This window comes from Manihot esculenta, chromosome 13 (assembly GCF_001659605.2).
Source record: "Manihot esculenta cultivar AM560-2 chromosome 13, M.esculenta_v8, whole genome shotgun sequence".
In the NCBI taxonomy this organism is placed as follows: Eukaryota; Viridiplantae; Streptophyta; class Magnoliopsida; order Malpighiales; family Euphorbiaceae; genus Manihot; species Manihot esculenta.
Genome location: NC_035173.2, coordinates 31,810,981 through 31,953,749, shown reverse-complemented (window position 1 = coordinate 31,953,749; position 142,769 = coordinate 31,810,981). Strand labels below are relative to the sequence as shown.

Here is a 142,769-nt window from a genome sequence, read left to right as displayed (position 1 = left end):
TCCAATCTTGGTTCTAAAGTAACAAAACTGAGTTCTTCCCAAAGCCTTTGTAAGCACATCAGCAACTTGATCTTTTGAACTTATGTGAAGAACCCTTAACTGGCCAGCATTAATTTTCTCGCGAACAAAATGGTAATCCAGTGCAAGATGCTTCATCCTAGTATGATAGATTGGATTGGTGCAGAAGTAAGTCGCACTAAGATTATCACAATGAATGACTGGTGGTTGTGATATTGGTGCTCCCAAATCTTGTAATAAACTTTGAACCCAAAATACCTCTGCTGCAGCATTGGCTAAGGCTTTGTACTCAGCCTCTGTAGAAGATCGTGAGACAGTCTTTTGCCGACTAGATTTCCAAGAGATAATATTAGAACCAAGATATAGAACATAAGCAGTTGTAGACCGCCCATTATCAAGGGCACCACCCCAATCAGAATCAGAGAAGGCAGACAGAGTATGAGTAGAATTTCGATTGAGAAATAAGCCATAATGTATGGTTCCTTTGAGATATCGCAAAACACGTTTCAGTGCTTGAAGATGAGTTTGCGTCGGTGCATGCATAAACTGTGACAGCCGATTCACTGCAAAAGAAACATCAGGACGCGTAATTGCCAAATATTGAAGAGATCCAACAATTTGGCGATATACGGTGGAATCAATCGAACTAGAACCATCATTTAATATCAGCTTGTCTCCTATAGACATAGGAGTATTCACCTCTTTAGCTCCAGCCATATCAAATCGCTCTAACAAATTAACAATATGTCGATGTTGCGAAAGAAATAATCCTGCAGCTGTAGAAATTACTTCGACCCCCAAAAAATGATTTAATATTCTCAAATCTTTGATAGAGAACTGAGCAGATAGCTTCTGTACACAGGTATTCAGAAAATGATTGTTATTACCTGTAAGTACAATATCATCAACATATACTAGAAAATATGCAGTAATCCCATTGGAGGAAAAAATAAACAAGGACGCATCAGCATTTGATTTGCGAAAACCAAGTTTGAGCAAAAAAGAAGTAAGTTCAAGATACCAAGCTCGTGGAGCCTGTTTCAAACCATAAAGAGACTTCTTCAGTTTGCAAACATAATCAGAAAACTCAGGTTGCACATATCCTGGAGGTTGCTGCATGTAGACATCTTCATAAAGTGTGCCATGTAAAAAGGCATTATTTACATCCAATTGCCTTAATTGCCATCCTTTAGAAATTGCAAGAGTAAGAACTACCCGAATTGTGACCGGTTTTGTAACCGGACTAAATGTATCAAAATAATCACGCCCAGGTTCCTGAAGAAATCCTTTGGCAACCAAACGTGCCTTGTACTTATCAATAGTACCATCCGGTTTACGCTTAATCCGAAACACCCATTTGCAACTAATAAGATGATGTTTGTCTCTCGGAACCAACTCCCAAGTTTTATTTTGCAAAAGAGCATTGTACTCTGAATCCATCGCCTGCCGCCAAAGTGAACTTGCCAGAGCTTGTTTAACTGTTCTTGGCTCGAGTGTATCCTGTAAAGGATATTTAGTTGTAAGATTAACAAAAGAAGAATTAAAATACTTTGAGTTAGGCTTCCTTTGTCGCTGCTGCCGTTGTACAGGAGCTGGAACTGAGTGTTGTGAAACAATCGGTAGTGGCAAATCTAAATCAGCAGTAGAAGATTCAGTCATCAAAGGTTCAACTTGTTGAGTCTCAGTACTAATTAATGGCATGGCAGATTGATCAGATTCTGCTGATAATGCTGTAATAGATTCTGAACCAGTATTCGAAACCAACAAATCAGAATCACTTGGAATAGAAATTGCCAATGGAACCGAAGCAACTACAGTTGGTGCAACAGGTGATGAATTTTGTTGTTGTGCCGAACCTGTACAAGAAGCATCTCGAAAATAATCTGTAAATTGATGAGAACTAGTGCAAGTTTCAGATGGAAAAATATGCTCAACAAATTGAACATGACGAGACAAATACAAACGATTAGCCTTTGGATCGTAACATTTGTATGCAGATTGAGTTGGAGAATATCCAAGAAAAATACAAGGCAATAAACGACACTGAAGTTTAGAATTATTATATGGCCTTAGCCATGGAAAACAAAGACAACCAAAAGATTTCAATCTCTTAAAATTATGAGACATACCAAACAATCTAGAGAAAGGTGTTTGAAACGAAATAGCGGATGAAGGCAACCGATTGAGCAAATAAACAGCAGCCTGGAAAGCATGAGACCAATAATTAGAAGGTAAAGATGAAAATTGTAACATAGCAAGACCTGTTTCAACTATTGAGCGATGACGACGTTCAGCAGTACCATTATGCTCTGGCGTATGTGGAGGTGTTGTATAATGTGAAATACCACAAGACAAAAAATGATGCTTAAGCTTTTGATACTCCCCACCATTATCAGTGAACACAGAAACAATTTTAGTGTGAAAATAATTTTCAACCAATTTCTGAAAGTGGATAAATAAATCATGAGTATCAGATTTCTTCTTCATGGGATATAGCCAAACATACTTAGAATAGTGATCAATAAATGTAACGTAATACTCATAGCCATCAATAGATTTTTGTGTAGGACCCCAAACATCGGAATAAACAAGTTGCAAAGGCTTATTACTAACAAGAGAATTCTCAGAAAACGGTAATTTATGACTCTTGCTCATAGAGCAGGAAGTACAATGAAAACTAGAAACATAGTTAGACATAGACTGAAGACCAATATTTCGAAGTACTAACAAAAAGACTTTATTGTTGGGATGACCAAGCTTATGATGTCATTCAGAAAGCAAAGACAGACACCGAGTAGTAACATTCAGCTGAGGACGTTGAGAATTAACTCTGGAAAAACTTGCACAGTAGATATCATCAATGTTCTCTCCCCGTAGCAGAGACGCCCCCGTGTACAGATCCTTCACAACAAAATAAGATGGAAAAAATTCCACAGAAACATGATTAGTGCGACATAACTTAGCAATTGAAACCAAATTATTGCGCAGATTAGGCACACATAACACATTAGGTAATGATAAATTCTTAGAGTAAGCAGGAATTTGCACAAAACCAGTATGTGATACAGCAAGCGTTTTACCATCACCAAGTTGTACTTCCTCAGGACCTCCATAGTCAGAATAGCTTTGCAAAGAAGCTGGATTCGACACAACATGATGAGAAGCTCCGCTATCAAACAACCATTGTTGTGGAGAAGAAGCAGCCATAGCAGAAGTAACATTAACTGCAGGTATCGGTGCTAAAGAATGAGAGGTATCAGTCTTCAAAGACATATTATTCTCCTTAAGAAAGCGAGCCAATTTGCGACATTCAGCAGTAGTATGCCCAGTATATTCACAAAATTGACATACCACATTAGGTCGATAAGAACCGCGACCTCGACCACCAGAGTAAGAACCACGACCACCACGTTGATTTCCAGAATAATTGTAGTTTTGTGGAGATCGATTATAATTGCCATTCTGATTTTGTGAACGCCCTCTAGAACGTTGAGTGTAATTGACAGTAGCAATCACTTGTGACGTAGCTGAAACAGTTGTGGAATCTTTTTCTTGTAAGGATCGTTCATGATCAGTAAGTTTTTCAAAGAGATCAGAAAATGTTATTGGGGTTTCACAAACTTTTAACGCAGCAACTATGGGACTGTAATCATCTCCCAATCGCGTGATAATATAAACAATTAAATCATCATCACTCACCGGATTCTGGGTAAGAGCAAGCTCATCTGCAATAGCCCTCATCTCATTGAGAAAAACAGCAATCGGTTTGGTTCCCTTAGAGTTCTGTGCTAATTTAGTCTTTAAGGACAAAATTCTAGAACGAGAAACATTAGCAAAACTCTGGTGAAGCCGATCCCATACTTCTTTGGCAGTATTGGCTGAAGAAATCAAGGGTTGAATAGTATCGGAACAACTTCCTAAAAGAGCACTGATCAAGATTTGATCTTGTCGAAACCATAAGGCGAAAGCTGGGTTGGCTGTTTTGTCTTTTTCAGAAAGAAATTGTGATGGTGCAACCCGTGAACCATCAATAAAATCAAGTAAATCAAGACTAATTAAGGTTGATTGAATCTGTTTTCTCCAAACAGGAAAATTCTCCTGAGTAAGTTTAATAGGAAAATGCGTTGGAGCATTTAATTGAATAACAGTAATAGATGACGAAGCCATTGATTAAAATTTAAGAAAATTGGATCAGAAAACTCGTGAGAGCAAATTGCGGCTCTGATACCATATAGAGAAAAGGGTTTTTGTATTATTTACTGAACGTATTACAGAAACTTATATAATACAAGTCTACAACTAACTAAATACAAGATAAGTATATAGCTATAACTCAAATACTAAAAATAAGTATACAGCTATAACTCAAATACTAAAAATAGATAAAATTGTTATAGTTAGTCTTTATCCTTAATATCTACAACTAACTAAATACAAGATAAGTATATAACTATAACTCAAATACTTAAAAATAGATAAAACTGTTATAGTTAGTCTTTATCCTTAATACAGAGCACTTGAAAAAGAGTAAAACATAGGATAGACCATGAAAACACAGGTCTATCCCGTGTTATTTACCGGATGATTCAATCTCAAAAATTTTTAATCTAAAAAGAAATACAGAATAGAGTGTAAAAATATGAGATAGAGACAAAAATACGGGTCTACCCTCTGTTGTTTATTGTACAGTTCAACCTCAAAAATTGTTAGTCTAGAAAGAAATATTGGGTAGAGTGCAAAAATACAGGATAGAAACAAAAATACTGAATTACCTCATATTTTTGTCAATTTCTTTGTAATCCTTTCAAATTGTCTGATATTTTTTTTCAAAATGTCATTTTTATTTATTGACTTCTTTTGCTCCGTGATAATCTCTTCAAATTGTCTCATATTTCTTTTCAAAATATCTTTTTTATTTCTTAATTTATGTTGACTTGTAAAAAAGCACTATAAATAAAATAATAAATTAAAATTAAAAATTATAATTTAAATATAAAAATTCTAATAAAATTAATTAAAATTAATTAAAATAGGTAAATATAAATTTCAAAATTATATAAATAAATGTATAAAATTCACCATATCACACACCACCGCTCTTTTGGACTAAGAGAAAATAAATAACTTGAAATATCCTGACGAAAGTGGCAGGTGTGATTTTCAACACACCCATACACGCCTGTTAAGATATGCTCAGTGAACGACCACCAAACCGCCTATCATCTAATGAGAAAACAAGATGAAGCCAAACCTTGCTGAATATGGTAATGTCAATCCTCCAATAGAATTTTATTATTTTAATTTTAAATATAAAAGTTAATATAATTTTAATTAATATTTATATATATTTTTATTTATTAAATATTGTTGAATTTCGTATTAATTTAAAATAAAAATAACGTATAATTTTAAATATTTTTTTTTAATTTAATAGATATGTACAAATAATTCTATTTCAATTATTTAGTTAAATTTTCAAAAATGGTATTGTGAAAAGTTCGAAATAATATTTGTGAAATACGATTATTATGAGAAATAATATAAGTTTATTTTAGTAGGAACGGACAATGAAAATTTAAATGTAAATCTCGAACTCAATTATATATATTTTTAATTATTTAATTAAGACTAGAAAAATAAATGTTTGTAGTATTTGTATTCATTTAAATTTAAATTATTAAAGTCGTAATATATTTACTCAAGAAAATCATGAGAATTTTTACTAAAAATTGATAATAATATTAATTGCATGAGAACTTTTAACAACAAACAAATGATTAGTTTCATAGTTTATAAAGAATTTTGAAAGGTAGAAAGTCTAAATAATTCCCCAAACTTTTCATTAAAGTCTAAATAAAATAGTTAATAATTTTAATATTTAAAATGTAAAAAATAATATTTTATTATTAATAATAATATTTTATTAGATCAGAATGTATTTGGACTTTAATTACAAGTTTGAAAATTTATTTGTTTAAAAGATTAATTGAAATTGTTTAAATTGAAAATTTGAGGGACTGGTTTGAATTTTTTTCCCCAACCTAATTTGGATATTAATCAAAATTAGCCCTTTCTCGTTTGGGTTCCAACCCATCAAACAAGGCCCAGAATGGTTTAGAGTTCATAATAATTTTCAATATTATTACATTAAAATTTATTAATGTCAACAATAATTAATTGTTTTTTAAATGTTTATATTTCTAAAATAATATGCAGATAATTTAATATATCTTGTATATTAAAATAGAATAATTATATGAAAAATTAAAATTATTTTAATATACCAAATAATATGAGCTGAATCGATCAGTTTCAAAAATATTCTTTACGAAAAAAATTTTTCTCTTAAAACTTCAATTAATCCCCATAACACAAAAACATTAAAACTAAGAAATTAAATTCAGATTTGAAACTATACCACTATTTATCTCACCAAAACTAGGAGTTTAACAAAATAAATATACAAATATAGTGTAACATCCTCTGGACCCACACCAGTGAATATTATTCGCTTTGGGTCAAGGAATTGAAACCCTATCTTCCCTCACGAGTTTGTTTCTAAGTCAAGGGATTTACTACCCCTGTCTTCCCAAAACGTGTCCACTGGGGTCTCTTAGGCATAGACTTATAAGGCCCTCTCCCTTTTAACATCTTTCCGATGTGGGATACCTTTAATCCACCTACATGGGGTTCCTTCCCCCTATAAGGCCTGAGCGTCCTCGCTCGTAACATCTTCTGGGCCCACACCAGTGAATATTGTCCGCTTTGGGTCAAGGGATTGAAACTCTATCTTCCCTCACGGGTTTGTTTCTGGGTCAAGGGATTTGATACCCTATCTTCCCAAAACGCGTCCACTAGGGTCTCTGGGCATAGGCTTATAAGGCCCTCTCCCTTTTAACCTCTTTCCGATGTGAGATACCTTTGATCCACCTACATGGGGTTCCAAATTGAAAGGGGTAATTCATTTTGGGACGAAAGGTAAGCTAGCTCCACGGTACATCAGACCCTTTGAGATCCTGCAAAAGGTTGGGAATGTATCGTACAAGTTGGACTTACCTGCTTCTATGGAGAGAATCCATCCAGTTTTCCATGTTTTCGTGTTACGAAAGTTCGTGTCAGATCTGGCAAGATTCTTAATGAGCCTGATGTGGAGATCCTAGGAGATCTCACTTATGTTGAGCAGCCAGTGCGGATCATAGACACGCAGATTAGAAAGCTGAGGAACAAGGAAATCCCGATGGTGAAGGTCCTTTAGAATCACCACAACATGGAAGAGTGCACCTGGGAGACACGGGAGTCCATGCTCCAGCAATACCCTTATCTCTTCTAAGGTTAGTGTTTTATGTTTTTATGTGTGCTCCCTTGTTGCTTTTGTTTGTTTGTTGAACATTCGGGGATGAATGTTCTTAAGGGGGGAAGAATATAACACCCGGCTAAGATCCAGTATCGGAATTCCAACTTTTCGGCGGAATCTCCGTTGGAATCCGGAATCCCGAGATCGGAATCCCTTAGAAGGGTGAAAATAAAGGTTTTCATAAAATGTTTTAATGTTTTTGTGGTTTTAATCAAAGAAAGAGAATTGAGTTTTGAAAGAAAAGAGTTTGAGGGAAAAACTCAGGTTCGGCCTACGAACCTCATGTTCGGCCGCCGAATATGGTGGGGTTTCGGAAGCTCTTTTGGCCCCCGAATGTGGTCTGGCCAGCCACCTATAAAAGGCCCCCTATCCGAAAATAGGCGATTTTTCTCTCTCCATTTCCAGATAAGTTGAGTCTCCGCCACTCCTTGGTGATCTTGTGTTTTTCCTTCAAATCTCTCAAGTTTTGTATGAGTTTTTATCTTATTTTGAAGTTTTTAAGCTTAAATCAAAGTTTTGAAGCTTTGGAGACCGTTTGACTCATCTCCACGTTGGGGTTGCTGTCACTCCTAGATCTCCAAGAGGTAAGTCTTGATCCTTGCCTCTCTCATGTTTTTAATTAAGTTTTGTGAAGGTTTAAGGGGTTATAATACATGTTTTGGTTAGATCCATGTTTTAGGGTTTATGTTAGTTTTATGCTAAATGTATGCCATTGTGATGTTTTTGTTGTTGATTGTGGAGCTTAAGTTAATTTTGTGCCCCTTATGCATGTGGGTGTGAGAATGTATGTTGTAGGAAGTTGAGTGTGAGTTTTGGGAGTTTTGGGTGGCTGGTTATGTGAGGTAGAATCAGGTTCTACCCTTCGGGAGAACCCAGGTTCGGCCACCGAACCTGCTAGAGGAGGCAGCTTTGGCCGCCTAAACTCGCCCCCGAAAGCATGGACTTTCGGCTCTGGAGGGGAGTTTCGGCCGCCGAACCTACCCCCGAAGGTTAGTGACTTTCGGGTCTGTGAAGGCTTTCGGCTGCCGAACCTGCCCCCGAAAGTGCCTGACTTTCGGATCTGTAGGGACCTTCGGCCGTCGAACCTGCCGTCGAAAGTTCTCTGCCCAGCCTTCCTTTGCCTGTTTTTTATGCATGTTTTATGATGTTTTAGGGGGGTTTTTGGGAAGATATTTAGAGTCCTTATAGAGTATGTTTGGTCTCTCAATTGAGTCCACCTGTGTAGGATCGGACCTGAGGAACCGAGGAGACCAGCAGTGAGATAGTTGCTTCAGAGTCAGTTGAGTACCAGCCAGAGGTGAGTAGAACAAAACTCCTTTTATTTTTAAAGAAATCAAATTTTAAGCATGTTCATGCATCACGATTGCCATGATTATAGGATGCTTGCATTAGAATTCACGAATATGATGCATTGCATAATTTATTGTTGATGTGGATGGATATTGGATGATCCATTAGCCCTCGATACGATATGATATGATATGATATGATATGATATGGAAGTCCAGGTGTGGCCTGCACTACGCCCCTGGCACAGAGTAAGGGAAAGACCAGGTGTGGCTTGCACTACGCCCCTGGCATAGTTGGACATGTTATGTTATGTTTAAGCAAAAGTCCTGAGGAGCTCCCGTTGTGGGCCGGGCACATTGGATTATGTAGAGGGTTATTGGTGACAAGTTCATCCTTGATGTGAATTATTTGTGTTGTGATGCATTCCATGAGAGCATTTGTTTATTTAAAATGTTTTTACTGTTCTGCTCACTGGGCTTTAGTAGCTCACCCCTTTCCCCTAACCCCCAGGTTTGCAGGGTCAGAGATAGCTCAGGAGGTCAGCAAGGGTAATGGTTATGTCTATGTAATAGATTAGTAGTGGACATGTAATGTATTATGGATAGCATTGTGCTTGGCCCTATTGATGGATTGTTGTCCCTTTTGTACATGATCTTTATGTAAATGTTTTTAATGATGAGATATGTTGAACCAAGCTTGATGTATGAGATGTTAACCCTACTAGAGCATTTGATGATGGCTCTAGTATGGGGTTTTATGTATACGGTTTATGATGATGCATGCAGGTCAAGCTTGGTATATGAAAAGTTTAAACTTTTATGAAAATGTATAATCATGTATGGAATTTTATCAAGTATGACATGATGTATAGTAGGCTTGCTACGGGTTCCGGCGACCTTAAGTCGATCTGAATTCTAGCGCCGGTAGCGGTCCGGTTTTCGGGTTGTTACACATAGTCACCTTCCGAGCTTTTGACATGATGTTTGACTTATTGATAGACTATTGAACGAAAACTTATTATGGTTATCCCTGATGTTCTACATGAACTGTTTGTAGCGCACTTTTAGAATGGTCTAAGATGAAAATGGAGTTGTTACATGACTTACTATTTGACACTGTGTTACTATGCTTAGAAGCTATTCTCTTATCCTCTGATTATATGGTTGTGGATAGATTTGCATGAAAATACACGTCCGGTAGAGGCTTTTCAGTAAAATCGACTTATCAACTTACTTTTGAGGGTATGGATTCTCAACCAAATGCTTTATGGCGTACTCTATGAAAGTTACAGATACCTCAGCGTGTTCAGGTATTTGCTTGGTTAGTACTTAAAGGGCACCTTATGACTAATCAGGATCGACTCAAGTAGAGGTTCACGTCTGATGGCTCTTGTCTGCATTGTGGTTATGCTTGTGAAATAGTTTTGCATGTGTTACGAGACGATCACTTTGCTAGAAGGGTTTGGACTATTGTATGGAACCGAGCCTCTGCTCTAAAGATTCTTCACATGTCCAATGTTGATTGGGTTATTTATGGTGACACACTTGGATCGAATATAGCCTTGGAATGACCTTTTTCCTCTATACTCTAGTTTACGGCTTGGTGTTTATGAAAGTGGCGAAATGATTGGATTTTCAAAAGGATAACTTATACTGATAGCTCTTGCATGGCTAGTATCAAACAACAAATATACACTAACTTTCGGTCTTGGTAAAACCATTTAGACTCTAGTTCGGTACGTAATCATACTGTTGTTACTGTATCATGGCAGCCACCTCAATTTGGATGTGGAAACTTAATATTGATGGAGCGTGCAAAGGAAACTTGGATTGTAGTGGAGATGGTGGTGTCCTTCGTAACAATTATGGCAGGTGGTTGCAAAGTTTTACCGTACATATGAGAACTTGCACTTTCATGGAAGCTAAACTTTATACCTTATTATATGGTTTACATATCACTTGGAATAGTAATTGTTGAAAATTAGTAGTTGAGTTGGATTCTCTCACAGTTCTTCGACTTCTCTTCTCAGATGTGGAAGCTCATTTAAAGTTAGATTCATTGTTGTTGCAGTGCAAGCAATTCTTTAATCGTGATTGGGAGGTCTTTCTTCGGCACTATTTTTAAGAAGCTAATCAAGTAGCAAATTGACTAGTAAACAAGGTTGTGGATGTTGAATGGAACTCTATCTTCTTTCACACCCTTCAGATGATGTTCTATCTCACATTCTGTCTGAATTTGTTTATTAAATGGTTAGCTTCTTCATTGTGTATTCCCTTCCTTTGCATAAAAAAAAAAAATAAATATACAAAATTTTAAAAATAAAATAAAGTAAATATACATCAACACAATTTATATTTCAAAAAGCTGCAATTTTATAATATAAAAAAAAAAATTAAGTAACCAACTTAGTTTGATTTAATTCCCCACCTCCCCAAAACCTACTAAAATTTTATATTCAAAAATTAATTTAAATTGAAATTGAATTGTACTTTTATTTTTGGAAAAGCTAATATAAAATTACTTTTTGTATTTTGTGTAATTTTAATTGGTTACTAATATAAACAATTTTTGTTTTACACAATTATAATTTATAAATAATTATATTTAAATAATTCAAATAAGTTTTATAATATGAAATGTTTTTAATTTTATAATAATTAAAAATATAAACATGTATAATTTATAAAAAAAATTGCATTAAACTTTATTTCAATTACATTTGTATTCAATTTACATATCTCTTTAATCCAAATTTTAATGTCATTATATTAGTAAAAGTATTTTTAAAGTTTTATTATATAATTGAACAGATTTTAGTATAATTATAATATTTTAGATATTTTTATTTTTACAAATTTTCAATTTTAAAAATAATTTCAAAAATTTTTAAAATTTCACATTGAAATAAATATAATTGGCCTTGGATTTAAATGAATAATCACAAAGATTGGTGCCATAAAGAGCAATAATCTAAAAAACAGGTCAACCAGAAAGACTTCAACCTAAGACTTCTTGGAAGACTAAATAGAATTGTATCTAATTGGGCTACACACCATAGATTTGTCTTGAGTTTTTTTTTTTTAAGTTTGATAATCTTCAAAGTTTATATAGAGCAAATTACATTTTTTTTAAATAAAAAAAATTCAAACTCGAGATATCTGAAATTAAATTGCATAAGTTTATGATGAAGTAGTGCTAAATTGTAGTATTCAAAGGGCTTAGAGATCCTAAAAATCCTTAGCCATGTAAACAATTACTCTTGGCCTCCTAAATCTTAAAAGTTGTCTATTCTTTTAAGACCTGCAAATGTATGCTCATTTACCAACAAAATGTGCATCTTACACAACTCTTTTTCCTCTCTTTTTTTTTTTCACTATTTTTCTACACTTCCTTCTGAAAAATTGTAAAACAATAATGATTAAATTTTTATGATAATATTAATTATAATACGAAGCAACCTCGAACATTAATTATGATATGAAATAATTAGTTTTGAATTTTACAGTATATTTAGATCGGATTTAATTTATAAAAGTTCATGATAACTTTTCGAAAAGCAAAATTCGAGACGTACGACTTTTAAAAGTATGACGAAACACACGACTTTTAAAAATATGACGAGAGCCATAGACTTGCCATAAAATTTGAGACGAAAATTTAATTGTTTAGAAAATTAATTTTACATTTTGATTATTTTTTAAAATTTTTTTATAATTTTTCATATTAAAATTTTTCTATTATAAATAGCTTTTTCTTTAAGTGTTTTGAAACACTTTTTGATTTTTGCTTTTAATTTATAGTTGCTTTTAATTTATAGTTTATATTATTTTATTTTAATCGTTATTAGTTAAAACTCTTCACAGAATTTAATCAATTCTATATTAAAATATTTGAACGGTCGTTATTATTTTAATAGTATTATAATAATTTTTCAAAGTCAAATATTCAATTAATTCAAAATACTAAATATTATTTTTTAAATAATCATTTAACAGAAATTTTAATTATAAACAACTTAGAATTTTTTATATAAATTTTTTATTTGTTTAAAACTTTATTTTATATATTTATTTGATTCAAATGACATGGTGCTTGAGGTACAAACTTCCAAAGAAAATTTTAACTGGGTTAAATTGTTTTCTCTACAATAAAGAACGAGAAGGGTTTTGACCTTGCATAAATCGAGAAAAATAGCAAATTAGCACTTAAGCAAACTTGAAATTGTTGAATTAAGTTAACTCCAACCATAAAAAGCTTTAATTTTATAATAATATTTGAAACTATAAATCTTTTAATATTGTTTATCTTGTTGTTTTAGGTTTTAAAAACTCTTTACATTAGGACAAAGTAAATGAATTAAAGAAAAGAAACAGGGAGTATTATTGGATTCCAAATTGGCAGTCCAACTTTATTTAGCAGATTTTGAAACAGTATACATAATTAAAAAGCAATTAATGTCACACCTGCAATTGCTAATCATAAATTCATCAACAAAATATTACATAATTCCTTCCAACTTTTTCTCTTTTCCGTCTTCAATGCGTTTCTTCAACTTGTGCCTGTCGGCTTTTCTCTCTTTTTTGCCAGTCACGAACTGCCATTTTCACACCCCACATTGCATAAAGCATCAATTCTCACACTTTTTAATCATCACAACCACCTCCACCGGCCACCGCCACCTCCTCCATCATTCCCACCCATCACGGGTGCCTTTCTCAAATCATTATCCTTGCACTCCTAATCCTGTACACATACGATAATTCACTTTCTGAAGAAACCAAAAAAAAAAGAAAAAGAAAAAGAAAAAGAAAAAAACTCAGTCTGTCTGGAAAGACAAAAGAAAAACTTCTACTTCTGGCAATCGGTGCTCCAACACTATATAAAATATCAAATTGATTCAAATTAAAGACAAAAAAGGAGAACCCAAAAAGAAGAAGAACAAACAAGCTGATGCTAATAAAAAGACATTAAAAAAATTAAAAAAGAAGAATACAAAGCATGCTGAGAGATTGTTGATTAGTCACGAGTCAAGGCCCTCCTCCTCATTATCAACGAGAAAGCTAGCATGTGAAAGCTCCTTTATCCACTCAAACGTTCGATGACGTGATATTGCTTGCTTTCCCTGCTGCTGCTGCTTTTCCACCATTTTCTTCTTATTCTTTATCTTTAATTCTTGTGGCACTCCCTCAGCTGAGCCTTTTTCTTTGCTTTTGTAGTTATTGCTATTTCCACTACTGTTAATGGGTTTAATGACGATTATGTTCAATGGAACTGATTTCACTGCACTAACTGTACAACTACACCCACTTAATAACCCTCCTGCTCCTGATTTTTTCTCCAAGAAACTCTGTTTCTTCTGTTTATCCTTGTTCTCTTGGTTTTGGCTGCTGCTACTGATTCTAACTCTGCTGTTACTTCTAATTCTGAAGCTGGAATTGCTATTGCTACTACTTGAACTGCTGTTTCTACTAACTGATGTACGAACCTTGAGATCTTGCAATTCAATTTCTGGTGTATGGACCAAACCCAATCTAAAAAATTCCCATATTGTTGATTTTCTGTTCCTGTTACTGCCAGCATTTCCCAGTGAGTTGGTGGGAAGTTTGATTTGAGGCTTGGGACTTGGGTGGGTGTGAAACTGATTTTGGATTCTTGGCTTTGAAATTCTTGTGCTGGTAGTGACTGAGCAGCTGCTACTTGATGAGAATTGGCTACGGCTGCTACTGCTTCTGCTACTGAAACTTGTGAACCCTCCCACTGAACTGCGGTCCATGGATTCTGACATCGATGCACACCGGCTTAGGTTCAAGCTGTCTTGCCTTAACTTGGTAAGACCACTTTCAGAACTGACTGAGAGACGAAATGGGAGAATTTGGCCCTGAAAAAATATATCATCAGCTGCACACATTTCTGAACTTGTAGAAAGAGAGCCACCCCAGGGCACGAAATCGAAATCTTCTTGACTAGCCTCAGTTTCTTGAGCAACTTCTTTACTTGGTTGAGTCTCTTCTTTGATCAAATTTACCGGTAAATCACAAAGCGATAATGCTTCTTCTTCCTCTCCCTCCCCCTCCTCCTCTTCTTTATGACAGTCGGAATTTTCCCATTTGTCTTCAGCAGAGCTCCTTCCCATTTCTAGAAATTGTGTTCAAACTACAGATGGGGACCCTCTTCTGTGAAGAAAAACAAAGGATAAAGAGCCAGAGATTTATATCCAAAGAAGAAGGAAGGATTTATTTAAATAAGAGAAAGAAACAGGAATTTGAATATGTTCATCTAAGAGAGAGGCAAAAGACATATGGAACATAAAGAAATAAAGCTACTGCAAGAAAAGAACTAAAGAAAAGAATAGAAATGGAGAAGTCAGTGCAGGCTACCCAAATGTTCTTTGTCTTACTTTGATTTGGGACCGATCAAAGCTGCAGAAATTAACCTACTGGGCCGGCCATTGCCTAATCCTTTAATTGTCTATTAACACACCTTTTCGGAAGTATTCGAGGGGAGGTGCTCAAGTGGGGCTCGGCATTGCCAGAAAGTGACAGTTTTTAACATGTAGAAAAAATTTTGTACACAACAGTAACTCCTTTTTTCTTTGTGGGTTTTCTTACAAACATGTTGAATGCAACTCGTATGATAGTGTCACGCCATTACAGACAGCTTTTTGTTCACCTCTCTACGCTTTACCATGTTCATTGCCTGAATCCAAAGTGAACCCAAGTTCTTTGCTCTCTCTTTCCTCTTCTTGGATGCTATAGAAGCATTCTTGTTGAGATTGGGAGATTGGGAAATTGAGAGAGAATAGGGTTTGGTGGGGTTTTAATTTGGAGATTTTTGTGTTGTGGGTTGGTGTGAAAATGAAATGATTTTAATTCATAGTAGTTGATATTTGTGGTTGAATTGAGTGCAATTGAAGATTTTGAATGCTGTCATGGAGAGCTTGTGAATTGTGATTATGAAGATAGAATGCGACTTTTGGTTTTGTCTTTTAATTTTTGCTTTCTTCTAAAAGGGACATTTTGGCTTTAATTATATAAAATATGAATGAAAAATTTTTAATTTGTTAATAATAAATTCATTTAGCTATGAATAATGGAAGAACGAGTAATTAAAAAAAGAAAACAAAAAGGTTTTTTTATTGACAATACTACTCCAACGACAAAAGCTTACACCAGTGGTCCAAAATCATCGGTCGCCATCAGTCCTTTCCTTTCTGATCAAAATCAATATTTTTTTTTTTAAGGTTTAGAAGAATATGAATTAAATTATAGACTTTTTTGTTTTAATTTAAATTTAATTGAATTTAATAATAAATATATATAATAGGAAAACTTGATACCTATATTAAAGTGTACAAACACTCTACTAATAAAAAATTTTCAAGATGTATTTTTGGGTAATTTTTATCTAATCTCTCAATTTTAAAATATAAAATTAACTAATAAATTTTGGACCAAATAATAATTTTTTTCTTTAATTTATTATTACAAAATCCCTCATCTTTATAAATATTACACAAAAATCACTCAAACTTCTCAAATAAATTCTTCCTTTGACATGGTTTATTTTAAATTTTTTACTTTAAAAATTTTTTAAATTAAATTTTTTACAAAATGTTTTTATCTCAATAAAAATGTTAAAAATTTATTCTTACCATTTTTATAAATTAAGTGGATAAAGCAAGAGGCTTCAAAACTTGGCTAGAAGGCAACTGCTGTGGACCCAGAAAATTGAATTGGGATGGACCACCACCATGACCCAAATGGACCTCAGCTCTGCCATTTTCTTCTGCAAACTTCATCCTTTGATTAGAGCTCTAATCAAAGAAATAAGAAAGAGTTGATTCTGATTAGAAAGCAATTATATTAAAATGTTTTATTATTTGTGTGAAACTTTGACCTTATTATGAGTTGCTGCCCAATCGCTTCTACTCTATCATCTTCATTAATATCTCTACCAATAATTGGGTTTTCAAAATTGAAAGGTTGGATAGTGGCCCACCCAAACTAATCTCTAAAAATAAAAGAAAAATCAAATAAAAAATGAAACCTTGAATAATTTTGGGATAAATATCTATTTTGACCCTTTAATATTATGTTAATAAATATATGAGTGTTTATATTTATTTTTTTTTCTGTTTAGATTAGACCCTTCAAATACTAAACGTAGATCAAATAAAATTTTTAAACTTTAAAAATAAACCAAATATATTATTGAAAAAACATATAAACCCTCTAAATTTGAAAAACAATTCAATAAAATCTTTAAAATCTTTAAATTTTTAAGAAATTTATTACTATAACATGGCTGAAATAAAATTATGCTGTAATTGGTCAATTTACAAGAAAAAGAAAGCGAAGTGATTAGTATCTATGGTAGTTATTCCGAAGTTCAAGTCAGTAAACTGAAAAAAATACGAATGTAATGAGATGCTTTGAATTCAATAGTAGTTGTATAAGAATGTGATCTTGAATTATGTGATCATTAGTTTTTATACTGTAAGAAAATAGAATTAATTATCGCATCTACTGAAAATTCGACTGGCACTGACTTGTAGATAAGGAATCTCACAATTGTAGGTGTAATGGAGATTTGCTGGATTACGTTCTCTAATGGTAACTTCTCATGGAGTCTCGCTTTATAATTGAGAGGGCGAGTCTTTGACGGAAAGCTGAGACTTGCTACGTCCAAGTCTTCTTTTTCATCGATGGGACCGAGTATTATCTTGTCTGACTCTTATCACATGACCCTGTCTTCGAGTGCCAGCTCATAGCTTACTTTGAGTGATTATTGTATTATATCAGAAGTCCCCCGCTAGTCTTTGATTCTTCAGATTCAAAGGTGACAATTGTCTTCACAATCTCATGCACATGGCGTATCTAGATTGGCCTCCCACACTTGCATCGCTTTGCCTGCTTCTGATCATCAATGATGACAGCCTAATTTCTCGAGCCGCATTCAAAGGCTACTATCGAAATTGTCATATACGAATCCTTCTTCTCCTTTAAATATCACTTTTGTTCACAACTGACATATTTAATTTAGAAAAGACTCGACTATTCCTCTCTTAACGCTTGGACCTCATCATCTAACCTGATTATACTTTTGGACTTTGTCCATTAGCTGTTGATACGTAGCAGCTGGATTCTTGATTAAGGAATCCATAAACTTGATGTTGCATATTCTTTTCTTCAATGCTTCACATGCTATCTCATGATTTAATTCCTCCATCTGTATTACTTCTGCATTAAACCGTGAGATAAAACTCCTTAAAGACTTGCCCTCTCCTTGTGGATCTTCCGCAAGTCAGAAAAGAGCTTTTTAGGAGATATACAAGTAATAAACATGGATTTAAATAACATAGAGAATTGTGTAAAGTTCTGAATTGAATCTGAGCTTAAATGTTGGTACCATTTCTGATCCAAACCTGTGTGTTGACGGAAACACTCGGCACAACACAAAATCATTGACATCTTGGAGTTGCATTATTGTCCTAAAGATAGCCAGATGACTTCTAGGATCTGTTATTCCATCGTATTTATCCAAAATTGAAAGTTTAAACTTGGCGAGAAATGTCTCTGCAAGATTTCTTCTGATATAGGTGAGGCATTATCCAGTCCATAATCCTCCTCCAACTCTTTCTGGTATCTTTGCACGACCCGTATTAGCTTTTAGTTGACATTCTTTGGAGCCTCGTCCAATGACTACTCTTCCTTCGGCTTTGCTTTCTCTTTGGACTGCGTTTGAATTGTATGTGTCCGAGTCCTTGAGGTATCGATAGAAGCTTCCTCCCTTATCTTAAGAGCTAAAAAGGAGGCCTCCTTCCGAACCTTATACTGCTTAAGAGTGGCCTATAGCCATTTTGTGTATTGAAGCATCTGCTCATTATCTAGATTGCTCAGATCGGCCTTATTGACCATCAATGAAGTGTTTTGTCCACTAACAGAAGCATAAAAAATGATTACGTCTTTATTGGCAGCAACTCATGAATTATCAGCTATTTTAGAGTATACAAGAGGGAAAAGATTGACTTTTAAGAGAAAATGAAATATTGATTTCTAATTTAATTGAACAGAGATAATCCAATGGATTCTCAGCAACGGAACTAAATGATATGGTTGAAACAAAATAATACTACGATTGATCAATCTGCAAGAAAAAGAAAGAGGAGTGATTGGGGCCTAGGGTAGCTACTTCAACACTCAAGTCAGTAAATTGAAAAAGAGCGAGTGTAATGAGATTTTTGAACTCAAAAATAGTTGTGTAAGAATGCATAACTTAAATTTTATGATCATTAGCTTGTATAATGTAAAAAGATGGAATTAGCTATCGCATCTCTTGAAAATTCGACTGGCACCGGCTAGTAGATAAGGGATCCTGTGATTGTAAATGTATTGAAAATTACTATATTACATTCTCTATCTTTAACTTTCCGTAGAGTCTCGTCTTATAGTTGAGATGACAAGTTTTTATTGGAAAGCTGAGACCTACTACATTTGGGTCTTCTTTTCCATCGATGAAATTAAATATCATCTGATTCGATCCTTATATCGTGATTCTGTTTTTGAGTGACAGCTCACGGCTTACTTTGGATGGTTATTATTTTATATTACTTCATTCATATTTAAAAGTCACTAAATATCTCTATGTTTTATGAAATCTAATTCTTTAATTTTTAAGTATAAAACCATTAATCACTTTAAATATCTATAATATTTAGTCTTTTTAATTTTAATTATATTTATTATTTAATTTATATAATTTCAAATATTCATACTATTTAATTTTTTTAACTAAAATTAAAATAAGTTGATGAATAATTTTTTGACAAAAAAAGCTAAAGAGTTAAATTTATAAAATATAATGATATTTTAATTGAATAATTATGAAATTAGGATAAACTAATAAATTTTTAAAAAATTCAAAGTCTTAATAATATCAAATAGACTTTTACTTCTAATTAAGATTATATATATTCTATCTCATTATGTAATTAATATCCTTTTAATGATGTCTATAAGCTTTTATCCTTACCTTTTTTTACGATATAATAATAATTATACTTTATTATATCATAATTAAATCATAGCTCTGCCTATTTTTTCTTCATTTTCATCGAATAAATTATAAAATAATTCACCAAATTTACTGAAATTTATAAATTAATCCTTATACTTTTAAAATCTAGCTATTTAACCTTTGTAAATTTTTAAAAAAACTACTATTATGGAAGTTTCTTTTATTAAAAAAAAAAAAACTGGACCAACAGAGTGTGGACTTGGGCTTTAATCTCTTCCATCACTGGATTGTTGGGCTTCAACTCTTTTAGTTCCCACTTGTTTTTGTCAAAATGTGCGTTTCTGTTTCTCTTTCCAATTAATGCTAGGCTGTAGGGTAAAACATTCATATTTAAAATATTTTTTTTCTTAATTTTTAAATCTTTATAGTTTTTTATTATTTGATAGGGAGGAAAAAATTTTAAAGTAACATACAAAATTAAAATTTTTCAAAAAATCTTAGCTAAAAAATTTGAGGAATAATTTTTTTTATCTATTTGGTTGTTTATTGCTATGTTGGGTTGTCCAATGTGCTCTGTTGCTTCTCTATTTTTGATAGGTAATGATGCTGGCTGGAGTTAGGTTTGATCGATCACGGTGGCAGCGGGTGCTTCTCTGACCATGCAGTAAGGTTGATTTCTGTGGTTGGATTGATCTTTTGGGGATGGTATATTGTATAAATTAAAAATATATATGATTTATAAATTAAATATATAATTTTTAAAAATTGATAGAATTTTTCATTACTTTATAAAATTTTTATATCTTTATTTTTTAATGAATATTGTGAAACTATTTGGTTTAATTTATAAATTTATTAAAACTATTTAAATGTAACATACTATAGTAAATTAATGTTATTTGTTTTATAAATTAAAAAATATATATGTTTTATAGATTAAATAATATTTAAAAAAATAAAAAAAAAAGAAGTAAAACTACTTTTTATTAAGTAAAATCGTATTTCCTCCTCCTAATTTTTAAAAATATCAATATTATTTTTATTTTAAAAACTATAACATTATATATCCGTTTTTAATTATTTTAATAAAGTAAATTACTTTTTTTAAATAATAATAAATAATTACTTATTTTTAACTCAATTTATAATTAAAAGATATTTTATTAAAAATTTAAGTAGTCAAATTATACACCTGTCTTGGTTTGCGCTAACTTCGTGTTGACTGTTGAGTGGTTGCAGCTTTGACAAATTTTGATACGTCTCTACTTCGCACGTGCTTTTAGCTCTACGTGTCAAGTAGTATATAAAATGTTTGATTTCTCTAATTTTATCTATTTTTTTTAATTAAATAAAATAATAAAATAATTTTATGTTTTCAAATAATTAATTAAAATTATAGTTTATTATATAAAATTATCATATATTTATATGTCTAGTTAGATTATAATATTAAATCTTTTAATAATAAAAATAGCACAGAGTTTTTTTAAAAAAATTAATTTAAAACAGTCTTGTTGGCAACTTCACCAATGCCCATGGCCGAGACTAGATGGCTATGGCCGCGTGACAGATGCGACTAAGCAAGCGTCACATAGCCTAAATGGATCAATCGAAAGCGCAAGCAGATTGCTTGTAGCGCCCCACTATGTCCTGGGTGAATATAATCAAGTCTTTGATTGAGAACTTCACTAGGCATGCAATTACATAATGCAGATTAACACTGTACACTGAGAGGAGAATACAATTCCCACATTTTTTCAATGGTTTTCTGTGTTTTTCTCTCAGAGAACATTCATCAAACACTAATCCAGCGTTCCAATTATTTGCTGGGTAAACAATATAACAAAGCGATTGCACTCCTCTCTTCGAGAGAGAGCAAATGACCCATCTTAATTTCTACTATTTCCCATTCTGCTTCGGCTTCTTCTAAGTCCAGCTAACAGCTATTGGAGTTCCAACAATGTGCTTCCCGTCAGACCACTCTAGACGAGCAAACGCATTAGTATTGATCGGCATTGAACTTCCGGTGAACGTAACAGTATAAGATTTCTTCTCGTTTTCTTGGCTGAAACTCAACGTTTGAGGCTCTACCAAGATTTTTACTCCTTCAGATTGACCTGAAATTGATGCCTTATAGGTCCCTGCGGAGCCCACATTGGTAAGAGTTCGCGTGTATTTAACCACGCCAGCGCCGCCATTCTGTGTGGTGTCGAAGTTGACAGCGAAAGAAGGATAGTTGAGATCGTTCAAACTGGATTTCTTACTGGCATCGCATGTGAATCTTCTTCTTGCGAGGCTGCTGATTTGTGCCGCTGTATAGCTTAAGGCGCAGAGGAAGTTTAAGTAATCGTCGACTTTTAGATCGTACACAAGCCCTGGATTGAGAGCTGATACAGGGTCTACATGTCCTGCACCATGATCAAATGGGGTGGAGTCTTTTCCAGTAGCAATATCTTGCAGCTTCTGCCCATTTTTGTAAGCTACATATGCTGTGGTCATTAGTGCTGATCTTATAGCTGCAGGGCTCCAATCTGGGTGGGCAGCCTTGAGTAGTGCTGCGAGGCCGCTCACATGAGGACAGGACATTGAGGTGCCTGAAATAATATTGAAGTCGACGCGCCGAGAATCTGTTGACAGCCCAGTTGGACCAACTGAACCTGCCCATCCTGCTAAGATGTTAACACCTGGTGCGATCAGGTCAGGCTTCAAGACTTGTGGTGTGATTGTATTAGGACCTCTTGAGCTGAAAGCTGCAACCACTGGCGATGGTTGAATTCCCACTTTGGTGCCTTCAAACAGAATTGTAACGGTAGGATTTGGATCTTTCGACAAATAACTTTTAATTTCATCACCATTTTTTTCACCCACTGATGTAGCTGGCAGCAAGTGAGCATCAGCTACTAATTCTTCACCGTTGGCTGCTGTGTTGGCTAAAACCATCCCCAAACCACCAGCTGCCTTCACTACAGCTCCCTTCTGGACTCTTGCGTTCACTCCACGATCACACATCACTATTTTTCCAGCAACTTTTTCTGGTATCAATGAATCCATCATACACAAATTCCCATTTGTGGAATTACTAGCATTACCAGCATACACAAAAGGCAAAAGCTTTCCCGGTAAAGAGCTTCCTCTGTACAGAGAAACTCCAGAGTAATTTCGCCCATTGCCCAGACTAACAAAAGCAGGAAAATCACGATCCAATGTGCCAGCCCCAACAGTGGTTATCCATGGAGCCACATTTGATAAGCTATAAGAGGTTGGGCCTGCATTTCCAGCTGAGCAAGAGACCAGTATTCCCTTCTCCATAGCTGCAAAAGATCCAATGGCTACACTGTCTCTATAATAATCAGACATGCCACCACCAAGCGACATGGAAAGAATATTGACACCATCCTCAATGGCCTTATCCATCGCCCCCAAGATATCAGAGCTAAAGCAACCACCAATCCAGCACACCTTGTATACAGCGACCCTGGCGCGGGTAGCCATCCCACGGGCCGTCCCGGCTGCATACCCAAAAAGGTTGGCGCCTTCCACCACCGATCCACCCGCTGTCGATGCAGTGTGAGAGCCATGGCCATCATCATCTCTCGGGGATTTGGACTCCTTGGATTCATCGATGGGGCCTAAAGTGGCCTCGTAACCTTTAGCAAAATACCTCGCGCCAATTAACTTGCGGTTGCAATTGGCAGATGTGAAGTTGGTACCAGATTCACACTGGCCTTTCCAACTACTTGGCACCGGACCCATTCCAGTATCGACAAAGCTCTTGCTCTCCGGCCAAACACCGGTATCTAGGACACCAATAATTACGTCGCTGGCAGAGTCAGACTCAGGGAACATATCGGCGGCTTTATCGAGTCCAAGAAACTCAGGTGTACGAGTTGTGTGCAACTCGTATCTCATCTCAGGCAACACGGAAAAGATCCCGGGTTGGCTCTGGAGCAACTCAGCTTCTTCGGGGGTTAACCGGGTGGAAAAACCGTGAATAGCATTATCATATGAATAAAGTATCTCAGCAGAACCAGAAACCGATTTGAGAGACGAGTCATACCAATGAGTATGGTGCTCAAAACTGGCCGGCATCTCAGATTTGGACATGTGAACAATGTAAGTCGTCTTCTCCGCCATGGACACGTGGCAAATACCCAGAAGGAGAACAATGAAGAAAGACGTTAATGTCTTCATTTTCATCAACTCTCTGGAACCGAGAGAGGAGGAACTACAAAGAAATAGGAGATTGAAAGGCTTAGCAGCCAACGCTTTGGTTAAATACAGAAGGTGGGAGAGAGAGAGGAAGACGGTGGGTGGTTGTCCGTTTCCTTGAATGATTGCTTTGAGACAAAAAAGGGCAAGAGATAGTATGATTAGCGAGTGTGTGGGTGTGTGAATACAGCTTTATCTGCTCATATGAGAGGAAAAAGAGTGTACTGGTTTATCTATATGAGCTTTAATCACGTGTGTTTCGGCTTTTGTCCATGCCCGATAGCTGACGCCTCTTCTGCGGCTGCAACTCTCGAGATTTACTTGGTTTTTTTTTTTAATAAATATTTTCAGTTTTCACTCTCTCCTGCAGACCAAGGCGAGCAAAAGACAATAATCCCAGTTCTTTACAGCTAATTGTGAGATTCCAATCTCCCAAGTGGGTGTTGTTGTTTGGGCCAGTGTTGGGATTACAGTGCATAAATGATAAATCCCAGGTTTCATTTCATAGATGAAGAAATCTTCAATCTTACGTGTTGTGGATCACGGGTACTTGTCTTTCTCTCTTTGTTTCTAATTTCATACCTTTGGTTGTTGAATGGTAATGTGGATGTTTACCGGCCAACCAACTTCCCTCTTCAATGGTGCTCAACAAAAATCTTCCATTTCTTTATAGAATAAAGATGGATATTTTTATCTTGTTGAATAAAAATAACTATTTAAATGGTAATTGAATTTATTCTCTAAATTTCAATTAAAATTTAATTAATTTATAATTTTCAGTAAAAATAGACATAAAATTATCTCATATAATCTTATTTTTTAGTTATTAATTCTGCATTGAATAAGTGAATTTAATAATAAAAACATTTTTATTCATTTCATATATAATTAATAGTTGAATAATTAATTCTAATATAAATACATATTTTCCTTTAATTTCACCTTCTATATGATTTCATATACAAGATAAAAATCTTATTTTTATTTGGGTTAAATTATTCATTATTTATTTTTTATAAGATAATTTATTCACTTAATTAATATCACATCATAGTGATATAAATATATATAAAATATATGAAGAAATATAAAAATGAATATTTTTTAACTCTGTAAATTATTTTTGAATTAATAAAAGTAAAATTATTTCAATGTGACTAATTAAATAAAAATTGGATCCTAGCACACGCGTTATGGGAAAGTGGGCCCTGGGATCACATGCACAGATCGGACGGTGTAATTGAGAGTTTTTTTTTTTTTTTTAATAATTAATTAGCGTAAAACGTTATGATTAAAATAGGAATATTCACGAGATTAGTCTCCATCTTAAGAATTTATGATGGCATCAATCACATCCTATTGATGAGTAATTGGAAGTACTTACCTACCCTATTGATGATTTCCCTTTGCAGTTCAACAAATTCCAATTTTCACTATCCTTCTAATTGTCTAATTTTGTAATACAAAAATTGTTTCATTTTAAGGATTTATATTCAATTTTTTGATTCAGTTTAATTAAAAAATTTTATACATGTATAGTAAGGGACTATAAAAAAATCTCAAAAATTCCTTATTTATTTCTATATTAATTATGCAAACTCGTTAGTTGAAATACAGCTAATATGCATAGATAAAATCTCACTATAACAAAAAAATTATAAATAATTAATGAAGTTCATGTGGATTATCTGGATGTTAACATAAGACATTACATTAAATTGTAGTTAATGTTAATTAATGTTAGAGATTATTAGCAAGAAAAATACTAAAATTCTCAACTGTCTCCAGTTGGTTGGGCAGAAAGATGATTGACACAAGGGAATCCAATCTGCCACAACATGTCCCCTAATTATTAGTCTCAGTTTTCTCTGTAATTTCCTATTTTCCTGCCAGCCATGCCCTACCTCTATTGTATATTTTAAATTATTTTAAATTATTTTATATGATTTTTTTTTATTTCATGCATTAATTATTAATTTAATTGCTTTTTATCTACGTGGGAAGTGCTACAGCTGTGCAGATGTGTATATAGAATTTCTTGCACATGAGAACATTGCTTTAATTTATTAAGTTCCCATACTCATGCTTGAGATTTTTCTTCAGTTTTTTTGACAATTTTGCAAGAAAGTATTGGACTTTTGTAGTATTTTTCAACAAGTTTGATGATGCCTTGATATCCACAAGTCCAGCTACTGTATATTTTATATCTTTATTTCATTTTTATTTAAATAAAATTATTTTAATATTATTAAATTGAAATTTATTCATTCTTATTTTTTATGTTATTTATTATGTCGGCAATTGAATTCTCCTTAATTAGTAAATGCATGTGTGCTTGGAACATTAATTATGAAAAAATATTTAAAAGTTTTTAAAATATAAATTTTTAATTTAATACCCATTAATTGAAATTTACTAGAAATTCCTAGTAGGGTTTGAAACAAATTTATGGTAGATGTCTTCCAAATTTGAATTAATTTTTTGCATCAATTTGCCTTTTAATCTTTAACAAAATACAAACTTATATGTAAAATTTACGTGGGGATAAATATGTAAAATTTATTATTAAATTTTAATGTTTATTAGTGGTTTTCTTTTCACTAAAATTTTATCACAAAAATTTAATTTATTATATTGACTATATTATTCTTCAATTAAAATACTTATATAAATATGATCAAACTATTTAATTTAAAATTCCTCCACTAGACTTACAGTATAGTTAAAAAATTTATGTTTTCATGGGAAAATTAAAATTAAAATTTTTTTAATGAGTTATTACAATGTTATATTTAAAAAATATATAATAATTTGCGTTACCTATATACATATATATTAGTTAAATTTATGCTAGACTCATATTTAAATTTAAATTATTTAAATTATTTAAAATTTTATTAAATCAATATGGTGCTGTGAGATCAAATAGGATTTTTGAATGGGTATAAACTTAGTTCAAAAGGCCATGTTTTCACTTTTATTCTTACACTTGTTCCAGTGCCATATGTTTTTGTCACGCAGAAATATATGTACGAGTATATCTGTTTGTCCATCTCGTCAGACGGCTATTTAATTCTTTTTCAATGCGCGTGCTGATAAAACCGTAGTATAGTTGGATCTGTTCCCATCACATAAAATGAGTTAGACTATTTTCTAATAGATTTGGGCCATTGGTTAATTCAGCCTGTTTTAATTATGGATTAGATGACGCGTTGATGGGTTGACCTGTTTAATAAATTTTATTGGTTTTAAGCCTATTTCTTTTTTTAAAACTCGACTTTAGATTAAATGTCAAAAATCAAGTAATTATTAGTGTACAAATATATCTACCCACCGATTAAAATTAAACACAGTACACATAAATTTTTCTAATTTGACAATCACATGGTTTAAAATTTCATCAATAAGTCATAAAATCAATTTGGCAACATTTTATGTTTTTGGATTTATCAAATTTTTTAATTTTTAACACAATAAACTTGATTTAAAAAAAAAATTGAACTTTGCAAAATTATTACATGCAATTTTTTTTTTTCCGTTGGCTTTAGAGCTTAAAACGGAAATGGTATGAAAGGTGGAGATGCTTTAATGATAGCTTTAACTGAATTTGTGTTGTACGAGCAATTGGCTTGAAAATTTTGGAGTGTTACGAAAATTGAAATTACGTACTTTGATTGTTATGTAAATTTCTCATTTTCAGCGAAGCATTTGTCACCATCACACCTCAGCTTGATGTTGAATTCTTAGCATTTTTCTTTATCATAATTCAAATATATGATGCCAAAATTAATTATTCATATATTTTACTATTTACTTTTTACTTAATACCCATCAAAATATTCAATATTTATACTAAAAAAATGTAAAAAAATTTGTATAACTATTAATTTTGAAATTTGTCATCACTAGCTCTATTGTTAATTAGGAAATTTCTTACATACCTTCGACCAATAAAATATAATTAAATATAAAATATATCATAATTTTAATTAATTTATTATTTATTTATTACAATTAGATACCTATAAGAATTTTCCTATTACTTACTATTCTTTAAATAGATTTAATCTTTTTTTCTCTCCATTTTAAATAAAAATTAGTTTCTTTTTCTCTGATTTTTTAACATCTATGGTAATCTATAACCTACTCCCCACTAATTCTCTACTATTTTAATTATAAATAATTTAATTCTTAATATTTTATTTCATTAATAAAATATTTCTTCTATTAAAATTTACTGTTAAATTATATCGCTATAATCTTTGAATTTTATTTTTTTTAATAATTTAATTTTAATAATTTATAATAATTTAGTAGTTAAAGTTTTAATATTTATAATAGTTTAATTTATTTAATTTGAGTTGAGTTTTTTAATTAATAACTAATTAATGATAAATTTAATAGAATGACTATTTTGTTAATAAAATAAAAAGTTAGAGATTAAATTATTTAGTATTTAAAAAATAGAGATTAAATTATGAATTTTATTAAATTTTAGAGTGTATACTGTAAATTACTTAAATTTTTTTATTTTTAGAAAGAACAGGGGTAGAAATTTTAAAAAACTTAACCTGTAATGCAGTGTGCACTAAGTTACAAATTCATGAAACCAATTACAACCGGCGTAAATAAATCAAATCCTACTCGGGATTTGACTTAATAAAAGTTTAACTGAACTCGAATTGATTTTTAAATTAGTTAAATTCAAGTTTAATTTTTATAAACGAATCAAACTTGATATCCATAATATTCGACTCGTTAAAACTCGTGAATTTGACTCGTTTTTCGAATTTATGTACAAATTTATCAACAAATTCGTGAACAGTTTTGTTAAATAGACTGAAATTAATATCATAAAAGAAATATCATCAAACCCTATATATACGTTTATAAACCACAACTAAAATTATTTAGTATTAAACTTATTAATTTTAAATTAAAATTCATTATACAGTTAAAATTATTCTTGAATTATTTGAAACTAAGCGCAATAAAAATTCAACTCATTTAAACTCGTTTACTAAATGAGTCAAACTTGAACTTATTAATATTCAACTCTAGTTCGAAATGAATAAAAGTCGAATTCGACTCAAACTCAAAAATATTTTTAACGAGCCAAATTTAAACCATTTAAAATTTAATTCGATTTGATTCATTTACACCCTCAATCCATACCTCTTTCTGTTTCGTTAAGAAGATTTTCTTATTTGCAGTACTGCCCACCTGCTAATGCACAATAATATCTATCTCTGAAATAAACTGGTCTTCCATCAGCAGCTTCTGCCAAAGCATCATGACCAAAAACTTCCATTGGCAACCTGAGCAATTCCTCTTTTCTAAAACACGTAAAAAAATGAAGTGTAAACTATGTCCGTAAATGGGAATTGGGATCTTTATTTGAAGCTGGAACATTTGATCAGTTGGTGATCTTCCTTTTATGGCAAAATTGTTTTGAAAGAAATTCTCCACGACAAAGATAAATAGTAAATACACATGCGAGGAGTTAGGCAATATCTGTTTTCAGCTAGTGTTTGTTTTAGCAATTTGATGACTGGTTTAATCCAGAGGCATGAGATTTCTTTTGAATCTGATCACCGGGAGATTTTCAAACATATCTTGCTAACTCAGCACTATGTGGTGGGCGACAATATGCACATTTATCAATTGTAACATCCTCTCTCTTCATAGGGAATCACTGCTGATAGAAGTCTATCCCCAACATAACTCTATCTCTTCAATAAGCATGTTCAAATGAATTAACAAATTCAATCACCCAATAATACATTATGAATTTTGTGGACAATTGAAATGTTAAATAGAAAATATTTAAAATAGATTTTATATATATATATACACACACAGACGATTATAAAATATTAAATATTACTAGTTATTAACTTAAAATTAACAAATTATATGTTCATATTCTGAGTAAATAAATTAAAATTTGAAAATTATTTACTTATATTACATATTTATTAATTATTATTTTCTCATTTTGCTTTTTGTAGCACCTTTTTCACGTAAAACCTTTTCCAAAAAAGAATTTTCTTTTTCACTTTATGAAGTTTTCTATGTTAAGTTCAGTAAGATTCATAAATAAAAAAAATATTTTATAGTAAAAGGGAATAAATTATTTCTTATCTCTAATGAGTTCCCACCATTGATTATGAATAATGAGTTCTGAGAAGGTGTTTTATGAATAATGAGTTCCCACCATTGATTATGTGGACCTATTAACCTAATTGACATAATAAATTATATTCTGGACAGATTGAATAATCTGGTACTAATTCTTTGGATTTTAGAAATGCAAGGACGAGAAAGTTTTCTTCATAAAAATATTAAAATATAAATAAATTTATCAATTATGGCTTGATATATTATTAGTTTATTATTTATTTTCAAATGTTGACGGCCACCATATATCATTGACCACCAGTAATGAAAATAAACAATAAAAAAAAAAACAGGTTATATTTCTCAAAAAATAATTAAATTGAAAAATAGCAGATCTTATAAATGTACTGGGAATTAAAAAAATACAACTAATTATTTTACAGTTCTGAAAACGACGGTAATACCAATCCGTCAATATTCAGAATTGGTAGAGCTTGTAGACATTTTAAATGGAAGGTAATTGCGCTGATGTGTTACCTAACAGAAAGGAATTAGGTGCTACACTGTGTGGCTGTAGTTGGGAAGGAGAAGGAACAAAAGAATAAAATGTTCATCTCAAGTAATATTTATAATGATGCTTCGCCTTCACATTCACCAGTACAATTACAAACCCAGTTTAATGAAAATTACTCTCTGGTAGCTTTACAAAGCGAAGAAAAAAAGAGCAACCAAATACAAACCTGAAAATGTATGCTCTTTTGACTACTTATTTACAAGAACCATTCATTGGCATAGAATGATAAGCTGTGACTGTGCTTCAATCCAAAAAAACAAAGTCTCAAGCACATAGTCCTGGATTCATAACATAGCATGTTATGCATCGTCTTGAGCCCAAGGGACAAGGGCTTGCATGTTATGCATTAACTAAGGAAATAATGAACAATAGAGTTTTGATGTAGATCTTCCAAACACAGTTGTCCACAGTTTTAAGATGGTTTTGGGAATAATGCCCAAAAAGCATAATCACAACTTGGGTTGGAAGAGGAAGAAAAGATGGTTTATGCATTAAAAATAAAATAAAAATAACAATGTTATTAGAATAGTCTGCGTGCTGTGCTAGAGCATAGCAAAACTAAGAATATGGACCAACATTGAAACTTTCACCCCAGCCAATAATAAGATGCCAGATACTTTTTTTTTCACCCTGTTTTTGTACATTATAGGTGAAAAGTAAAACTTCGTAAATTCAGATATCACCTCTCAAATAGAAGGTCTAGTTGATTTTCTTGAGATGGCCTTAAATCAGAAGCAAGGTTCCTTGATGCATCATTATCTGCAAACCCATGTGTATCCTCTTCCTGTTACAAAATGATGTAAACTTGGATTTTTACATTTCTTATTTTTGAGATGAGTATTTTTACATTGTTACTATGAATGATGAGACTAGAAAAAAAAGGATATCCTGTAAGAGCAATTAATTACCCCAAAATCATCTTTCATCCAACCAGGAAAGTGGCTTGAAAGAAGGTTGATGTACTGCTCCATAGCCAACTCTCGTCTCATGTTCCCAAGTTGTTGCCATGCATTCCTAGAACAAGAATCATTCATTAATTAACTGAAGAAAGAAACTAAATTAAATAAACTTAACCAAGCTATATCCAAGAAGGAAAGGGTAATTTGATTCAAATCCTAATAATCTCACCTTCAATCAATTTGTGCATAAAATTCAATCGTACTCTTTATTTACCATTCAATTAAAATTCCCAATATTGTTAATTTTGATAGTTTACATCAACTTAAAAGTCAAGATCAAAGTTGAGAAACATTAAAATAACCAGAATCTTGGAGAATAAACATTGAGACCTCTGCAATGAAAAGAAAAGACTTGAAACATGGAGCAGTTTATTGAGTACCACTTTGAGCGAGCAGAGAACTTCAATGGCATGGGTGGGGGCACATGGCAAGGTCCTTCAATGGCAACCTGGTGAAGCCCATAAAACTTCAGAATCAACTCAGTGCTAAAACTCGATATGTTATCAATAGAACCAACATACGCCACAGCAGCGCCAAAAAGCCTCTCCAACTCGCTTCTTTCTACTCCTTCCCAATCATCATCATCGTCATCATCCTCAATCAGCTCCTTTTTTCTACCATCAATCCCACAATTAACTTCACTTTTGTTCATCCCCAATTCGTTGTTTATCAAATTCATCTCGATTTCTTTCTGATGACTTTCATCAACCAGGTGATCTTCGCATTCACACGCAGCACCGTCTTCACTATCTTCCGCTGTTAAATCAACAATCTCAATTTCTTCCCTAGGGAGTTGATTATTAGAAGTTTTTCCATCTTCAATTAAGTTAGACGATCCGAGACATTCCCTGGAAGATTCTTGTTGGGCAAGTTTATTCTCTACCGATTCGCTTACTTCATCAACTCCGAGAATTTCCGAAACAAACCCAAATTTTCTTTCCTTCTCCCATGCGTAATCATTAGACTCTGCTCGGAAACTGAGGTCATCGTTATCGACAATCCTCCTTTTAAATTCATGTCCATGAGAATCAGCTGTTGCTACTGAGAGGAGCTTAGCGAGGAAGAAAGAGCAGAGCAAAGAAATAACAGCTATAAAGAAGAAATCGAGCAAAAACTCCATGGCGAAGAGCAGAGTTTGAATATCAGAAGACGACGATGACGAAGAGAAAAGAGGAATTTGCAGAGCAAAGCAAAGGATATTCTAGGAGGAGGAGGATTTTTCCTGTTGCAGAGTAATGTGTCGGTCATAGAATACAGGGCAAGGTATGTGAAAATTGACAAGGACTATCGCCTGGGAACCACGAAGGATTCCTCCTGTTACCTGCGAAAATTTACTATTCCACGCCTGTTTAACCGTTGGATATTACTTATAATTTGTTATAATTAACGGCTAATAATTAATCTGATTATTGGTTACGTGTTTGGCAAGTATAAAATAATTAATAAAAATATACAAGTATTAATTTATCATGAAGCATATATAATAATTAAAAATGTAATTTTAAATATAATTATTCTCAATAAATTATTAATGTAAAAAAATTATTTTAAAAAGTATAATTAATAAATTTTAAAAGAGTAATATAATCTAAACGAAAAATAAAATCAAATAATTATTAGATGATAAAAAAGCTCTAAAGAATTAGTTTAAAATGTAGTTAGTTCCTATCAGTTATCATCTAATAGCGAAATTAAATACTTCTTTAATCTCTTCATTTAATAAAATTAAATATTTAATTTCTTGGCTTCCAGAATATATATAAAATAACTAAAATATTATCGTCTATAATTAATGTATTTTGATTTTAAAATACAACTATAAAATTTTACAATTTAAAAACTAATTAGAGAAAATTTTTATATAAATTTCATAAACTGTACTTTTAAACCCTTTAAAACAGGTTGGAAAATATTTAAGTTCTAATCAAATTAAATGAGTAATTTAAATTTAATTTTTTTTAAAAAAATTTAAAAAAAATCAGATAAATCACATATTGCCTTTTTAAATAGTTTGTTAATAATCTTATCCTGATTGAATTCTAATAAAATAAGAAATCCAACTGTTTGAAACTTTAGTTTGAAACAAATTTTGAAGGACTGTTTAATTTAAAATAGGTTACAGAGAATTTCATTCAGATTTTTACACCATTTATTGGTTTTAGTATTTTATGTGAATATTATTAAAATTATTTTTTTAAAAAAATATGATAGATTATGGATATTGAATAATATTTGAATGGGCATATACTTGAGTAAATGTAAAAAATTTTGGTGCATGGTCCATTCAAATATGAATTAAATTAACATTAGTACAGCAAGTAGCTTAAATAAATTAGAAAATTGGTTAGTTATTAGGACCAAAACTAAAGCAAAATAGAAAACCATATGGTTGTTATATTTATTGGTGTCTTGTCTTTTCAACTTTCTCTAGGAAACCATAAGCAATTTCATGAGTTTTACACTTACCCAAATAAAAGAAAAGGAAAACATTTTCACATACTCCACTGGTGACTTGATGAAGCTGCGCCGACAGTGATGATTAGCTTGTGTTAAGCAGATGATTATTTAAAGATGAATACAAGCCATGGACGATTATGGTATGGAAGGCTGCGCTCGTGGTTTTGAAGACTCAACGGGACAAGAATTCGTAGATTTTAAGTCACCATCCACCGCGTACCAGCCTCCTATATTTTTGGATTAAAAAAAACCCACAAATTGCTATACACGCACTGGAATGAGAGCTAAGCAGTCTCCTTCAGCTCATCCCTGGATTTGCTTTGCTTTTTATGGATCGACTCAGATTAAATATTTGGAGTGAAAGTGAAAAGTTAATCTAAAAATTATTGTATTAATTTTAATTGAGTTAATGCAATTATATGACATTTTACGTAATATTATAAAAAGTTATTTCAATTTATTATGGTGAAATAAATATTCATTAATTTAATTATTTAATTAAAAAATAATGCTAAATTAAGTAAATTTTACATAAATATTAAAAGGCAAAATTAAAAATACTATTAAAAAAACAGCTGCCTACAAACTGAAAGCATCCGTAACGCTGTCGAGGCTCCATTGAAGCCAATATCAACTGAAAATTTGGTGTTTATACAAGCAACCAAGTGGTTAGCCCTACAAAAACCACCGACCGTCGACCGCTGTTAAATACATGCAAAAGGTGAGTGCACGTGAAACGCATACATCAGGTGATTTCATCACAGAGATGGTAAATTCTCATAAAGCTATGGCAACAATATATCATTATATTCTCTCTCAAACAAGCGACAGAAAGACCAAATGTAGTAAAAACGATACACAATCTTTAACTGCCTGCAATTAACAAAAGGCAGCCATACTTGTTTTGTAGACTAGATAATCACAAGGATCACGCATTCGCCACATGCACTGGCCTCACCTTTGTCTGCCAACGGACCCCATGCGTAACCTGCTGCTACTGTGTTCGCATTCTGCTACTTTCCGCAGCCCTCACTTGTGAAAAATATGGATGTGCCTGTACCACCACGGACAGCACCAGAATATGTCAGTGTATCCAAAAACTGGAAAGCCTTTGTTACCCACGAAATGGTGGCCAAGAAGGAATGTGATCAGATTGTGCCAAGTGTCCCAAAAGCAGATAAGAGAAGGTCATATAACAGAAAGGTCACTTTACTATAAAGACTAAGCAAAACAGAGAACTGCAACCAGAGTTAAGTAATTACTCCAATTACTCAAATCATTTGAGACATAAATGAGCATAGTACATTCACTTATAAGGTCAATGAGCAAAGAGTTATAATTTAATAGCTGATTCCCTCCAACATCCTATAGAGCAACCCCCTGGAAATTTCCTGATGTCCACTAGGCATTTTACTTGCTATGGCAGGCTGGGTTAAGTCAAGCCATTTTGTGTGCAAGATTACCTTTCCTTTCCTATCATGCTGACCATTAAACATTAAGGATGGGAGGGTGCTACACCCAATTGTTGTTCCTGATCTACCAATCCATTCACTTAAAAAGAGAGAGAGACAGAGACTACCAATCCATTCACTTAAAAAGAGAGACAGAGAGAGGGAGAGAGGGTAACACACAGTGCCCAAGAGGAATTACCATTGCTTCTCTTGCAGTTAGCCTGTCCTGATGATCATACCTAAGGAGCTTATCAAGAAAATCAATGGCCTGCATGTCAGAAGATACCACGCTAAGGCTACTTATGACAGGTGAAAACAGCTAAAAGCTACATATTGGATAGGCATCAGATCTTTCGCCAAAAAAAAAAAAGTAGGCATCAGATGATAAACCTCTGGAGAAACTAGATGCTGATTGTCTGCATTAATAAATTTGGACCAGGGTTTCCTACTGTGCCTGCAGCAGTATAAAACAATATATTAGTTCATGTTGTCAACAGTTCTCCAGCTATACTTTATAGGTATGCTAGAGGGACTTAAAATAATACTAGGTATAATTTAAAATGCAACACTATTTTAAACAAATGCAAAATCACTTTAGAGAAGAAAGGCTTAACAAACCTCCCAACAAGTGCATCTAGCTGAGGATCAAGCTCTAAGTGATATTTATTCAGGTATGCATTTAACTCATCAGTTCCAAGTACCTGAAATTACCTTAAAATCAGGCAGTGGACACGTGGAATCAATTCATTTACATAATTTTGATGCAACTAATGTTTCCTTCACAAAAAAAAGGAACCAGCATTACCTTCGCGATTTTGACAAGTTGATCATGGTTGTCATGGCCATAAAAGAATGGCTCTTTCCTAAATATCTGGCATCAAGTAGGGGCACAAATCATTAGAAAGTAATAGAAAGTAGCCCGTAAAGGCACCAAATGTATGCTCACCATTCCTGCAAACATGCAACCAAGGCTCCACAAGTCCAAAGAATAATCATAGTCTTGCAAATCAACTAGAAGCTCAGGTCCCTTAAAGTATCTGAGAAATAGCGAAAGAAATTCAATCTCGCGACAAGGATTAACCCATAAAGCCATAACCATATTATTATCAACATATTATAAAAATAATATTGGGAAGGGAATTTCTATCACTTAGAAATCTTCAAAAAAACCCTTTTATTTCTTAAAATTTCAGAATCCTAAGGGACTCGCTACCCTTTTTGAAAATCCTTATGATTGAGATAAAAACATGATTTGACAGATTATTCAGGAGCAAACATCATCACAATTTCTCCCAATCTTGAGCTAGTAAAACCTTTTGACTTCAATGCTCCATGCATTGTCTTCTTACGACCAGCAGCAGGAAACTATAACTAGTGTTAAATTTCAAGGATTGAAAGTATATCACAGAAGTGAGAAAGTAAAGCAGCATAAGTGTTTTTAAATACTATAGTCTTCATAGCACTACCTTGATGCCACCCGAACATTATATTCCTTGCCAGGATGGTAAAATTCAGCAAGACCCCAATCTATCAAGCGAAGTTTTCGCAACTCGTGATCAATCATAACATTGTGAGGTTTCACATCTCTGTGCATGATTCCCTGTGAATGGCAGTAGTCTAATGCCTGCATTACATAGATTATTAGTTCCTAAACTTCTATGTTACTGCCATAAAGCATCAAGTATCTTTGCAACTCATGATCTACAGTGCCTTCAGTAGCTGAGGTGAAGTGCAAAGGATTTCATAGCCTCAACCAGAAGAGAATAAAATGAAAGCTAAAAAAATGTGAAAGCCCAAATTTGATGAATGGTGGAACTAAAACAAATTGTTCTAATAAATGATATGTTGATAAGAGGCTGGATCAATGCGATTACTCAAATTCAAAAATGTACTACTAAAAGATTGCATCATTTTTTAGTGTGATTCTACCAATAACACAGTCATATTAACAAGAACCACAATCATGAGGTAAACATGTCTGAAGGCTGTGTACTCATTATTAAGAGCAAGAGAGAGAAAGGGAGAGTTCTTTCACATGATTACCTTGAGAAGCTCATATATGTAATAGCGTATGTCATAATCAGTGAGTGTGGGGTACAAAACTTTGAAGTCTGTACTGTTGACAAATTCAAATATCAGGCTCGGAGTTTTTGAGTGTTGATCCCTAACAATGTCAAGAAGCTTGACTATATTTGGGCCACCACATAGATTCTGAAGTATTTTTATTTCCCTCTTGATCTGCAGAAAGATCAACGAATCACCCCTTACAGAAACGTCAAAGAATCACCACTGCTTGTGGTAACAAAATTATAATAATAGACTACAAACATAAATCACTCATATGCTGCCAGGGACACGTTAAAAGTTACCTTCTTCTTCTTAACAGGTTTGAGAATCTTGATTATGCACCGCTCATTGCTATTCACATTTATGCCTTCAAAAACCTCACTATACTTTCCCCTTCCAACTTTACGGACAACCTCATAATCATCTTGGTCACTGAAAGGAAAAGAAAATATTAAGGGTGAAAAAATAAAGATATAAAAAGATAAAGAGCGGATCTTAATGTATCAGATTAAGCAAAGCTAATTACAATATTCACAAATTTGTGCTAAAGAAAATGCTGCAAGGACAATATGAAAAAGAAAAGCATAGCTATAGATATTCAAAACAGATGTTATTGTGAAGCCAATTATATAATGAATGAATGGAACTCAATGCTGAGAAAGGATCTACAGTTTAAATGCGTTAGTGCTCTTGCATTCTACATCATATGATATCTTGTATTCCACATTACATCAATTTATTGCTAGATCGAATTTTATGTACAAGGCATCAAAAATTTAGTTTCTGTAATGTATCCAGAATCTTCATTCATTTTAACCCACTCCTCACTGGTGACCATACAAGCACATATGAGTTCTCAAATAACCTTAAAATATAACTTCTTTCCTTTTGTCTCCAAAGGGACACCCCAAAAGTAAAGGCTTGGTCTATCAGAAGATTTTAGGCTACAGTCTATTAAGTGGAGTCGGAGGAGTTGTAAAAAGGGGAGAGTGACCCCAGTTAAATAGCTCATCTAATATTCTAGTGTACCATTTATTCATCTTGATAATAACAGGAGACAAATTAATAAGATTTCAGAGAAAAAAAAGCCAATAAAGGAGGACAATTTATAGTTGTCATAATGCTCTTCCTTTCTTTCTTTCTTGGGTACAACAATTTGATGAAAATTCATGCCAAAAGAATCTCTTAGCATTTTGTTAGCTAGATGTGCATTTCACCTTTTGGTGTAAGGTGTTTGACAATCATTAAGTAGAAGATGAGGGGACCCACAAAACCTTTTCTTTCTAAATGAGTTTTTGCCTTCTGAAAACTAGGCTATGTCAAATATTAGAGGGGGGAAAGAACTCTCTCAAATACCCCAAGTTAAGTACTTCAATTTTACAGCCACAAAACAACAAGATATCAGACATCAGAAACAAGCAGTGAAAAAAAATGAGCATTTGTCCCATATTATCTGAGCCAAAGAAAAGTCTATCTAGTTAGCATACAGAAAGGAATTCAACTTTGAGTTCCATTTATCCAATGTACATCAACCCTACTTGTGCAGGTAAATTTCACTAATTCCAGCACTTGCAATCTCTAATGAAAATCCTTCCCATCCAAACTCAAAGCTTGTTTCCACAAATATACCAGCAGAAAGCAACAAACTTCATCCATTCCCTGTATTACACTCTCATTGAGATAACAGAGGAGTTAAAGATTCGATTCTGGGAAAAATCTGTTGCCTTGCAATCTTTTTTATCTATTTCAATCGAACTAAACAATATATATAACAAACTACCCATTTAAACCACATGTCTATCATGTCCTAATACCCATCAAGAGGAAATAAACAAGAAACTAATCACACCAAATCAATCACCTCAGCACTGAGGAACATTATTAAACCCTAAATCCTCTGATACCAAGAATTTAAATAAACAAACCACTACTTATACACATTATATCATCCAAACAATCCCAAATCACAAAGAAAAAAATAATAAAAAAAAGAGAGCAGATAAAGAAGCAAAGAATTAGATAAATAAAAAAACAAAAAATTACCCCCATTGAACAGTGAGAGACTCGTAATCCCAGTACTCCTTGGGACGCAGGACGTTAACATCGGTATAAACTCGGGCTTTCGACATGGATCACCGATCCCAATCTAAACTAGAAACCGAGATCTCGATGACAGGATCACTGGTGACGATGATCTTATCAGTGTGAAGTGCGGCGTCGTCGAAGAAGATGGTGGGAGCGTGGTTGGTTAATGGATTAGAAGGAAAACTTGGGTGGTGAAGGTACTCAGGTTTGGCTGGTGCGCAACTGGCGCACGCAGAGCAATGAGGGTGCACTGCACTGCACTGCACGCTAGCAGCAAGCAATGAAGCGCTGTTGAGTTTTGCACATCTCTATTCACGTGCCGCTAACACGAAAAGAAGTCACGCAGGAGAACATGAAAAAAATAAATAAGAGCAATTACAGCCAAGTCCTTTAAGTTTTAATAAAATCTATAAATTAGTCCTTATTTTAAATTTAAGTAACGATTTAATCCTGAAATTTTAACTTAGTTTTGTAAATTGATGCTTCTATTGTAAGCACATCCAGATTTCCATCAATTTAAAGAAATAACATAAATACCCGCTTATATATCAGAATGCCTAAAATTATTTACTTAAAAGTTATTTTATAATAACGACTAAAGTTGAGAGAGACAATGTGATATTTTTTCTTTAGAATAATTATTTGCTGAAAAAAGTTGTGAGATTCTATGGGTAAATCCACTTTTGAATTATCTACTTGTAAAATTCTGTGGATGAATCATCTGCCGAAGGAAATTAGTATGAATGTTGCGTCACCTGCGAAATTTTGGTGTGATAATCAGACTACTTTTTACATTGCTTCCAATTCAATATGCCACGAACGGACTAAACATTTTAAAGTTGATTGTTATTTTATCCGTAAAAAGATACCAATTATGTGAAAATATGAGAGCAACTGAGTGATCTATTTATCAAAATTTTAAATGGGTCTAAAATAGAATATCTTTCTAACAAGTTGGCCATTATATGATTCTTGGGAGTGTTAGAATGTAAACATAACAAATTATGTAATCATAGGCTAACTGATTGATAGAATATTATTAAAAGTTTTTATATTTTCTATATTCTATGTTCACTTATCTATTAGACGAGAACTAATCTTTATAAGCCATGGACCTTATTTCGATCTGTATTAATTTCCTTTTTAATAAACTTATCTTTATCTTTGGAGATAATATGAAAGTAAAAGAGGAGTATGAAACTATCCAATAATTCAGAAAGTATGAGATAATTTATAAAAAACTAATAAGTTAGTCATCTTATTTTTGGAATGGAATATTTTTATTCCTTACTTTACATTCATCTATTGTTACGTATCTTCATCAAAGATTCTCCACTATGACATTGAAAAAGGAGAGAATTTCTTTACTGAGATATTTAGTCTCTATCTTTATTTTTTAATTTATATGGCACTTTTTTTTATTTAAAATTATATTAAAATATGAAATATTTAAATTATATGAAATTCAATGGCTGAATTAAAATATTAAATAAATAAATTATTTTTTTATAAAAAATATGGTAATTTCATTTTCCAAAAGATAAACGATAAAAGTACAAAAAAAAAAAAAACTTTTAGTTAAACGTGATTTAAACAAATGAGAATAATCTTTTAGATGTTTATCTATTTTATTTTCGACAATAACTTTCTACAATAATGCTGATTTGAGAATTTTACACAGAGCTTACATTACTAAATATCAATGGAGATATCAGGCTCAATTAATGAAAAATCAATTAGCTATTCTGTTTTCAACTATCAAAAAACTCATTTAATAAGTAAGACACCATAAAATCACATCAAAAGGAGAAAATAAATAGAATGCAACGTATTCTTTTTATATTTAATTAATTATTTAAAAATTTATACGTAATTAAATTTATAATATATATTATACTGTTAATTTATATATGTCTTTTATAAAAAAATTGCAAAAAATTTGATGAATTTGAGATTTAGAGACGATAGAATCATGACAACAAACGAATGGTTTACTAAGAAAAAGCAATAAAATGGGATCAGTTTAACGAATGGTTTACTAAGAAAAAGCAATAAAATGGGATCAGTTTAAGATTAGTAAATGCTCGTATAAATAGTTAAATTTTTTATCAAATAGAACAAGAATAAGAAGGTTTTTGGACAAATAACTAAATTTGAAAAATGAAACTATTTTCGTCAGCTAAGGAAACTCTGTTCTTTCTATACTTGAAAATAAATTCCCATGAATTTGTTCTATTGCTATCATTTTGGTCTTTCGTCAACTCAAATTCATGTGCAAGAACAAAAAACATAATCTACACAATCTCTATGACACCAACTAAACAAGCAATGTGAACTGTGAAGGCAAAGCTGCAACTACAATTGTGATCTCATCCACCATGTATTACAAATTTCTCAACAATGTGAGCCAACCCCAAGAAGTCTACAAGCTTGGTTGACGCTTCTATGTTCCATGGTGCAGTATGAATAGTTGAAGAAAATGGTATTCACCTTCTCTGGAATTTTTCATACAGCTTTTGGTTGTATTTGCTCAAAATCGAAAACCTCAAACATAAGACGTCTCACATCTGGTTTCCCATACACAGTGTAAGAAAGACCGTGAATGGCTTGTTGAACAGCAGTTGTAGCGGGGTTTCTCAGCCTTCGATTGTGCTCAAATGCATCTTGAACCTGCTCAGAGTACGAAATAAAGTGATGCAGATGTTTATCTCTCAAGTATCTCCCACAGAATTTGTTCATCAGCAGTCGCCGGTGCCTCTCCTGTAGCCACTTCCCAGGAGCATCTAAATGCTTCATTAATAACCTCTCAGCCAATACAAGATCCTAAAGCAAAAGAACACGGGTATTTATTAGATCAAAATTTTCGTTATGATCACATTTTACTCTAGGTTTTAGAAAGGGGAATAAAGAATAGAACTGCTTTTCAAAGTAGTGAATTGTAGAACTTGATTTACAAGGCAAATACAAACATGCAACAGTTTGGAAATTAAAGAAATGATACCTGGATCTTTTGGCCAACATATTCTAATCGATCATAGCAAAACCGAGGATGCTCAAACTTGTGTTTTGATGGATGCAAGAAGCAAAGCTGTAACAAAGTAACAAATGGAACTATGTCAAGAAACAAGTGGATAGGTGAATTACCCAACCAACTAGAGAAAAGGAAAAAGCTTATTCAGGAAATGCAGTAGATAATTAGATGAGATTGTCATTCCTAAATGTGTAAAGATGCCAAAGGGGATTTGAAAACAATGGTTTCCTTTGGACGGCTCAATTATTTGAGAATAATTGGTAAAAGACACAATATTTAAGACACTCGTGAATACAAGAATACACCAGAAGAGAGTGCCAGCTATAAATAATTGACACTATAGGTCACTGACACCAGCTACTGTACAGGGATTATTCAAATAGTAAGTATTGTGTCTCTCAACCATAAATATGTCTCAGTAGCATACGGTGTATAATATGTACTGCTAACACTAATGCTACACTAGATTTTCAATACATCAAGGCAAAACATAAAGCTTTGATACATATACATAGTTGAGGTAAATGATTGAAAATAAGGAAAGATATATATACATTGAGGACAAAAAAATATATATGCATAAATATATTCAAATCTATGTTAACTACTTTATTGGAAGCAAAGAAAGAAAAAAAAAGTACCTGTAACCCAAGTCCAAGTTCAATATTCCTAGCTTCAGTAATGTCTGGAATTCTGTCTGACATTGCTAGTGGATATCCTAGAGTCCGCATGACTTGGGGTCTGCTGTCATAATCCCAGATATTTCCACGGAACCGATGCATACCTGGTGGAACGCAAGCCCTGAAAAGCCTTGGGTGTGCGAAGAGGGCGTCTTCAGGAGGCTGCAAAAGAATTGAACATCAAACAAGGGATTCCCTCGGCCACTGTATAATAATTAAATTAGCTGTCTCTAGGAAAAGAAAAGAAAAACTCCATCCTCCTCTTTTTGCAGTGAACTAGCATTCCATAGTATGTATGCATGATTTATATAGTAGTGAACATCATAGAAGATGTCCCAGTTTTCCTCAATGATTCTAAAACTAGTTGTATCTAAATCTTCAATTCTTCTAACATAAACCTCAGTCTCAACTTCCAATTTTGTACGTAAGCAAAAGCAAAAAGACCGCAATTTCCTCTTAACTCCACCAACAATGATGATAACAGTAACTAGTATTCATAGTACACTTTCCAATCAGGGTTCTAACTTCTGAATTTAAAATCAGGATTCTAACTTCTGAGGTTTAAATTCATATTTTCTGTATTTATCATTTCTAATAGAGAAATGACAATGATAACATTACAAGAAAGCATAAATAGAAGTGCTTGCCTTGTAAGCAGCAACATCTTGCCAACTTAATTTATTCCCTTCAAATTCAACAGACACATAATCTACGTCTTCAAGTTGTCTCCTCAATTTTGGCTGGCAATCCTCAGCTTCTGGATCCATTCCAAATACTTCAAAAAGCACTCGATATACTTCTGGCATGCCAAAACACAAATATATTGCACCAAACAGAGCCCAGAACACAGACCTGCCAATAACAACCAAGAGAGTCAGTATACTACATATTTCCACTGCTAAATAAAAATCCAAATGTCATTTTAACATTAAATGTAACACAATGCTAATCCTTCGCAATTTAGTACAGGAATGTCAGGTCTATCAGCATATCAAACAAGGAAAGCTACAAAAAGGGCCATTTAATCTAGTCGATGTCATGGAGATTTGAGATCATGCTCTAAACAGTCAACACGACTAAACAGTTGGTCCCAGTGTCATCACATTAACAATTTCCATTCTGGAACAAAATCTAAGCTTTTATGCATGTAAGTGCAGATTATTAACTTAGTTAAAGTGGCACTTCTACTAGAGAGCAATGTGTCCTATTAATACATGAAGAGTCTTTATTAATACACTACACATTTTCATTACTAATCTAGATGTTATCTTGTACCGACAGAAGAAAAGTTCATTTTCCAAATGTCCATCCAGCTGAGATCTCATCTCAGCATCAATTTTGACAGATTTTGCTGTATCATTGTCTTTTCACCCTAACATTTGCTGCATTATTTAAGCCCTACTTTCTATATGTGAAAGGAGAGATAAACATAAAACCAATGCCCCCAACTTTGAGAAATAATCTCTCCTGTCGTATTCTCCTATATCGTCTAGCCTCTAGGCATTAGAGTAAAGTCTGACCTCTATATCGCATCCAACCAACACAAGTTACACAACTAAGAAAAGCTTAATCCAGACACTTCAGCACTAGCAAAGAAATAAAATTTAAACAAATTGAATCTTAGTAGCAATGCACTACTGAGCTTATATCTTCTCGTACAAATTTGAAGTATAAAGCATACTACAATGACTAATGAAATTCAAGTATCATGACTAAGCAATTCTGCTCTCTAGAATCAGGCAAAAGATGAAATGAAATGTCTATGCAGCATTTTAATTGTCCACCAACTGATGGTGGTAACTACCCTTGCCCTATCAATTTTCATGAGTCTACCATGCTTTCTAAAAAGTGAAAGGAGTTACTGATATAAACCAATTTCTCTACCTCACATCAAGCAGGTGCAAAAATATACAGCCAAATTCTTGTTTCCTGATGCCACAAGCTTGCGCGCACACACACACAAAAGCATAAAACGTTTAAGAGCATAAACCAGGTTCTATGCACATTGAAAACTTCCGTAAGAAATAAGAAAGCATAACAGATCTTTCTACATATCAGAAAATCTAATTCCCATATTCGTTCCACTCATAATGCTACAGGTCCAAACTAATTTTGACATCCTATAAAAGAAGATGGTGAAATCTAAATGAGAAACAGAAGGAAACTCACTTCACTGGCGGTTCTCGATCTTTCCTAACCAACTTATCCATATCATCATAAGGAAAAACCAAGTTCTGCAAACTTGCCGCCTTAATCCACTTAGGCAAATTCCTCTTTCCAATCAACGCAAAAACTCTCTCCCTCAATGGTGCCGGAGACTCTCTTGGATACCTCTGCAAAAAATACTCGCAGAAAGCCAATTCCAACACGTACTGTCCCAAGAACCAGAGCCTCGAGTGCCCTGCTTTCACATGCCTCGAGTTGGTCCTCTCGCAGCTAGGATGCTGAAACGCCAAATACAACAAAGTATCAAACTGCTTCGCAGGATTATCATCCCCATAACTATCTGATGGTTCCAGAGGATACCCCAAAGCTTGTTTGGCCTCCAGCAAGTACTCGTCAATCCAAGTGTTATCGGCATTGTTCAGACGCGAAGAGGGTAAGCAAGAACTCAATAAAGGGAATTGCTTGAGAGATAATTGAGGGCTATTTAAAAATCTCTGTGCGAGTTTCTTGTCGTCAAGTGGAGGCCTCAGTATGAATCTCTTTGGGGGGATTTTCTTTTTTGGAGAAGTGATTTTTTTCCTCTCTGCAAGCTCTTTGAGGAGTCTCTGGGGGCTGTTCTGGGGAAGTTCTTGTGGGTCCACAGCAACAGCTAAAACCCTGAAATTTTTAGAGATTTTGGGGGTTTTGAGGTGGATTTGGATGGGAATTGGAGAGAAAGAAAATGAGAAGGAGATGTCAGATAATTTTGGGAGGTGAGTAAAAGAAGAGGAGAGTTCCATGATTGGGAAGTGTTAACTAGAGAGTTTTACATTTATAGGGAGGCTAATCGAGAGAAATGGGAGGTTTTGGAAGTGAAATTGGAGGACATTGATGGAGGGTTTTGGTATTGACTCAGGGCTTTACTGAGTTGCTTGCAGGGTTTTGGGGAGAGGGATGGATAAGGTGAATTGAAGAAGCGTGGCAATAAGCCAGTGAGCCAACAATCGTTCATCTTTTCCTTTGGTCAGATATTTGAAGGGCCTGCCTCACTTTGTGAGAGAATGAAACGGCACGTCGTTGATAATACAGTGTGTGTGTATGCATAAAATTTTCGTTGTCGTGAAAGAAAATTTCATTTTTTAAGTGATCGAGTCCCATTTTTTTTCAAAGAAGGCAAAATATTTCTAAAATTTTTTAATTTGAAAAGAAAAGTTTACATTTTTGAAACTCTAATTATTTTAAAATAAAAAATTAATAATATTTTATATTCATTTAACTTTAAACAAAATTACTACAGGTTTTTATTGGCCAAAGGCCTTTTTAACTCATCGTAAATTAGTCCCATAGTCACTTAAGTCTTGTTAACAAGATACAAATTTTTCTTGTATATCATAATTATCAATTCCCTGCAGCATTCTTAGGTAAGCAAAGTGCAAGCAAGAAAGGAAGAGCTTGGATTCTTTCTGCGTCTTTTCGGATTCTCTCTATGGCATTGAAGTTGATGTTATTGCTGCAAAGCAAGAAAATCATTGTTGCCTCTCTCAGCCTTAGTAGCAAGAACCCATGGGCTTTTTAACATGGGTTTGGCAATTAAATCCTTTACTCTTGAGTAAGTCCTAGTATGCTGTCGTTTTTTGCACGGTTGCTGTAATATTGGTAATTCATTCTTCCTCTTCCACCACTAGACCTCATCATCATGAAGGTTGATCTCAATGAAGACTTATTGAAGACCTTGATTGAGCTCCTGTTGCAACCTACCTATCCTTAATCTAGTAGTTGAAGAATAAAGATTTTGTTGTGTACTTGGATCCTTTGTTGGGGAAATTTTAACCTGTAACATAGCTCAAAAACCTTAAGGAATGTTTTCATTTTTGTATCAAAACTACATTTATTATGGGATTTCAGTTGGTGATTTGTTATGTTGGTCATATTGGTTGCTTCCTCTACCTCCACCACCACCACCTAATGAGAACAACTCAACCATTGTTCCTCATCTAAACCCAACCCGATTGTCACTTGTGACAGAAAATCCATATCAGAAACTAGCTCTTTAGGCATGTGACTTGTGAATAGAGCCTTGATATGAAATGGGTAATCTTCACAAATTCTTGAACTTTGAAATTTCAGTGGGAGAGAGAATTATACTTATATTTTATTCTTCTGTATTTTGTGTGTCTTATATTTGTATCATCTGTGATTCCCTCTCTCCCCCCACTTTATGCTATTTGTTGTTCTTGTTCTTTGATCTTGTCTTAAAGTATAGGGAGAAGGAGGAAGAGAAGAGAGGAGGAGAAAGGTATCTCAACAACAAATCCAACATTCTATGTTTCTTCATTCTGCATTAAAAAGAAAATTTTACTAGAATGCAGATGTGTTAATTAACGGAAGGGAAGACACTTTATAACCTCTGTCAATCATGTGCAATGCACATTAGTAAAGTTATGTCAAACCACGTCAAAATTTTATGTTGCACAACAAGAAAACATTGCCTCAATGCCTTGCTTAGATGTGTAGCAGAGTATGCAGTTGGAAACAGCCATAAGAGTGTCGCTGGGGCAGTTTCTGTCTTACACCTATCAGAAAACTTCCTCCTGTTGGCAGAGGAAGCATCCACGGCCCTTTTTATAGGTATAGATTGAATTGTCAATAGATTGGAGCTTAATTGTTGCAGTTCGTTGATGACCTTTACCTACTATTACACAAGCATATCCCATCCAAAGTGGGAATTCAATGTGGAACTTGTACCATTCTTACATCTTGATGGACTTTCTTCGAGATAAGTTCACCTTTTGATCTGCTTCTCTCATTATAATTGGGTCATAGGTTCATTCTGCTACAGGTGACATGGAGTGGAAGAAAGTATGCAGTTTGATGGATTGTCACAACCAATCCAGGGAGGCATGTATGCTCATGCTGCCCAAAATGACCAGCTTCCTGGTGGCGGATCAGCCACAGGCAATAAACCTCCTCCACGAAAATTGTAACGACCCGGAAACCGATACCCCTCTGTAACGGCCCGAACCGCCACCGGCGCTAGGATCCAGATCGGCTTAAGGCCGCCGGGACCCGTAGCAAGCCAAACATACCTCCTATCACCTGGTCAAATCCCATACATGAACAAAACTTTAACATAAAAACTGAAACATATGATGTATAAACCGAGCTTGTCCTGTATGCAACATAACTGGAAACATAAAGAAACCCCCTTTTCTAGAGCCCTCAAAACTCTAGCCGGGTCAACATAACATACATCAAGCTGGGATACATCCAAAGAACCTGTGCATGCATCAAATCACAAACATAAGACCTCCACTAGGGTCCTCATCCATAACATAACGTGGTAAACAACACATGCCACAAGATTAGTTCAAACTCAACTCAACATCTAGCATAACATACATAATGTATTGAACAGGGACTAACCAAGTCTTAGGGCCAAGCACAATACTAATCCATAAGCATAACTCCACTTAACCTTACATTACATCTCTTACAAATCATTATATCAATATACATTACATGTCCACACTAAAACACTAATCTAATACTATTACATAAGCAAGACCTTAACTCTTGATGTCATCCTGGCCTACCTCTGACCTGCAAAACTGGGGTTAGGGGAGAGGGGTGAGCTAAAAGACCAGTGAGTAGAAACAAAGAAAACAATTCATTAATTACATGCTCTCATGAAATGCGTCATAACACAAAGGAATCACATAACCGTATCTTGTCCGTCTTGGGGCTCATGCAATTATCTACTCCCCACGGACCTGTTTCTCAGAGTTCTTTTTGCTAGCATCCTTTCCTCTCAAGGATCGGACATGACCTCAAAATTCCCTCTGTCGGTGCCCGGCTCCCCCAAAGGAGCTCACACAGGACTTTCACATACATGACAGGGTACCTAGTCCACAGAGAGCGCACAGGGACTTTCCTATATGTACTTGTCCGGCTCTCAAAGGACTTACCCAAGACTCAATGACAGAAGTGGGCTATTGAAGTCGCCTTGGTCCAAACCTCCTGAATCAACATCAAATAATGCAATGCGCCATATTCGTGAAACTAGTGCAATCAACCCTACTACATATAAACATGATGCATGAACATGCTTTAGGCATTTGATTTTGTATATAAAAGATTAAGTTTAGTTCTACTCACCTCTGTAGCCGACGCTGACTGACTCGGCAACAGCTACCACTGATGGCCTCCTCGGTCCCTCGGGTCCGATCCTACATAGGTGGACTCGAATGAGGTGCCAACACACTCTAAACAACTCATAAACAACTCCCCAAAAACCCCATAGAACATCACTTAAACATGCATAGAAAACAACCTTGAAAAGGCTGGACAGGGCACTTTCGGCGGCACCTTCGGCGGCCGAACCCTCCCTCCAGAGACGAAACTCGGGCACTTTCGGCGGCACCTTCGGCGGCCGAAAGTCCCACTCCAGAGACGAAAGTCAGGCACTTTCGGCGGCCGAATCCTTCCTTCGGCGGCCGAAAGTCTGCTTTCAAGCCAAAACTCAACTTTCGGGGGCAAGGTTAGGCGGCCAATCCATACATCCAAAGGCAGGTTCGGCGGCCGAACCTGAGTTCTTCCCAGAAGGGCAGAACTCAGCTTCTCATGCATTCAAGCCTCCTAAACCTTCCAACACCCCAAAACAAACACCCAACCTTACCAAAACATGCATAAACCCTTAACCATGCACAAAGGAGCTTAACAACTAGATTAAACTCCAAAAACAACATCAAAACATACATAGATAGCTTATGACCCACATAGGCCAAAACCATCAAAACAACCCATAATCTCACATACTCTCTCCCCATCATGCATACTCACTCCCACAAGTATAAACTAGCTTAAAACTTCTTCATAACATCACATAAACATACATTGGGCATAAAACCCACATAACTCCTAACATGCATATCTACCCATACTCAACCATTAAAACCTCTTAAAACTTACTTAAAACTTCATGAAACATAAAAGAAAGCATAGATCCGCACTTACCTCTTAAAGATCGAGGGCTGGTGCGACCCAAAGCTTGAGGTGTGGAGAATCCAAGCTCCAAAAGCTCCAAGCTCTCCAAACCTTGATCCAAGCTTTAAAACTCTTCAAAATAACCATAAAACTCATGAAAACATGAAGGAGATGAAGAAAAACATGAAAACGGCCAAGGGAGGACAAAAACTCACCTGAGCTCGAGAATGGGGAGAAAACTCGCCCATTTCCGATCTGAGGGCCTTTTATAGGTGGCCTGGTCAAAGACCTTCGGCAGCCTAACGTGCCCCCTAAACTCATGCATGTTCGGCGGCCGAACTTGACTTTCGGCGGCCGAACCTTGGCTCGTTCAAACAAGACTTTCGGAGGCCAAAGGCGCTCCCGAAGCCTTTCCATGTTCGGCGGCCGAACCTGGCAAACGCCTCCTTGGTCTTTTCTTTTCAAAACTCAATTCTTTTTCATTTAAAACCATGAAATCAGTAAAAACCTTTTAGAAAACACATTTTACCCCTCTAGAAACCTCTGGCATATTCAGAATTCTAGATTCCAACGGAGATTCCGCCGGAAGGTAGAGATTCCGATGCCGGAATCTAGCCGGGTATTACAAAAATCACTTATTAACTCGGTGTGAAAAGGGCTTGGACGGCTTTATCATTTTGTAGAAGCTGAGGAAAACTCTGTTGGTTTTTGATAGGAAAGGAAGAAGATATATATATCAGTGTTGTACCTTTATTTATTAAAACATAAATATATAGAAAGAGAGAAAATATAACAGAAAATCCTAATAAAAATATCTACCAAATCATTTCCCAATTTATGAATAATCTAAATCTTATCCTATCTTCATAATTTAATTTGACTAAGCATATTCCAGAAGACTCCACTGCAGAAGCTCGAGCAAAACCCAGCAAGAATCGGCTGTATTCCATATCCTGAAACATGGGTTCACTATTGAGCTCACTGTATGGAAAGCATAGTGTCTCCTATTATTTTTCTTTTGAGGCTTTGTTTAGACGTTCTGGACGAGACTAGTAGCTAGCTAGCTATCAGCTTTCATCCACTTTCTCCTTTTATGTCTACCTCTGCTTCTTTTGTGTCATGTTCTTGTAAATGAAATTGTCATTTTATCTTTTTTGTTACATATCATCCGGTACGCTGATCTTATACGCTGACCTTATTCATTAAGAGCCAAATCCCTTCTTTCTTTAAAGGTGCTCCACACCCAAAGCTCAGAACTTATTGAACCTCTGGTTGAAAGAGAAGGACCCGAGCCATTCTATCTCATCTCTTGGAGATAAATTGTCGTTTTATCTTTATGATATCAGTAAAATACATAATTCAAAGGCTACTTAGTCCAGTTGAGATAGGTTTTATCAGTTTGCCTCTTTATTTCTACTTAGTATCCGATACTAATCCAGTGGGACCAGTCAAAGTTTTGAACTGCAGTGAGACCAGAAATTTTCTCAACTTAGGCATAAAGACATTGTGACTCATAAAATCGTAATAGCTAGTAGCAAGAATGTGGGGTCTGCATCTAAATTATCACATTCTTTTGGACAAAAAGAGCTTTTGAAAAAGTAAAAAATGAGTTACGGGACAGGCAGAAGAGCATGCTCATGTCTGTGCCAACTTATCATACAATACAAAAGCTGGTGCTTTTGGAAATTAATCAAAGAAATGAATGTTCAGGAGAGATCTCCACCCTGTGAAGCTATTCATACAGCACGCCTTATTCACGTTATAAGCCTTAATTATTGAGATGGGAATCTGGTGTTCATGTGGTGGCAGACAAAAATAAACTTGGTGGGGTAAGGTTTCAAATGTTGGGTTGATTATGAAGAGCATTGACGAGAAGGGGAAGCTCTGAGTCAACGATTATTTCCTTTACAGGACCTTGAAAAAAGAACAGCATTTTTATAGTTTTCTCTAGCCTGCTTTAATCTGGAAAGCAACTATGTCTCCCAAATAGAGAAAATTAATAGACATATGTGATAGAAATGGGTGCCTACACACGAAGATTTATGCATTAAAATGTCTAGGGAAGACAAGAAGAAAATCTTTTAGCCCTTGTTGAATTTACTGCCATGGCTTCTTCACAAGCTTGAATCAGACATGCTCCATAAAGAACTTTAACAATAATCAACAAAAGACACCACCCTATTAAAAAGTTTAAATCTTTCTCTACTGGGAAATATTTTCCTGAATTGAACAACAAAAGCTAAGTTAAAGATGTCTTTAAAGACATGGATGTTACTTTTGGACAGGTACAGATGATTCTGTTTGTTTGCACAAGTTTAATTACATCAGCAACTATAACAAATGATTTGGATATCTAAGAATAGTCATCTTTAGATTTCAATAATGCGTTTTGCAAGTCAAGAAAATAACAAGTCATCTCTACACAGGACACCCATCAGGCAGGAGACTAAACAGGAAAAAATCCATACGAGCATAAATGACAGAATTAGCGTCTAATTATATGTAGATTTTAGAAGATTTTTCAAGTCATGTTCAGACTCAAAACTTGAAAAAGCCAAGGAGGCTGTTTCAATCTCTCCTGTCTTAATTCTTCATCAACACTTGTTCTATTTTCACTGTGGTAACCACCCAATGCCTTCATGTCATGAACCTGAACGAGACCCAGTTCACGGTCACCTGATTCTTCTCTTTTCACCTGGTGGCTCAAGGAACTTGTCCTGTTTATATGGCTGGATGCTGTGGAGGATGAAGAAAACGTTGGTCCAGAATCAGATGTTAGTGGCGTCTCAGGTTTCTTCCTCCTTTGATTATAGTAGCTCGAAGGGCCTAGAGTCAGCTCAATCTCGCTCTCATCTATAAGCTCTAATGCTCTATCCCTGCTTGGTGATTCTGCAGCATAATCTTCCGCTGGCCTTTGCAAGTCTAGTTTCATTTTGGGCTTCTGTTGCATCTCTCGATGAGCATGACTAATCCTATTCTTGAAGTTGAACGACTCTTGATGACACTGAGTATTACTCCTGTTATTACCAATGTTCCTCATCAGTATCTTCTGGATTCGATACAGCCGATGAAGTTCATGCACCTGCAACATTAATCATCACATTTATCTCAAGCTTAGAAGCTATACATACAAATATATCTATCAAACGAGAAAATGGAGGTGGGAAAATCAAAGAAGTACCTGCTCTTTGAATGTTTCTTCATGTTTTAACATGGCCATTCTCATGTATTCCTTGTCATAGGGCTTAAGAAAATTCTCCATTGATTTCTTTTTGATGAGTTTGCAAAAGGGTTTGTGAAAAATTAATCCTTTCTTTCAAAGTTGTGCTAAGAAATGCATCTTCTATTCATAATTGTATCTGTGAAGGAGGAGAGACAATAGTGTAAGCTTATGTCACCCTTTTGTTTGATGATAACTATGTATTGCTTACTTATCAAGCAGTGAGATATTAAAGAACATTCATGTCAAACACTAATGAATGGACTATAACATCAATTATTTCAAGTTACTTTGTCTTCTAGCAGCTTGTTTTTATTCTTTTATTCACTCATTTTGGGCCACAAATCATATTTTCGAATATAAAAATATCTAACAAAGCAATAATGGACAATAATTTTTATGCTCTTTGCCCATATTAATTATCCTTCCAAATTAGCAAGAAAATTACTTTTCCAAACAGAAGATTATAGATCAACCCAAACAGTGACTTGGAACATTAAGATTAATTACGAGGATGTAATAATATTCCTTTTTCCAAGTTATAAGGATGCAATAGATGCATATACATGTTCATATCAGTATTATAATTACTAATGTTTAAGAAGTATTAATTTCCTTCACATGTTTATTGCAATATTAAATGATTTCTTTGTGATATTCAATGCTAAAGTTCTTTTTGATCAATGAAATAATAATCCCAAGAAGAAGAAGAAGAAGAAGAAGAAGAAGAGGTATAAGAAAAATTAAGTTATTATTATTATTAATACATAGTTATCATTTGAAATGCGTAAAATCAAGATTGAAAATCTATAAATGTGTAAAAACACTGTTTGAAACATGCAAAGATCTGGTTGGTCATGTAGAAAGCAAACTGATGAAGAAATACACTTGTTAGTTTTAGACATCAAAAGTTTAAATGTAGCAACTTTCTGGGAACTTAATTGGATATTCCCTGCCACATAGAATTCATAAGACAAGGACAAGGAAAAAGGTAAAAATCATAGATGATCTTCTGACCTGTAAGAGTTTCAAGGGCTGAGAAGCTGCAAGCTTATGATGTTATGAAAATGGAGAGAAGAATCAAAACTTGAAAACAAGACTTCTTCCAAGAAAGAAAAAGCCAACAGTAGTTTCCTGTTGATGTTGTTGTTGCACCAAGAACCTCTCAGCGGGTAGGAGCTAAGCCTTTGTTTGTTTGAGAGAGAGAGGAAATATAACTTCCCTTCACATTCTTCATCAGTATATACTGCAGAAGAGAGAATAAAATAAAAAATTAGAGAAGAATTTAAGATTCTTTCTTTCTCTCACACAAACACAAAAACCAAAGTGTTGTTGCATCTGGGGTTTGAGGCATGCCAAACAAATCCCAGTACCTTAGCCAATCCCATTCAAGTTTTGTGAAAGAGATGCCCCAGACAGGTCCAGCAATGCAAGCTATATAAAAAAAATTGGACACAAATATATAATATATTTTAATAATTGTTTGAGGATCACAAGGAACTTAAATTGCTGTAGACAATTATCAAGAGAACAGCTTATAGTTGAATCACATGCAATCAAGAATTTTATATATATATCACCAGCAACAGTTGTCTCAGTTATCTATGCACACATTTATATATTTTTATATGCTAATGCAGATTAGCTTGGAGGAGCTTAAGGTGGCACTCCTGGCCCACCGACAATTAGATCTCCATCGTACATTAACTGGGTTCTTCTTACAAACAGTTCAAAGGATTAGAGACTGTCCACAGGATCTCTAATCTGATTTATCTCATACAATAATCCGCTAATATTGTTAATTAATGATAATGAGATGGGGCATGCATGGAGCTTGGTGGACTTCCATTTGCCTTAAACAAAGTAAATAAATATGATATTCAACAAATATTTTAATAGTTATGCACAGTACAATCAATACCCACATAGACTAAGAAATTTAAGCCACCTAATTAATATGCCTCAGCATATGATAATGATTATAGCAGTAACTAGGGCATGTGAGCAGGAGGAACCAAGAAAATCTACTAAGAAATAAATGAAAATTATCCAAGAAATATACGGTACAGATTAAATGTACTTGCTTATGAATCCCTCAAGAAATATGTATGATTTGGATATAGGTAACCTAGATCTCTTTTCTTTCTGCTTGGACAGAGAGAATGAGCTGGATTTCTTTGTCACTGTTATGTTTCGACCATAAAATTGGATCTGATTACGAATAATTATATAGATATTAGTCATGTGTAGTATAATATAAAGAGACAAAATATACTTGAAACAAAAAAGAAAAGAAAAAAAATTAAATCCATGTCTGCTCGTGCTTATCAAGAAATATGATCAACTTCACATGCATGTAGGCCTTATATGAGAACTCATTACTGTTTTTCTCTCTCTCTTTCTTTGAAGAATCTAAAATAATGCACCACTAGAATTTAGAACAAAGTGAAGGGCCTTGAGAGAGAGTGACATGGGAGCACGCGTTGCCGGTGAGGGGAGGAGCAGCCGTAATGGGGAGGTGGGTCCATTGGGGTAGCTGAAAAAGCTAAGTAGCCATTGATGGGTGGACGAGGGCTGCACTGTGTCTACTGTGCATTTGGTCCTACATATATATAATCAGAGGAAAGAGAAAAATGAGAATCCATCGTGAGTGCCAAAGGAGGAACAGAGGAATAGTCAAAAAAAATTTCTGGCTTGGCAGTAGAAAAAGATGATAAGTAAGGAGTGTACAGAACAATGCAGGTGATAGAGAGAAGATATTGAAATGTGGAGTTAGAATTTCAAAACAGGACTCGAATGCCATTCAGGAATCTTGTTTTTGCAGCCACGTCCATTTGGATGTCGGTGTGTGTGTTCTCCTGCAGCCCCCTAGTGGATATCTTTTCGAGCATGTCACCATACGCTTGGAAATTTGGGTCCTTGTTAAGTATTTCTGTTAAAATTTAATCAACCTTTGTTAATGGTTCCTTGGTGGAAAGTCTGCGTTTAGGACTTGTATGGATTAGTATGTCTCGATAAAATTGTTATGACTTTATTAGGAAGTGTATTATGTTTTTGAGTGCGAATGCATTTATGTCTGTTTAAAATTAAATTGAAATAATTAAAAAATTAAAAATTAAAAATAAATCGAATTAAAATAAATAAAAAATTAAATTAAAATTTTAAATTAATTGAATTCGATTTAATTTTTTAATTTAAATTAAATAATATTATCCTAAAACAGGTGGTTCCATTAATTATAAAAAAAAGTATATAGGAATTAATTGGATTGGTTTTTAATTATTCTTGGATTACAATAAGTACCAATAATGATGGTGGATAGTGGAGCTGGAATCTTGGGTATTATTTAATTGAAGGGAATTATTTATGTTTATTTTTTTTTCAATTTAAAAAAAAGATTAATTAATGTAAAGTTAGTGGATAAACATGTGGTGCTCAAGCTCCTCATGGCAACTTCTGCATTGAACATTATGAATATAAAAATAATAAAAATAGTTGTCCTTAGGAATTAGTCACGGGGCACTTGCTTCTGTTTTTGAACTAAAATGGATTAGATATGTTCCCATTTGTGAATATCATGGATGATACCGCCGGGTTTCATCACTTCAGTATGGAATCAGATTTATGAGCACAATATTGATCCTAACACCCATGAAATCTCTTTAATGGGCCGGTCTAACTTTTTCAACCATTACTCAGTCTCGCTAAGTGGATCAGGTCACTTACAACCTCCAACCTACCCACCACGAGTTCAGTCCTGAAACGTGACAAGAGAAAGGACAGTAAGCCCAATCACCTTGCAAGCCTGTCTACACACACGCCGGAAAGAATTAAATGGCCGTCTAATGTGGAGAGAGCGCTTGACGCTTTCGTACGTACGGACCTGTATGACAGAGACAAGTAGCACTATAATTGAGAGCTCGTTAGGCATCACCAACAGACAAAAGAAAATGAATAAAGGAAAAAGAGCACCTTCCCCTCACTTAAACTTACACAATATTTGTAAATCCTATTTTTTGGATTACGGAACATGATTATATATATAATTAACAATGAAATTTAAAAAAAATATTTAAAAAACCTAAAAACATAATTAAAATTGATTAGATCAATCTATAAAATATATATTAAGTGGATTCTATATTTTGTAATTAATTAATAATAAAAGTGAAGTAACAAAGTCTCCTTTTGTAAAAGAAAAATTTGTTGAGCTTACAAGCAAAAAGATTTTTATTATTTTTTATTTTTAATAAATTTATTATTTAATCTATATGAAACGATAAAATTTAATAATTAATTTTTTTAAAAAAATATTAATGGTGTATAATAACGATATAAAATAAACTATAAACTCTTATTACACGTGATAAGAATTTCATAAGGAGAAACGTGGTTCAGTATAAGAAAAAAAAATTTAGATACTTTAATATCTAATTTATCATTAGGACTCGTTCTCCTTTCGACAAAACAAAACTCGATACAAAATTACTGTTGTCAAGCACAATCCAACATATTCTCATTATATCTAAAATTATAAGATCACTGATTTATTAACCGATGATATTTTTTATCAAACAATCAGTCACATCATTATTAGATTATTAAAAAATATTATATTTATTTATATATTCTTACAATGTAAAAGAAAAAAAAAATCACATAAATAAATATATGTAATTCTCTTATATAAAAAATTTTAAAATTTATTGTATTTACTCTCTTTTTCAATATATTAATTTGAATCGAAATAACTATTATGAACACCTACCACCGCACGATATTTTTTTTGCAGATTTAAACCAATCACGCCATAACTTAATTTCATTTCCGACACATAATCAATCTAAACTTCATAATATTAATATTTTAAAAAATTTATTAATTATTTTTTATTAATTTTAATTATAAAATAATTTTATTATTTAATTTTTATAATTTAAAAATAAAATTTTTTAATTTTATAAAAATTTATTAAAAATATATTTTTTATTATATTTAATAAAAAAATCAATTAAAAACTTTTTAAAATATTATAAATATTTTAATACTTTTTAAAATTAAAAAATTAATTAATAAATTTTTCCTTCCGTTTTTTTTTTTTTAACCACCTTCTTTAGTTGCTGACTTAAGAGCATCCTTTACTTATAAAAGCCACACAAAACAAGAAGAAGGTCCACGAGAAAAGACATGGACCATCACAAAAATCTGGTGATGGCCCCATTTACATACTCATCAAATCATAAAAACTACAATTTAAAATATTAAATTAAAAATTCTTTTCTATTTTCATTACATCATCTCCCAAAAAAAATCGTACGTACCATCATGGTTTAGTGGCCAACGTGGACTCAATTTGTCACAATTTTTAGAATACCTTTTCATTGCCAGATATTAATATTATTTATCTAATCCGATTAATTATTTATTAATATGTAAAGTTTTTTTTAAAAATAATTTATAATTAAAAAATAAATTTATACAATCTCATATCATAAAATATTATTTTTATTAGTATTTTAATATTTTGTCACGTCCAATAAGTGTTGTCATGGTCAGATTAAGACCACAAAAATATTTGAAAAAAAAAAAACCATGCCACTCCTTATGCTCATGTTTCAAATTCCTGCTTTATCTTTTTCAGAAAATATAGATTCTATAAAATGGGGTCCATTATCGACGTCAGCAAAAAACAGGTGAGTAGTGGAATGTATTATCAGATTCAATCTGATTTTGATGGGTGATGTTCTGCTTTGGGACTCGTGTCACTAATTGGCTTTCTGAAAATTTCCAGTGGAATTTTAATAATTTTTTTAATTATTTTATTCTCCATTTTTACTTGAAAGAATCCCAAAGCATATCTAAGTATATCCAATCTCAAGAGAACCATAGAAACTAAGAAGAGAAAATCATTCATAGAGACTAAGAAAATTAAGGCCAGGGCAGGAGAGCTCGCTGGCGAATTTTTGTACCAAAATGATCAACTGCTCAACAAGGAGGAATAGTATATGAACTCTGAAAATGTACCATGCCAAAAAAAAAAGAGATTATAAGGCCTGGGTATTGGATTTCTGGTGGGCTTGGTTAGTGGATTTACAAATGGGTTTGGACCCAATTCATTAGAAGGCCCACAGCCTACTAAATGGCCCAGTCAATGCTTTAGCGTTCAGTTCATGTAGCACTGCACTGCATTTTTTACTTTAGCCCCATAACTATTACACTAGTCAAACTCAACTTCCCTTTTCCATGATTCAAATCATTTTGTTTAGAATAAAAAATTTAGCATAAATTTAATTTAATTAATTTTTTATTTATAATAAAAGGATTTAATTTCTTTAACTTAAAAATTTTTCAATCTAAAATAAATTAAAATTTATATAATTTTTTTAAAATTTATTAAATTTTTTTCTTATAAAATAAATTATAATAAATTAAAAAAATAAATTTATTATCTGATTGAATTTCAAGTAACAAGTTGTTACGCCTCCTATGGTCCATTCAACAACTCCACTTACCTAACATACCAATAAGCTTTAAAACTCACTTTATAAGAGGGTAAGTTAATTTTTTTTTAAATGGGGATCGGAATTAGAGGAGTAAAACTTGAAACCTTTCATATTTATTTAAATATATTTATTATCAGACTAAATCTGTAAATGTAAAAATTAATTATTATCTAATTAGATTTGATATATGAGAATTTAATATGAGATTTATATATTTAATAAATTAATTTCATTATATGTCTTATACATAGTACATTGATCTAAAGAATTTTTCTTTTGAAAAAAATTGTCTTAATTAGTAACAAAAATTGTCTTAATGATTTTCACGTAACCTAAGTTACAGAAAGTGGAAATGATTTCCAATATTCTATACAGTATGGTACATATGATTAGGTGCACCCTACATCTGGGTCCACCTTTTCAATGTTGTTTTGATAACGTTAATCAGATGGTGATCATGAAAATCAACGAAACCAACCACATGTCTAACATGGAACAACAGTAACAGTTGGTGTTTTTAGCAATGACTAAGTAAAAGTCTATAGCCCATATGAGAAGGCCGAAGCTCAAGTTAGTAGACTAAGGCCAATTCTGAATTAGCCGTAACGTGCATGCTACGTAGGTTCTGGTTGTATCCCATTTCCATCTGATGTAGCCGCTTTCTCTAGGTGTTTCTCTCATCTGTTTTCTTGGATGGACCTCTTTTTCTCTATTTTCCCTGAAATTTTCTCTAATTTTGTGTATATTTCATCACTCTCAAACATAATTTACAGCCAAGGAAGCAGAATATAGAGTCATTCATGTCTCTTTCAACCTCAGCCAGTCAGCCTCGATTCTCGAGGACATATATGGCCACCTCTCTTCTGTCAATCCATTGCTCAGTCTTGCTTCTCCCACTGAGATGATAGTTATATTAAGCTTATTTTTTATATTTTAGAAGATAATGACATGATGGGTTGTTTCCAGCTTATTTTTGTATTGTCACTTTCTTTCAGTTTGTGCCTCTTCTCTAGTACTGTATCAGCTCAGCTCAGACAAAACTATTATGCCAAAGTTTGCCCAGATGTGGAATCCATTGTCAGAAATGCAGTTCAAAAAAAATTTAAAGAGACTTTTGTCACTGCTCCTGCTACCATCCGTCTCTTCTTCCATGATTGCTTTGTGCAGGTATATAATACCCATTAATCCATTTTAGCTTATACAAAAATTGGTTTCTGATTGTATACTTAAATATTATGAAAGGGATGTGACGCTTCAGTTATAGTTCAATCCACTCCAACCAACAAAGCAGAGAAGGATTACCCTGATAATCTATCGTTGGCCGGAGATGGATTTGACACCGTGATCAAGGCCAAAGAAGCGGTGGATGCCGTCCCCAGCTGCAGAAACAAGGTTTCATGTGCGGATATTCTTGCCATGGCAACAAGAGATGTTATTGCTCTGGTGAGTCCATCAATTTGTTGGTGACAATTGAACGTACAGTGTCTAATTTTGTGGTGTGCATGTTCAATATTAAATGAAAACAGTCTGGTGGACCTTCATATGGTGTTGAATTGGGAAGACTGGATGGCCTCAGCTCAACTGCTGCTAGTGTTCATGGGAAGCTGCCTCATGAAACTTTCAATCTCAATCAGCTCATTTCTCTTTTTGCTGCTAACGGCCTCTCCCAAACTGACATGATTGCTCTATCAGGTACCCATTAATTCTTATCATTGCTGTTGTTAGTTTCAACGATATTCAAATTATTTTTTTCACAATAAAGCTGAAAAGCCAAAAGGAATTAAAGAAGGCAAGCTTTATAATTGGCCAAAATGACTATATTTTCTGCAGCGGCACACACAGTTGGATTCTCCCACTGCAGCAAGTTCAGCAACAGACTATACAATTTCAGTCGTCAAAATCCAGTGGATCCTACACTCAACAAGGCCTATGCAACTCAGCTACGGCAGATGTGCCCCAGAAAGGTTGATCCCAGGATAGCCATCAACATCGACCCGACCACACCCAACACCTTTGACAACGTGTACTTTCAGAACCTCCAGAGAGGACATGGCCTCTTCACCTCCGACCAAGTCCTCTTTACAGACCCAAGATCCAGACCCACTGTTAATGCATGGGCCTCCAACTCCATGGCCTTTCAGAAAGCCTTTGTCGCTGCAATCACGAGGTTGGGCCGGGTCAGAGTCAAGACCGGTAGAAACGGTAATATTCGTCGAGATTGTGCCATTTTAAATTAAAAATGAAATTCATAAACATAGCAATTTAGTAAATTATATGAAAGCAGGGGACCTTTACAGGTTGCAGTATAAGTTCATTTTTACATAAAAAATTCCGTTCCAAGCTCATCTGCATATTCAGCAATGTGTCAGATTGGATGTGATTATAAACATTGATATGAAACAAGAGACTGCTAGAATGATTATAACAAGTAAGCCTTAATCCCAAATTAGTTCGAATCAACTATATGGATCCTTTGTCGTTGTTCGACTAGAACAACTCTATTAGACACCAAGTTCACATGGCCGAATGATCAATGGAAAAATAAGATTTAAAGATATAGTGTTATGTACATAAGATATCAAAGTCATCATCCTAATTTCCTCCCAAGTACAATCAACTACTCAGGAATTTCATGTTTATAGATATAAGCATGCCACCCAGTGAACAATACAGAACAGTCACAATCAAGTTCTGTATCCCAGAATAAACACTTGCACAAAATAATGTTCCCACAACAATCTCAACCAAGACAATGAGCAATCCTAGTGCAGAAAACGTTACATTACGTAGTGGATTACGCGTAAGTCATGTTATCATTCTCTATTGCAAGACTAAAAATAGATTCTCAACTAGCAAATGGTAGCTTTTCATTGGCTCCAAAGCATAACCTGCTGCATATTCTGCATGATTCAAGCTAATTTTACCTGATACTCGAGATGAATGACAATGAAAGGGGCATTGAACTGTAAAAGAAAATTACTTAGCGGAAATCACCTTGAATTATTCTAAAAGAGCATGCCAAATCTAATTCTTTTTTTTCCTCTTGACATACAATGTCCTAGGAAGGTAAGATCCTTAAAAGCACCCCTACAAAGAAACAAACCTTCAAAATAAGAGTTTGACTCGTCAATCAATTAGTCATTTCATGGGACATGAAACAACAAAGACATGTCTGAGACGGGCAACAAATTGGAATTTGATCTGAATCATATGGTAAACAAAATTTCAATAAAGAAGTTCATTCTGATGCAATCTATTGATCTTGTCAATGCACACCCATGATTCACCAAATTGCAACAACTGCCAATGAGAGAATAGTAAGGAGATGGACAAGTTACCTTGCTAGCTTCCTTTTTCCTTGAAACCTTATTGTGCCCCCAGAGTGGATACATCTAACTACTCTGCAGAATGGATAAAAGATGCTCAGAGGAGTTTCTCGTAGACACATGTTAGATCTACTGATTTCCTGCTTCAGGAATTTATGTTACAGGTTTGAGACAGAAAAAAAAAAAAAAACCATAGCTTAGTAAGTTCTCTTGAGCTCTAAACCTCAGTTTACTACAATAAAATGGTTATTTTGACTACCCATTTAACTCATAGCAAATCAGGCACCAACTACATGTTATGGACAATGGATAGATTAAATCTATTCTTCAACATAGTTCAAATTTTGAAAAAAAAGAAAAATCAATCAACTAAGATTATATATTATCAACAATAAATAAATCGCATTATCTTATCTAAGTTTCTTATCTTTATTATCTTATCTTAGCAGTTTGTTATTAGATTTCTAGCATTTTATTTTTATAGTTTGTTATCTAATTGTAGCTTATATTAGACTTCTACTCTAATTAGAAGTGTTAAAAATGTAAGAACTTCCACTATATAAGAGGTTTCTAATTATTCAAGAAGACAAGCAGATTAATTATAAACAAATTTGAAATTAAAGACTCTCTCTCTCTCTCTCTCTCTCTCTCGTTAAGAGTCCATGAGTTCCTTACCTCCATCAAAAATGAGCTAAGTGGACTATATCACAATCAGTACAAAGAGTGAAAGAATAAGATCTCTAGATGGAAGAACCTCCAAACTATAAGAGAACTATTAGTCATTGAAATGTTAATATGGTGAACTCTTCATATATATATATATATATATATGTTCTTTCAACAAGATGGAGTATCATCCAGAATGGGAGTCACAATGAAATGCCAGAAAACGATAAAATAACACCACTAATGCCATTGCTGTCACGCATAATTAAAGATGTCAATGATGCAATGTTGGAGCCATGACAGAGAGAGAATGATAGGATCTGAATAATAGATTCTCAAACTACAAAGTTCATCAGAACTCCTCCGGAAAGCGCATAAACAACTATTGGCCTGACAATTGGAAATGAAAGCTTTATTCACAAAGTTAATAAATTGAACAAACAAACTATAGTCAGTTGTTGGAGAAAACTGACCAATTTGGGACAGCTAGATTCTTACAATGTCAATATTTTGTACTGTATCATGTCACACTCTGGAAATAATCAATCCAAAGGCCTATGTACATTCTAATGATCCAAAACTTTCCAACTTTTACTATTTATGTACTTCACAGTTGTCATGAAAACAGTGAGTCAGCGTCATCATTAAAGCGGATCCTGTAACATTATTAACTCACAATTTCATCGAACCTAAACTTCCCATCCCACCAAATCTTGCACTAACATTCTAGTTCATTCTTCTGATGCACGAAAGCAAACCTTCTCAAGCTGCATTGGCCACTCTTCTCCAAGAATCCAAGGGTTTAGTTCCATTGTAAGCCGAAAATCTAACATGGACACTGGACTGGACCCACTTGATTTTTGAAAATGTCTCACAGGCCACACCCCATTCATACCACATATTGGTTGGATCTGTCCTTGGCCTGCGTGTTTCTGTCCAGATCTTGAAGCAGCTAAATCCATACAGGGTTTTATCAATCTCTTCAAGTAAACATCCAAGCTGTTATTTAGTAAATTGGCACAATCAACAGAAACTTTTATTCCTTCCATCTCCAACTTATGTTCCAACCTTTTCCTCAAAGAATTGGAATCAGGCAATTCTCCACTATTCTGACATGCCCCCATATGATAAGAAGATGAGAAGCGATTAAACAGTACTTTCCGTGATCCTTTGGTATTCAGAGGGATGCCAAGAGGAGCTCTAACAGGGCTCCTACTATGAATGCTAGGGCTTCCAGCAGCCTGATCAACCTCTTCTCCATCTTCCACAGAGCCTGGGGGTCTGCTGCCAAATGAAAGCAGCTCAGTAGCACTCTGCTGTTCTTGGTTTTTAGGGACTGAATATTCAAATGCAATATTGTGGCTCTTCCCATGCGGGCCAAGAGGACTAGGACGATCCTTGAACTTGCGTTCGCTAAGAATTGACCTCCCCTTACGAGGAGATTGAATAAAATCTCGGCAGATGGACTGGAGACTACTTTTTTGATACCCATTAGGCACTTTGACACATACAGCACCTTCAACTTTGCTCTCTTTTGGCGGGGGAGTCTTCGAGAGATGTGCATTTTTGATAATTGATCTGAGGAGATAATTATGAAGACGTACATTTTCCCTCCCTATTGTACCAATGCAGAGTCTATCAAAATCAGATTTGCCAATCTTAAGACTCAGAAACTTCGTGAGGAGATCAAAATACTTCTGTGCCTTTAGATGCCCAAGCTTCCTCTCAATTTGCAATTTTAGCTCTAATGTGTCTATCCGGGTAAAATGCCGAGCTGCTGGCATTTTAGTTTCAAACTCTTCACTAGCAATCATCAAAACAAAAACAAAATAATTTGAACCATTGCATCGGAAATTACAAGAAAACAAACTAAAATCGCATCATAAAGAAAATTTTCAATTCCCAAAAAGATATATGCCAATAGCAAGCTTGTTAACTCTATTACAACCCCGAAAACCTAAATTGATCTTTTTCTATCAAATCACTTTCCGGTAAGTAAAGTCAACAGTAGAAGCTATTACAAGAAGAATAACCAAGTTCTATAACGAAAGAAACAAACCCATATCAAAATTAATCGAAAAACACGATTTTGAACTTCATTTTGCTCATTACTCCTACAATTCAATTATCCATTCACCAAATTAAAGCAATACAAAATAGATAAAATCTACAGCAACCAACTTCGATTTCACATAAACAAACAAATTAGCAAAGAAACCAACCAAGAAAACTTAAACCTTCAATGTTAATTCGAGCTCGACACAATACCCCCATTGGAATGAAAAGGAGAAGAATTGAAATAAAGCGAAAAAAATGAGTGGGGCAATTCAGACACTGAAAAAAAGAAAGTATATAAATGAAGTAAAGAAGAAGAAAAAGGGAAAGTTGAATTGGAGAAGTACCTAATTGAATGTGGTTGAGGATTCAATGAATTATTGAGTGGAATTTGTGGATCAGTAGCTACTTTTTTCGACAATGAGAGTGGCGAGATTAGGGCAAGAGAGCAAGAAAAAACAAGGCTTTTTCGAAGCTTCTTTCTAGTAAGTCATCTGGGTCAACTTGCACGTGCGTTTTGACAAATTTTACTGTTAATGGTTGAAGTGTATGCCGCTAACGCTAATATATAGAGGTTTGGGTTACAGCAAAATAATTTAATAATTTTATAAATTAAAAATAAATAAATAAATAAAACTGATGAAAAAGAATTAAATTATTTTTATTTTAAATAAGAGTAAAAACATTTTTATTATTTTTATTAAAATAATTTAAAAAATAAATTTATTCAAAAGTCAAATAAGGTGAATTTATATTTTTTATTAATTAAATTCTTATATTTTTATTAAAATTAAATAAATGTTTATCTAATATAATATTATTTTTGATAATAAATTCTTTTTTATAATTTTAAATATTAAAAATATGAATATTTAAAAGTATATAATAATTAAATAATATAAATAATTAAATAATTAACGCCGTTTATGTTTTTATGAATTAAAAAAATTAAAGAGTTTGATTTTGTAAAATATATTTTAAAATGAAATGAATTAGTATTTTTTTTTAAAAATTTAGAAAACTAGTTCTAATTTTTTTACCAATGAATTTGTAAAAGAAGCAAAATATTCTTAAAACTTCATATTTTATTTGAAAATTTTATTTTATTAGTAAATTAAACAATTCATCTAAATTTTTATTACAAATTATTATTAATAAAAAATAATAATTTCTCTAAACTCTCATCCAACTCTATTTCAAATTAGCCTTAAGCCCGTGTGTGATGTGGTGATATTTTTTTTAAGTATATTAAGATTTATTTTTTTTAATAAATATATTATATATATTTACTATAATATACTTGAATTTAAAGTTATTATAATAAATATATACATAAAAATATTATGTAGAAGTTCACATTTAATATTAAAATAAAATTTCTTTAAAAATAAAAGAATTTATTGACGCACACAAAAAAAAAAGCATAATCTAATAACTTGATATCCCATAATAAAAAAGTCGAAAACTCTTTTAAAAATTAGCATCAACAATCATGTTTGTTAATAAAGAATTATAAACCTCCTAAACATTTTGGACAGAACCCAGCAAAATCTTTTTATATATCGATATTTCATTTGTAAAGCAGTATGGGATTACTTCACAAGCTGCACATGAAAGCAATAAACACAGCTAGTTAAAAGATAAAAAAAGCTATGAAGAGAGAATATGTCTTTGAGAGAAGGGCAAGGCAAAAACAAACATTCGCAAGGCAAAATTATTTTTATTTTATTTTTAAAGGTCTTACTTTTAGAGTTTTGGTTATGGGAAACCCTACCTTCAGAGTTCTTATTTTGGAGGTGTGGTTGTGAGAGTGGTATTACATTTATGGTCCTCTCTTTGGAAGTTCTGACTTTAGTGGTCTTCCTTTTGGAAGATCTGACCATGGTGATCTGCTCTTTTGGAAGGTTTAACTTTGATGATCTTCCTTTTGGAAGGTTTGACTTTGGTGTTATGACTTTGAAAGGTCTGACCTTCTGCTCTTTTGGAAGGTCGGACCTTAGTGGTCTTCTTTTTGAAATGTCTGACTATGATGGTCTTCTTTTTGAAATGTCTGACTATGGTGGTATGCTCTTTTAGAAGATATGACCTTGGTGTTTTGCTCTTTTGAAAGGTCTAACATCGACGTTCTTTATTTGGAAGATCTGACCTTATTGGTCTGCTCTTTTGAAATGTCGGACCTTAGTGGTCTACCTTTTGAAAGATAATGTATGACCTTGGTGGTCTACCCTCCAGCTTTGCCCTTTCGGCTTGACCTTAGTGATCTGCCCTTATAGATCTTGCCCTTCTGACTTGACCTTAGTGGCCTGCCCCTTGATGGTCTTCCTTTTGAAACGTATGGCCTTTGTGTTTTTCCTTTTGAAACGTCTGGCCTTTGTGGTCTTCTTTTTGAAACATTTGACCTTCGTGGTCTTCCTTTTGAAATGTCTGACTTTGATGGTATGCTCTTTTAGAATATCTGAACTTGGTTATCTTCCTTTTGAAAGGTTTAACCTTAGTGTTCTTCCTTTAGAAGGTATGACTTTAGTGGTCTACTCTTTTAGAAAGTCTGATTTTGGTTCCCTTCCTTTTGGAAGGTCTGACCTTAGTGTTCATCATTTGGAAGGTTTGACTTTGGTAGTCTACTCTTTTGGAAGATCTGACCTTGGTGATCTTATTTTTAAAATGTCTAACCTTAGTGTTCTTCCTTTGGAAGGTCTGACCTTGGTGGTCTGCTCTTTCGGAAGATTGGACCTTGGTGGTCTTTCTTTTGAAATGTCTGACCTTACTGGTCTCCCTTTTGGAAGGTCTGCCTTGGTAGTCTACCCTTCCCGCCTTGCCTTTCTGACCTGACCTGACCTTAGTGGTCTGACTTGTCGGCTTTGCCCTTTCGACTTGACCTTAGTGGTCTGCCCTTCCCGTCTGACCTTAGTGGTATGCCATTTTGGGTTTTACCTTAGTGAGACATTCCTCTTTGAGGTATTCCTTTTTAAAGATCTAACCTTAGTATTTTTCCTTTAAAAGGTCTGACTTTGGTGGTATTTTCTTTTGAAATGTCAGACCTTAGTGGCATTTCCTTTTGAAAGGTATGACCTTGGTGGTCTTCCTTTTGAAAGATTTGACCTTAGTGGCCTACCTTCCGGCCTTGCGCTTTTGACCTGACCTTAGTGGTCTATCATTCCGACCTGATTTTAGTAGTCTGCTATTATGGGTCTTACCTTAATAAGACTTTTTTCTTTGATGTTTTTCTTTTTTTAGAGAGATCTTTCCTTTTAGAGTCTTGCTTCTTAAGGGAGGAACCAACCGTGGTGAAATACGACACATCATATTTCATAAGGAGATAACATCATTTTGTGAGGGTGAGTATGATATTTCATAAGGAGATAACACCATTTTGTGAGGGTGAGTATGCTGACAAATACAATAGCATGCAGATAGGAAGCTAATAATGGTAAACATTCAAAAGACGGAAAAACCATGCAAGTGGGGCAACAAAATAAAATCACGTAGAAAAGTATGAATGCAATTTCACAAGCTGCAAAAAAATAATAAGCACATCTTATTAAAAGACAAAAAAATTATGGAGAGAATATGTTTTAAAAAGAATGGCAGAAAAAAATAAACATTTGAAAAAATAAAATTAATACTAATTATTTATTATTACAAATTGCAACTGAATTTTATTATATATATATATATATATATTATTAAATCCATAACACATCAAATCAAACCATTTAAAAACTACGGTATATCAAAATTGAAGAGAATTAAATTTATTATAAAAAAAAACGGATTACAAATTAAACTCAAAATAAATTAAATCCTCCAAAATCAAGAGACATCAATTAGGATATACAGCCACCATCAAGAAATATTATCCAGGGAAAAGTTTCACTTCATTCAGTTCATTATGAATCTAAAATAATTTTTAAAACTATAAATGAATAAAAAAATTATAGCGTTAAAAAATGTACTTTTATCTCTATTTTAAAATTATTTAATTAAAATATCTCATATTTTATAAAATCAAAATCTTTAATTTTTTATAAAAAAATTTATTCTTCTTTAATATTTATATTATTTATTTAGTTTATATAATTTTATTTATTTATTTTATACTATTTAGCATTACTTCTTAATTTTTTTTCAATCTAAAAATTTTATTTTTTACTTTTAAAATTTAAAATCCAAATCTCCACCTAAAATTTTGCTAAACTTATTGACTCATTATTTAATTTAATTTTAATATCATTTTTCTTATTAAAGAAGAATATTTATATTATTTAATTTAATTTTAATTTTATTATTTGTTACAAAATTCATTATTTATTTCTCTATAATTTTGAAGCAATTAAAATGTTCGTTTTTTAAAATACAACAAACAAGTTGTTTTATTAGTATATATTGATGAATTTCATTAGATTTATTGGATAAAATTTATTAAAAAAATAAACTAATCAGTCATTTTATTAATTATTATTTAATTTTAAATAAAATTTACTAATTAATAAATTTTTTAATATTTTAAAAATATTTTAATATATTTTTTAAAATTATATAACTAATTAGTAAAATTTTCTATACTACGCTTATATTCTCTATTAAATACGCTTATATAAAATCTTTTCTTATCGATTATCATAACTTATTTAACAATAAAAATATTAATAAAACGACTAACCAGTTGCATTTTAATAAAATCAAGATTTATAATAACATTTCTCTTCATCATTATTTAATTTCAAATATTTTAGAAACTCCTCTCTTTGAATTAGTTTTTAAATAAGATAAAAATATAATTTTTAATTATTTATAAATAAATATTTATAATTTTAAAAAAATTATAAATAATATATTTATTTTTAATTATTTATAAATAATATATTTATTTTTAATTATTTATAAATGAATATTTATAATTTTAAAAAATAATCATAAATAATATATTTATTTATTAATAAGTGATTATATTTTTATAAATAATTTTTAAATATTATCATTATCTACAGATAATTTCTATAATTTTATAATATTATTTAAAAATAAGATTTTGACAATTCATATTAACCTCCAAAGACAGTGTGGGAATACGTAACGGTTTTATTATGTTGATTCAGTTTAAAATCAAATTGAATCGAATAAATTGAAAATTGAAATTCTGATATTTATAAAAATCAAGTTGAATTGATTTTGATAAGAAATTAAATCAAATTGAATTGGTCTGATTCAGTTTAATTTGATCGGTTTAAATTTTTAATAAACTTTTTATTTTTTATATTTTATTTTTAATATTTTAAAATTTAATTAAAATATTTTAATATTAATATGATCTAATTTCTCTAAATTATTAAAAATAATATATTATTATCACTAATCGATTCAGTTTTTTTAATTTTTTCAAATCAAAATCGAATCAAACCGAAATAATTAAAAATTATAAAATTAAAAATTAAACCGAACTGAATCGAAATAAATGAAAAACTGAATCAAAATTTTAAATTAATTCAATTCGATCAATTTTTTCGATTTGAATCGAATACTTGTCGCTCCAAATAATACATATAGGACGCTGGCCAAAGAGGTGAAATAGTGCCAGAAACGACACCGTCGAGAGGGTTACAGACCATGGGAAGATTATCACAATATTTTGTTCATTGAATTAAAAAAAAATGTTAAAATTCTAAAACACCAATAAAATTAATTTTACTAACACCAAATACAATTATTAATACAAAAATTATTATGTATAGTTCTTCACCAGTATATTATCTCATCCTTCATTTCTTAATTATATAATCTTTAATTTAAAATATGTATAATTAAAAAATAAAAAGTATATTACATGACTAAAAAGCGATTTAATCATATAAATAATAATTTAATTAATTTAATACTAAAATTATTCCAACAAAGAAAAAAAATATATATCAAAAAGTTTAATTATAAATAAATACCTTATGATTGATGTCTTTTTCAAGTAAAATTTTACAATTTAATTTACTAATAAAGTGAGATTTTTTTATTTATATTGCTAATAAATGTTAATGTGGCATTTGAAAATTAATTAAAAATAATTTTTAATTATAATAAATTATATTTTAATTACTAAAATTTTATATAACATATAATTTGGTTTAAATATTTATAAATTAAGTTATAAAATTTTATTTTATAATAAAATAATATTTTTAGTTATAATTTAATTATTTTTATATTCTTACAAATTGGTCTCTAAATATTATAATTATTTACAAACGAGTATTTATATTTTTTTGAAATTAATCTCACATGTTTATTAAATTTAATATTTTAAAATAATTAATAAATAAAAATTAAATTACCAATCTTAGTACAATATACATTTAAATTTAAGTTTAAAGAGTTCTTTCTAATCTATTTTTTCCTTTTCAATAATTTTTTTTATTAATTAGAAAAATAGAGATATTTAATTATTTTATTTTATTTAATTATTTTTTTCATATAAAATATTAAAATTTAATAAACTGAGAGATTAATTTATAAATATAAAGACTAATTAGTAATTATAATATTTAGAAGTCAATTTATAAAAATATAGAAATTAATTTTAATTAAAAATATAAACTTTAAATTAAAAAATTATTTTATTAAATAAATAAAATTTAATAGACTAAATTTAAAAATATAAATAGTAAAATATATTTTTTATTAAATATCAAAAAATAAATTATAATTTTTTATTAAATATCAAAAAATAAATTATAATTTTTTAGTGAATTACAAATTAAAATTAAATAAAATTGCTATAAATACTAAATAAGTGTATTGTCGTTGTGAATTATCTTAAATAAGAAGGGAAAATATATATTAATCTGAAAAAAAAGAAAGCATATGCAAAGCAGGGGGAGAGTGCTATCATTTTCAGCACTTTTTGTCCCCGTGCATGAGTGCACTCTATAATCACAGGATGGTGAAGACAAACGATCAATTCCGACACGCCAACGGCCAAAAATAGAAGAGATAAGTAGAGAATATCCGTTGTACGTGGCTAAAATATCTCCTCCAAGTCTTTGAAGCCCCATCAATCCAATTCAACACCCACTGTTGGATAGCACCCGCATCACCTGCCCTCCACAATTATAGCTCTTCCAAAAATCAATACTTCTTTTCAAATCATCATCCTCGTCCTCATCATCTTTCCAAATACAACCCAATAAAGAGCTTAAGTTTGTCCATAGATATGATTATAAACGAATAATGTTCTATTTAAATTAAAAAAATTAATTAATTTAAAATTTTAATTTGATTTTTTAATTCCATTCGATTTAATTTAATTTTTAATTTTAAAAATTTTAATTATTTTACTTTGATTTGATTTTGGTATGAAAAAAAAAATCAAACTTATCTGGGTAATGATAATAGTATATTACTTTTTATAATATAGAGATTAGATCATAATTAAAATTGAAATATTTCAATTAAATTTTAAAATATTAAAAATAAAGTGTAAAAAATAAAAAATATATTAAAAAGTCTAATAGATTCGATTTCTATTCAAAATCAATTCGGTTTAATTTTTATAAATACTAAAATTTTAAATTTTAATTTATTCAATTCGGTTTAATTTTAAATCGAAGCGAACAAATACTCATCTCTTAATATAACTTAATTTATCTCTTTGAATTTTTATATTTGTATGAGAATTCTTCCTCCACTTGAGCTAGCAGAATCAGTTTTCTGCTGCTGCTACTACTACTGCCACTTTGCTAAGGCCGATGATGCTTCTCATCTTCTAAGTTGTGTTGATTATGGTTTATTGAGTTGACTGTTGCATATATTGTTGTTATTGCTGTCTGAATTGTTGTGATCTATGGCTGTGCAATTGTAACTTGAGGGAGAAAATACAGAAATAGATAAACTGAAATAATTTTTCATGCCATTTGGTTTTTTATAAAATTTATAAAATATAAAAAATTTTCTAGATATATATAAATATTAAATAATATACAGCCGGACAAAAAGAATTAGTAGCTACAACTAAGGGCAAAATTGTTTATACATTCCTGAAATATGTAAAATTAAAAGTTCTTTTTTCCAAAAATTTAAAATATAGATACTAAACTATTTATCTAAATTTAGATAAATCTAGAAATATAAATATTAATTTTAATATAACATGGTGTTTAAATAATACTATATATAAGGCTATTTTGATTTTTTTTAAAATAATTAATAGAAAATTAGGAAAAAAAACTTCTAATTTGATCTCAAATTATAATAATTAAATTATAAACTTTTAAAAACAAAAGATATTGGTATGATCATGGCCAAATTATAAGAGAAAATTAAGAGATTGCGTTGCTAATCAAGGCTATTTAAAAAATAAAAGAAAGAAAAGAAAAGATGATGTTAATAATAAATTATTAAAAAAGAAAAAGAGAGGATGAATTAATTAAGCAGACATCCAAGCAGTAGCAAATACAACATTATGTCCTTTCCAAGTAAGTACAAGGTGGTCATCTTCTTCCTTCTTTAATCCCCAACCAGCTGCATGTTCACCAAGCATTGTCTTAACTTCGGAAACTGCATCTTCGCAGAAACAAATGCTTCTAAAATTAGCATTTCTCATCCTCTGAACCCACCTGCTTTTGGGTTCCAATCTCTCAATCCTTTGCAAACCCTCATGAGCTATAATATTCTCAATCTTCCAACATATATCAGCTTCATACCACTGCCTTTGCTTGCTTCCTCTTGGAAGAAATGTGTCCACAGTATCATAAGGAATCCATAGATAATTGAAAGCTGACCTTAATCTACACACCAAATTATTTGATGTTAAATCTACATCTTCATCTACTAATACGACAACTGTTGGGTCTAAACTCCTAAGGGATTTTAGAAACATGGTTCGAAGAGAAGACATGGAAGACGAAGAAGAAGACGATTCGAAAGTAAAGGGATTTGACGAGTTCGTACTAGGATTAATACTAAAAAGGGTTTCTTCAGGAATGTAATGAAGCAACATTTGACAGTTTATGACAAGAGCCTCACCACTTTCTGCGTACACCATGTTCTGCACTCGCAGCTGCTCGATTAAGGAAGAGAATCCATCTGCGTAGCTCGATGGAACGACTCTAAATTCCATTATTACATTGCGAGACCTTGCAAAGTTAATCAACTTGGACCCCAACTCTTCATAAGAAAGATCAAGCATAGGAGGTATATCTTCAGTGGCACCAGCAACTGTGAGCTTTATCAATGGTGTTACCTCGAAACGATTTGCTATAGCATCGATAAGGGTAGGGACTTGCATGCAATGAGTCATGCTTAAATCCACAATATGAACAGAAGAATACCCTTCAATGGCCTCTAATATAGCAGCATTAGCAGCAGTGAAACCGAAGCGATGCCATGGGGTTAGGTCCACAAACCCAGCAAGCTCAATGACAGAGAATTTATGGGTATCTATAGCGAGAGTGCAGTGAGCATTAGCCATTGCTGCGAGGAGTTTGCAAGTACCACTCTTAGCTGCACGTGCAATGAGAGCTCTAAGGAAAGCGCATGTTAATCGCTGATTTGAGTCACCATCTGGAGGTGCAATGTTGTTTAGAACCCAAAGGATCTGTTGAGCTAAAGTAGCATCATTACTTTCAATTGCGTTTGCACAGTGGACCAAAAGCTGCTCCATGCAATTCGCATCACCAAAGCTGCTGCCTAAGGCCTTTGATGTTGGAAACCCAGGCCATGGACGAGTCCTTTGAGTTTGGTTCTTGTTCATGGTGGGGTTTGAGAATGGAGCAGTGACTTGGTGCAAGGGTGGTGGTGGGGTTTCAGTGAATTGCATCATGTACAAAGAATGAAAAAGAGAGAGAGAGAGACACAGAGAAAGCTAGCTAGAGAGAAAATAAAGGTTATAAGTCCAATAGAGAGAGAGAGAGAAGGGAGCAAAAAGGAAAGATAAAATGGGAATCAGAAAAATTCTGAAGAGACAAGGAAGATAGAAAGAGACCAGACTAGCAGTAGTGGGTACCTTAATTAGCCTTGGGAAACGAATCAATATTGTGGGTGAAAACTTGTGGAACCAAGAGACTCTGGGAGAATTCTGCAAATGAATCTAAGAAAATAGACATTTCAGCTTTATGTGAGGATTTATTCAAATGCAAAAAAGGACTGATCAATAAGAGTAAACTCTCATCCCAAAAACTTTTAGTTGAAGTCAAATTGAGCAAAAGAGAAACTCTTCTCTTTCATCAACATCAGCCTTTTTTCAGTTTCTCACAGTAGGCAATAATAGAATCATCACCCATTCATCAACAAACCTTTTCATGGGTAGCTAATAATTTTCTTGATAAACCCTTTTCTCTCTTCTTCTTCTTCTTCTTCTTCTTGATCTTCAGGTACCTAGCAAGAAAGAGAGAGAAAAGACAGAGATGAAGGTAATATAAAGCAGAAAGGTGGGCTAGTTCCTGTTGCTTTTTGGTTGCATGTGAGGTAGCCGGCCAGGGGCTTGTCCATTTGTGGGAGTTGCGATTTCGTCATGTAATGAATGAGGTTGAGATTCATTACAAAAGAAATGGCAGTTAAGCTTCACTCGCTCACGGGCCATCCCCTTTTATTATATTTCATAATGTAATCTCTTCATAAATTAATCATTTTTGGGCAATTTTACTTTTCCCTTATTGATTTTCTTATGCGCAAATTCTAAAATACGACCAGCGTATGTATTTTATTACTCACATAATATTAATATTTTCTTTTATTACAAAAAAATAGGATCCGCTTTTTAATATTTTAATTTATTATTTTTAAATTATTATCGAACAATAATTATAATAAGATATTAGTCTATGAGACATTAATCATTGATTTTAAATAAAGGGAGGGTCCCTCATAAAAATGACCCATTGCAGCAAAAATTCTGTATTTATGCATTCATTGATTAAGACAAAGGAATGGTCATTCTCCAATATACCTAGAAACAAATCTCTCTCTAAAGAGAATTCCCTCCCTCTCTCTCTCTCTCTCTCTCTCTGATCCCTTAATTAATTAAAGGGAAGAACACTCAGCCTGTGTCAATTCCTCATGTTTCATGCTTTTTCAACAAAGCCAAAGCACCTAAAGCTTAAAGAAATAACAAGTACATAATACCTATAAGCCCAAAAATGAGACAAAAATAATATTTTTAAATCGTGATTTATGATTATAATTTAAATATATAAAATAATAATTTTACAATGCTTATCCACGAAGGCTTGCGAGTCATGACCATTTTTCGATACATTAAATTTCTATGCTCCTTTCATTTTCCAAGCTCTTCTCATGGATGAAACACCATGTTGGCCATTGTATCACGTCTTTTCGAGCTAATTTTTATATATTTTTGTATATAAATATAAATATTATTTCTACCCACAAACTTCCACGTAGAGGGAAGTCATACTATATCATTATATATAAGCATTCTTCCAAATTTGGAATTCTTATCCAGGACCAGGTTTGTAACTCAGATGATGATAATCATGGGAGCTACTAAGTTTTTGTGTATTGATATGTATAAAGTGTGTAGACGAGAATGAGGTATGAATCTCTACAGGATTGATGGGTCCATGATGTGATGATGATGATCATCGTCTATTATTCCTTAGTGAAGGAATGTACACGTGATTATATACACATACGATCTTCAGTTTGTTCCCTTGTACATGCACTAGTTCTTGTCCTTCCCCACTTTTAAATAGACCACTCGACCTTGCCATCATGTAATTATTTCTATTGTTATTATTTATGCTTAGTGGAAATTTTCGCTTTTACAGTTACCCAAGACGATCCTTTTTTCTAGCAAATAACATGACGTGAAGTTTTAGTTAATTAATCAAAATACAATAAAAAGAAAAAAAAAAAATAGAACCTTGATGATCAAGATCACAATAACTAAATAAAGTAGCTAGCTAGGGTAGAATTCTGTAAACCCAGAAGAAAATTATTTGTAAATGATTGAATTGTCACATCCAGCTACATGCCATAATCTTTCTCTAGGCATTATATAAGAGAACTTACAAATGATACCATAAAAAGAATATAAATTAAACCCTAGAAAGCAGTAATAATGTTACTGTATCAAGCTTCAGCATCGATCCTCGATTGATCTTCAATTCATTGCAAGATATAGAAAAAGACAGTTGCTTATATTATCAGATCAGAGCCAGAGAGAAAGCTGACATACTTTGCTCTCTTTTTTTCTCTTTCTCTCTCAGTAATATTCTTAAATAAACTCTCTCTATATCTGTGCGAGAAAATCGAAAAGCATGCATGTATAGATAAAGAAGAGTATGAGAAGAATCCGAGAAAAGCATATAAGGAGAAGCATAAAAGTTAAGTTTATTACATAGAGAATTTTGAGGAGGATTCCTAAACATTAGATAAAATTAAGGAGTAAAAGACACAGAAACCTAATATAAATATAAGAGAGCTTTTTTGGAATTTTTCTAAAGGGAATTCTCTGGCATCCATGCTCTTTGGGTATTCATTCATTAAGACAAGAAATAAAACAAAGCAAAGTAAAGAAACCATGTGATTAAAGATGCCCTAAAAATATTTGATAAGAGGAGTTGGGTTTTTATTAGGGCATTATAATCACACTTGGATAATATTAAATGGAAGATGTAAGAGTTTAAACAGGAAGAGAACTTGCCCAAAACATATGGAAGCCAAAAGAATAATGACACTGGCTTCGAATATTGAGCTATTGAAATAAGGGAAATTGCCTTTTCATGCATATTAATAATTTAGACAATAGCTTTCTCTAACCAAATTCCTTCCAATCATTAGTAAGAGAGCTTGGACATGTTTTTATTAAATGTAATAACTTATGAAATTATAATTAAAATTAAAATTAAAATATTTTAACGAATGTTTACATAAACAATTGTTTACAGTGTCACACGTGGCCAAATTGATTACGTCATCCATGACTAAGAAATCCCAAATGAAACATTAAGAAGGGATATAAATATGCAAGTAGGAAGAGTTTAGAAAGAATTTTTGAACACATGAAACAGTGTTATAACCAGAGAAGCCTGAAATTTTTATTATGGAGTTATGATTTGAGCAATCATAGATATAAAAGACAAGACATGCACGTGAATACTCGCCAGTAGTATACATATGATATTTCAGGACCACTTTCTTTATCTGTTCTTGTTTTTATGAGGACCACCTTAAATGTCTCTGCTCCTCTTCAATGGGCCTATTTTCCCAAATCGAGCCCAATTTATTCATTCCACAACCTTAAAAAAGAAAATTTACCTAAACGGCCAACAGCAAAGTTATATAAATTCAATTTAAATATAAATTTTAGCTTATATTTCTTCCATTCTAGCCATCTCAATTGTTAATCTGAAAGCTGATTATCGGATTTTCTTACTGCTACATAACAAAACAACCTTCTGGGAGCTTATTGTTTTTCTTTTTTTTTTTAATTTCACTTTCACTGCAAAATATTTGGAGTATTAATTATTCAGCATTCTCAGAGTATCACATAATATAAATGACGTGATATTTTAAACTAATAAAATTAAAATATTTATTATTTTATTATTAAAATATATCAACTAAATAAAATAGTTATCCGCTTACTAAATATTTTTTATTTATATGTTTTTTTTTTAAATAGAAGACTGAAGATTGAGAAAATAGAATTTAAGACCTCTCAAATTTACTTAAATACACTTGGCCACCGAATAAAGCATGTAATTAATAAAAAAACTAACACATTATCATATGGTATTCTCGGTATATTGTAAAATTTTTAAATATTTGACGGGTTTTACCAAAAAGAGCCATATCTGACCCAGCCTTTTCAATATTTTTATCTGGAAAACCACCCAATGTACAGAATGTGGGCCATTTGCTGTTGTCTTTCGTCCATGATAAGCCCATGGATTGACCTTGAAAGAGAAAGAACCAAAACTTCAATATAGGATTTTTCTTTTTGTATTATGGACTCGATTTGATTAGCATTTAGAGAAAATTGGTTAATTTTATCAAAATAATTAGAAAAATGAATTGATAGAAAATGATGTGGTTTCAACGTTTAATTGTAGCATAATAGAAATATCAAATTAATTAAAGAAGGCGGGAATCATATACATAAAGAATTTACGCAAATTGAGAAATCCAGCTCGATCTTTCCTCTAACTTTTAAATATAGATTTTTCTCTATCTTTTTTCTTACGAGCTTTATTTTTTATTTTTACCTATAGTTTATTTGATTTCTCTTTGATTTATCGAGTTGAGAAGGACGACTCCTCCAATTTAATTGTGGATTAACCCTCTCTTCATTGGGTGGGTTGTATATAAATTAATTTTTTTTTGTTCTTGGTATTTTAAAAGTTCCTTGTGGGTTTTTGCTGGATTTTGATTTTTTTTTTTTCTATTTGTTTTTTCATTGTTTATGGTTCTCTATCCTTTGATTGTTTTTCTTGTAAGTATTAAAGATGTTGCTCTTATTTGTGATGTTTGAGTGAAGTCAGATTTTAGGATTTATAAGCAATACTTCCCGATATTTACTAACCTCATAGGCCAAGCCACAAGTTTTCAGCTTCTCCTCTTCTTTTTCTTCTATGAACCTTGAGCATGAATGGAATAGTTGATTTCGCTGGATTTTCTTATATTTAAAATGTGATTCTCGGCCAATTTGCTTGTGGTTTATGTACTTGATAGTTTCTTACTCTTAGAGAAATAAAAGGCCTCCTAGCATTATTTTGATTTCTACAGCCTCCAATTGGAATTCACTTCACCTAGAGTATTTAGATCAAGAATGGCATTTTTCAGTTTGTATTAGACGAGTTTTCTACTAAAACTATGGTATTGACATTAGAGAAGGGCAATGCCTCCATTTTGGTTTGGAAGATGCTGGAGTTTCAACCCTAGATTGTAGTTGGGTTGTGAACTTTCTTATTTATATTTTCAATTATAGTTTAAGACTTAAAGTCTTTTATATTGCTAAACTTAGCCTATTATATAAATGAATTAATTTTATATTAAAAAAGTTTACGATTTGTTTTGCCATACATCCAAGTATTTTTAAAGTTTATAACATATATTCTACATTAAGGGGAGACTCGATCCCTACACTGATGGAGTATATGGTGCATTACACCACTAAGCTAGAGAGCCTAGTTAAAAAAAGAAATTATAGGCGTTTCAAAATGTCACGATCTAATTTTAAATCGAACCGGCACTAAAACTTAGGTTAGCTTAAAACCCCTAAAACTCGTAGTAAGCTTATTATCTCTCATTTCACAAATAAAATTCATAAAAGAAATGCTCAAAATCAAAAAATTAAATGGACAGAATTCCGCTATAAACTGAACATGCCAACAAAGAAAAAACTCACCCGACCTACATATGAATAGGCTCAGTTTACCCTCATAATCCACAACATTCTCAAAGAATCAAAATAATAGCTCTAACTCTAAAAAAAAATTCAATATCGCAAAAATATATTAGTTGAAATAAAGATTCCTACGATATAGAAAATATCATCAATAGTTATCGTGGAGTTCTAGAGTTAAAGTTTTAAATAGAAAATGTAATAAAAATGTACAAAATCCTTCGAGAAAGAATTTACATATCAACTCTTAAATATATACACTTGTCATCTAAATAAAAATTGAACAAGGATGAGCATTCTACTAAATGAGTGTAGATATTAATTATAATCATAAATCTTATAATTGTCTATTACTAATGCAATCCTGATAAAAATGCATCAATTGATTAATCACACAATTGTTGAACAACAGGATAAATTGGAGCTACTCCACTCATCCAAAAATAAATATTGAGAGCCGACCAACAAGAGGATAAATCACCTATATAAATGAGTCTCTAAAATTTTTCAGTGTTGAAAATTTATGAAATTAGTGTATACGAAACTTTTGATGAATATAACAAGCCAATAGTTTCAGATATTTTATAGGATATCTGGCATTAGGGAAATTATAAAGAGAATGTAAAAAGGTCATAAATTTTGTATACTTGATTCGTGCAAACCAAGCGACGATGATGGACAATCTTGGTATTCATACGAAGCTAATGAGGAGAAAAAGTCTAAATAGACTAATTTGCTTGAAATAGTGGTCGGAAGAGGGAAAAATCAAATAGAGACACCGATTAAGTGGAAAAAAAAAACAAAAAGAAAATGAATGATCTACGTAAATAAATTTTAAAAAATCAAAAAGAATTCATAAAAATCAAAAAAATTTATAGAACATTAAAATAATTTAAAATTTTAAAATTTTATTAATAATAAAATAAAATAAATAAATAAAATTCAAATTATTACCCACAAACATATTTTTATCGCAATTCCTTTATGTCTCATGACACAATTTTATGTTCTGTATAATGTTTTATACAAAAATAATTTAATTTAAGATTGAGTTTATAATCTAATGAGGACCTACAAATGCACTTAATTATTATATGTTAGGTGATTAAAAGATAGACATATTTTTTTTTGCCCAATGTAATTTATTTTAGTGAAATTTATTATTTAATTTTTAGATATTTTCATTATTAATAAAATAATTTTTTAATTTTAAAAACTCTATTAAAATACTTTTTTCCTCAATAAACTAGTTTTTCTATTTATTTTTACTGTAAAACTAAATTACCTCATCCTTTTTCTTTTTTTTTTCTTGTTTAAGAAAAAAGAAGCGGTTTTTCTTCATCACCATCGTCTTTTTTTCTGAAGATTTATAATTTAATCTCTGGGTATTATTATTATTAACAAGTTAGTCCCTACATTATCAGAAATTTATTAAAAGGCCAAATTACTCCCTCCTCCTCCTCTTCTTCTTCTTTATTGATTCTTGCTCTTTTTCTTCTTCTTCTTTGATTCTTCTTCAATTTTTCTTCTTATTCTTCTTCTTTAAGGAGGAGAAGGAGGAGGAGGAGATTTTTCTTTTTTTTCTTCTCATTCTTCATCGTCATCATCTTCTTTTTTTTTTAATAGATTTTTAAAAATATAGGAACTGACTTGTTAATAATAGTGATATCCAATGATCAAATAAGGGGTTTTATTTGAGAACAAAATTGGATTTTAAAATTTTTCTCTCTCATCTTTTATTTTTAATGGAAAAGATAACAGAAAGACTATTTTGTTGATGCAAAGAAAAATTAAGAATGTTTTAATAGATTTTTAAATTAAAAATCTCATTAAATTATAAATCTTTTTTTTTTTAAGAGGAGGAGGTGGTTTTTTTTTTTTTTAAGAAGTAAGAAAAGAAGTTATTATTTTGTTAAAAAAAATAAAAATATTTAATATATTCAAAAAAAATAAAAATATTTTAATAAAATTTTAAAAATATAAAAATTGATTTATTAATAATGTAATAGTCAATAATTAAAAAGATATTTTATTTGAGGGAAAAATTAAATTTTAAAATTTTTTTATTTTATTATTTATTTATTTTTAATAAAAAATAGGAAAAAATGACTAATGGAGAAAAAAAGAATTTTTTAATAAATTTTTAAAAATAAAATAATCAACTTGTTAATAAAGTTAATATTAAGGGATTAATAATAAATTTAAAAAAAAAATAAAAAATTTAAGAGTGTGTTTTCAACAGGAAGTCGGTAATTGAGCAATGAGCATGGGCGATGCGGCATGCGTGGGAAGGCTACGAGGAAGAAGATAAAAGATGGGGCGTAGGTCCCACATGGATAGGGTGGTTCATGCACCAGGTGATGATTCCCATCAACAGATGAGTGCAGAGTAAGCGATGACGAGGATGAAGGTGACATGTCACGTGGGATCAAACATTCTCTGACGTCTTCTTGTCCAAAACTTCAGGAGCCTACCCCCTCCCCCTACCCTTTCTTGTTTGGTCAAACCATCGGGTCTGCCTTTTCGGCCCGATAAGCCCATATTTTTTCCACCGAAAATATTTGCTGAATATTTGTTTATAAAAATATATTTATCTGAATTCAAATTTACTGACACAAATAAATAGATTTTTCATTATTTATAATATACAGTAAATAATTTACCTAAAAATTTTTCTTATTTATATATATATATCAATTTATATATATCCACTAAATATATATTTTTTTTAAATAAAAATTAAAAATTTAAATAGTAAAATATAAAATCTTTCAAATTTATTTAGATATATCTACCGTCAGATTAAATTTATAAATACTAAATATAACTTATTTAACATTAAAATTTGCAATCATTTAAAAAAAATATTAAAATTTGCAAAAATTTAATAATTAAAATACATATTCGAAATATAAATTAATCATATTTTATTAAAGAATCAAATCTAATAAATATTTGTTGATTAAAATTAAAATATATTAAATTTAAATTTTAATAATTTAACTATTTACAATATATTTATTTATAATTATTTAAATTATTGTTAAAGCAAATTCATTGCAATTCCTCCTTTTATAGTTCTCTTTTTTCATATAAAATTGAAATTCATTGTTGACCAGTATTTTTACATGATTTTTTTAAAATAAAAGTCCTTGAATATATTTAATATTTATTTAATATGCATTTTTTTACTATAATATTATCAACATAAAAATTAATTTTAAATATTGAATAAATATTCAGAAAATAATACATATCATTATAAATTTAATTTATGTTTGAATAATAAAGTTAAACAGGGAATAATTTTCTTTTTCAAAAGTTATTTTTGTTTCAAAACAATTGTTTTGAAGAAAAAATTTTTCCATTTTTTGATATTTAAGAAATTTAAAAAAAAATAATTAACAAAAAATATTTATTTGATTAACTTAAAATTTAAGTCATATAAAAAAAATAACTTCGTTTTTTTTTAAAAAGCCATTTTTATATTTAATAAATTTTATCACAACTTTTATATATAAATTTATTAATATATTCTATTTTTTGAATTAAAATTGAATAAAAGAAAACAAGTTATTTGTTGAAAAAACTTTTTGATATAAATTATTTTTATATATTATTTTCTACAAACAAATAAATTTTAATATATTATTAATTATTTTATAGCCTACGTATGTGTTCTTTTTTAAATATAAAAATTTGAGTAGAATATATTATTAATGAGAACGAAATCACAAAATATAATCTATTTAAATTCAATAAATATAAATTTTATATAGAGTGAATAGGATTATAATCGAATCTGTAAGAAATTAACACTGAAAATATTTTATTAAAAAAATAAGCAATTAAAATGAAAAGAAAGTTTTGATCAAAATACAACTAAAGTAAAAACAATCAAGGCAATTATAAAAAACAATAATAAAGTGAAAATTAAATTAAAAAAATTGTGAGAAAATCTATACAAATAAATTTTAGTTGAATAATAAGATCTATTTCAGGGGTGAGACGATAATTGATCATTAAAGTAAAAATATTTTTATGCATTTAAATAAATTAGTTCTAATTATGAAAGGCGCTCTTACGATCAATATCTTTTTATGTATAAATTAATTAGAAAATATTAATAAATTAAACATAGTCAACAAACAATTTAAAGAATACCTATTGGATTTAAAGAATTAAAGTGATTCAATTCTAACCAACACACCAAACCGCTGGTGAATTTAAATTAAATCATGAATTTCAAACTAATAATATATTATTTTGAAAATATAAACAACAGATTTTATTAATCAATAACAAAATAATAATAATAACTGAAATTATATAAATATTAAAAAAATAAAGATGAATAATAATATTTAGATCTTATAATCTATGAAAAAATTTAAATTTCAAACATATTTTTAATTAGAATTAGAGAAATTAACTACACGTGACTATAAAAAAGAAAAAAAAAAAAATTCGGCCAGAAGAGAGAAAGATCATTATCTTCACGAAAATGTGATACTTATAATTGAACCCTAACAGAATCCTCATTGATCTTTTCTAAAAAGTTTTGATCTGATTATATTCAATGAAATAACTCTCTTGATCTATAAATTTATCCGCTTATATAAGATCTAAAAATAACGTAATCTATTTGTTTATAATTTTTTTAAATTTATAAATTCAGCTTTTAATCTAACAAATAATTAAAAAGATCAATTTTTTATTTTAGTGCTTATAAATATTAAATTTATAAACAAATTTAGCTAAATTATTATATTATTCCATTTAATTTTAAAAGTCGAGTTATATACTTTATTTAATATCTATTTTAATAATAAATATGTATATAATTTATATATTATTAAAATTATTTATTCATGACTTATAAATATTAAAATATGTAATTATTTAAAATTTTAAATATTTATAATCTTCTATGGTCTTATAAATTATTTTTCATGCTTTTTTTTAAAGAAACCATAGAATGATTAAAATCGAAAGGGGATGATTATTAAAAGAAAACTAATTGGGAAAATGATTGGGGGGGGACAAACTGTAGGATGGAAAATGACTTTTAAAAAGAATGAAGGGCCATATGTCCCCATGAAGGTTGAAGTTGAAGTGAGCCATTGAAGAGCAGCAAAAGCAAAACTAACAAAAGAAAAGCCAACATATACCTACGTCATCCTCATCCATTTTCACTACTTGCACGTCTCAAATAATTTTAATTTAATATTTTTTTATTTAATTATGTTAATTAAATTAAAGAAAAAAAAACTATTTATTGTGCCACTTCTTGCATACTTGAATTAATACATAGTGATCTCAAGAGGCAATGGCAGCTATAGAGACAGAAATTTTATTTTTTAAGCGAGAGTAAGGCTCAGTTTATTTAAAAAAAATTGTTTCAAACATTTAAAAAAATTATCAATTACATTAGGAGTGATCATTCGGTCGGTTCGGTTTAAAATCGAATCAAATCGAATAAATCAAAAATTGAAATTTTAGCGTTTATGAAAATTAAACCGAATCAATTTTGGTCAGAAATCGATCAAACTGAACCAGTCTGGTTCGATTCGATTCGATTCGGTTTGATCAATTTTAATTTTTAATAATTTTTTTTATTTTTTACACTTTATTTTTAATATTTAAAATTTAATTAAAATATTTTAATCTTAATATAATTTAATTTCTCTATATTATTGAAAAAATATATTATTATCACTAATCGATTCGGTTTGGTTTTTTTGATTTTTTTCTGATCAAAACCGAACCGAACCGAAATAACCAAAATTTTTAAAATTAAAAATCAAACCAAATCAAAATACATAAAAAACCAAACCAAAATTTCAATTCGATTTGATTCGATCAGCTTTTTCGGTTTGAACCGAGTACTGCTCACCCCTAATTACACTTATACGCATATCCTAATGATAAGTAAATCTGAATAAATCCGAAAGATTTTAGATTCTATTCTTCCATTCTCAATTTTTAGTTCAAACAAAAATTATCAATTAACAATATTTTAAAAAAATAAGTTATTTTTAATATTTTAATAATTTTTATTAAAATATCTGTATATAAAAATATTTTTTATTTTTTAAATTTAATTATATAATTAAAAATTAATTATCTTATTAAAAAATATTTTTTCATATATAATATTTTCATATAAAATATTTTTAAATACATATTTTTTTAATTAAAATTTGAAATTGGCACGCTAATTTTTTCTATTATTTTTAGTATATTAAATAAAATAATTTAAATCTCTTTATATATTCATATTTACATCTTAATATTTTTTTTATTTATTGAAAACCGTGATGGATGCAGAAATTAAAATTAAGAGCTCAATTTTATCTTCTTAGTAAGATTTTAAATTTTACTTATTTCATAAAAAATTATATTTTATATACACATCAAAAACAAAGTAATGAGAACCAAGTTTAAATAAATTACCAAAAAAAATAAAAAAAATATCAAATACAATAACATATGACCATGTTATATTGTGGTTAAAATTAATTTGAATTTTTAGTTAAAATTGCAGTAATCTTAGAAATTGAATTTAATTGTTTAGAATTAAAAATTTAAGAAATAAATATAAATTGATGAAAATGTTTAAATTATTTAAAATTAATAATAATAATAAGAAGAAGAAGAAGGGGAGAGGCCTGCATCTGTACCAAGAAGCTTGGAATTTGCGGTGGTTGGCTAATTTCAATATAAACCAAAATTCAATTTAAAGCAACCAAACAAAACTAAAGAATCTAAGAAAGGTGGCGGTGGTGAAAATCCCCGTTGTACCTTCTGTCTTTTCTTTCTTTTCTATTTTTTCAAATATTATAATTTTTTAACAGATTTTCTTTTTAAATAGTAGATTAATATATAAGTGCTCGCCAACCAATTTTCTTGATGCTCTATCCAAGCGTAGTTTTTATTTGTGATAATTTTTTTTTATCTTTAAATATAAAATAATTAATAAATTTATTCTTTTACTTTTAAAATTCAGTATTTTAATATATAAATTTTAATTTTGACGTGAAATTTTGTTAAAAAATTCTTTTAAATTAATAATATAAATCTAATTAAAAAAAATATAACTCTTCATTTTTTTTCTTATATCCTTTCTCTTTTACTATTTTTCTTTCTTTACTTAAATCCAACTCGCTTTTCTTTCATTTTTTTTTAACCGCTATCAATTCATTATTATCACCAAAAAAAGCTTTCATTATTGCTACCATCGAAGGAATCGCCCTACTCATAACCGAGAAAAATTTATTACCATTTCATTACTCTCGTCATCACAGTTCGAAAAAGCACTCCTCATCATCTTGCTGTTTTAATATGTGAAATATACTCAAATCATAGATTTTACTCCCAACTCCTCCGCCCACCTTTATCTCTTAATAAAAAAAAATGACCGTATCGAAAATGTTTATAAAATGCTCTATTCTTTATGGTCACTAAAGATTAAAGGCAAAGTGCTATATGACTCAAATTGCATTAAGATAGTTAAACTATATTTTTCCATGGGATTTCAAAGGTAATAATTAGAGTTCGTAAATTATCAAATCAATATGCTAAATGAACTAATTTTAAGTGCTAATTTATGTTAATAATATATTAAAATATATAAAATTAGATTTTGTATTACTTCGTGAGTAAGCTTCTTCATCTATCAGATAAAGATAGTCATACTTTTTATATATATATTAAATTGTATGTTACTTTATTTTTTAATATAATTTATTAACTTTCTTGTATAGTCTTATTTAATAGATTTTGAATAGATAAAAATTATTAATTATAGGAATAATTTGATAATAAAGTAATATGGATGAAAAGTATGTTAAGAAAGAAAATATGAGAGTTATTATTTTAATAATATTAACTATATTTTTTAATTCATTTTTAATATCTATCTATATATATATATTTTTTAAAGACCGAAGAATTACTTAAAATATTTAATTTAAAATTTAGAGTGTGATGAGAATTTTTTTTTAATAAAATTAAGGCGCAAATAAAAAAAAAAAAAAAAAAAGAGAATGGTTGTTGGCTATAAATGAATGATTTGAAGATTATAGCATAGTAAATGGATGCTTCAAAGGTGGCGACCACTAGCGAGGAACCAGAAATTTCGTGAGTGGTGGAGAAGGTCCCGTGGGGTCCACTTCCAAATGCGGCGAGACGCAGCATTGCAGAATGCAAAAAGAGCGGTGAAAAACAAAAGCCTATTTCTTCGCCAACCCCATTTTCTGTGATTCCATTTCTCATTATTTCATTAAATTACAAATATTAAAATTTATAATTTTTTATATATTAAGGAATATAATAAATTAACTTTAATAAGTGCAGAAATTATGCGGAAAAAGAAAATAAAAGAGAATCAAATAGAATTGATGATGTGGATCCCACCACTCCCAAGATAGGAGGAGATAATGCAGCTCAAGTGGGAGAAGAAAATAAAATTAAAAGAAAAAGACAGCCCAAATCGACGCTGACGAGGGCCGTACTGCTTGCTCCCAATTGGTGAAGAAAGAGACGTAGAAACTGCAACTTTTGTAGGCCCCACTCTCTCTCTCTCAATAATTCCAAACATTAAATAATAAATAAATACGTCCCTCCTTCGATATCTCATCTCCTTTGCTTTGATTCCTCCTCCTTTTCTTCACGTCTCTTTGCGTCTCCCAAAAGCCGCCTCACCCGTGCTGTCGCCCTACAGCCTTAAAAATATTTACCTGCCCAACTCGCCAACTCTTATCTCTGCTGCAGCTGAGCACAGATTGTTTGCTAGTTCACTATGAAAAATGGATAAATATGGAGTTTATTAGGCGAAGTTTCTTTACAACTCACCCTGATCCATTCTTAAATTTCTCATCACATGCACTATCAACGCTAGTTTATAGAATTGGATATGCTAATGAATAAAAAAAAATGGTGGAAGTAATTTAATTTAATTTAATTTATTTTATTATTCATGTCATACGGGCATCACAAAACAAATTTAACAAAACAATCACCGGCAGATTCATTTGTTCTCTTGATGACTACTCACAAAGAGAGATCATCTGCCGGTGATTTACAAAAAAACTCGCCGGAAAATTAATCCAATTCCGGGGGCTAAAAATTAACCAAAAAGGATTAACTCCCATGCTGTCAGATTCACAAAATTAAAAAAAAAACTCTTTTTTTTAATCTTCCCCTAAACAAATAGGTTCAGGAGCTTTGTCTCTCCTCTATTCCCGTAAAGATCTCCCGGTCCGCTTTCCAAACATGTCGTCCTCGTCGTCACTGACTCCTCTGAATTCATCGACGGACTGCCCAGCCGCCGGTTTTCTAGTTTACGGTGGGATGTTTTTTTGGAGAAGGTCGGTGTCAGCCGAAGATCCAGATCCTTTCCTGTTAACTGTAGCTGCAGTTGTTGTTGCTTAACTAAATTCACAGGTTCATCGATTGGTTTTCGTTTTGGCGACACTTTGGATCTCGAATTGGAGAATCGAGAATGGGGGTTTGGATTTGGATCCTGGAGTGTCCACATATCTGTACACGTCACTTCAACCTCAGAAGCTTCATCTGAAGCCGGAGATGGAGATCCTCCAGCAGCGAGAAGCTCAGGCATCGGCCGTAGCGTTCCACCACGTAGAACAGTTTCTACAGCAGCTTGACAAACGTGCCAGTTTCCGGTCCAAAGAAGTCCTACAGCGCCGTTTACAGGATTCACAGTTCTGCCGCAGGCTTCAAATAATAAAGATTGAAACAAAGCTGAAAAACCATGATACGAAATATCAAAACAAGATCCAAACATCACAAACAGAAACAAGCTTAGACAGTAATAGGGTCACTGAATGCTAACCAGGACGTTGGTTTTCAGGGACGGCTGAAATGAAGGACATGAGGCCGGCACGGCCAAAGAACTTAGCAACGAAGACAGTTGCGTGGCCTTGGGCTTCAGGGCTTTCAATCCACTGTAAACACGGGCGTAGAATACAAGTTTCACTGCACCCTTTGCGTAGCACTCTGCAACCATTGCAACTCATTGTTTTTCTACCTCCAGCAACACTCACATAAACAAACCAAAAACCCAACACCGATCCACAATGTTTAAGCTAAAAAAAAAGAAAGAGCAGGCGATATATAAATAAAGAAGATGGGTATCAAGCTTGAAGAACTGACCGAGCAGAAGCAGATAAAGGAGATGGAGAAGAGAAATTAAGATTGCGAGGAAGAGGGGAAGGTGATATATAAATAAAAAACAAGATGGGTTGAAGAGTTAACTAGGGTTGAGTTAATTGAGTAGTGAGTCGGCGAGTGTATTTAACTATGGAAACATAAGAGAAAAGAAAGGGTTAGATTCCAAAGACTTGGGCGCGAGCGGCTCCGTGTCTCCGCGCATGGTTGTCCGTCCGCCGTTGGATTCTTATTTATTATTATTATTTTATTTTGAAGAAAAGCCGAGTGTTTTGTGGTGGTGAAGTGGATATTTTGATTGGTGGGGGGCATTCACTTTCGTCATCATTTCATTTTCTTTTATAAATGGGTTTTTTTTTTTTCAATTTTTTATTATTATTCTGGGTTGAGAGGAAAAGGAAGGGTGAAATGAATTAGAAAAATTAGTATGGTGGGCGTGGCATCCACATGTACATGGCCTTAGGAAAATATTCGATTTGTAGTTGTGGCCTTATGAAATTGGCCATTTTTCAGGAGGGGATGTGTTTTTAGTGGATAATCATTGGTGGAGGGATCGGTGCGAGATTAGGAAACACATTCATTGTATCCGCGAAAATTAAACTAACCGAACCTAAACTTGATTTATATTAATAATATTCGAATTCGTTTTGAATCCGATTAAAAATTAATTTAAACTATCCGAATCCATACCAAATCCGATTATTATTATCCGAATAAAATCCTAATCCATTTAATTTTATATATTTTAAATAATAATTTAAATAAAAAATATTTCTTATTAATAATTTTTATTTAAAAAATTTAATATTTTTAAAGAATATTTAAATTTAAATTTTTAAATAAAAATATATAAAAAAAATTTATAAATATTATTATAAAATATATTTTTTATATTAAATTAATTATTTATATAAACGGGTTCGGGTGGTGGATACTCTATATATAAAACTCGAATCCGATCCGAACCCACAACGGGTATTATTTTTAAAATCCGAACCCATCCCAAATTCGATTATAACTATCTAAATCCGTTCTATTAGAATTCGATCAGATCGGGTACCCGAAAATAACTGATCCGTTGACATTCCTAATTGTTAGCTGTGCTAATTTTTCCATTTCAACTGGTCAAAAAGCAGTGACTGTTTCGGTAGCAGCTAGCTATTTCAGTAGATATTAATTTTATAATTTATTCGTTCACTTTAATTTGAGAAGATTTAGCATGAGCAATTGGGTCATGAAGCAGCCAATATATTTTAAATGAAAAACAAAAGGCATATATATTTGAAAAAATGCACTAACTTACAATAATTAATATATGAATATACACGTATAATGCATCCAAGAAAGTCATCATCTTTGTAATCTATATCATTTTCCAATCAAGGATATTATGGACCCCTTCGTCTCATATAAAGAGAGTGATCTCCATTTTGCTTTTCCTCTTCTTGATCGTTTTCCCGGTTTTTGTTGGTAATTCATAAAGAAACTTAGACCGTGTTTACGGAAAATATTATTTATATTTTTTAATATTTAAAATATTTAAAAATTTTAGTTAATAAAAATATTTTATTGATTAAAAAAATAAATATTTTTTTTAAAAAAATTACTTATTTTTTTTAAATAAATCATTTTCTTAAGATCACCATATATATATTTCTTAATAAATTGAGTAAATTACATATTAATTTTTAAATTTTTGTATAATTAATAAATTAATTCTTATATTTTTAAAATCGAACACTTAAAATTTTTTATAATCAGTCTGTTTAAATTAGAATTCTCTCTATCCATTTTTACCATTAAAAGTATAAAAATATCTTTATTATACTTTTAAATGGATAAACAATACTTAAATCCTTAAAATTTTAGTATAATTAATTAATCGATCCCTATATTTTTAAAATTATATATTTAAATCTCTCTATATTAGTCCATCCTCATCTATTATAATTTAAATATTTTAATTTTTTTTAATTGAAATAACACTTAAATTTCCATTAACTTTTATTTATAACTATCTCATTTAATTAATTTTTAACATTTTTTATTTTTTAATTTCTATTTATTAAAATATTTTAATATTTACAATTTCAAAACTTTTAAAAAATTTTTATAATTCAGCTATTTTTAAGTCGTACTAAGTAATTTTGTGCTAGGAAAAAAAAAAATCTTAAAACAAACATGGTCTTAATAATCTTCCGAGTATATAAACTGGTATCACAACTAAGAAACTAATTAGGGAGTAATTAGAAACAGAAAAAATGTGGATGAGGTTAACATCTGACAAGAGAAATGTGTCTTATTAGGGAGTAATTAAAAATATAAAAAACGAGTAGTAGAAGAATAATTAAGCAGGAGTTGATGGCTGGGCCAAGAAGAGGAGACCGATGGAAATGTCATGTCTCCGTTGACGTGGCGTGCTTATCCTTGCAGCTCAACCATTTGTTTCATCTTGCAAAAATTCAAACTTCAAACCTCACTCATTTTTTATATTTATACAGTAAGGAAATCAAATGTGTGATTCTAAACTCAGGGTTGATGAATGCAATTTTGCTTGAAACAAAGATATTTAAGGGAAAGAGTGATAAAAAACTAATCGGGGAAAATGATTGATACATTTAATGACTTCATTGAAGCTTTCTGATATAGCTAGTTGGCAAGATCAGGCAATTGAAATTGATAGGTTCATTATGAGGGAGGTTGGGGGGACCAAATGATCCCATCTCTTTAGCACCAACAGAGCGATTGCCTGTTATGACCAGATGCAGATGGGACCATATACCAAGTGAAAAAAGCTAGATGAGGTAAATGTTTCTGTCTAAGAACAAACAAAGAGTCAAATCATCATGAAGTATAGGCAAAATCTATGAGATTCCAATTTGTGGGGTCGTCTTTCTAGGCAATTTGGATTAGCTTGGAGGCTTATCTTCACCCCAGAATGATAGTGTTTCTTTCTTGCAGTCCAGTTGTTTGTTGAAAACACACAAAGAAGTAGATTAAGTTTTAATTAATTACAAAGGAATCTTGTCGTACCAAAATTATTTTTATAGGACTATAGGACGATTACGTCAAGAAAAATTGTCCCATTTTGAATCAAATCAAGACGGCATCTTTAGAAAATTTTATTGCAGATAAGATCAAAAATTTCACCACCAACAAGTACAAGTATTATTCTATAACGAGTGGCTTTCTTTTGTTATCACCTAACCATAAGCTTTTTTTTTTTTCATTCGTCAAAATCATAGCCTATAGGATTTTTAATGTCTTTTCTTCGTGAAAATCATAGCCTATAGGATTCAATAGCACACAAATTTAGTGTTAATGTGATTATTAGTTTCTTACCTCTTCAGTTCCTGTTGTTTTCCTCTGATTGACGTCCAAGAATATGTGTCAAAAGCTTCAAATCAACTTTTTTATTAGTGGTCCGTCCACTATGAGAAGGGGGGAAAAAAAATCAAGAACTTCTACGGTGCCCAAGTCACGGTTGTGAATGGTCTGGCATCTGAAAATGAAGTTGGCAACTACGGTATACAGATTCGGTTCAGTTCTAAGCATCAGAATCAAATTAAATATAGTTGAATTTTTCAGCTTTAATCAGGATGGTTTGAAATGTTTAATGTTCAATTTTTGACTTTGGAAAGGACTTGTGCAATTACTAAAGTTTAATTGTTGAGTTGGATTCGTATGGAACCGTGGCCTGATTAGAACCAGAACTCCTTCAGCTAGTCTGAGAAAACTTTTCCTCCTTCACATACCCAACATTCTTTGCATTTCAAGGTTCAAACTTTGGCTACAGCTTTATGGCTCAATATGGTGCAAGAGCAAGACTGGTCTTTCTATAGATGTAAGAAGAATCCATGGGAGCTAAAACTCCCCCTTGGCTCCCGGATGAACCCTTGGTCGCAGAGGTCATCATTGAGATGGTGGACTTCAATGGGGTGGAATTACACAAGAAAACGCTGCACAGGACATCAACATGCTGATCTTTCTCTTGTAAGTTCCAGCTTTTTTTTTGGGCCCTTATGTAATTGTGTTTCAGCCTTCTCCTTCCGCTTTTGCTTCTTTGCTGCACGTAAAATATAGTTTCTAGGATGTATGGATTTCCTAATGACCATAAGTGGTGGGATATGGGTTCTGTCTAGAAATTTGCTGAGGGAGTTCTATGAATTGTTTGGATGCCAGGGAAAACATTTAGAATTTTCAGCTAAGTAGATAGTTTTTCTATTTCTTTTGACAGAACATAAGTCAGCCGTCATTATCAATTATAGGAACTCGAATGTTGAATTTTGAATATAGGTTAGCCAGCTAAGAAGCTTTTTCTTGGTGGAGGGCATTGCAGTGTGAAAGAGTCTAAATCGTTGGCACCCGACTCATCCGATTGCGGAGGTTAAAGATAGTGAATTTTCAAGGAAGAGATGGTAGATTGGACTGAAGGTAGTACTAAAGTAAATATGATTCTTATGCGGCCAGTGTGGAAACCACAGACCTCTCAATTGTAAGTATGAGTACTGCTCAATGAACTAGTTTTAAACTCTATATGACAGATATACAAGTCACCCTGCTAAATTTCTAGTCACCTTGATTAGGTAGAAATTTTTTTAACGAGATTAGAAGAATTTGCATAGATAGATTAAGAAATTGCTATGTCTAATAAGATACATTTGGATGAGTATTAATTATGGTCTGGTCAGTTTGGAAATTCCTCCAGGTCCATAATTTCAGTGGACCAATCAGAGTTCTGGACATGGGAGGAATTCTAGCCAAGCCAGATGTTCACCTTGTGGTTGAGATTTGCAACTTGGGTTCTCTCCCTGGGGTTGCAAGGGCTTTTACTGCAGCATTTGACAGAGAGAATACTGGAGGAGGTTTTTTAACTGGTCATTTACCTTATTGAACCAAAGCTATTTGGTACGTATAAGGGAAATATCCTACTCTCCTCGCATGCCAGGTAAAAGAATTAATTGTACTTCCTTTCCCTACCAGATATTTCATACTGTACAAGCAAATCTAGCAATATTCATGCGATTGAGATTGAAACTGAACAAAAGATAGCATATAATAACACTAATCACAAGGTTCTGTATGCATATCAGGGGTAAAATTTCCAAGTTTGACTCACATTAGAATATTTGGAACTGCACCATCAATGGAACTTCTTAATATATGGAATGAAAGGGAAAGAGATGTAGAAGAGAATGGGCTAAATCTTTCAAACTGTGCCACGTTTTGCATTCTAGACCACTAGCAAATCTACCGTCAAGGAAAGGATGCCATGTCGGGAAGCTATGATATTAAAATAATGAGGATTTTGAGAAAACCCATGGAAGAATTTTGGTTTCTGTACCCTTTGCCTTGCTGCAAATTCTGAAAGCAAATCTTCAAACTTTTAATCACCAAAAACTTGTAGGGTAGCCAACTTGAGTATTCTTTATGCCACGTTGCAACTGTAAACTGTCTACAATAATTCTGGTAATAGATGTTGATTGATAGCATTGAATTGAACAAATTTCTAGCTGCAAGAAATCTACTAATTCTAACAGCTGAATATAATCATGCATGTCCAGATCCAGAACGAGACTCGTGAATGGGAAAAGATTACCGAGGCAGCAGGAACAATCCCAGGAAGAGAGAATGGGGAAACTGGGACATAAAAGAATCTCAGTAGAGGCCAAAATAATACCTTCCAGGATTTGCAGAAAGAAGCAAATCTTAGTATTGACATCCACTTCCCTCAAGGTGATGGTGAGTCTCATTCAGCGAGGCAATCGAGATGAGTGGTTTTCTAGAACATTTTTCCATGTCTTAACATTTTCTATATAAATATATATATAATATTGCATTCATGGTTTAGAAAGAATCATGTAAAGAACTTGTTATTATGAAATTAGATGTGAAATCATAGGGGGGGGGGGGGGGGGTTGAAGGAGTACCTTGACCAATAGGGCAACTCCTCCATGTGAACCCAATCTTTGAGATAGGTACTCTGGAGACGAGATTCTCTAGAGTGGTTGTTAAGAGGAAAACAATAAATTATATTTTGTATTGAGACTCGTTATATTTTAAGTCTGATCCACTAGTATAATATTTTAATGATCTATTGTTAATCATTGATCGAACAAGTGTATACACCAGGCGTAGGTAAGAAATAATACAGATGTCATCTGATTTTCATTCTTTCTTTTCGGCTTCTGAGTTGGATTGTGAAGAACATTCTTGCTTCTTTAGGCTTTTAAGATAATTGGATTCCGCGAGACGTTGGTCCCAAACCCAGCCAGGTGCCTGTTGGACCCCGGGCAGTGTGGAAACCAGATGTCCTAAAATGCACTTATGACGGAAACTTGCCCAATCACAAAGAACTCCAGGTCCATGTCATAAATACAGCCAAGGTACTTCATGGAAGCATGCTAAATCTTCCATGTCACTTTTCATTTATCTAGATTCAATTGCAACTTTTAAGCACTGTTCATCTGTCAATTAACTTTGGGTTATGCCGCCGAAAAATCATTTCAAAAGATAAAATAATTCATAATTTTAATATAAGCGGTAAAAAATATTAAATTTTATTTTTGATATAAATTTATCTCATAAAATATTGAATAAATTTAAATAAAACTAAATATAATAAGTAAAGCGTAACACACATTTTAAAATTACGATACGTGATAAAATCAATTGATATATTAATAATAATTTAAGGTAAATTAAAATTAAAATTAAAATTAATATATTTGAGCAATAAACAGAATTATGGATATTAATTTAAGTATCAAACTATCAGCAAAACAATTAATTCAGTATTAAAATAATAAGGAAGAATTTATGTAAACTTCACTTTTTTTAAAACAAATAATAATAATAATATAAATTCCCTATATTTAAACTCCTCTAAATTGTGCTGTAGTGGGGCTGAAATGCCAACACCAATTTTGTAGTTACTTGGAAAAAAAAAGTAAAGATTAAGAAAAGAAAGGGAAAAAAGTTAAAAAAAAAAAAGAAAGAATAAAAAAAAGCAAAATGAAAAAAGAAAAAGGGAAAGGTAGATCACAAGTTGCCTTCCAAAATTTTCAAAAATAACAAGTCATCTTTTATATTTTTAGACTCCATTTTTTTTATAGAATTTATTTTCTAAAAAATATTTTTATATTTTATATATTTTTTGTGTTTGAGTTTTTTAAAAAAATTACATTATATTGACCAAATTAATAAAATTCACAACATAATAATATTTATTTATATAATTCTATAAAAAATTTTAAACACACAATTAATAATTTTTTGATATATACATAAATAAATTTTAGTAGGACTATTGTATTAGTAACATAAAATATTTTGATTATAATTATTTTAAATTGCAATAAAATTAAAATTATTTTATTTATTTAATGTATAATTAATGGTAAATGATATTATATTCATATGGGAGAGATTTTGTTGATAAAATAAAATTTATAAAATTAGTTTAAATTGAAAATAAAACTAAAATTATTTTATTTATTTAATATATAATTAATTTTAAAATATTTAAATTGAAAATAAAGAAACTGATAAATAATTTTTGATAAATATAAGGACCAAAGTGTAATTTACCCAAAAGTCGAAAATAAGGAAGGAAAGCGATGCCGGTTCCGGCTAAGTTAAAACAAAAGCCTTTTGTTTCCCTAAATTACGATTTTAATGGCCATAAGGCCTCTGAGACAGCAATTTGCAATCTTCCATCATCACAGCAAAGCTCTCTCCTCTCTCTCCTTTCCCTCCTCACCTAACCCTTTCTCCCTTTTCCGGCAATCGTCGATCCCCCTTCTCCGTCTATTGGCTTCAAGCGCTACTTTCTCTAGCCAAAAGCAACAGCAAGACCGCCATCCTCAGGCACGCTTCCATCGATTGAAGCCGTTAGCTCCCTTGCCGGACACGCTGGCGCAGAAGATCGGGAAATCGATTCGCCGCCCTGGCGCTCCATCCAAGTCTAGGGTTTACGCCGACATCAATGTCATCCGTCCTAAGGAGTATTGGGATTACGAGTCCCTGACCGTCCAATGGGGGTAATTGTCTTCTTTGTTCCGTTGATTTGCTCTTCGTTTTGCTTGCTTGCTTTTAGAACTAAAGGGAATGAAGATGAAACCCGTTGAATTGAACACCCCTCGATTTGGTAGATGGATTAATTATTGCTGGTAAATGGTGGAATTAGAAAATGTGGAAATTCATGATAGAACACTTCAGCTTTTTATCTGTATCGCCTTTCCAGTTGTCTTATTTTGTTCCCTTCCCACTTGCATAGGATAATTATGCTTAGAATTGATTTTGTTGGTTTTATGTTTGCATTAATTTTATGGTAACTGGATAAAGCTGTGGATTTAGAGAAATTCCTGCTGAAATTGTACCTGGATCATTTCAAGTGGGCATATTCTGTTTATGTTCTTTGTGGATTGTTAGTATTAAGATGGTCATCAACTGAAATAGCTCATATAGGCTTCTTTGGGCAGAGGTCACTGTTTCTCTGGTCTTTCTGCTATAAGAGTTTATTACTTAGAACTTCTATACCTCTCTGGCTTTGAGTGTCTATCTCCCTTTATATTTTGATTAGCTTGTATTATAAATTGTTTTAATGGTGTTTCCAGGGAGCAGGATGATTATGAGGTGGTGAGGAAGGTTGGGAGGGGGAAATACAGTGAGGTATTTGAGGGAGTCCACTGCACGGATAATGAGAAGTGCATCATTAAGATTCTTAAACCTGTGAAGAAGAAGAAGGTGAGTCTTAGTCATTACATAACCCCTCCCCCAAATTTTTCAAAGTAAAGATTGCACAGGATGGGGAATTGACCTCAGCTCTCTTATTGCTTGGTGTTGTTTATCACTATGATATAATTATTTTATTATATAATATTGTTAATCAAGATTTGAGCAATAGCAATTTTCTTCCTCATCTTTTTAATCTCATTTGCATTATGTACGCATGAATTCCGATATGCATTCTTGAAGAATAAATAGTAGTTTGCATACAGTGTATCACGAGATATCTTATGCTTGATTATCTTTCGTTTCTAATTTGTTGTTATTGCAAATTCTCATTTGTTATGCTTGGAAGTAACCGTTTCTAATGGGATTTGGTTATAATTATATTTAAAATTTATTCGAATGAAAGGATTATATTCAGTAACGTGGATGAGCAGTGAGCACATATTTAAGGTGATATTGAAATTACACATATCATACTTCAAATACACCTCTAAATGAACTCTATTCATATCCATGAACTTCAACTTATTATTTTTAAATTCTTCTATAGAAATTTGGGAGATAAATTTATATTTTGTGTTGTTTTGCAGTTTTAGATAAATTTTATAAACAAACAACTTAGGAACTAGGTGCAAGTGCATGCCTTAGTGAAGTGAGGTGCAAAAAATAAATTTTATAAACAAACAATTTTAGATAACCAAAAAATATAGGACCTACACAATATTTTAACATTTCTTTTCTTTAGACATATTTGGTATATAATCAAGAAATATATTGCTTAAATAGCATATTAATTTCTTTTATAAAAAATGAAGCAATATCACAATGGTGCTATAATAAATGATTTGTATAGCATTGTTAGTGGTATTTAGAAAGGATAATTTCAAATAAACTAGAAATAAAGGAATACAAAAAGCAGTTAAGATGAGAACAGTGTTGTCAAAGGCACCTGGGAGGCAATGCGTCACCTCTTTCAAGTAATAGGCAGATTCTTTTTTTTTTTGGCTTTTTTAAACATCAAATCCTAATCCATGGTGTCTATTTCAACATCAGCAGCTGGTGAACTAAATTTCCGGTACTTTTCTCTCTCTTTCTCTCTCTTATTCTTCTTCTTTACCCTCTCTCCTCTCCCTTTTTTTTCTTTTTTTTTTCTCTCACTGCAGATGCAGCAATTCCAGCAGGTTCTTTTATTTTTTTGTCTTCTTTTTTCCTCTATCCCGTTCCTCTTTTTTTTCCCCCCATTTAAGATTCCCTTCTTTCCTCTTTCTCTTGCCTCTCCTCTTATTCTCTTCTTATTTTCTTCACTTTTCACTCTTGGAGCAGCAAATCCAGCAGGGCTTCTGTCCACTCCTCCATTTCTCTCTTCTTTTCTTCCATCCCAGAATGGCACTATGGCAGCACTTTTTTACTTCAATCGCTATGTATGAATGCATCATTGTGTATTAGTATATTGTGTGTAAGCTATGGGTCTCACTTCAAAAAGGCCCTCACCTCTTGCCGCTCTCCCTGTTGCGTTGGTGTCACCTTCCGCCTTAGTAACACTGGATGAGAAACATAATAAGAGAATGTTGGAAACAACTTATGATATTAGTTATTAAAAGCGAAGTCATTGATAAACATATCCAATCGGGTTAATGTGCTAACTTGTGAATGGTATGATTATTGACATGTCATAAATAGGTCGATACGATTTTGATGCCAACGTGAATAAACAAACTCTAACCCTCTATTTTCTTAATATGTTTGTATCATTTTCATGAATCTTGTCTGAAGTTGCTATTCCTAGCTCTAAGATCGCTTTGTTTATGATATAAGCATAGCCTTGATATATCTTTCACATTTTTGGTAGAGATGGATTATATAAATGCTATGTTTGAAACCAGAGATGGTATTTGTGCTTATCAGAAGTTAAACCACTATTTGTTTATTTTTTGTAGTTCTTTTTATATTGTGGCTTAGGTTGTAGGATGATTTTGTGGAGACTAAGAACGTTTTGTTTTATTATAATAATGCAGATTAAGAGGGAGATTAAAATTCTGCAGAATCTATGCGGAGGGCCAAATATTGTGAAGCTGCTCGATATTGTTAGAGATCAGCAATCAAAGACCCCAAGTCTTATTTTCGAGTATGTGAATAATACTGATTTTAAGGTGCTTTATCCAACACTTTCGGACTACGACATTCGATTTTACATCTATGAACTTCTAAAGGCAAGCACAACTTTTTATTCCTCTCTTGTCCTTTTTGCAAAGTGATTATTTGCAGATTATATTGATTTTGGTAAAAAAATTGTTTGAAATAATAAAATGAAGTATATTTGCATGACTTGCCTAAAGCCTCAACCTTTTGATTTCAAAACTGAAGCAATCATATTATATGCTTAAAATCTGAAAATTCCCATAAAATTTTTAAATGATCCTGCAATTTCACTGTTTGACAACAAATAAATCCCCATAAGTGTGAGATATTTTGACAGAGTTCTAACCATAGATGTAGGGCAGATTAGAAAAAAAAAGCCTTGGTTGTTAAATGTGATTGGCTGTTGTTTTCCAAGACATTGAAGACTGATGCATGTGTTTTAAGGTGGTTGTGTTTTCTTTGTATTTCTTTTAAAATTGGTGCCAAAAAGTGAAATAGTGCTGCAATAGGACTGCAGTATCAGGTTTGTTAGTTGATAGTATTGATGCTCCTAATAACTATTGGTTTGTTGCTTGTAGCCAGATTCATTGTTTTGGGAAAGGGTTAAGCTTCTCCCGGTGTTGCTTTTTGTTGTTTAGCTGATAAATTTGTTTTAGTGTTGGGATGTTTGAAGTTAAGCTTAATAAAAAGGAAATGTAGCAGGGTGACATTCAAGCCGACTTGTACTCTACCAACTTGGAAACTGAACAAAATTTCATCTGTCATGCAATGCGAAATTAAGATCAACTTCGTATGTTTTGCATTTGGGTTATAGATGGTACTGTCCACCTTTTCCTTTTTTTCCATTCCACCCGTGTGTTTGCTGCCTTTGATCCAAATTAGCGAATTTTCTTTAAGTATGTAAATGTGTGCATTTTCATCCCTGTTTCAGTTTAAACGTGCAATTTTCATCTTCAAGTATTAGTAGCTATTTGCTGCATCCATATCTTGAATCCTTATCTTTTCAGTACTAGTGAAGTCTTCAGTTGTTAAAGTCTTTTATGTAGGCATTGGATTACTGCCACTCACAAGGTATTATGCATCGAGACGTTAAGCCCCATAATGTGATGATTGATCATGAGCAGAGGAAGCTTCGACTTATAGACTGGGGGCTAGCAGAGTTTTATCATCCTGGGAAAGAATACAATGTTCGTGTTGCTTCAAGGTTTGTTTCTTATTAAGAGTTTTGATTTTTCACTTTCATATATATATATATATATATATATATATATATTTGTTTGTTTGTTTGTTTATTTTTTTCCTGGCATCTTTGTCGGTCCCACAAATTCTTCTTTTAGTTCACAAAGTTCTCTACCCTTATGAAATTTGTAGCTTCAACCAGTGTTATCAAGGCGAGAGACGACACTAAAGCAACATGGCGCCCTATTGCCTTAGGCGAGAGGCGGGGCGATGCTTTTTTGAAAAAGGCGATAAAGCTAAAATTTTGTTATATGTTTTAAATATACATATATGTACATATAAACACTTCAATGAACACCCATATTGAATAAAATGTATGTATATATATATATACATATAGGGCAATTTTGTAAGGAAAAAATTGCTTGAATAAATGGCAGAATTAAAACAGATACAAATATATGTCTCCAGCAAAGAGGGAAGAGAGGTTGAAAAAGGGGAAGGAAAAAAAAGAGAAGAGGAGAAAAAAATTAGAAAAAAGAAAAGACATGCTGCTATGCAAGTCCATTAAGGAGAGAAGAGAGGTGAAAGAAGAAGAAGAGAGAAATAGAGAGAGAGGAGGAGTTAATGGTATTAGGAGCAAGAAAGAGTAAGAAATTTGCATTTTGGTTTAGTAGAAGTATTATTTGCTTTTTGAAAGAGATGGAGAGAGACTAGGACTTTTCTTTTGTTGTTTAAAAGTAAAAAAGAAAAAAAACCTTGCTTCAGGGAGGTGTTGCCTCTGGTTTCTCTTGCCTAGCGCCTCAGTAGACTGAGATGTTGCCTTTGAGGAGGGCGCTTGACTGAGGAGAGGTGAGGGGGTGGCTCCTCACCTAACCTCTCGCCTTTAAACAACACTGGCTTCAACAAATTAGCTAATGGTACCCAATAGACGTTATTGTTACCGAATATTGTAGCTATGGTTATGGGACTTTTTGATGGATTTAATTTTTGAATGCTTCATGTAATTCATTGTGCTACCTTGGATTTTCCTGCGGGTGTAGATTCTATAAGACGAGATAGAAAAACACCAAGTAGGGTGGCTTGCGGAACCTTTCTGATAGGGTTGAGCATTCGGTCGATTTGGTTTCGAACCGAACCGATATCGAAAAGCCGAATTAATAAAAAATTCAAATCGAAACTGAACCGAAATATAATAGAAACTGATGCCAACCGAATCGAAAATTTTCAGTTCGGTTTATTGGGAACCAAAAATCCCAAGCTGAGCACAATGCTGCAGATTGAAAATAACAGTACAAAAACTTGATAAAAACACAACAATACAAAAACTTGATAAAAAAAAATAACAGTACAATAGAAGAAAATAAAACAAAACAAAAATCAACACAAACCAAACAAAATTAATTTCTCACAACAAATTAAATTAACAATCATACAACAAAATAAAATTATACTAATTGAAACAAATTATAACCAAATTTAAATAACTAGAATCCTAAAAACCCAATTCACAATATCAATCGCAGAAATAAGATCTGATAAAGTAAATCTGATAAAAAACACCCCTAGAAACTAGAACCCCAATTTCAAATCCCAAATTTACAACATCAACCCACAAAAATTACTATCTCAATTCCCAAATTCCCAACATTCAGAGGCTTACTCGATCTACAAGATCAATGGATGGTGCCGTAGATCATTGAGAGGAGCTTTGGGGCTTCAATCTTCAGATGCATGCAGGATGAAGAGAACAGCGAATGGCGACAATGTGGAAGAGACCCAATCTTCTGGATGGGCTAAAACTTAACCTCGAAAAAAAGAAGAAGAAGAGAAGGGGTTGAGAAGAGAGAGAGGGAGGAAGAAAAAAGGACACTTTGAGGTTGAGAGATGATACGAGAGAGGGAGGCAGACAAAAGGGAGATTTAGGTTGAGAGATGAGAGAAACAAGAGACGAGAGTGAGAGAGGAAGAGAAAGAAGCGGCAGAAGAATGACTAGACTGTCTAGGCTTATGTAAAGATATTATATATATATATAATCAGTCGGTTTGGGTTTATCATTGATTTTGGTTAATAAACTGAATCGAACCGAAAACTGAAAAAATTTAAAAAATGAATAACCGAACCAAACCAATTAGGCCAAATAACTGAACCGATCAGTTTGGTTTGGTTTGGTTTTCGGTTTTAACTGAAAACTGCTCTGCCCTACTTTCTTATGCTCAAGTCAGTAATGGGAACTGACAGAATGTACAATTGATTAGAGGTGGTAGCATAACTGAAATGGAGGCTGTGAGCTTCTATAGGTATTGGTTAGACTCCTATTTAAGTTAGGAATATGATAGTAGAAAATTCCCATCTTGAATTGAGTCCAATTAGAGTAGGATCCAAAATCCCAGTAGGGTGAGATGCTTATCCTTAGTAATAAAGTTTTTTTTGGACATGGATTCGGGTATATTTTAGGGATTTATATCAATACTTGGTCTGTAGATTTGCTAATTTTTACCTTTAAGAGACCAGTCTTGGTGGTTTCGCTTGTCAGTTCATGCTTAATTGCAATTACTTGTATTTACAACTGGCACTGAAGGCTATGCTTATGCTTTTCTGAGTTTCATTTTGTTCATTTTTTTTAAAATTTAATGTGCAGATACTTCAAAGGTCCTGAACTTCTTGTTGATTTGCAAGACTATGATTATTCTTTAGACTTGTGGAGCCTTGGTTGTATGTTTGCTGGAATGGTGAGCCTTTTCCTTTTTGCTTTTTAACCTCTCTGCCTCGCCTTCCCTGTCTTTCATTTTTTTAGCAGGAGATTGTTATTTGCATCATTAGGATTTTATTGTTTAAATTGTGTCATTTATTGTTAAATTCTTCCAGCGCACTTCTATGATCTATATGAAACTGCCATCAAATCTTGCCCTTACTCCAAATGATATGTTTTTTACTGATAACGACTCTGAAGTGGTCTCCTACGTATGGCCTGCAATAGATTATGCCTTTATTTCCATATCTATGTTCTTGGTGATGTTACAGACGAGTGAATCTTGCTCTGCTTGCATGCTCATCCATGGCTGGCAAATAGCATGGAGGATGGAAATATAATTTGAATGCTTCTGAGCTATGTAAGCTCTCTTGTTGTACAGATATTCCGGAAGGAGCCATTCTTCTATGGGCATGATAATTATGATCAGCTAGTCAAAATAGCCAAGGTATGTGGAATACTTGCATGGAAGGTTCGGTAACAAAGATGCACATCTAGATTTCATCCTTTGTCTGACTATTCCATTTTGTGAAAAAGTCTGCATGTTATGTTAGTGTCCCACCTCCATGTGATTTTTTCATAAGCTATTTGATAGAATTTTTTTTTTAAAAAAATAATAATAATGGGAAACTTTATTCTGCTGTCCTACTTGGTTCAGGAACCAACCTAGCATGATTGCCATTTATCATATTACCTTAAACATGCCTTTTCAAACACTGGAACCTAATAATTATATGCCCGGAGCTATTTTTACGAACATGATGTATAAAAGATGGGACTCTTAATTAATTTTACTTCCACAACAGGTACTTGGAACCGATGAATTAAATGCATATTTGAATAAGTACCGCATAGAATTGGATCCCCATCTTGCAGCCCTGGTTGGCAGGTAGATTATACATTTAGAATCACATTAACCAATTTGTATCATTTTTGGACTTTCTGTCCTCCCACTTGAGACGATAACGTTCTTGGTACAGGCATAGCCGGAAACCGTGGACAAAGTTTATTAATGTTGACAATCAGCATTTGGCAGTTCCTGAGGTAGAAAGTCACCTATAATTACATAATTATTTTTTAAAAGAAATATCTGAGTGTTGAATTTGTTTCAAATGCATGCAATATTTTCTTTTTTGAAGGCTGTTGATTTCCTCGACATGTTGCTGCGATATGATCATCAAGATAGGCCAACTGCAAAAGAAGCGATGGTAAACCCCTAGTCCAATTTACACCTATGTTTTTTTATTTTTTATATTTTCAGAAAAAGAAAACCCTGAAACTGCTTGTTCCTACCTTGAATTTAACAGTACTTGAATAGTCTGACCTTTGAAGTGAACTGAATCTGTATATGGATGTGTGTGGACCTTTCCTTCCCCCTCCGCCCTCAGCAAAAAAAAAAAAAAGAAAAAAGGAAAAGAGATTATTGAAATATATTATTTTTACTAGGCTAGCGGATGCTGCCCACAATTTTTGTTTTGTCTGGTTTATCGTTTCACATGCCTGTGTTTGCGAATAAATGTTTGTGATGCCATGCAGGCCCATGCTTACTTCTATCCAATTAGAAATGCAGAAAGCAGCAGGGTTCGGACGTAGTTTCAAATCTCAGGATGCTATAAAGGTGCAGCATCTTTCTGTGGTTGCTAAGGACCTTCCCCTTGTAATCTGACACAATTTATAATTATGATGGAGCTTGCATCTAGTAGAACTATTTAATGTTCTGCTGTTGAAAAATGAGTCGACTTTCATGCTTAAATTATCTTCTGACTGAGATTTCTGGTATTGTCATTGTGAGCTTACAATGAACTACTTTATTGGGAATGGAAAACCAGTGATGGTATTTATGTTGTTTTAGGGTCAGTGGCATTATTGAAAATTAATTTAAAATTATATATGTTGTAATCATAGCAACTGTAGCAACATATAAATAGTGGTCTTTCGAACTGTTCCTATGCCAGCCAGGTTAGGATGGGGTGTGGGCTGGGCTTGCATCTAGGCTTTCTTGTTAAGCTGGGATTCTATTAGGCCATGGGGTTGTTATAGTTTCTGGCTTATTTCAAATCTTTGTATTTGGGGCCCTCAGGCCCATGTTTACTTCAATTCCTTCGTAATCTTGGACCCAAGAAAAACATTAGGTTCTTTTGAGAGGAAGCTCTTACAAGACATGTTTATTTATTTATCTAAGTTGCAACTCAAAAAATATTACAATAAATAAGGATGTGACCAGTTTTTAGGATATATCCGTTGATTCGGTTTTCTATTTTTACTGAGAATTGATTTTATAGATTTTCTAGTTTTATTGAAAATATTATTCATATGCATTAAAGATTGTAACATGTTTGTTGTATAATTATTATATTCCTTTTTATTTACTAGTTAAAAATCATTTTTTAATCTAATATATTTTATCTTTAAATACACAATTTGGAATGATTAAAAAGTGAAAGTAAGTCTATCTTTGTGACACATGGAGTATTACCGACTGCATATAACTTTTTTTTTTTTTATTTTACCAATTTTTAATAACTCTAGTTATAAATATCACTGTAGCATTCTTAATTGTGAATACACTATTTTTTATATAATATGAACTGATCTTTTGTTATATGTGTATCTTATACTTAATGATTATCTAATTAAAGTTTTGTTTCTTTTATATATAAAATAAATATTTATTAAAAATTCAAAAAAAATATTTATTAAAAAATAATTTATTTGGCTGTTGTGTTATAAATTAATGGTGTTAGTAAGTGTACATGCACCAAGTTTATTGGCACTAAAATAATTCTTAAATTTTATAAAATAACTTATTTTTTAGGAAGAGAATTAGAAAAATATCTTATGTTAAGGAATTTTCTCAAGTACCTTCAAAGTCAAAATAATTTTCTCAACTATATTTTTTATGAAACAAATTGATCTTAGGAATTTACTAAAAGGTATATTATATAGAATAATAGATATTAATAAGGAACTTTAAAGTTGAAATAATAATTAAGTAGGATTTTGTTTGAAAGTAATTGTATAAGATTGTTTTAAGATTTAAAATCTAAATTAAATTCATTTAAAAAGAACCAAAGAACTAAGAAGTGAATCTGTGAAAAATTAAATCAAAATTGTACTAAATTTCTTGCTCAATACAATTTAACTTCTTATATAGATCCCTGAATCAAAATCTCATACCTCTAACAGCTGAAAAGGAAGAGGTTATCTGAATTGTAAAATGAATTACAGTAAGCTCAAATTCTCTCTGAATTGTAATATTCTTGGTTTTACTTTCTAGATTGCCTTGGAAAAATGGATAGCTGAAAACCTTGTAGATGTAACGTATCAGTGTGCATCACACCCACCACCCAAAAGAAAAATAAAAAATAAAAAAATTATTGTATATTATAATAAAATAGTGTTGTAAGAATCACACTATACAAGAGATATACACTTCATCTATTTATAATTGCAATATTAAAAAAATAAGTTATATATCTCTCTTATAACTTTTAAAACTCTAAATCCAAAATATTTTTTAAAATCTTACATGACAAAAAAAATATACAGTATTTATAACCCTTCATTTCTCACAATTCAATTCCAATTGACCCATAAAAAAATATACTTTAAATTTAAATCACAAAAATAACAAATAGAAAAAAGGAAAAAAAATTATAGTCATAGAGCGAATGGTGTTAAAGAGCAAGTCAATCTTGTCTGTCATCTCATCTCATCTCATCTATAATGCTGGAAATCTTACAGATGTATTAATGGGAAACTTGAAAAAGTCTCCAATTCTCCATACCAGACCAGAGCAAAGCAAGCGTTTGAAGTTTGAAGGCCATACTTTTAACTCCATCTCAAATTCTCACTGCTTGCTTCACCAACAATAAATAAATCACCCAACCCTTGAATTTCAAAAGAAACGGAAGATTTATGAATATGCATTGGATGGGCTTTCCTGAAACAAGGAAGAAAGATTTTGATTATTTAGAGTCAGTTTGAGGTATCCTTAAATTCTGCACATCTTAAATCCTGGCCGACCTAATTCCCATTTCTGTTTTCTACATTCATTGCTTTTAATCAATTGCCTTTCTTTCTTCTTCTTCCTCAAGATATGCCAACTGCCATTCAATTTTTTAGCTAAATTCTAAAACCCATTTTGTAGAAAAGGATATTTCTTAACAAGCTAAGAGTATTTAAGGTGGTCAATTGAGAGACTCTCACAGGGCACAGATGAAAGATCCCCAACTCCACCATGTGATGAAACTACAAGGTCCTTTGTTGAGGGACAAGTGTCCTTAAGCCTTCAAAGTTGATGGGGCAGACAAAAAGAAAACACACTTTCCCTAAGATTCCTCATCTTTATACTGTATAAAGCAATTAATAGGTTATCAACAAGTGTACAAACAATTTTTTTTTTTTAACAAAAGGAATCCAAAACAACCCCGCGTTTGTTAGTGACCTTGACACTAGAGATCACCCGCATTCAATTCAAATCAAAAAAATTGATCGAATTAAATTAATTTAAAATTTTAAATTCAATTTTTTATTTATTTCAGTTCGATTTTAAATTTTAAAAATTTTAGTTATTTCAATTTGATTCGATTTTAATTAAAAAAAATCAAAAAAATTAAACCAAACCGATTAGTGATAATAATATATTATTTTCAATAATATAGAAAAATTAGATTATATTAATGTTAAAATATTTCAAATAAATTTTAACATATTAAAAAATAAAGTGTAAAAATTAAAAAATTTATTAAAAATTTAAATTAATCAAATTGAACTAAATCAAATTGAATCAGACCGATTCGATTCGATTAAATTTTTATAAATATGAAAATTTTAATTTTCAATTTATTCAATTTAATTTTAAATTAAATCGATGGAATGCTCATAATGTTTGTAGTGTAATGTGATCCAAGACTGGTATAATAAAAAATACCTAAAATCGGAATTTTGGTTTGTAGGAGAGGGTGAGGAGGAAAATATAAATTGGAGAGAAGATTAGGACATAAGAATCCCAACCTCATATTGCTTATGGGACCGCTCCTTAAGGTCCCCATTCTCTTCTCTCCTCTTTTATTTATCAAGAATTTTTTAATGCTTGTAATCATTCGAATTTTAGCCGTTCAAATCTGCTTTATGAAATTATATGATGAGCCTTTTTCAATTCGACGGTCATTAATGGAGGTAGAGGTTGAAGGCTAATAAAATTGCTAGGCAGTGCGTATTGCTATTTTCAGATGGATAACTCCTTTCAATTCAAAGTTGAAATGCACAAACACAGCAATAGCAATCACAATCATAATCACTGCCCCCAACCCCATTTGATTTGATGATATGATATTGAACTTATGTTGAGGATGATGATAAGGGTTGATGGGACAAGTGAGAAAATGTTGCACAAGAAAAGGATTTGGAAAATCAAGATTATTCACAAATCACACTTCACCGATTTCTTCTTATCCATGTCATTCATTCACTTTATTACCCTTTTTGGTTAGTGACCAATTCAGATTTTGGTGTCCACGGTTCATGCCCACGCTGTTGACGGTTTAAATTAAGCAAAAATTTATAACCGGTGTTCTGCGTTAACTAATTTTGATTTCAATTTTAAATTTCAAATCAAACCGTGATCGATATCAAGTTGGACTAGTTGCTTTTAATAATTAAATAATTATATTTAATCCAATATTTATATTTCTAATGATTAATGATGGATTTTAAAGAAATATTAAATTAATTTTTGGAAAATAAATGGGAATAAATAAATTAAAAAAGAAATTGTCTATGATTTTGAGAGATTGGATGTAGTTTTGTCGGTTTTCAAATCAATTTATATAATAATTAAATGTAAATATATATATTTTTATAACAATATTTTATAGAATTTCTGAAAATTTTAAAATATAATTATCATTAAAGTATGTTGATATAAATTTATTAATTATAATACACAAAACTAAATCAATTCAGATATTTTGAGTAAAATACTAATTAGATTTAGGATAAATTTGGATAATTTAAAATATTTTTAAATTTAAAATAAAATTTAAATATTAAATAAATTGGAGTTGGCATAAAATATTCAATAAAATGATACTAATAAGTAGGAGTGAGCATTCGGTCGGTTCGATTTAAAATCGAACCGAATTGAAAATCGAAATTTTAATGTTTATAAAAATCAAATCGAATTGATTTTGATCAGAATCGAACCGAATCGGTCTGATTCAGTTTGATTCAATTCGGTTTGATCGGTTTCGATTTTTAATAATTTTTTTATTTTAAATTATAAAAAAATTTCAATAAAATATTCAATAAAATGATACTAATAAGCAATTCACTGAGCAGCGTGGAGCTGAATTCTCTTCAATTTTAAAAATAAAATTAGAGGTTCAAATTTAAAATCGCTTTTATTAGGAATGCTATACCTAAATATAATAATTAATCTAAAAATAAATTATTTACATATGAAGATGAAAATAATAATAATAATAATTATAAAGTGAGAAGAGATCGAGAGAAAATAATGGGATTGGCTATAATACTCTTAATTTTTTAAATTATTTATAATAATATTTTATTATTTAAATAGTTGATAATTTTATTTTTTAAATTTTAATTTTTGAAAAAAGAGAGAGGAAATTATTTATAATAATATTTTATTTTTTAAAATTTAAATTTTAAAACAGATAATAATTTTATTCTTTATATTAATTTCAGTTAGTTAAGAAAATTTTCAAAAATATATATAAGATATAATAACATTCAACATATAAAATATATATTAGTATAAATTATTTAATATTATGCTATCATATAATTATTATAAAATTATATCGTATGATAAAATTAATATAAAAATAATTTTTAAAAATATTTATAAAAGTATGAAGTTAAATAATTTTATAAATATTTTAAAAAGATATTTAAAATATAAAAAAAATTACTTTTTAGTCCTTGAAATATAGCATAATTAATGAATTCATCCCTCTATTTTTAGAACGAACACTTTCATTCTTAATATTTAATTCCGTTAAAATTAGAGAAATACAAATGACATATTTAATAATTGGGTTGGTTAAATGTAATTTTAATTTTAAAAATTAATTAAAATTATATTAAAATATAAATATTTAGCTAATTTATTTAAATTTAATAGTTTAAATTAAAATATAAAATAATGTATCTTTTTAGATTAATTCATCTAATAATAATAAAAATATCATTTAAAATGATAAAAAAAATATCTGTTTGATATTACTTGGGCAACTGTTATTAAAAAATTAAAATATATTGGTTAAAGAAAATTCAATTTAATAAGTTTTATATATAAAAATATTAATTTTTTTTTAAGTAAAGATATTTTAAGCATACAGAAAAAAGCAGTACAAAGGCAGCATAATATTCAGTAAAGATATAAAAAATATTATTAAAATTTTAAAAAATTTATTAATTTATCCATTGATTTTAATTATTTAATTAAAATTTTAAAATATTCTCAATACAAATAAATTAATAAGTATATTTTTAAAAAAATTTAAAAATATTATATTAATATATTTTTTATACGGAGACTATTAATGATTTTTTTATATTATATAAATTAAATAATAAATATTTTTTTTTGAAATGGAAATATTTAATACTTAAAATTAATAAATATTTAATTAATAATTTTTTTATATTATAATGATTAAATAATAATATTTTATTTTAAAAAGCAGCATAATATTGATGGAAAGAAAAAAAGGATGGGGGATGAGACAGGGTTGCATAAAATTGGGGATTCGGCCGACCCAGGGCTGCGCCTATTTGTCGGGCTCTTACCATACAAAACTTGTTCATTTCATTACCAAACTAAATTAACAATTCTTTTTTCTAATTTCATCCTTATCATTGCTCTGCACTTTGTCTCCGCTCTCCCTCCAACCCTGTAACCCTTTTTATTTTTTTTTTACTAATTTCCATGTTCATCTAATTAGCATTTATCTTCCTTTATTGTTATTTAATTTCCACGTAAATTTCAATATAAACTTAGGATTATTATATCTTCTATTACTTCTAATTGAAATTTATTAATTAAGTTAAAAATAATTTTAAAATAAAAATATATTTTTTAAAAAATTATCTGCCATCTTACAATCATTCATTCAATGTTAAATATTTTTTGTAAATATTTTACGATCTAATTTAATTTTGAATATAAAAGGTATGTTAAATCTTATATTAAATTGAAATATGGGTGACATCTACCATACCTCGAGCCACTCAATCAACTTTAGTCTCTTGGTGGTGGATCAACTTGGTCATGAAAAGCTACCTAGTTTAAACACTCCTTAATTATTTGTTTAAGTATAATTAATTAAATTTCCAGCTGTGATGATTATAATTAATTAATACTTAATCAAACCCACTAGCAAACAACCTTGTTATAATGTTATTTCCTCGTTCCTTTAACTAAGACAAATTGCAAGATGATTGTCAACATGTTGTCTACTTGCTAATTAATCAAGTCCCTTTCATGTTTGCTACCAGCTAACTGCAAGCTAGGCCTTCAAAAATTTTGACCATGGTCTATACATATACATAAATTTTTATTCGTATTTGAGCGAATATAAATTTTATCAGAAATATTATTATTTGGTTCTTATAATATAAAAAAATTTATTATTAGATCTTTAATTTTTTAAAATCATATTAAAACATTCCTTCGCATTTTAAAAACCCAATTAGTTAGTATTTTTATTACTTGAAATCATTAAAGACTAATAAATAGACTAAAATACCCTTAAAATTTTACATTATAACTTAATTAATCTAAAAGAAAAAAAAACCCTAAATCTCTAATTTTTCTCCGCCGTCTCTCCGAACACACTTTTGCATTTCTGCTCCTCTCTCTTTTCCCTTTCTTTCTTCTTTCTCTAGGCATTCTCCATACAAGCCCCGGCCCATACCCTCAAAATCATCAATATATCTCTAACTTACACATGGTTGAAAATTTTAAAATTTTAACTTTTTATTGATTTCCGATGATAACAAACAGAAATTATTGAATCAAATCATGAACATTAAATTAGTGTCGAAATTGCAACAAAGGGGTGTGTGGAAGTGCGAGAAGGAAGAGAAAGCGAAGAAATTGGAGGTCAAGAAGAAGATCGAGAAGGGAAACATGGATGGGGATCGAGTCTACACCGAGAATGCCATCCAAAAGAGGATGAACTATCTCAGGCTTTCATCTAAGCTTGACGGTGTAGTTGCTAGGCTCGATACACGGACTAAGTTGACCATCATTGAACTTTTTGAATAGCTACTAATAATAATTGTTGATTTAGAATTTATTGAGTATGGTAATATTATGTGTTTTTATTTATTTATTTATTGTTTGATATATATAAAATGGGTGATATAATATAGAGACAGAAAGTAATGGGAGCACTTGATGTTGCACATTGTCCCTACACTGGTGCTTGTGCTTAGCAACAACCATTATTCATTAGTAAATGATGGGATAAAAAGGGCATCAGACGGATCATAAGCTAGACTACACGAGAAAGGGAAACATCATCCTCTACCATCATCATTTCGAGGCAATTGTCTCTCAACTGTAATCAACTCTGTGTCAATTGTCATCCGGGTGAAACACAATTACATTCCAGTTCATTTAATTCAATTTTAAAAAATTTAAAATTAAATATAAAAAAAAAATTACCAGTCTTTTACATAATTTGTTAGACGATAAAATAGTAATTTTATGTTAATAAATAACATAAAGATAATAGTAAAATTTTTAAATGGTATGTCCATCCTTCAGTCCACCGTTCGATGCAAACTTTTTCACATAAAAAAAAAAAAATTTCTCCGACATTATTTCTATTAGAAGCTTCATGTCCCACAATGTCCTCAATTTAGGGTTTTTGTTCACAGGAGTTTACTGTATACGTGTGGTCCTCTGCTAGCTCAGCATCACCTCTCTCAAACCCTAATAATAATTATTTTTCTTTTTCTTTTGTATATAAGTTGAGAATGGAACAAATCTTCAGGCATTGGTTTGATTTCATGATCCCATTATCGACATAAACAATGATTTTAAAGTTGTAAAAAGCTTGATGAATGGGGAAGAAAATGGAGCAAAAAAGCCAAAAACTAAGCAAGAATCATGGGTTTTAATATTATGATTATCGTGCCTCGTCTCCTCTTTGGTCATCATCAACTCGCCATTGTTTTGATCCGATCAAAGCTTTTAATCTTCCAGTTGATTTATTAACTCTTAAATAAGTAAAGATTCCGAACCATATCTTCAACAGGAGACACTATTAGCTCATCCCCAAGAATTATTCTCACTTTATTAAGTTTTGGTCAATAAAATCAAGGTCGATATGTATATCACCACCATATGATCTCTCTCTCGATTCCAAATCTTGCATATGGACCCTCGACAATCATCTAGACATGGGAATAATTTGATCTCTTAAATGTTGGGTTGATTTCTTAGTATCATCTAAAGCATCTTACAATTCTTTAATTTACTGTACGTATCTCATCATCACTTGTTTTCTTTCCTTCTCACTTTATTCTAATCCCAATATTTCCATTAACTAAGCATATTTATTTGTAACAGTCATTATCATCCTCATCACCATGCACCCTCATAAAAATTGTTATATATTCTTCATATTACTGTCATAATCATCGATCAACTTCACATCCCTGTTGATGAGCTACTCATCATTGTCATCTTAGCAATCATTTTAATTAATTTAATTTAATTTTCTTAATTAAAAAGACTTTGTCAAATTGACAGTATCTAATATCTTGTATTCCAAGTAACTTGTCCAATGTTTTATGCATGAAAAGGTCAATGATGGAAACAACTAGAGAGGAGAGAGAGAGAGAGAATTGGCATTTGTGCTTGCATGGAGAGGAGAGTTATGAGAATATGTTGAATGAATTGACTATAAATTGGAAAAGAATTTAGGGTTTGTAGTTTTATATTATAAAAAAAATTTTAATTTTAAAAAATATTGTATGCTCTGATCAATGATACAACACATCAATAATTGTATTAATAAAAATTGAATGCCACTACCAAATCCCTTCAATTTTTTAAAAAAGAAAATTGGATATTTTTATTTTATTACTTATTATTATTAATTAGAGCAAAAATTCAAGTTTTGTATAATATATCAGGAGTATGCAATACCTTTGCCATCTTATATAGAACTTCAAATTTTCTTTAATTAATGGGTTTTATTTTATTGATACTCTATTTATTTTTAAAATGAAAAAATTTTACGTTGAAATTCTATTTTGAGCTAATTATTGTAAATTATTTTTAATTTATTAATAGTAAAATCATCTCTAAATCTCAAGTTTAAATTCCATTGAAACTATTATAAAAAAAATATTTTTTTGTTTCTTTTTTTTCCCTTCCTCCAAACTTTTGCAACTATATATATATATATATATCCCCATGGCATTTTGTAAATTCATGTATGGAATTTCAGAATCCTGGAAAAGCCAAATTTCCCGGAAAAAAGTTTGTTTAGGGAATAAAACAAAATGACAATAGCACGGAAAAAAAAAATTGTAGAAGTTGGATAGAACAAAGTTGGTAAGCTTAATTATTTTAAGGAAATAAACCAATCCATATGGTATTATTATTTAATTAATGGCAAAGAATTAATTTTTTTCCATAAAAGAGAAGTATTGTTTTTATGTTATTCTTTTAGGATAATTTTAAAAAATATAAGCTGTGATTTCACATTTTATCAATTAAAAAATATTTTTAAGTAGGTATTGTATAATCTAAAAGTCATTATTTTAATCAGAATAATTTCTCTGAATATTAAATATAAAATATTTTTAAAATTAAAATGAATAAATATTAATCACATGATATATTTTAAAGATTATTCCAAATTTTTATGAGATCTATAAACAATATTCTTGCATCTAGGCGATGGAATATAATCCACAAGCTACACATGCTTGTATGGAATAATTATCTTAATTTTTGTGATGTTAATTAAAATGATAAAATATTTTGATCAATGGTTCAATATTATTTGAACTTTTCCTTTATGGTTAATTATTGATGAACGCGAAATCTTATCTATTCTGAGTGAGACCGAACTTAAGAAAATAACGCTAGTCTAAAGCCTATAAAGTCCACTTTGCTAATTGATCCAGCATCTCAAGTTTTGACTTAGACACGCGGGACAGATCAGATCAACCGCGAGTCCAGGTCCAGCGAAAAGTAATTCAGTCCAGTAATATGAGAAATAATAGCAGATCCAGTCATTTCGCAACTCTATCCGCACGCGTGCTGAGAAAAATTAAATGACCGCTTGACGTAAAGAGAGACTCTGACACATCCGTACGTACAAACTTGAGTGACAGAGATATGTGTTACTGTAATAGACAGGTCGTTAGACATTATTAACGGATAAAAAGAAAATAAATAAAAGGAGAAGAACGTATTTCTATCCGATCAATATTACACTCATACTGTAAACTTTATTATCTGAATTTTAAAATATCAATCATGAATTTTATAATTTTTATTAAAAAAATTTTTTTAGTCCATAAATTAAGTGGGCATTTTTATATATATTCATTTTGTAAAATTACTTTTAGCATTATTAAATATTGTTATATAAATTATTAATTAAAAATATATTAAGTTAATTAATATGTATAAATTTTGTCAGAGACTGTTCAAATAATTTAAAATAAATATTAATGTGAGATTAAAAAAATAAAAAAAATAAAAAATTGGAATTGGAATTGAATATAGGATGAGTCAATATCAATAACTCAAATTAGGGAATTAATTAAGCAGATAAAATAAACAAGCCATCACTATTAGAAGAAGATTTAAAAAAAAAAAATTGTTAAGACAATAATTGGTGGTTTCCCATTGGAGAGGAGTCAAAATCAACCCAATAATAATAATAATCACATTACAACTCTTAACCCACATAGATTTTTCAATGGTCCCTACTTGCTGAGACTTGTGGGACCCATTTGTCCTACTTGTCTTTATCTTAGTTTACCCCGCTTACCCAATACTTTATAAGATAAATTAGATTTTAGTCTATATAAAAAAATTATTAATTAATTTTTTAATTTTAAAAACTGTCTTAACTTTGAAAAATTTTATAGATTGTAATATTAATTAATAGTTTTTAATATTATAGAAATTAAATAATATTTTTTAAAAAAATACTTATAGCAATTTCTAAATTTTTATTTAGATTTATTTTATTATAAATATAAAATAAATATTAATAAATTTTAAATTTTATTTAATTTCTATATAAATTTCATATTTTTTTCACATCCATATAATATTTGTTAGATGCTTCTCTTCCAACTTAGTTGCTGATATAGAATTACGAGTATGCCAAATTCAGGAAACTTCAATGCTGACTTCTTCCCACTTGTCTCCACCTTCCTTTCATTTTCGTTTCTCTTTAAATTTGTCCAATAATTTTATATCATTTTCACTAACCCCTATTAATAATTTAAATTAAAAAAAATCTCAATCATTAATTTTTTTAATCCTTTTCAAAAATAAAATAAAATAAAATATAACTTCCATTTCCTTGTGAAAATTTTAAATAATTATTTAAATTTTAGTTAATTATTTTGGCCGAGAAAAAAAAAATAAATATCCAGCTGCATCACCAATGCTGGGGCTGCGTCACACAGAGAAATTTGTATCCCGCTCCCTTTGATGTGGAGGATGATTGATGGGCACAAACGGAAAATTCTTAGCAGTGGATCGTAGCCGTCCATCTACGACTGGGGGGCTGATGATGATCATAGTGAGAGTATTAAGTGGTCATTGTCATTTTCCTTAAATCAAGAGGCCAAAAATAAATAAATAAAAGTTAAATGTGTTATTAAAAAAATTTAATTGCAATTTTCAACTCTAAAAATATCTTATTATACAAGAATTAAGAAAATAATTTAATATTTTTATTTTTATTAAAAAGCTATCAATTTACCAAAATACCTTTGTAAATTATACTAATAAAAAAGATGATAAGAAATTATAAAGCTGACAAGGAAGGTGTAATATATTGAAAATAATAATAAATAAGATTGAAATTGAAAAATAAATAATATTATTTAATTTTTTTAAGGTGGAATATAAAATATTGCAAAAATATTTTTCTAAATAACATTTGAAATAGGAAGAATAGATTTTAAATATTATAAAAGACATCTTTAACTATTTAATTTATTCTTTTTAATTTTAAAATAAACTAAAATTTTTTCACTTTTTAAAATTATTTTTAAGAATTAAAACCATTAAATTATCGGTAAAACACGAAAAATTCACCGTTTTGATTATAGAGAGAGAAGCATCTTTTGCTCCCCACTCAAAAATCAACGGCCGAAATTCCTGGGAGTTGGCCACGTATCCATTCCCCTTGACTTCTGCTCTACCCGTTTTCCGTTATTCTACTTGCTCCTATTTTTCTTACATTTAATTTTCACTTATTACCATCTTTGCCAAGATGAAAATTATTAATAAAAAAATAGAATATTTAATATAATAATATTAAAATTATTTTTAAAGTTATAAATTTAAATTCTAGTAAAAATTTAATAAAACAAGACATAATTTGTTAGATAATGCTTACTTATGATTTCAGACTAATTTGTTTTAATAAGATAATTCAATTTTTAATTTTTATATGTATTGATACTAATGGGTAATTACTTATTTTTTTTAAATTACTAAGAAAGACTTCCAAAAAATGAGATATATTACCATATATGTTACATATGTAAAATGGGGTACATGGCATGTTTATATATGGAGATGATGATGTGATGATGATCAAACAAGGAAGGGAAGTGGGAGAGAGGAAAGGAGGGTATAGTAAAAAGGTAATGATTACAATTTGGGTAATGATGGGAACTTCTCTTTCCTTCCATACAAAATTAAATTTATAAAATTCAGGAAAAAAAAAAAAAAAAAACACTCCACCCACAGAACTGCGCAGCCACAGCCGCCATTTGCACTTCTCTCGCCCTTTTCCTTTCCCTGATGATTAGTATTTTACTACCCCGTTACCCATTAACTCCATATTCGAATTACATAAAAAAAATAAATTTTTTCTTAAATTATTACTAGTCATAGAAGGGACAGGGACTTCAAAAAGCACCCCATTAATTTAATTTAATGCAAAATAAAATAGGATATTTTTATTTATTAATTTAAAAAGAAAAACGAAAGGAAGCCCCATATTCAGGTATTTATAGGCACCGCGAGTCCGCATGTATCTCTGCAATGATGAATTACTCACTTGCCTAAACAAAGGCAGCTAGACCAGCAATCCGAAGAAGAAGCAGCAGCAGCAGCTTAACTCGTTAACGATCACAATCCCCTTGTCGATTTTTTTTTTTTTAATTTTTTGCCCTTTTCTCTGGCTTCGCTAATTTCGAAGTCATAGCTTAGCCCCTGCTCTTTCTATTCCCTTGCTTATTTCACACGTTATTCTTCAGTCTCAACAAGTCTACCAGCCTTCTACTTCCTTGTTTCTCTATAAATACACAAATCCTCCTCTGCAGCAAGAAACGAATTGAAGAAGACTCTTGGGTATTGGGTGATTGAGATTGGTGTTATTAAGCATGGCAGAAGAGAGAATGATAATTGTGAGAGAGTTTGATCCGAGCAGAGATGGAGTTGGTGTTGAAGAAGTTGAGAGAAGATGTGAGGTTGGTCCCAGCGGGAAGCTCTCTCTCTTCACCGACCTCTTGGGTGACCCAATTTGCAGGGTCCGCCACTCCCCTGCTTTTCTCATGCTGGTACATAACATATTTGTCCATTTTCACTCTTTTGTCCTTTTCTCACTTCTACAAACCATCTCCAAAAAATTTATAAAAAAAAAAAAATCCATTTCGTTTTTACGTGTGTTTCTTTTCCATATGTTAATCATAATAATCATGAATTTTGAATTATTAAGAAAAAAATATTAAATGCTATCCTCTTCTCCTTCCCTTATCTGATTGTGTTGTTTTTGTGTAATGAATATAGGTGGCTGAGTTAGGTGAGGAGATAGTGGGTATGATAAGAGGATGCATCAAAACCGTTACATGTGGCAAAAAGCTCTCTAGACATGTCAAAAACGCCACCCCCACCTCCGCCTCCGCCTCCGCCATCAACATCAACGACCCTCCAAAAACTCTCCCGGTTTATACTAAACTCGCTTACATCTTAGGCCTTCGCCTTTCTCCTTCCCATCGGTACGGACACTATCTTTCAATACATTGCAACTACGTCGTCTTCTTGTTTACAATGTCATTAAGAAAAATCTACCTTTCTAATTTCCCCGAAGCAAAAACGATAACTCTTATTAATTATGTTCATTAATCGCCGTTGCCTGCCAATTATTGGCCCTTAATGACCTTTTCACTTTACTGCTCAAAACTCCTCAGTTGCTTTTCAGTCTATTATATTAATTTTAAATTAATTATTGCAGGAGGATGGGAATAGGCTTGAAACTGGTGCTCGCCATGGAGGAGTGGTTTCGTGAAAATGGCGCTGAATATTCCTACTTGGCAACTGAAAACGATAACCACGCTTCCGTTAAGCTGTTCACTGACAAATGCGGTTACTCAAAGTTCCGTACTCCTGCAATCCTTGTCAACCCTGTCTTTGCTCACAGAGTCGCCGTTTCAAACAGAGTCACCATCTTCCAACTCTCCCCTCACGATGCTGAATTGCTCTATCGCCGCCGTTTCTCCACCACTGAGTTCTTCCCTCGCGACATTGACTCGGTGCTTAATAACAAACTCAACTTGGGCACCTTTTTAGCTGTGCCGCGTGGCAATTATAAATCAGATTCTTGGCCCGGGTTTGATAAGTTTTTGTCCGACCCGCCTGAGTCTTGGGCCGTGCTAAGCGTGTGGAATTGTAAGGATGTGTTTAAGCTTGAAGTTCGTGGGGCGTCGCGCGTGAAGCGCACATTTGCCAAAACGACTAGAATTGTTGACAAAGCTTTGCCGTTTCTGAGGTTACCATCAGTACCGGAGGTGTTCAGGCCATTCGGGTTGCATTTTTTATATGGTCTTGGAGGTGAAGGCCCACGCGCGGTTAAAATGGTAAAGGCGCTGTGTGCGCACGCGCATAACCTAGCGAAGGAGCGTGGCTGCGGAGTGGTAGCCACAGAGGTGTCTAGTCGCGAACCGCTGAAGTTAGGAATTCCACACTGGAAAATGCTATCATGCGCCGAGGACTTATGGTGCATCAAGAGGCTTGGGGAAGACTACAGTGACGGGTACATAGGTGACTGGACTAAATCACCCCCTGGCATGGCAATTTTTGTTGACCCAAGAGAGTTCTAAATTTCTAATGTTGTAATAGTCATGTCAAAGAACAAAATCTAAAAAAGCTAAGCTAGCAAGGTAACAACACAAAAGCAAATGAAAAAAATCCTCCTTTTTTAATAATTTCTTCTTTATTTTTGGGTTTTTAGTAGAATTTTAATTAATGTGCAGGATTTTTTGGCTTTGGGGATTGAAAAAGAGGGAATGAGAAGATATGGGTTTTTGTTATTGAAGAGAATATCCCCCCACTTTGGTTTACTTCTCAACTTTTTGTAAATGGTTGTGGCTTTTTAGATCCTCAAGCAGCCAAATGCAGCCTTAGCTTGATGAAAGGAATGTGTTATCTATCTTCTTTGCTTATATTCCCAAGTGTCTCAAAGCGGTTCACTGATGAGATAGACATTGCAAGGGGAACTTAGAATATCCTCCTTGCTTTGATTACCTAGGCCTTGATCCTTTTGCAGTTAAGAGTTAGTGGGCATCAAAGAAAGAAAACAAAGTCTACCCTTTAAGCATAATGGACCAGAGATTGTCCTACTGAAAGGGCATGGGTGTCTTTCAAGTGTGCCCCAAAAATATATTCATAGATTACAAAGATACAGTTATAAAGCACAACATTTTATGTGGATGAACTTTCCTGGTGTGGGGAGATTCTTTTAAAGGCTTTTCCTCTATGATATATTGTTGAAATTGACTTGAAATTTAGTGTGTTGCTGTTACGAGTGGGTTTAATTTGGATTAGTTGATTGCTGTAACTCATTTGCGAATTTAGATTTAAGTTCCCATTCTTTATTCGTTACTAAAAAAATGAAAAATATACTATGAATTAGTGTAGGGTATTTTTGCTTCTCGTCTTTTCCTTCCAAAGGGACCCTTTTCCTTTTCCCTCGTTTTGGTGGCTTTAGTTTTGGAAGTATGGACCATTGTGGAGGTTCTCAGATTGTGACATTTTTGGACCCAAGTTAAATTAGATTGAACAAGATGGGTTCCTGATTATCTTTCTTTTCCACTCAAATGAATTCTACTGCAAAAATAAAACCAAAGTTACTATGTTTTTATCTTTTACTCTTCCCCTGTTTTTGCCTTTTTCTCCTCTTTGGTTCTTTTTTCTTGTACTTGGGTTTGGATCGTTTCAAGAAAAAGAACACCCTTTGTCCCACATATTATTATAAATATTATATTTTTAAATGAAATAAATAATTTAAGATTGTATAATTTGCTCTCATTTCATTTTCTTTAACACTATAGTTGTTAGAGGTTTTGAAGACAAAGAAAATATTTTAAAAAAACTAAAAAGTTAAATTTACTAATGAACTATATAACTGATATCAAATATATTAAATTTTTATTTTTTAATCAAATTTATCTTTAAATTATATTAATTTTAAAATGCGAACTATGCTTTTAAATATTAAGTTTAGGATTATCTTTGATTATTCTATTTTATTTTATTTTATTGGAAAGGAAAAGCTTTATTTCATCCAAAGAAAATAGAAGAAAGAGAGAAGGTAGGTTAAGCATGCAATAAACACCTGTTGAAATGAGAAGAAGGAAGTTGAAAAATGAAAAATTGGGTCTGGGATTCGGCCCTTCACGGGATTTAGCAAGGTATGCTCCACAAGAGGGATTTTTGAATCCAATCATGAAATTAATGGTTTCTAAATTGTAGAACGAGAGTTATCGGTTGTCTGTATTAATTTATTTTTTTGCGTTTAGTAATTTTTTGCATATAAAAGAAAAAAACAAGTAAAATGAGAGTGATTTTGATTTTTTTTTTTTTTCAGCTGGGGACTAAAAAAATTTTTAAAAAAATTGTCAAAGCAGCAATAAAAAAGAAAAAAAAGAAAGAAAATGCATGAATTGGAGTTGAGTTGGCTACCTGAAACGTGGTAACTGTTTTATCCATATCTTTAATTATGACTTGACTCCAAATTTGATATCTTCATTAGCTTTTTACTTTAACGGTTGATGGATTGGTCATGGATTTGATTTCGATTGTCCAATGATTTTTGCCTCCCATTTCTATTCCTTATCCATTCATATCCCTTCTGTTTCTACTTCTTTCACTCCCCTAATCCCAACCTGCCACGTATTACTTTCCCCTCTTCAATACTCACCACAATCTATATATGCATTTTTTAAAAATTAATAATTAATCTCTATAATAAAAAATAATTAATAGGTCTCTATAACTAATTAATCTCTAAAATAATAATAAAAATTATTATTTAATCAATAAAAATAATTAATAAATTAATCTTTATAATTAATTAAAGCCGATTATATTAAAAAATATAGTCAAACATAGTCTTCTTTGCAATTGAAAAAAAAAAAAAAAGCATCTTGATGCAAACAACCCACTTGATCATAATGCATTGCTTTTATATCTTTGAGAATTTGAATAAAGAAAGAACAGCAACAACAACCCACATTTACTAATGTTTTGGCTGGACCAAGCTTCAAGTATTTTGAGTTTTAAAACTTGGTTAGTTGCAAGTGTGAATTAGGGTTTTGATATTTGCTTAATTTTGGGCAATCACTCAATTAAGTCAAAGGTCAATCTTGAATAGATTAAAAGAGTTAGGTTTAGTTTGGTTTGGTCTAAGCATCATAGATAAGATGCCATTCTTAAGTTAAAAATACATTTCATGTAGCCTTATCCATCTTTCCAAGATTTTAATAATGATATTACTCATGCTTTTGTAATGTTATTAATTTTAATATTTTAATAATGGAACAAAACTTTTAAAACACAGAATTCCAATCGATCAAGAATAATCTAACAAGATTAAAATATAGAATTTTTCAGTACTATTTATTTCTTTCGATTAATTCAGAAATTACTAGAAATAATCAATCAATAAAAAAAATAAGGAAGACTTTTTCGGCCAATACCATGGAAGGGCATAGGACAAGTAGGTTTAATGTTACGTCGCTCGCAGAAAATTAATTCTTATATGAACATATATGAGTTTTCATTAGTCTTAGTAATCAAAATAGAGTAGGAATTAGAATCCTTTTGTTCAAAAAAGAAAAATTGAGCAACCACATGTATGGCCCAATGATTTTTGAAACAGAAACTAATGGGCCAAATTGGACCTCACCGTTAAGATCTTCTCCCAAATTGGGCCAAAAGAAAATAAAAAATGCGGTGAGCGTGGATCGAACACGCGACCTTCAGATCTTCAGTCTGACGCTCTCCCAACTGAGCTATCCCCGCCTGTTGATTTCTATTTTCTCAACTTCTATAGATCCAAAATTAGATCAAATTGAACGCATAGATTGTTAATTTGGTAGTCGGAACTTGAAACCTGCAATCCACCTCCACGCAGGGTTTATTCTGTCGTCAACCTCGCCCTTCCGAAATTTCTCCCAAATTTTCAAAACTCCAAGTAGGGTTGCAAGTATGGATCCTCGACACACCGGGGAGATATTGAAGTAAGTTTGAGTTTTAATTTCATCTATCTGATCTCTACTTCTCTCTCTCTCTCTCTTTTTTTTTTCGGTCAATTGGAGGTTTATGGTGAAAAGTAAAAGGTGTTTTTTTATTGGTTGGGTTTCAAGGCATTTGGAGAAGCAGAATGAGTTGTTAATGGAGGCCTACAATTCAATGTCTCATGAATTGCATAAGCTTCAGGTTGGTTCGTGCCTTAGTTCTTTTTTATGATTATTTATTGTAATTAATCAAAGTGCACGTAATTATTGTGTGCATATGGAAAAGAGTTTTTAAAATAAAAAAGAAAGAATTGAAAGTCAGATTGAGCTAAAAATGTGAAATTCTCTCTGCAAGAGTGTTTGTTATGGCAAGATTTTGAGGTACGTGGTGGTATTCTACATTGAAACTCAAGAATAACTCTTTTCTTTGGGTATTTCTTGATGATTGGAATCATTTTTCTTCATTTTTTCATCATTTTGATTACTTCCTTGTCTTGAAAAACAACCATAGTCTAGTTCTTTGATTGTAAAGCACTTTTTTCAAATACTGTATTTGTATTTGTAAATCTGTAACCAGAGACCAATCCAGCAATAATGACTAATGTTGGAACATATACAGTGCGTGATATGGCTGTGCATCTGCTTTTGCGTTGGGTAACTAGTTAGTGTGTCATTATTCCTACTGAATTATTTGATAGTTTTACTAACAATCTAGAGGTTGCATCTTAACATAAGAACATTAAGAATTGTATAACTCAAATGGGAAATATGGGTCTAGGAATCCCTATACTTTGTTTTCTCAACCTAAGTGTCTAGCGGGCACAGGGTTTTAACAGAATGGATCAAAAGGAAATATGAAGCATGCTTTCATAGAAAATAAAATTATTTATCGACTCAAGGGCTCTTTCATTCACAAAACACTTGCAACAAGCTGATTGTTTGTTTATTGCTGTCAACGTAAACTATCTTTGTGTCACCACTCGCAGGTAGAGGAAGAAATGCTGATGCGTAAATTTTATGAACTTATGACTGCTCAAGGTTTAACTAAAAAGGTATAACTTACCTCTCCAGGTTTGTGGTGAATTCATTATTCTCTCTCTCTCTCCCTCTCCCCTATTTTTAATCCAACTTCAGTATAAATGTGTGCATGAATTGCTTAGATGAGAAGCTAGCATGATCTGCTTTTCGTTTTTAGTTTTGTTATTTTATCATTTTAATTGGCTAACTGGGGTTTCAGCTAATACAAATAATCACCATGAATAATTGAAGTAATTTATTGCAAAAGCGTTAAGCATAGGTAGAATGTGATATCTTTATTGTTGGGTTCTTGCTGGCAAAAAGTAAGCAGATATTTACGAAGAGTTCATTAATTGAATGAAGTTTTGATTTAATTGACCGTAATGTTGTTTCTTTCTGTACGTTGATGCTATTAGCATGGTGCCATTAAAGGCATAATACACAAATTGAATGTTGTCTTCTGCTTCCTGCCCCTTGCCATCAAAACTGTTGTATTTTCTTCCTCTTTTTTGGTAAACTGCAAAATAAACTGTTTGGCCTTCATAAATTTTTATTATTTTCGTAGTTAAAATTCAGTATCTAATGTCAGCATGTAAGGATTCACTGATGGATTGAATAATTGTTTGTCAAAACTTCAATAGTTGGACAATTGAATTTGATAGATTGGGTACTAAAAATATTTATATATGTGCTTTTATTTATTAAATTTTTCTTCAAAATGATTACCACATGGGTGAGAGTAAATGCATAAAATGAGATGGGTTAGATTTGGGAAGACTCAGTTCAAGTATTACCTACAAAAGGGGCAATTGTTATGTTCCTTATTGACGGGTTTATTTCTTTATTGGAAGGCTTAATTGATTTGTGGACAGTTCAATTATTTAATCCTTCTTGTTTTGGGATTTCTTGTTGATTGCTTTAGCATCTAAGATTTGGCAGTATTTAATACTTGTTCAGAATTTTTTTAATGTCATTGCCTTTGGCAGAATGAAAAAAATACCAATGTTTCGAATGGGGATCAAGTCAGAGACGATTCTGTTTTACTTACTAATAATACAGGCGGCAATTCTTATGGTGGTAAGAGTGAGCAATCATCTGCAATAGTCCCTGTCAATGATAATGAACAACACTGAGGATATCAAGTTTGTTTGACTTAATCATGAACTACTGAAATTTTTATTTTTGGCCTTTTCTTGAGAAATCCTCTTGTTCTTTCCAGTACAGCTAAAAATTTTATTCAAAAGTTTATCAAGTGTAAATCTATTATGTAGCCTTCTTATCATGTGAAGTTTTTGAAATTATCAATGGAGTGGATTCTTGGCTTTTCACGTTGTGAAAAGTATTCTACCTTTATTTATTTGTGATGACCACCTTGGTATGATGTGTATTTTGTTAGATATGATCTCAATCACATATCTTCTAAGTGCCGAGGAACTTGTAACATCTGGTAATCAATCAATTCACTTGTCCAATGACAGTAGGAAGTCCAACCAGGTTCTGTTTCAGCATTCTGTTAGATAAGAATCAGAATTGTTGCTGATTTGGTTATCAATTTTCTGGGTCCTATTTTCCTGGCGGAGCCATCTAGACCAGTTGCCTTTTGAGAGAAAACATGATACTTTCTTATAGGGTTGTTGAATTCCGGTTTTAGTATGGTTGTTACTAAGAATTAGCATTGAAATTAAATCTCTGATTTGTATGTTTACGAATTCGATATGATTTTGGTTCATTTCTAATTCTTATTTAGTTTTTTTTATTTTAATTTTAATTTTTTCAAATAAAATTACAATATTTTTACATTTAATTTAAAATAGTAAATAACTATTAACATTTAAATAATAATAGTTTAATATTAGAATTATATTAATAATATATAATTCTCTATAAAAATATTATATTATTTTATATATAATTATTAATTATATAATTTTAATTAAAAAATATATATAATTAATATATAAAAGTATATCATATTACTACTATGTAATTCACTCATATAATTAAAAATTAAAAAGTAATTAATACATTTATGATTGAAATAATAAATAATAAATATATATACTCATAGACATATAATTTATTTATGTGGAATAAATTATAATTAACTAAATAAATTATTTAAATTATATTGTTAGAAATCTTTAATAACTAATTAGATTATATAGTTATTTTATAATAATATTATTAATTATTTAATAATTAAGAGAGAGTTATATTTAAATTATGAGTAATTTAATTTATAAAAATAGTTAAATAAAAAGATAATGTATACATGGACTAAACTTTTATTAAATGAAATATCGGATAACTTATAAATATTTTTTTTGTTTTTATAGTTATTTATGGTGTCTCTTATATTTATTTAACAATTTATAAAATTAAGAGTTGAATTGTTTAAATAAAATTATATAAATCTGATAATATAATTTATAATATTATATTGAAATTATATAAGATATAACGTATATTATTTTTTTTAAAAATTATTATTTAATTTTTATGATATGAAAAAATTCACTACTTAATCATTCTATTAGTTTTAGCCATTAAATATTGTAAAAAAGTCTAAAATGCTATTGATACGGAAAAAATAATTAATAAATTTTTTAAAAATTTGAGAGATTAATTAATTAGTTTTTTAAAATTATAAGACTAAATAATAAAATATTTAATGGCAAAATTAATAGAGAGATTAATTTTTGAATTTTTCTATATTATAAAAATTATAAAGTAATTTTTTTTTATTTTAACTATATAATATAATCATAATATTATTGCTAAAATTATTATATATATATATATATATATATATATATATTTGATTTTTTTTAGTATGGTTCTAATTCGGCTTCGTTATGATTGTTGATAAAAAAAACTATAACTGAAATTAAATAGCGAAATAAATTTGATTTCTATAATATTAAATTTTTTTCAATTGGGATACAGTTCAAGCCCTCAAAAACTCTACACAACCCTAGTTTCTAGTGATTGGTTCTCCTATAAGCAGCTTAGGAAACTGAAAATCGCTGCATGCATGTTTACAAATCGAGGGACTGATAGGCAGCAAGTGCAAAGCAAATTGCAATCTGGAATCTCTTTAAGGGTGGTCTTGTTCACTAATATCATTTCATAACTGCAGTGGATTCATTTATTTTTTCTACTTTAATTGTAAAGACTAAATAGTTGGCTTGTGAAAATATAAACTAATGTGTCTAGTAGTGGATAAATTCATCTTGCAATCATACTCCGTCAATCCTCTTGCTACTTGTACCAAAACAAACCAAACTTCCATTGCTGCGCCTAGCTCAGATGAAACTGGCAGAGGAGCAAACCTGAAGCAACCATGTATAGATTTTGTCAGTATTTCTTAGTGGAAATTAAAGCTAAAATGGACTCAGTAAAATTGAAAATTGCTAATATGTTATTAAGAAGAGAAGAAGCTTACAATGATCAAAAGTGATGAGCATGGAAGTCCCTCCAAATTATAGTTGCATGTCTCTCCATTTCTCTTATAGTCTTCTGTAAGTAGCTGTTAAAAGCGTAAGAAGCATGAGCAAGAAGAGAGTGTCACAATAGAAACAGCAACCCTGAGGCATAATATCTGTTTCAATCAGCATCAACTTCACCACAAGCTTAGTCAATTTGTCTGCAGAAACTCTAGGTTTGGCCACACACCATAGCTCCTGCACCTGCACTACCCATGTCTCTGGCATTGGAGCTACTGTGTCTGCTGGATTACAGGGAGCTAGGTAATTAATAACAGCATGGTGCTGTGGCTGAACCCATGAGAGGAAGCAATCTGGCTCAAAGGGAAGACCATTGGCTGCGGAGAGGCACCAGGGAAGGACAATATGGTGGTGAAGCAACAAGAGGCTGCGGGGGATGAGGGTTTATGGCTACATCTGAAGGGACAGAGAACGCAACTGAGGAGTGGAGTGCGGGTTTGGCGACGATTCTGGTAATGGGGTTGGCCTTGCTGTGCATGAGTTTTACAATCTTGGGAGTCAACGATTAAGAATTTCCTGTTTATGGGTCCATTGCTGTTTTGAGTCGGTCACCATGATGTTGATCTTGTTGAGGTCATTTTTTGCGAGAAGACACCAAGGTTCTCTCAAGTGCTGACATTTTTTTTTTTTTCGAAAGTTGGAAAATCTAGTTTCGTTTTATTATACAGTAAGTAATTCTCACAGTATTAATAAATGAATGGCCTTGAATAATCATGAGTGATCATGTCAGACAAAGAAATTTCTTTCCACTTTCCGGGATGTAGATGGCCAATCCCCTGGCCTTCCCCACGCTCATCATAAAGGAAAAAAGATTGAATATAGATGGCTTGTGAGGGAGAAATGCCTCATTTTTGAGCTGTGGGAGAAAAGGTCGAGTTTCTTGACATCTGTTCAATACTATTATTAGACGCATAGATGACTATTTAATTCCTGGATTTAGTAATTATTAACTCTTCCGGCCATTTATTATGAAAAATAAATTAAAATATTTTTTTTGATAAAAGTTTTTTTTTAAGTATTAATAATTAAATGAATTAAAGGGATTTTTAAAAATACTTTTTTGTAATTAATCCAAATAAAAGTATTGTCTCATCCCATGGCTATAAAATGAAAAATCTCACTATTTTCCATAATCTTATTTAAAATCATAAACAAACCAAGAAACATATGTATGTTTTGCTAAAAAGAGAGAGAATGCAAGGGCATGGGCATGGGCATGGGCATGGGCATGGGCAGAAGGAAAGGTTGGATACTTGACGTGCTCATGTGAAATTTGAGTGTCCTAAGCAAAGAGTTGGATCCCATTTGAATTTGGCATCCAAACACCAAAGTATTACACTGGCTATCACCTTTTACCATAATTAGAAATGGGAGTTGAACCTCCTGTTAAGGAATTACTTCAGACTGCCTTGCCTCTGTAGTGATTCTTAGAGGTTCTAAATTTTAGGGAAAAAAATTATTGTTTGATCTTGTTATGAAAACTTATTAATTAGCTTTTAATTTTAAAAAATATATTAAAATATTTTTAAAATTTTAAAAAGTAAGTTAATTAATTTTTCTACTAATTTTAACCTTTAGATATTGTAAAAAAAATTAACATCCCTAATGTGACTAGTGACTAGAAATAGAGCTGAACTGCAATTAGTCAATCTGTAAAAGAGAAATAATGAAATGGTTGGCTGAAACAGCCGGGCCCGAACTGGCCCAAATAATTTTTAGACCCACTTTCCACTTGGCCCAAAATGGTTAATTCAAGTTATTTAGTAGTTTCGTGCTAGTTATTATATTCAATTCAATTTTCTCATCATTTCTCGATGTGGGACGGATTTGCGCCGCAAATCCGCAAGCAGGCAGCTGAAAGCAGCTGACCGTCACACTCGGACCCACTAAATATTTGCGACGAGACCCAGGGTGGCTCTGATACCAATTGAAACAAACGGGTCCGAACTGGTCCAAATAACTTTTAGACCCACTTTCCACTTGGCCCAAAATGGTTAACCCAAGTTATTTAGTAGTTTCGTGCTAGCTATTATATTCAATTCAATTTTCTCATCATTTCTCGATGTGGGACGGATTTGCGCCGCAAATCCGCAAGCAGACAGCTGAAAGCAGCTGACCGTCACATTGGCGCTTATGGACAACCATTCTAACGCTCAAGTTAGTGAATTGCTATAATGGGGAATGTAATAAATTACTTTGAGTTCAGAATAAGTGTGTAAAAATACATGTCTTGAATTATGTGTACATTTACTGTTGTTATACTATAAAAAGATGAAGTTAATTACTGAATTTTCTGAAAATCTTATTAGTATCGGCTAATGGATAAAGAATACTGCGATTATAAGTATAATGAGGATCTGTTAGATTATATCTGCTAATAGTAACTTTCTATAAACGTTCAACTTGTCAAAGAGAGGGCGAGTCTTGGTTAAACACCGAGTGTTACGGTATCATGGTCTTCCTTCCTAAGGGTGAGATTTTTGCGACCGCGTGTCAGCTTATTAAACCCTTGCCATATGGTCATGTCCTATAGTGATAGCTCGTGACTTACTTTAGACGATTATTATGTCGTATGAGAGGTCTCCCACTGGTCTAAAACTTTTTAGATTCGAAGATTACAATTATTTTCACGACTTTGGACACGTGGCATGCTTAAATTAGTTTTTCTACTTGTGCCTCTTCACATGTTTCTATACATAAATGATGACTGCCTTGCTTCTTGAGCCGCATTTAAACCTGCCATTGAAATCTCGATATAAAATCCCCTTTTCTCCTCCAATTACTATTGTTTACAACTAACCTCTGCTCCTTGAAAAAGACTCGATTACCCATCTTTCTACTGTTACATTTGCTTAAGGTACTTCTTTGTTCCTTTTTCCAAGATAAATATCTCCTCTTCATCGTCTTCTTCTAGTGGAAGCTCCACTTCAGGCTCCTCTTCTAGCGGTAGCACCAAATGATGTGGCTGAAAATAAAGTTGAACTATAATTGGTCAATCAGCAAAAGAGAAAGAATGAGGTGGTTGGAGTTTATGGGCAACCACTCCAATGCTTAAATCAGTGAATTGCTAGAATGAGCGTATGTAATAAATTGCTTTGAGTCTAGAATGCGTGTGTAAGAATACGTACTTTCAACTGTAAAAAGATGGAATTAGTTATCGAATCTTTTAAAAATTCAACTGGTACCGGTTAGTGAATAAAAAATCTCGTGATTATAGGCGTAATGAGAATTTATTATATTATATCTATTAATGGTAACTGTCCATAAACACTTGGTGAAACACTGAGTATTACGGTGTCATAGTTTTCTTTTCTATAGATGAGACTTCTGTAATAACATATCAGTTTATTAAATTTTTATTACATGACTTTATTTTATAGTTACAATTTATTATTTATTTTGTACGATTATTGTGTAGTACCAATGCCCACGACCCTTGGAGAATAATTTTTTCCATATTATAAAAACTCACACGTTTTTCTTTAAATTATTGATTATAACTCATTATTACTATAATTATTCAATATATACATATGTTTATTATTTAAAAAATATAATTTAAAAAACAATTTACATATTTAAAATAATTTTGAATTTTTTTCTTTAAATTAATTCAGCAGAAAACATGAATAAAATAATTATTTTGAGGATTGATGTGACAATAGAATAAAAGTATTTTTAAAAATTCAGTTAAAATCACGTTTTTAAACGCAATTTAATATTTCTTTAATTAGTAACATTTTTAAAAGCAAAATCTTGGATTTATTATTTAAGTCACGAGAAACAATTTATTCATGCAAGAGAGTGATCATAGAGAACAGTTTCTTTTTCTTCTTTTCAGAAAATGCCATTCATTCAAATTGATGTTTTCAAAATCATTTGATTAATTTTAAAAAATATTACTTTGATTAATGTTTTCCAGAGCAATTCTATCCCCACTGTCACAGTCAAACTAAAAACTCTTCTTTAGTTCGTGTTTTTTCTTTCTCTGTCTTTTAAAAAGAAAAGAAAAAAAAAAACTTCTTTCGTCAGCACTTTCTAAAATCAAAATTTCTAAATTACATTATATTTATAAATTTTTAATAAAAATTATTTAAATAATAAATCCATATATATATATAATTTAATTAAAAAAATTACAATTTAATTTTTTAATTTAATAAAATATCTACTTTACTCTCTATATTTTTAAAATCTTACAATTTAGTCTTTAACATTTGGAAAACTATAATTTAATTTTTACTCTTAAAATTAGAGTTAATTTGATAGCACTAGATCAACTCGGTATAAATTGGCTTAACTTTGATTAAACTGATAAATGGGATGATTTGAATTTAATTTTTTAAATCAAACCATTCTCATTGAAGTTGAACTCAACAATCACTTCATACTTCCTTGATTAATCAAATCAAATTCTTTTTACAATTAAAATATATAGGAAAATGTTTAGTTTGATTTTTAATATTTTTAAATTATAAAGATGTATTTATAAATGTTTATAATATTTAAATAGTAATTTATAAAATATTAATATTTAGAAATATTAATTATAAAAATATAAGAGTTTTTTTATAAATAACTATAATATTAAAATTTTAAATATTATAATTATTTAGAAATTAATTTATAAAACTAAAACCTTATTTTAGAATATGTTTAGAAATTCAATTGTAAAATACAAGAATGTGGAGTCAATTTTAAGATTTTATCTCCAAAAAATTATAAAATATAAGAATTAATTTGAAAAATTATAAGAATTTTATTATAAATTTAATAAAACCTCTTGAACTATATTATTTTAGATTAAAAATATATATTAAAGGGTATTTTAATAAAATAATTGAGAATTTGATGATAAAAAATAATTTATAATTTTTTTAAATATTAAGGATTAAATTATAAATTTTTAAAAATGTAAAATTAAAATAAAATTTTTTTATTAAATTAAAAGAATTAAAATACAATTTATCCAATTTAATCAGTAGTAGAAAGATCAATTTTTTTGAGAGAGAAGTGTTACTGACCTTGGGTGATTAACCCACAGACTGCTCCGAACTGGCGTAAAAACTTGCGACCTTTATCCAACCAAGAACTAAGTTAGCCTACCATAGTTCAACAAACAGAGAAGTTAAAAGAGGACAAAGTTGTCTTTTGGAATGATGGAGGAGGTCCAATGACAAGTGTGGTAGCCCAATAAAAGAGAAAAAGGTAAGAGGAACAAAAGTTATAAAGCATATGCTAACGTGCGTGTGTATGCGAATGTCTTGTCTCCCCCCTCCACCACCACCCACCCACCCTAAGTCGGTGACTCGCTGGCTCAGTGATTCTCCCCATTCCCACAAACATCGCAACGTTAACTTCCCCCATACCATAAACGAACTTTTTATCTTAATTACTTTTATGCCCTCCCTTTCCCTAACCTATTTTTAATCCGTCCACTGCTTTTGCTCGCTCTGCATCCATTTGGAATCTTCACGCTACCCAATCACTTATCATTTAAGTATTCATCATCAAGATTAAAATTTTCAAATAATATATTTATATTTTTAATTACTAACTATTATTCTTAAAAATTATATTTTTCAAACATATTAAATTAATAATTAAAAATCTAAAAATCAAAATCTATTGCTAAAAATATTAAATTGAATTTAAATTTTAATTTTAAGTTAAAGTTTGATTTGAATTTCAAACTGATGTTCTCAATAAAGAGAATCGGGTTTACAATAGTTGTATAAACTTAAATAAAAAGGAAGATGTTCTCTTTTTTTATTTTTTTTCTATTATTCGCATATGACTTTCTTGCTATAGTATCACTTGTCAATTGTTATTTCTGTACGTACGAAAGCGTCAGACACTATCTTCATATCAGGCGGCCATTTAATTTCTCCAGAGCGCATTAATGATATGGTTGCGAAGTGACTGAATTTATTGTCTTTCTCACATCACGTTACTGTTATCGGACTGAGTCTATAATGAATGAATCTGAATTTATGAGTGACTCGTTTATCCTGTGCACCTCTATTAAAACTTTGGATCTGGACTGTCTTTTGAAATTCCGTCTCAGAAATAAAATGGTGAAATTCAATGGTCATTACAATCCATTTCAGTATCGGGTGACCCAACCAAAAAAGGTAAGGAAAAAAACAAACAATAGATAAATTAAGCTAATTAATCTCCATGGATAAAACAAAATGAGCACCTGAATGTTGGTAATTTGGAATTATGGAATTTATGAAGTTGGGTGGAGGTGGCTTTATTATTAATAATATCCCAAACAATCATAATTAAAATGATTATGATTGTTTTGGATTAAAACCATAATCATTTTTACTCATGGCAAAACTGATCATGGTGGTTTTGGATTAATCATTAGAATTGGTTGTGTTGTATCACGAGTCTTGTGTTGAAATCAAATGACAATTGGATTCAGTTTTATTTTTTAATTATTATTATAAATTTGGTAAGAGACGACACGTGTAGCTATATGAATGGTGTTAACGTAGGATTGTGTAGATGTGAATGTAGAGGATAGGGGGAACAAAGTGTGCTATGGAAACAGGACTTAAACGGCTAGAAGAAGAGAGGAAAAAGAGAATGAATGGAATGTGCCTTAGCCTCGGCCTCACTCCTCGATTCCTACAAAAGAAGAAACAAGTACTAAATGACAAAAATAGCCCCATCAAGATTGGGGTTAAGAGATGAGATTTTACCTTCCCATGACCATCATTGTCCTTTCACTTTCAAAAGAACCAGAGTCGATTCTCTCCGCCACGTGTAATTCCCACCTCACTGTAAAAAAAAAATAAAGAAAAAGAAAAAGGGAAAATGCGGCGAGTGATGACGTCAGCAGTTTGAGCAAGCAGATCTTGCAGCGGAAAGAAGCTTGCTTCCCTTCCTACACGCACTCTGTGTTTCTCAACTTTGTCTTCTCTCTTTCTTCCTCTCTGAGCGAAAGAAAATTTTTACAGCCAAAGAAAGAGCAAAGAAAGAGATGAAATTGGGAGAGAAAAAGAGGAGAAGAAGCAAAATTCACCATGAAAGCTCATTGTGATAATTATCGTTTCAGCTTCTTTTTTATTCTATTATCATTGATCATTTCACCATCATCATCTTCTCTGCCTGAAACTACTGATCCCACAACTCAGAGAAGAATCCTCCACGAGCCTTTATTTCCAGCCAGCTCAGCCCCACCACCTGGGACAGATTCATTATCACCACCGCCTCCTCCCGACAACCAGGATTTGCCGAACCCAGACCAGCCCTTCTTCCCTGAGGTCCCAACTGGGCCGACCCCGGATCAAAGTCAACCTGCACCAGCATCACCAGCCAATGGCACCATTCCAATCCCAACTGCAACACAACCAGCGAAACCGGCTAAGAAAGTGGCAGTTGCAATCTCAGTTGCAATTGTCACTCTGGGAATGCTGTCGGGTCTCGCATTCTTTTTATACCGTCACCGGGTTAAGCATCCAAGCGAGACTCAGAAACTCGTCGGAGGCAATTCTCAGAGATTTCCGGATGAATCTGTGGTACCCAACTCTAGTGTTCTTTATATGGGCACTGTGCAGCCAGGCAGGACATCGGGGGAACTGAATGGAACAACAAATGAAGCCAATGTTTCTCCTTATCGCAAGCTAAATTCTATCAAGAGATCGGATCGGTATAGGCCTAGCCCTGATTTGCAGCCTCTGCCGCCATTGCCTAGGCCGCTTTCTCAGCATGACAATGACGACGAAAATTCTCCATCTTCTTCAGTTTCATCGTCGGACGGGGAGAGCCACGGGACGGCATTTTACACCCCGCACGGCTCTGCCATCAGCAACGATGATGTTTATTTTACGCCGCTGGCGGTTTCAGCTCCCCGTACGTTTGGTAATGGTACCTGGGCTAAGCCTGCCAATGGTGGTTCTGTTCCTCATTCTAAAAGGACCTCCCCCAAGACGCGATTCTCTTCGGTTTCTTCGCCGGAAATGAAGCACGTCATCATACCGACAATAAAGCAGCCAATACCGCCAACAGGATCACCTAATCCACCACTGCCTCCAACACTAATCCAGCAGGATCATGCTGAGATTACTGAGCCGATTTCGTATACACCCAAAAAGCCAAAATTCTCACCGCCTCCATCACCACCTAATATGACCCTTCTTCGATCATTAAACAACCAGCAATCAGGTAAAATTTCACGTCCACCTCCGCCTCCTCCACCACCACCTCCTCCTCGGATGACGGCATTATCAACTCCAAAGAAAACAGGGTCCTCGGGAACAGCTAAAACAAGCGTTTGTTCAACTTCTGCCACCGTGTCATCGAAGCAGCAGGCCTGGACATCAAGCCCCAGAGCCATTTCCAATACTGAATCTCCAAGAATTATTGAGCAAGTCGATAGAGGGATCAGTTCCTCAGAGAAAACTGATGTAGAGGAGCAGGATGGAGCAAAGCCCAAGTTAAAGCCTCTACATTGGGACAAAGTGAGGGCAACCTCAGACAGAGCCACAGTGTGGGACCAGCTAAAATCCAGCTCGTTTCAGTAAGTGAAATCAGTAGCTTCAGGCATTACTAAATATAGAATTACCCAATATAGAAATTTATCATTTGATTCATTCGACGTTTATCACCTTTTTTTGGCAGATTAAACGAGGACATGATGGAGAGTCTTTTCGGCTGCAATTCAACGAATTCAGTTCCAAAAGAACCCACTAGAAGATCAGTTCTGCCTCCTGTTGTGCAAGAGAACAGAGTGTTGGATCCAAAGAAGTCACAGAACATCGCCATCTTGTTAAGAGCACTGAATGTGACCCGTGATGAAGTCTCTGAAGCCCTCTTAGATGGTGAGTAATGTTTTGTTTCCTGTCTTATATCAGCAATTAGGCTTTGCAGGCTGCTTCTCTCTTTCCAACTTAATTGGTTATTCATTTTTAGAATAGTTTGTCTCATAACATGTTAAGAACATTAGTAAAATCTATATTCATTATTTTTTGTGTTGAGAATATAATAATCAAAGAGAACATAAGTAGGGATGGCCTTGCCTGAAACATCCACTGAAAGAAAAGTGGCAGAGACTAGAGGAAAACGAATAAGCACAGGCTATTCAAGACTAATGCTAGATGATTTGGCCAAATGATGGGATACCTTACTCACTCATGAACCATTTCAAGCAAAAAAATTTGTGTCTACATGTTTGTTTTTATGGAAATAGTCTTTGTCACTATAGATGGGGCTACATCTATCTCAAAATCTTGCCTTGACTGCTGATTGGTGTCTTAAGTGCAAAATATATTTCCCTGGTTTTGTTATTGATATGTCAAAACAAGATTCTATGTCTATCTCTAAAATCTGGAAAGTTAAAAGGAAGCATGAGGTTGAGACAGGAATTATAGTTGAAGGGCTTACAACAGAACTTATCATCATTACCAATTGAAGACGTTAGAATAAAGATTTAAGAACTATTACACCATAAGCATTATGGTGTTAGTCTTCCTTTAAGGTAATTGCCACTAGAGAGAGAGAGAGAGGATATGAAGTAAAATAGTTTCTACAAAGGAAATCTGAGAGAGATTCTCTACCCCTAAATCTCTTCTTTGTCTTCAATTTACAAGTTAGCTTATGTATTTTTTAATATAATTGGACTGAAAATACATGGCGATTTTTCTTAGATATAGCATAACGAACTTACAGTTCCTGGTGTCTCAAATGTTGTAAACTTTCAACCACTTGAATTCATTTTTCATGTTTAAGATATGTCAGCAATTTCACAATATAAGAAGTTGATTAAACGATGTGTACTTTTGATGCATAGCTTTAATTGGACAATATAAAATTATCCTCTTAGTGATCATTGCAGCATATTCCTAGATTGACGATTCTCCCGTCCCTATAATAAACATGATCATGATTTCTCAGTTTTCTTTTCCCTAGATGGTTTTATCATCTACTTTCATCAGTTTATTTATGGAGAGAATATTTAGAGAAAAACAGATAATGGACAATATGAAATTAATAGGAAAGAAGTTGTACCTTTAAGAATCATCTGTTGGATTTCCTCCTTTTCTGGATTTGGTGTGGCTTTGTGGAAGCTTTGGGGTCTGGGAGCATGTGCACAAGGTGTCACTCAAACTACAGGATATATACCCAACTGAGAAGGCTCCTTTCTCTGTTTTTTCATACAGCCACATATATCCGAACCTAGGATTTTTTTTCATTTTCTGTCACTACAGAAATCGTTGCTCACCTTTTGTCAATAGCCAAGCTTTTCTTCTATTTTTTGCATGTGGAGTTGTGGACACTGAAGCCCACAAAAATGATTGTGTCTATAACTTGAGCCTGGGAACTTATTCAACAAAATGAATTTACTCATATTTGTGCACCATAACTGCTCACTAGTACCAGCACAAGATTGATGGCGTGCCATATGCAGACCCACATAATTTTCCTGTTGGATCCTATCTTCAGTTTGCTAACATCAAATGCAATGTGTGTACGTTTGCTACAGGCAACCCTGAAAGCTTGGGTGCTGAGCTTTTGGAAACTTTGGTAAAGATGGCTCCAACCAAAGAGGAGGAGATAAAACTTCGAGAATACAGTGGTGACATCTCCAAACTAGGTTCTGCAGAACGTTTTCTCAAGGCAGTACTTGATATTCCATTTGCTTTCAGAAGAGTTGAAGCCATGCTATATAGAGCCAATTTTGATACAGAAGTTAAATATCTGAGGAGAGCTTTTCAAACCCTAGAGGTAATTAGGCTAAAAGTTTATTATGATGAGTTTAACTCACTCTTTAGAAGTTATTAGTACCAGTATTTTTAATCTTTTGAATTCTCCCAGAACTATCTCCTCGAAACCTAATCCTTATAGATATGCATCTGTAGGAAGCAAGTGAGGAACTGAAAAGTAGCCGGCTATTTCTAAAA

The 142,769-nt window shown here is 31.8% G+C and overlaps 14 protein-coding genes, 1 long non-coding RNA gene and 1 other non-coding gene across 33 annotated transcripts in view; 6 read left to right on the top strand and 10 right to left on the bottom strand.

Annotated features, from left to right (window-relative positions):
- Positions 1-13,044: 13,044 nt before the first annotated feature.
- On the bottom strand, positions 13,045-15,560 carry LOC110629097. 4 transcript variants are annotated; one of them, XM_021775975.2, is made up of 2 exons: positions 13,656-15,029; positions 13,045-13,430 (listed from the first exon to the last, which is right to left on the bottom strand). In XM_021775975.2, exon 1 carries the CDS (start codon positions 14,793-14,795, stop codon positions 13,683-13,685), a length of 1,113 nt encoding a protein of 370 aa, XP_021631667.1. In that variant the 5' UTR covers positions 14,796-15,029; the 3' UTR covers positions 13,045-13,430; positions 13,656-13,682. The 4 variants fall into 4 exon arrangements, with proteins under 4 accessions (XP_021631667.1, XP_021631668.1, XP_021631665.1 ...); XM_021775976.2 differs by having other exon boundaries at positions 13,045-13,405; XM_021775973.2 differs by lacking the exon at positions 13,045-13,430 and adding an exon at positions 15,143-15,560 and having other exon boundaries at positions 13,489-14,835.
- A 5,773-nt stretch (positions 15,561-21,333) lies between these two features.
- LOC110629826 (subtilisin-like protease SBT1.7) lies at positions 21,334-24,363 on the bottom strand. The gene has a single exon (XM_021776976.1). It carries the CDS (start codon positions 23,873-23,875, stop codon positions 21,605-21,607), a length of 2,271 nt encoding a protein of 756 aa, XP_021632668.1. The 5' UTR covers positions 23,876-24,363; the 3' UTR covers positions 21,334-21,604.
- A 6,679-nt stretch (positions 24,364-31,042) lies between these two features.
- Positions 31,043-32,843, bottom strand: LOC110629074 (acyl-CoA-binding domain-containing protein 3). Its single transcript, XM_021775936.2, has 3 exons — positions 31,921-32,843; positions 31,490-31,595; positions 31,043-31,365 (listed from the first exon to the last, which is right to left on the bottom strand). The coding sequence occupies exons 1-3, from the start codon at positions 32,658-32,660 to the stop codon at positions 31,261-31,263; spliced, it is 951 nt and encodes a 316-aa protein (XP_021631628.1). The 5' UTR covers positions 32,661-32,843; the 3' UTR covers positions 31,043-31,260.
- A 1,928-nt stretch (positions 32,844-34,771) lies between these two features.
- On the bottom strand, positions 34,772-39,941 carry LOC110630202 (casein kinase II subunit alpha-2). Of its 2 annotated transcripts, none has more exons than XM_021777566.2 (10): positions 39,559-39,941; positions 37,818-37,947; positions 37,492-37,686; positions 36,915-37,072; positions 36,395-36,485; positions 36,254-36,319; positions 36,067-36,149; positions 35,839-35,902; positions 35,648-35,716; positions 34,772-35,051 (listed from the first exon to the last, which is right to left on the bottom strand). In XM_021777566.2, exons 1-10 carry the CDS (start codon positions 39,642-39,644, stop codon positions 34,992-34,994), a joined length of 1,002 nt encoding a protein of 333 aa, XP_021633258.1. In that variant the 5' UTR covers positions 39,645-39,941; the 3' UTR covers positions 34,772-34,991. The 2 variants fall into 2 exon arrangements, with proteins under 2 accessions (XP_021633258.1, XP_021633257.1); XM_021777565.2 differs by having other exon boundaries at positions 35,027-35,566; positions 35,606-35,716.
- A 1,807-nt stretch (positions 39,942-41,748) lies between these two features.
- On the bottom strand, positions 41,749-46,472 carry LOC110630190 (ribonuclease III domain-containing protein RNC1, chloroplastic). Its single transcript, XM_021777552.2, has 5 exons — positions 45,481-46,472; positions 43,959-44,163; positions 43,273-43,473; positions 42,602-42,688; positions 41,749-42,423 (listed from the first exon to the last, which is right to left on the bottom strand). Exons 1-5 carry the CDS (start codon positions 46,254-46,256, stop codon positions 42,106-42,108), a joined length of 1,587 nt encoding a protein of 528 aa, XP_021633244.1. The 5' UTR covers positions 46,257-46,472; the 3' UTR covers positions 41,749-42,105.
- A 6,319-nt stretch (positions 46,473-52,791) lies between these two features.
- Positions 52,792-55,553, bottom strand: LOC110629390. 3 transcript variants are annotated; one of them, XM_021776340.2, is made up of 4 exons: positions 55,033-55,553; positions 54,677-54,905; positions 53,621-53,798; positions 52,792-53,521 (listed from the first exon to the last, which is right to left on the bottom strand). In XM_021776340.2, the coding sequence occupies exons 3-4, from the start codon at positions 53,699-53,701 to the stop codon at positions 52,961-52,963; spliced, it is 642 nt and encodes a 213-aa protein (XP_021632032.1). In that variant the 5' UTR covers positions 53,702-53,798; positions 54,677-54,905; positions 55,033-55,553; the 3' UTR covers positions 52,792-52,960. The 3 variants fall into 3 exon arrangements, with proteins under 3 accessions (XP_021632032.1, XP_021632031.1, XP_021632033.1); XM_021776339.2 differs by having other exon boundaries at positions 54,677-55,553; XM_021776341.2 differs by lacking the exons at positions 54,677-54,905; positions 55,033-55,553 and having other exon boundaries at positions 53,621-54,298.
- Positions 55,554-60,552: 4,999 nt separating this feature from the next.
- Positions 60,553-62,459, top strand: LOC110630554 (peroxidase 73). The gene is made up of 5 exons (XM_021778092.2): positions 60,553-60,830; positions 60,936-61,329; positions 61,405-61,605; positions 61,689-61,854; positions 61,993-62,459. The coding sequence occupies exons 2-5, from the start codon at positions 61,111-61,113 to the stop codon at positions 62,397-62,399; spliced, it is 993 nt and encodes a 330-aa protein (XP_021633784.1). The 5' UTR covers positions 60,553-60,830; positions 60,936-61,110; the 3' UTR covers positions 62,400-62,459.
- On the bottom strand, positions 62,182-66,726 carry LOC110630553. Of its 5 annotated transcripts, XR_002490400.2 has the most exons (4): positions 66,557-66,726; positions 63,501-63,563; positions 62,452-62,508; positions 62,186-62,316 (listed from the first exon to the last, which is right to left on the bottom strand). XR_002490400.2 is itself a non-coding variant. In XM_021778088.2 (2 exons), the coding sequence occupies exon 2, from the start codon at positions 65,936-65,938 to the stop codon at positions 64,886-64,888; it is 1,053 nt and encodes a 350-aa protein (XP_021633780.1). In that variant the 5' UTR covers positions 65,939-65,957; positions 66,557-66,726; the 3' UTR covers positions 64,552-64,885. The 5 variants fall into 5 exon arrangements, 2 of the variants coding, with proteins under 2 accessions (XP_021633780.1, XP_021633781.1); XR_002490402.2 differs by lacking the exon at positions 62,452-62,508 and having other exon boundaries at positions 62,182-62,316; XR_006348320.1 differs by lacking the exon at positions 62,186-62,316 and having other exon boundaries at positions 62,376-62,508.
- A 7,815-nt stretch (positions 66,727-74,541) lies between these two features.
- On the bottom strand, positions 74,542-76,762 carry LOC110630459 (scarecrow-like protein 32). The gene is made up of 2 exons (XM_043949490.1): positions 76,487-76,762; positions 74,542-76,281 (listed from the first exon to the last, which is right to left on the bottom strand). The coding sequence occupies exon 2, from the start codon at positions 76,012-76,014 to the stop codon at positions 74,620-74,622; it is 1,395 nt and encodes a 464-aa protein (XP_043805425.1). The 5' UTR covers positions 76,015-76,281; positions 76,487-76,762; the 3' UTR covers positions 74,542-74,619.
- A 13,749-nt stretch (positions 76,763-90,511) lies between these two features.
- Positions 90,512-91,947, bottom strand: LOC110629143 (LOB domain-containing protein 37). Of its 2 annotated transcripts, none has more exons than XM_021776057.1 (2): positions 91,418-91,947; positions 90,512-91,326 (listed from the first exon to the last, which is right to left on the bottom strand). In XM_021776057.1, the coding sequence occupies exons 1-2, from the start codon at positions 91,599-91,601 to the stop codon at positions 90,767-90,769; spliced, it is 744 nt and encodes a 247-aa protein (XP_021631749.1). In that variant the 5' UTR covers positions 91,602-91,947; the 3' UTR covers positions 90,512-90,766. The 2 variants fall into 2 exon arrangements, with proteins under 2 accessions (XP_021631749.1, XP_021631750.1); XM_021776058.1 differs by having other exon boundaries at positions 90,512-91,299.
- Positions 91,948-94,272: 2,325 nt separating this feature from the next.
- Positions 94,273-98,286, top strand: LOC110629279. Of its 4 annotated transcripts, none has more exons than XR_006348144.1 (4): positions 94,273-95,745; positions 96,049-96,247; positions 96,444-97,221; positions 97,317-97,590. It is a non-coding gene; the product is annotated as an uncharacterized LOC110629279 (long non-coding RNA). The 4 variants fall into 4 exon arrangements; XR_006348143.1 differs by adding an exon at positions 97,978-98,286 and having other exon boundaries at positions 94,274-95,745; positions 96,444-97,494; XR_006348142.1 differs by having other exon boundaries at positions 94,281-95,745; positions 96,082-96,247; positions 96,444-97,590.
- A 1,111-nt stretch (positions 98,287-99,397) lies between these two features.
- Positions 99,398-108,409, top strand: LOC110629758 (casein kinase II subunit alpha-2). 3 transcript variants are annotated; one of them, XM_021776868.2, is made up of 10 exons: positions 99,403-99,794; positions 100,371-100,500; positions 102,504-102,698; positions 103,674-103,831; positions 106,448-106,538; positions 106,941-107,006; positions 107,365-107,447; positions 107,539-107,602; positions 107,698-107,766; positions 108,095-108,409. In XM_021776868.2, exons 1-10 carry the CDS (start codon positions 99,430-99,432, stop codon positions 108,149-108,151), a joined length of 1,278 nt encoding a protein of 425 aa, XP_021632560.1. In that variant the 5' UTR covers positions 99,403-99,429; the 3' UTR covers positions 108,152-108,409. The 3 variants fall into 3 exon arrangements, with proteins under 3 accessions (XP_043805527.1, XP_043805526.1, XP_021632560.1); XM_043949591.1 differs by lacking the exon at positions 106,941-107,006 and having other exon boundaries at positions 99,400-99,794; XM_043949592.1 differs by lacking the exons at positions 107,365-107,447; positions 107,539-107,602; positions 107,698-107,766; positions 108,095-108,409 and having other exon boundaries at positions 99,398-99,794; positions 106,675-106,993.
- Positions 108,410-121,801: 13,392 nt separating this feature from the next.
- LOC110629461 (probable N-acetyltransferase HLS1) lies at positions 121,802-124,245 on the top strand. Its single transcript, XM_021776443.2, has 3 exons — positions 121,802-122,377; positions 122,607-122,815; positions 123,052-124,245. The coding sequence occupies exons 1-3, from the start codon at positions 122,201-122,203 to the stop codon at positions 123,914-123,916; spliced, it is 1,251 nt and encodes a 416-aa protein (XP_021632135.1). The 5' UTR covers positions 121,802-122,200; the 3' UTR covers positions 123,917-124,245.
- Positions 124,246-127,045: 2,800 nt separating this feature from the next.
- TRNAF-GAA lies at positions 127,046-127,118 on the bottom strand. The gene has a single exon. It is a non-coding gene; the product is annotated as a tRNA-Phe (tRNA).
- LOC110629514 lies at positions 127,085-129,707 on the top strand. Of its 2 annotated transcripts, none has more exons than XM_043949300.1 (4): positions 127,085-127,336; positions 127,463-127,535; positions 128,320-128,385; positions 129,308-129,707. In XM_043949300.1, exons 1-4 carry the CDS (start codon positions 127,305-127,307, stop codon positions 129,452-129,454), a joined length of 318 nt encoding a protein of 105 aa, XP_043805235.1. In that variant the 5' UTR covers positions 127,085-127,304; the 3' UTR covers positions 129,455-129,707. The 2 variants fall into 2 exon arrangements, with proteins under 2 accessions (XP_043805235.1, XP_021632212.1); XM_021776520.2 differs by having other exon boundaries at positions 127,097-127,336; positions 129,337-129,707.
- Positions 129,708-138,546: 8,839 nt separating this feature from the next.
- The window catches only part of LOC110628967 (formin-like protein 6), a 5,399-nt gene continuing 1,176 nt past the window's right edge, over positions 138,547-142,769 (top strand). Inside the window, exons 1-4 of the mRNA XM_021775786.2 lie at positions 138,547-140,389; positions 140,491-140,690; positions 142,352-142,593; positions 142,728-142,769. The exon at positions 142,728-142,769 is cut by the window's right edge and continues 1,176 nt beyond it. Of these exons, the coding sequence (XP_021631478.1) occupies positions 138,894-140,389; positions 140,491-140,690; positions 142,352-142,593; positions 142,728-142,769 (1,980 nt within the window). The 5' untranslated portion in view covers positions 138,547-138,893. The remainder of the gene's footprint in view (positions 140,390-140,490; positions 140,691-142,351; positions 142,594-142,727) is intronic.

Coding starts and splice junctions, on each gene's coding strand:
- LOC110629097 (XM_021775973.2), bottom strand. CDS start 14,795: ATGGGAAGGAGCTCTGCTGAAGACAAATGGGAAAATTCCGACTGTCAT.
- LOC110629826 (XM_021776976.1), bottom strand. CDS start 23,875: ATGAAAATGAAGACATTAACGTCTTTCTTCATTGTTCTCCTTCTGGGT.
- LOC110629074 (XM_021775936.2), bottom strand. CDS start 32,660: ATGGAGTTTTTGCTCGATTTCTTCTTTATAGCTGTTATTTCTTTGCTC. Junction 31,596..31,920: donor TTCTCTGCTCGCTCAAAGTG/GTACTCAATAAA, acceptor TTCTTGTTCTAG/GAATGCATGGCAACAACTTG. Junction 31,366..31,489: donor GGATGAAAGATGATTTTGGG/GTAATTAATTGC, acceptor ATTTTGTAACAG/GAAGAGGATACACATGGGTT.
- LOC110630202 (XM_021777565.2), bottom strand. CDS start 39,644: ATGTCGAAAGCCCGAGTTTATACCGATGTTAACGTCCTGCGTCCCAAG. Junction 37,948..39,558: donor TCTCTCACTGTTCAATGGGG/GTAATTTTTTGT, acceptor TTTTCCTTTCAG/TGACCAAGATGATTATGAGG. Junction 35,567..35,605: donor TGTTACCCTCTCTCCCTCTC/TCTGTCTCTCTT, acceptor TGGTAGTCTCTG/TCTCTCTCTCTTTTTAAGTG.
- LOC110630190 (XM_021777552.2), bottom strand. CDS start 46,256: ATGGAACTCTCCTCTTCTTTTACTCACCTCCCAAAATTATCTGACATC. Junction 44,164..45,480: donor GATCGAGAACCGCCAGTGAA/GTGAGTTTCCTT, acceptor TGTTATTGGCAG/GTCTGTGTTCTGGGCTCTGT. Junction 42,689..43,272: donor AACTTGGACTTGGGTTACAG/GTACTTTTTTTT, acceptor ACTTTGTTACAG/CTTTGCTTCTTGCATCCATC.
- LOC110629390 (XM_021776339.2), bottom strand. CDS start 53,701: ATGGAGAATTTTCTTAAGCCCTATGACAAGGAATACATGAGAATGGCC. Junction 53,522..53,620: donor AAGAAACATTCAAAGAGCAG/GTACTTCTTTGA, acceptor TTAATGTTGCAG/GTGCATGAACTTCATCGGCT.
- LOC110630554 (XM_021778092.2), top strand. CDS start 61,111: ATGATGGGTTGTTTCCAGCTTATTTTTGTATTGTCACTTTCTTTCAGT. Junction 61,330..61,404: donor TCCATGATTGCTTTGTGCAG/GTATATAATACC, acceptor ATATTATGAAAG/GGATGTGACGCTTCAGTTAT. Junction 61,606..61,688: donor CAAGAGATGTTATTGCTCTG/GTGAGTCCATCA, acceptor AAATGAAAACAG/TCTGGTGGACCTTCATATGG.
- LOC110630553 (XM_021778088.2), bottom strand. CDS start 65,938: ATGCCAGCAGCTCGGCATTTTACCCGGATAGACACATTAGAGCTAAAA.
- LOC110630459 (XM_043949490.1), bottom strand. CDS start 76,014: ATGATGCAATTCACTGAAACCCCACCACCACCCTTGCACCAAGTCACT.
- LOC110629143 (XM_021776057.1), bottom strand. CDS start 91,601: ATGAGTTGCAATGGTTGCAGAGTGCTACGCAAAGGGTGCAGTGAAACT. Junction 91,327..91,417: donor CCCTGAAAACCAACGTCCTG/GTTAGCATTCAG, acceptor ATGGTTTTTCAG/CTTTGTTTCAATCTTTATTA.
- LOC110629758 (XM_021776868.2), top strand. CDS start 99,430: ATGGCCATAAGGCCTCTGAGACAGCAATTTGCAATCTTCCATCATCAC. Junction 102,699..103,673: donor ACATCTATGAACTTCTAAAG/GCAAGCACAACT, acceptor TCTTTTATGTAG/GCATTGGATTACTGCCACTC. Junction 103,832..106,447: donor AATGTTCGTGTTGCTTCAAG/GTTTGTTTCTTA, acceptor TTTAATGTGCAG/ATACTTCAAAGGTCCTGAAC.
- LOC110629461 (XM_021776443.2), top strand. CDS start 122,201: ATGGCAGAAGAGAGAATGATAATTGTGAGAGAGTTTGATCCGAGCAGA. Junction 122,378..122,606: donor CCCCTGCTTTTCTCATGCTG/GTACATAACATA, acceptor TAATGAATATAG/GTGGCTGAGTTAGGTGAGGA. Junction 122,816..123,051: donor CGCCTTTCTCCTTCCCATCG/GTACGGACACTA, acceptor TAATTATTGCAG/GAGGATGGGAATAGGCTTGA.
- LOC110629514 (XM_043949300.1), top strand. CDS start 127,305: ATGGATCCTCGACACACCGGGGAGATATTGAA. Junction 127,337..127,462: donor CACACCGGGGAGATATTGAA/GTAAGTTTGAGT, acceptor TTGGGTTTCAAG/GCATTTGGAGAAGCAGAATG. Junction 128,386..129,307: donor CTCAAGGTTTAACTAAAAAG/GTATAACTTACC, acceptor ATACTTGTTCAG/AATTTTTTTAATGTCATTGC.